General features: G+C 42.3%; 6 protein-coding genes across 21 annotated transcripts in view; 3 read left to right on the plus strand and 3 right to left on the minus strand.

Annotated features, from left to right (window-relative positions):
* Positions 1-38,614: 38,614 nt before the first annotated feature.
* Positions 38,615-39,487, minus strand: dctpp1 (dCTP pyrophosphatase 1). The gene has a single exon (XM_079552726.1). It carries the CDS (start codon positions 39,370-39,372, stop codon positions 38,854-38,856), a length of 519 nt encoding a protein of 172 aa, XP_079408852.1. The 5' UTR covers positions 39,373-39,487; the 3' UTR covers positions 38,615-38,853.
* A 129-nt stretch (positions 39,488-39,616) lies between these two features.
* gatb (glutamyl-tRNA(Gln) amidotransferase, subunit B) lies at positions 39,617-58,267 on the plus strand. The gene is made up of 13 exons (XM_079552722.1): positions 39,617-39,780; positions 40,291-40,444; positions 42,470-42,583; positions 48,993-49,191; positions 49,329-49,451; positions 49,535-49,648; positions 50,514-50,598; positions 50,762-50,806; positions 52,094-52,286; positions 52,828-52,961; positions 56,854-56,932; positions 57,038-57,172; positions 57,809-58,267. The coding sequence occupies exons 1-13, from the start codon at positions 39,632-39,634 to the stop codon at positions 57,932-57,934; spliced, it is 1,650 nt and encodes a 549-aa protein (XP_079408848.1). The 5' UTR covers positions 39,617-39,631; the 3' UTR covers positions 57,935-58,267.
* Positions 58,268-60,435: 2,168 nt separating this feature from the next.
* Positions 60,436-91,160, minus strand: fhip1aa (FHF complex subunit HOOK interacting protein 1Aa). 2 transcript variants are annotated; one of them, XM_079552695.1, is made up of 13 exons: positions 90,906-91,160; positions 81,079-81,137; positions 77,616-77,813; positions 73,409-74,056; positions 69,044-69,202; positions 68,685-68,771; positions 67,853-68,020; positions 66,011-66,090; positions 65,376-65,569; positions 63,670-64,599; positions 63,157-63,335; positions 62,331-62,451; positions 60,436-60,807 (listed from the first exon to the last, which is right to left on the minus strand). In XM_079552695.1, exons 3-13 carry the CDS (start codon positions 77,718-77,720, stop codon positions 60,605-60,607), a joined length of 2,874 nt encoding a protein of 957 aa, XP_079408821.1. In that variant the 5' UTR covers positions 77,721-77,813; positions 81,079-81,137; positions 90,906-91,160; the 3' UTR covers positions 60,436-60,604. The 2 variants fall into 2 exon arrangements, with proteins under 2 accessions (XP_079408821.1, XP_079408822.1); XM_079552696.1 differs by lacking the exon at positions 90,906-91,160 and adding an exon at positions 88,458-88,471.
* A 16,520-nt stretch (positions 91,161-107,680) lies between these two features.
* On the plus strand, positions 107,681-117,200 carry sh3d19 (SH3 domain containing 19). The gene is made up of 16 exons (XM_079552910.1): positions 107,681-108,560; positions 110,397-110,447; positions 111,284-111,391; positions 112,045-112,157; positions 112,406-112,446; positions 112,609-112,828; positions 112,916-112,984; positions 113,661-113,804; positions 113,891-113,954; positions 114,175-114,305; positions 114,386-114,441; positions 114,980-115,215; positions 116,114-116,157; positions 116,235-116,412; positions 116,880-116,974; positions 117,057-117,200. Exons 1-16 carry the CDS (start codon positions 108,101-108,103, stop codon positions 117,162-117,164), a joined length of 2,118 nt encoding a protein of 705 aa, XP_079409036.1. The 5' UTR covers positions 107,681-108,100; the 3' UTR covers positions 117,165-117,200.
* Positions 117,201-117,992: 792 nt separating this feature from the next.
* rps3a (ribosomal protein S3A) lies at positions 117,993-120,549 on the minus strand. Its single transcript, XM_079554239.1, has 6 exons — positions 120,448-120,549; positions 119,755-119,858; positions 119,334-119,521; positions 118,576-118,784; positions 118,374-118,483; positions 117,993-118,165 (listed from the first exon to the last, which is right to left on the minus strand). The coding sequence occupies exons 1-6, from the start codon at positions 120,507-120,509 to the stop codon at positions 118,038-118,040; spliced, it is 801 nt and encodes a 266-aa protein (XP_079410365.1). The 5' UTR covers positions 120,510-120,549; the 3' UTR covers positions 117,993-118,037.
* Positions 120,550-123,168: 2,619 nt separating this feature from the next.
* lrba (LPS-responsive vesicle trafficking, beach and anchor containing) overlaps positions 123,169-132,330 on the plus strand; it is a 462,623-nt gene continuing 453,461 nt past the window's right edge. For all 15 annotated transcript variants that reach the window (XM_079552680.1, XM_079552675.1, XM_079552684.1 and 12 more), the window contains exon 1: positions 123,169-124,054. In XM_079552680.1, the coding sequence (XP_079408806.1) occupies positions 123,875-124,054 (180 nt within the window). In that variant the 5' untranslated portion in view covers positions 123,169-123,874. The remainder of the gene's footprint in view (positions 124,055-132,330) is intronic.

Below are 132,330 nucleotides of genomic sequence, written 5' to 3' on the forward strand. Positions count from 1 at the left end.
AGCCGGGTCTGAGTGGTGGTCTTGGCGGGCTCCACCCTTAGCAGAGGTGGAGGGCATTTCTTGCTTCTCACCCTCACTTACCTCCGCTGCCCTCTCGAATGTTCCCTCCGCAACTGCAGTCTTTGCTCCATCAACCGGCCTTACCTGTGACACATGTGACTTTTCTACCTCTTGGTTTTTCTGTTGTGGATATGAACCACCGTTTCATTTTAAAGCAGGTATTATTTGTTTGTAACCTCCAAACACACAGCGGGACACGTACCTTGATTGTAATTGTCGCTGTCCCAATTTCGTAATGTCTGGGCCAAAATTACAAATTGAATTAGAATATAAATAGCCTATTATATTATTATTCTTTTCTGCAAACACCATTTATTTGTCACTAGCCAATATACACAGTAGCCACCGGCTGCCAGCTAGGTGCGTGGGACAAGCGGGGCTCGGGTGCGGCTGCTGGTAAAACGCCAATCTAGATCTAAATTGTGTATTTCTTATGAATGGGTTGTGACATGTTGTGCTCCTCAACCAGGTGGTTCTACTGCGACACTTAATCGTGACCGTGTGCCTTGTTTCGAATGGGATCGGTAAGTGTCGCTGTGCTACTTGAACTTTATCTTTGCGACGATTGCACCTATAAATATATTTGATTGTGCGCCGTGATTAATGTGGTTTGGCATAAACTCCGGTTACTGCCGAGTACTAAAGTAGCTACGATGTATTTTGTACATGTACCATGCCAGTGTGGTTAGCTTCCACTAGCTTTCCCCGGCTATGTTTGGACCGGTCTATCTGTATTTATCTATTGAAATGCCTTTCAAATGTTTTTGTTATACAGGCATTGGTGTTCAATGTGTTTTTAGGTGCATTGACATTATGCATTCATCAGAGATTACCACACTGCCATGGTTGTATCTAAAGCTTTGCTAGACATTGTTATTGTGTACTGACATGCATGTTGTTAAACAGGCCTGGTTTGCCACGGGTCCGTGAGGCAATCCAGTCTGTGGGAGAACCGTTAATGCCCTCTGGATTCCCAAAGTTCCTCTGACTTCTGATCCTTCTGACGGTGCGGTAGGAGGCCTTGCGGCCTCTCTCTTGTCCCTGTGGTTGCGTGTCCCACCACCTCCAATGCGTGACGGTGTCATGTCTAAGAGCTATGAACAATTGCGTAATGGACAATGGCGCTACGCTCTAGCGTGTGGACTAAACTTCTCATAGGACAGTTGTCGGATAATTTTTTTCTTTGTTTTCAACCCGTAAGTGCACGGATGTAAATACTATTGTATATAACTTGTAGATATCCAAAACTAAAGTTAACCTGGTGGCACGCATACCTGTGTTTAGTACTTTCTTTAAGCACTAGTTGTTTCTCCTGAGAAACGAACAGGAAATCTTAAGCAAAGCACTTGCATTATTTACTACATCCCAAGTGTTACACATGCTATTACTGCCGTGGGCAATCAAAGAAGGGATTTTGGATGGGAACCTATAACCTATTACAATCTCAAATTCTGCTGGCTCAAGTCAATATCTCTATGGAGACAAGCTGGAGATGTACCCACCCCCGGTAAAGTTACAGACATGTCTTCGGAGAGCTGAGCCACTCGCAGGTTTGTTTATACATTTATGAGGTATTTTTCTATCATGAAATAAATTCTTGTATTTCAATGTTATTTATAAATTATATGATGTGTGGCTTTAAATACTGAATAGTTGGGGTACACCAGACAACAAAGGTTGGGAACCACTGCAATAGAGCATGAAATGGACAAGCTATCGCATATACGCTGCTGGGGAGAGTGTGCTGGAGCCAGGATCAGTGCATTCCTTAAGGGCCTGTGCCATATGGTAACTGTTCAACTAAGAACCACAGTGCGTGCTCGCGAGGCGCCAGCATCACTCCGGGGGTAATCGCTGTTTTGGACACAAAGGCGACCGAGGAGGAGACACACAGAAGACGCAGTTCGCTCCCATTTTCACAAATCATTTAAGAGACGCAAGGAATTATGGGGAACAATAGTGCCCCGCTCAAGCCCACAAGATGGTTTTCAAATGTGTGCGGAGACGAGGCAAGAGTGCGTAGATACTAATAAAGCGTGACACTGCGAGGACTAAAGGGCAACGCAAATGACACTGATTATGTTGTTATTTCAGCCAAGTCTAGAGGGCTTACAAATAAAGTTGCGTGTGTGGTGGACTGATTGCTGTCGTCTGTGATTTCAAAGAGATTGAGTGGCTTGTATTTTACAAACAACGTGAGACCGCGTGACATTTCACCCAATAAAATAGAAGCATAAAGTTTACTACATGTTTTTATTGATGGAAAATTCCAGTAAGAAAACTGTCTTTACCATGAGTGAGCTCTTTTCAGGCCGGATTGGGAACTTTGCTGGGAGCGGGACATCACCGGCTGGTCACCATGGAGACGTGGATGATTTGCTCTAACCCATGGGACTAATATAGAGACTGCTACAAAGATATTTAATGCAATTCTAGATAGGACTTGACGCTTGCTGGCATGGCAAACGTGGCGGCCATCTTGTGACTGACCGGCGAGGCTAACCCTTATAGCAACCAAGGCAAAACCAGGAGCAACATTTTCATTGATTCAACGGCAGCATGTGAGATACACTCATTGTTTGTGATTGGTTGCATTACTTCTATGTCTCGGTATCTCAGTCAGGATGTTTTTCAGACGTGTTGTTTAGTCGTAGTAGCATGGTTTTCTCCATTCACTCCCAGGGTTCAGTGGTTAGCATTCAGCTGGTTCGCATTCATTTTATCACTGTCCCCTATTCAATAAGTATTGGTCATGTCGTGCAAAAAAGTACAGAAATACTGTTTAAAGTAGGGAAACACATGTTATATTTGATATAGATGGAAGTGTTTCACAGAAGAAAATCCATTCACAAATGTAGCTGCATCCTATATAAACCTTATTGTCTTGCCAGGTATGACAAAAGGTCAGTCACAATTATCAAAGAGTCACGAAATACCTAAAAATAGATTCAAAAAAACATATCAAGGAAATACAGTCATTGCACTGGGTTAGAAGGGCCAGTCACAAGATGGCCGCCAGCAATGCTATTTGTTTCAACATTTGACTATGGACATGTCCTATCTAGAGTTTTATGTAAGACCTTTGGAAACTCTTTCAAACTATAGAAATAACGTACGCGGACATTTAACAAGCTGGCTAGTCCGACTTTTCAGCGTTCCTTAGCCTGCTCAATGCATTTCAATGTGAGGTATGTAGCCGTTAGCATTTAGCCATCAAACATCCGAGTTTATGAATGCTCCAGATGTTTGCAGCTGTTTTCAACCCATCGACCACATTTAGGTGAGGCCAAAGCCGAGTTATGAATCACAGATAAATGTATAGTAGACCTAGATTTTACTTGAGGCACGAATTAGCATATAAAAGGAGCTCAATGTCCCCTCCTGGAACCGCCACCTTAACGTGGTGGAGGGGTTTGAGCACCCGAATGATCCTGGGAGCTCTGTTGTCGGGGGCTTTGTGCCCCTGGTTGGGTCTCCCATGGCAAACAGGTCCTTGGTGACGGGTCAGACAAAGAGCGGTTCAGAAGCCCCTTATGAGAGACCAACAGGCCCGGTTAATCGTGAGGCCGTCCTTCTGTGGACCCACCACCTGTAAGAGGAGCCATGAGGGGCTGGTGCAATGTGATTTGGGCAACTCCAACAGCTGCCCCCACGACCCGGAAACGGAAAAGTGGAAGAAGATGGATGGATGGATGGAAGGAGCTAAATGCTAAATCATATTCAGTGTCTGCTTTTCGCGGTCAGATCCACATCCAGTGTCTGGTGGTTAACACATAATATTATGTTAAGTATAGTAAAACCACAGAAATGATATGAATGCCATGAAACGGACACTCTGCCATGCTTTAGTATAAATAATAAATAAATAAAAGTGCTTGAGCCACTGTGAATGAGCGCGCTGCCATTGTGGGACAACCTGACCAGCATGTTTTTGGAGGTAGGGGAAACTGTTGCACCTGGAGGAGACCTGACTGGGTGCCTTCAGTGATCGGCTGAAACGGTGCGCCGCCTTCTGGGTTTGTTCCTGTTTCTGAGCGTGATGTTCCGCACTGGTCAGCTCATCCACCTCTTTCTTCCTCTTCCTCCTCCATCTCCTCATTCCACTTCCTCCTGCACAGTCTCTCCGCTTCCTCCAGTCCACTCCACAAGAGTCTGTCACCATCTTCTCATTTGTCCCTTCTTGTTTCCTGTAGTGCCTCTTGTGACGCCTCCACTGTGCTGCAGGTGTGGGGGGTTCTTAGAGCCTCTTCAGTGTTTCAGGAAAAGATATTTCTAGGTCTCAAATGTCTTTAGCTCATCAGATAGCTGTTTGTTTGCTTTTAAAAAGCTGCTTCCATCAGTCGGACCCCACAAAAACACGGAGCAAAACCGTGTGGAACACAGAAACCCCAAATGTAGTTCACAGAAAAAGGCCAAAATTATGCTGTACCAAGAGAGGGGGATTATAGGGCCTGGCTTCACCATTCATTTGTATGGGGATAGAAAACTCAATTAAAACCGGTCCAGGAAGCTGTCCCATTTCAAAAGCTTAATTTTGACGACCTCTTTTTGGCACCAACCTGAGCATGTTTCAATCAATCAGTTTTGCAGTAAAATGGTCAGTCACCTGGAATGTTCTGCAGTGTGGCTTCAAGTGCAGTGGGATCCTACCCAAATGCTGTGACCGAATTGGCAATATGGGTGAAGACAGAGTGTAGTTTGAGCGAAGTCGACCATCGAACTAAGGGTTTGTTCAGTTCAATTTTCAAAAGTCCAGTTCAACCATCTAAAAAGGGAGTCCATGCTCGTTCAAAGTTTATTTTCTGAGCAACATTGACTCTGGTGTGCAGTGAGAAAGCTCTTCATTTATCTCTTGTTTAAGGCGTGGAGGAGTTTAATTGCACACAAATACTTTAATGAAATGTAGAGAACCTCAGCTTCAGTCTATTCCAAACAGGTTTTAAATAAAATCACAAGTAGATCTGTTAACCGCCTGAAAACTATCTTGTTTCTGTCACAATTATGACCCTAACCCGCTCACAAGGCCAAAGAGGGTCAGTTCATTCTCTGCTACCAACAAAACTGGGAAGACTATTTTAAAACTACCAGAATTCGTGTTCACTGTGTTGTTTCAAATATTCCATAGACATCATGTATTTATACTTCACCTGCTTCCTTACTCTTCAGTCTTGGAGTTAGTTGGAAGCCTTGGAGCTCGGCACACCTTGTCATTCTTAGTGCTCTACGCCTCCTGCCGGTTCACCAATCCTGGTTGTATCAGAAAAGAAAAAAAACACGGGTCTCAGCGAGTTATTTCAAACAGCGCTGCCCAATCTCTCTGAGCGGATGATCCTGAACTCCAGTCATCACAAACTCCCCACAGATCCGGCGATAAAGACACTGAGACGTTTGCTACATTCTGATGTTATGGCCCAAACAGCAAGTAAGACTGTGAAACCAAAATAGATTCATTACTGGTCTGACCTGCTGTAAATAAGATAAGATAAGATAAGATCTTTATTGAGAACCTTTATTGATCTCACAAAGGAGAAATTCACTTGTTACAGTCGGCGTTCAAGAAGATCACTCAGAGTTAATAAAGTGCAGCTGATACAGAGATTATTGCACATGTTACTTTACAGTCTTATTGTACAATCTGACAGCAGTGGGGATGAAGGCTTTGCGGTAGCGCTCCGTCCTGCACTGAGGGTGTCTCAGTCTGCCACTGAGAGAGCTGCTCAGCTCTGCAGTCCCGTGCAGTGGGTGGGAGGTGTTGTCCATGATGGAGGTGAGCTTGGCTAACACCCTCCTGTCACTCACCTCCTCCACAGAGTCCAGGGGGCAGCCCAGGACGGAGCTGGCCCTCCTGACCAGCTTGTTCAGTCTATTCTTGTCCCGCTCTGTGTTGCCTGGGGCCCAGCACACGGCAGCGTAGTGGAGAGCAGAGGCCACCACAGAGTCATAAAAAGTCATGAGCAGAGGCCTGCTCACTCCGAAGGACCTCAGTCTCCTCAGAAGGTGGAGGCGACTTTGGCCCTTCTTGTACAGGGAGTTGGTGTTGTGGGACCAGTCCAGTTTATTGTTGAGGTGAACACCCAGGTACTTGAAACTGTCCACCTCCTCAATGTCCTCCCCCTGGATGTTCATCGGTGTGTGCGGTAGTGGCTTCCTCGTGAAGTCGATCACCATCTCCTTCGTCTTACTGATGTTCAAGCACAGGTGGTTGCGCTCACACCAGTCCACAAAGTCTATGATGACTGACCGGTACTCCAGGTCGTTCCCCTTAGACACACAGCCCACGATGGCGGAGTCGTCGGAGAACTTCTGGAGATGACAGCCGTCCGTGTTGTATGTGAAGTCCGATGTGTAGATGGTAAAGAGAAACGGTGAGAGGACGGTGCCCTGAGGGGCCCCGGTGCTGCAGACGACCACCTCAGACTCACAGCTGCGCAGCCGCACATACTGTGGTCGGTCCGTGAGGTAGTCGATGGTCCATGCAGTGAGATGTTCATCCACTCCCGCGTCCTCCATCTTCCCCCGCAGCAGCGCCGGCCTGATGGTGTTGAAGGCACTGGAGAAGTCAAAGAACATGACCCTCACAGCGTTCCCGGCGTGCTCCAGGTGCGTGAGCGCCCGCTCCGACAGGTAGATGACAGCGTCCTCTACTCCGATGTTGGGTCTGTAGGCAAACTGCAGCGGGTCGAAGGTGGGGCTCACCACAGAGCGGAGGTGGGTGAGGATGAGCCGCTCCATCGTCTTCATCAGGTGGGAGGTCAGGGCGACTGGTCTGTTGTGGGCCGGTTCCCTGGCGTGCGCTGTTTTAGGAACCGGGATCAGACAGGAGGTCTTCCACAGGACGGGGACCTTTTCCAAGCTGAGGCTCAGGTTGTAAGTAAGTAAGTAAGTAAGTAAGTAATGTTTATTTATATAGCACCTTTCACAGACAAAAGTCACAAAGTGCTTCACAAAAATACAAAAAATATAAATACAAAGTACATTTACATTGACAGTCACAGAAAACGTGGTCATAAAACAACCCCTATTCCACTGGAATTTAAAATGCTTTCTGAAACAAGTAGGTTTTCAGGTTACTCTTAAAAACATCGACACTATCAAGTAACCGCAAGGAAAGCGGAAGATCGTTCCAGAGCGTCGGCGCGACCACCTGGAAGGAGCGATCTCCTCTGGTCTTAAAACGAGTACGAGGGACCATGAGGAGGTTCTGATCCTGAGACCTCAGCCTCCGAGAGGGGGTATACGGACACAACAAGTCTCTGATGTAGGAGGGGGCCTGGCCATGCAAGGCTCTGAAAGTCAACACCAGGATTTTAAAATGGAAACGAAAACTGACTGGGAGCCAATGCAGGGCTTTCAGAATGGGAGTAATGTGAGCCCTTCTGTTTGTGCGAGTCAGTAACCTCGCGGCAGAGTTTTGTATCTGCTGAAGACGAGACAGCTCCTTTTTGTTCAGACATGAGAACAAACTGTTACAATAGTCTAAACGGGAAGACACAAAGGCGTGGATAATCATTTCAAGATCATCTCTGGACACAATGCTCTAAGGACATTGCTTTGTCAAAGTTTAAGCCTAGATTTCTAAGGCTTGTTAGAAATCTAGCATGAACAGTTGTAGATGTGGCAGAGGACCTCGGAGAGCTGGTCTGCGCAGGTCCTCAGCAGCCTGGGACTGATGCCATCTGGTCCTGCAGCTTTCCCCCGCTTCAGTCGCCTCAGCTCTCTCCTCACCTGGTCCGGTGTGATGGAGAGGGGGGAGTGAGGAGGGGACTGGTGTGGGGGTGGACTGCCAGGGGTGGGGCAGGTGCTAGAGGAAGTCCGTATGGTCGGGGCTGGAGACGTGGGTGCAGGGGGGCTGGAGGCAGGTGAAGGTGGTCGGGGGAGGGGGGCAGTGTCCACTGGGCTGGAGACGTGTGAAGAGGAGGGAGTGGGGGGAGAATCAAACCGGTTGAAATGTTCGTTGAATTCATCCGCCCCGCGCTGGTCTCCATCAGCTGTCCCTCTGGCACCGGAGATGTTCTTCAGTCCCCTCCACACGTCCCGTGCGTTGCCCTGCGCCAGCTTCTGCTACAGCTTCTCGCCATAGTCCTTCTTGGCCTTCCTGATCCTCCACTGGAGTTCATGCTGGACTCTCCTCTGCTCCTCTCTGTCCCCTGAGAAAAAAACACGGGTCTCAGCGTGTTACTTCAAACAGCGCTGCCCAATCTCTCTGAGCGGATGATCCTGAACTCCAGTCATCACAAGCTCCCCACAGATCCGGCGATAAAGACACAGAGACGTTTGCTACATTCTGATGTTATGGCCCAAACAGCAAGTAAGACTGAGAAACCAAAATAGATTCATTACTGGTCTGACCTGCTGTAAATACACATTGTACAGGCGCTGTTTTGAGGTTTCTGACTTCTGTATGTAATATTATATGATGGTACTATTGATATCCATGGGTGCAATAAATATTTTTACAATATTGCTCAGAAAAAGACAAATGTATAAAAGGGGCTAGATGCAAGTTCGCCATTTTATACTCACTACTGCCACCTCAGATCACGCGTGTAACTGCACCTTCTATATTAAGCTCGTGCATGACGGCAATTCGGACCCGAATTAACACCAATTTGAGTGACAGTGCAGGATTTTAGAGGCAGTTGTGGTGAATAAGTCTGGGCTCATTCTACACCTTAGGACATTGCTGGAACATGTAGGGGGAGGAAATTACATAATTTTGACATTTTTAAACTTCATACAGTCTCTTTAAACAAAGAATTTTGCACAAAAAGATACTTACCATGTATAAACCATGTCTCTGAATAACTGTAATAATTTCTAAATCTTATTATCTGTGTTTATTTAAAGGTGCATTATGCAACTTTTTATGTGGAAAAAAAAGTTGGTATTTGTGCGTATTTGACCTTGTAATGGCCCAGTGGCTGTATGAGTGGTCAGTGTGGTGCCTTTACTTTGCATCACAAGGGTCTCTAGGACGCTCCAGGATCAATTGTTTTGATGGTTTTCAAAACTCCGTCAGCAGTTTTCACTGCTGACGGAGCCTCTCACCAGAAAACCAGAAAACCTACATGGATTATTCAGTACAAATTAGGGCTGAAATAACACAATTATTTGACAACCAAATCGATTATTGAAATTAGTTGAATTGTAATTGGTTTCTGGAACACACTAACTTAAGAGCAAAAATTAGTGTAGTATTTTTGAAGTTGGAGAATACAAAGTGTTATCTGTCTGTCTCAGGACAGTTATCCAATCAGAAAGCAGAATTAGCTCCACTCTTATTACTGCCCGAGCCAGTTTGGAAATAGACATAAAAGGACTCTCTCTCACTTCCTCAGTCCCATCTCCCATCGCCGATAAAAATAAAAAAAATCAGTGCCAGTGCAGCCTCCAGTGGATTTTGTGCTCCTTGTGCTTGTGTGCATGTGTAGCTTTGGGCAAACCAAGTTCAGCTCTACTGACTTTTCCTACAAACATTCACTTTAAGTTGAGTCCATCAACATGTCCTCATGCGGCGTCACTTTAGCGTTATGTGGTAAATAGTCAAGAGATGAATCAATTACTTACTAACAGTGTGACTTAAACCCAAATCTAAAAGCTTCTTGGAAAAAATTGCGACAAAACAACAAGCGACAACAAAAAGTGATGAAAAGCTACAAATCATGCAACAACATAGCAATTTGTTTTGAAGGTCTTAGCTTTCAAATGAGGCCTATAGGCTGTAAGCTCCAGTCGAGAAGCTTTAGGATTTGGGTAAAACCGAACTGGAGAAAATGTTTAAGGCAGAGGGTAAGAGATTAAACTCTGTAAGGCCATGCATGTGAACTCAACACACATTTTGTGAAGCCCATTATTTCTCATGTCAGATTTCCTCGAGAAAACGCAGCTGAGCCACAACCAAAAGTGTAATAATGTGAGCCGGTCCGGCGTGTTATGAAGTCGGAATTACAATTCACCGCAGTGACTTTGTTTTGTGTTTTGGCAGAACTCTGTAATCTGCACAACAGGTACACTGCCCACAGTATGTTCACAGTTGAGCATATTTACTACAGAGATTTGAATTCACATTACTTGTTTAATTTACTTGGTGAACTGACAAGAAAAAAAGCTGGTGCCATTTAATAAACCAAAGTTAATGAAGTTAGTCAGAGAATACTATCGAGTTTGACATCTACCACTCTGCTGTCACGGGTTTGTGAAAAGATCTAACTCCACTGTACCAGAAAATGAACTCTGAGAGACTGCGTGAGACTGCTCTTTACACAGGGGACGCCTGTGGACAGCAACAACTCTACCCCAAAGGACACTATTTTAATGTGCCAGAACAGGACTATGAAACAGGTATAGGTTACGTTCATGTGACAATACATATAGCACTTATTAGGGACAGGATTTGTATATGCTTCCATTTAGGTCAATTAATATCCAGTAACAACGTGTCCAATCACAATTACGCAGACGATACTCAGATCTATGTTTCACTGTAGATTCACTGTGTCATTGTATCAGACAGATCAGCCTGTGGATGCAAAACAACTTCCTCCAGTTAAATAGAGATAAAACTGAGATCATTGTCTTCGGCCAACAAAAACACAGAGAGAGTGTGATTGGTCATCTTGAAGCTCTTTCACTAGAACCAAAAAATCATGGCATCAGCGAACTATACCATCTAAAAAAAACGTTGCTAAAACAAAAAACATAGTGTCTAAACCGGACTTGGAGAGACTAATTCATGCGTTTGTCTCCAGTCGGTTAGACTATTGTAATGGCCTGTTCACTGGCCTTTCCAAACGAGCTGTGTATCCAAAATGCTGTGGCTCGAGTCCTTACCAGAACCAGGAAATATGACCATATTAGTCCAGTGCTCTGGTCTCTGCACTGGCTTCCTGTCGCTCAGAGAATAGAAGATAAGACAAGATAATCCTTTATTGATCTCACAACGGAGAAATTCACTTGTTGCATTCGGCATTCAATAAGATCAGGTTGTGGAAAACAGACAGGAAATGTGCAAACAGTTGAATAGTTAAAAAAAAAAAAGGGTATTTTATGTACAATAAGTAAAAGCACTAATCTTAAGGGTCGGAATTATAACAATAAGGAAACAAGAATAAATAAATAAAAAATCGGATTAAAATTAGAACAGATTATAAAAAGTAGAATATCGAGGTGCAAAGTTTACAGTCCCAGTGCAGGTTGACAATAAGTAACGCTGGTACAGGGAATAAAGTGGCGCTGATAAGAGATTATCTAACTTTTAAAAGACCATACGTGTCACTCGTCTGGTAGGTTTCGCCATCAGTTCACCCCAAACATGATCAATGGTATTGAAAACAAGCTTATTCATCGCGCACCAAAACCAAGCTTCAGAAAAATAAAAAGTTCATTAAACCCACCAACAACTCTGTAACTTCTTTCTGATGCAGCCAAAATCCTCCATGTGTCTGTGTTTCGCGGCTCTGAGTGCTGCACATTTGGACCAAGCAATTTGGTTCTGGGAGCTCGGAGCGCGCTAAAAGGGTGAGCAGTCACATTTGCATGCACTTTCACTAAAATACGCCTAAACAAGGACCTTTTGGTTTGCCTTGGTTTTTGAATAAACATGAGGCTTGTCTGTCTCATCCTGTCAGTCTTTGTCACGCCTGAAAGCAGAAATCTAAAATTCTATAGCTAGGATGGAAGCAAAAGATTACACAAAATGATGACAGAGAGAAAGAGAGAGAGAGAAGTGTCTGGAAGAGGCTTTATACACAGATATTTGAAGTCCATCCATGGTTTGTCTTGTCTCGGTTTAATCCATGTTTACAAGTGAGATAGTCCATTTTAAGGTCCAATTTATTCCTGCCAAGACCTTAAAAAGCCTTAACCGAGTGCATTTTCTCCAGTTCAGCTTTACCCAAGTGTAAAAGCATCTCGTCTTGAATTCACCCTTATTCAGTTCTGGTTTAGTCCATGTCTAGTTCTAATGTAGGCCCTGTCCTGGGTCTCTTTAGTGCCATCAAAATGGTTTTGCCCTCCCTCAGGAAAGTGAATGTTCAGTGGCTTGTGAAAAAATGACTGTCCATGTAATTATAAAGTCGTTTTATCGATTGTTAGCTTGCAGGCTTTTCTTTTAGTATTACTCTGACATTGACCCTGAAAAAGTGACCCTGAAAGTTATTAGACGTGATTATAAACTCAACCATGTGAAGAATCGGGATGTTAGAAATGTGTGGGGGAAAGTTGGGAATGATTTTGGATACAAGTAACAATCTAAACCTTCTTTCACAGTTGTAAAAGAAAAAAAAAACATAAGGTATAGGGCCTTTAAAGTCCTGTGTAGTGTAGAGGTGGGGTCTGTCAATTTTATGCAACAAAAACGTCAGAGAGCTCCTTATACTTTGAGGGCAAGTAACTACACAATTTACTATATTGACCCAAATGTTTGCAGATTGTGTTCAGCATGTGCAGAACTAAAAATGCATCTAAAATGTGAATCATCAAGCGCATGTGGAAATGTGGTTAGTTTATATGTGCTGATAGAGGAGACACTGAGCTTTGAAACAGTTCTCACTTCATGTTGATTGTTTTAGTAATGACAGAGATATTTGCCAAAAACTAAAAGAGAAAAAATCAGCAGTTCAACAGTTACCACGGTGACCACAATAGGAGTCTCAGCTGCTCCGCCTCAGTTTTTAGTCAGGCCACAGTATGTTTTGCCAGTATTGCTGTGGAGCATCCAAGAGCTCTTTCGCAAACCGCAGTTGAATAGTTTGGGCGGAACACACAATGTCATGTGTGAATGAAAAATGGATTAGGACACCAACATCAAAACCCTATGCTCACTTTGAAGTATGGCGCAGGGAAAATCATGGTATGGGGCTGTTTTGTTGCCTCAGGGCCTGGACAATGGAAAAATGAATTCACAAGTTTATTAACAAAAAACAGAGACATTCACCACATGATTGGAATAAGTAAGTGAACCCCTGTTTTAAACAGCTGGCCGCTCAAAACAATCAGGATGAATCTTGCTCTTTACAAAATTGTTGCAGTTCAGTGAGATTCAGGCGGTGTACTTACTTATTCCTCCCTGTCCTGTGAATGTTTACATGTTATGGCCAATAAAAATATGATTAAATGTAAATGTTTGGATGGCATTAGTTTAAGCAGACACTGTTTATTCATTCTTTTCCTCCCACAAAACCTCCTTGTTTCCACCTGCTTCAAATTCAACTTGAATCCTAATTAGCTAAATATCTCAAGTACATGACTAACTTATGGAATACTGTGCTCCTTACTTTCAACCAACAAACCTTTTTTTTTAATTTTACCGTGCAAGCTATTATAACTGCTCTAATGACCACTACATTTACATTGTGCCGCTTATTAATCCTCTCTCTGCCTTTTAACCAATGCTCTCTCTGCCTTTTAAGTCCCAATTACTTCTTGCTAAAAACAAACCCCCAAAAAAGTTCATTATTCTGTTTTGCCCAAATCCCGCAAACTTGAACTTCATCTATAGTGCAGGAGATGCGCGTTGGAATAAAGTGAATTTTTAAAATCTGTGCCCCATTAGCTGCCAATCGCCGACAGACTGAAAAATATCAAAGAGAAGTACACAAACGGCACGAACACAAGTCTTTGGAGCCGCCGTAATTACAGTTCTACTTCCCGAAGTCCTCGAATGTACCCACTTGAGCGTTTTTTTTTGTTTTGTTTTAAGCGTCGAGAGTGCGGGAGGAGGACATGTTGTTTGGTCCGGTTACACTCAAGTCTCCGCGGGGGGGCAACTCTTGGGTTAGTGCGCAGTGGTGGGAGCTCAAGCTGGGCGCCGTTGAATAGGGGGGCCTTCACCTTTGGCAAATTTAAGCGTGATGGGACTGAAGTTATCTTTCATTGTTTCAGTTACTCTTCTGCTTTAAAATTGGAAAAGCTTAAATACAATTTGTGAGCAGTGCGATTTATCATCTCTCCAAAAGCTCTCCACAAACACTGCTCTCTGCCTGCCATCCCCGCGATTGGCAGGGTATCCGGTCATCAAATGCGACTCTGGAGGGGCACTGATTTATTCCCACATTCACCACGCATTACACTAATCCACCTCTCCTCTCCGTATGTTGGCCTTCAAAATGTCTGAGTGGAAACATCCAATAGAATATGTAATGAGTTTTAAACATAACAAGAGTTGACTAGCCGTTTTTCTCGTAACGATGCTACTTTTCCATCTGCCTATGTATACTTGGCGTGTGGTTGTGTATTTGTACTGCCGGCCCGAGAGGGTGTATTTCCGAGTACCTGCTGTACGTCTCTGTGATGCGTGGGCGGACAACACATGAAAGATGGATCAACAGACAGACGGCTGCATTATAACACCGCCATACTTTGTTTGTGCAGACAGGCCCTGACAAAAATAAAAAAGGAACGTTTTCAAAGCCTGGACATGGAAACTTTTTTCCTTTTGCATCTCAGCCATAGTTTCCTCTGTCGACGTGGAATGAAATGCAACATAGCACACTTTAGATGCAGGCTGGCAGGTGAGTTAGAAGAATCCTGTTCAGCTCGAAATGGGCTATTATTATCCAGCAGGAATGATCAAACCACCGACTATAGGGCTGGGTACCGTTAAAGGGGGGAAAAAAGTTTTGGAAAACAGGAACCGAAAATAATTTTAAATGCAAGATCCAAGTTTTGATGGTGTTGGTTCAGGGCGGTGGTGGAAAGTAGCAAAGTAAAAAGTGCAAGTACAAGTGAAAAGTACAAATTATAGGTACTTTTACTTTGCTTAAAGGAACAGGCCACCGTTTTTCCATACTGAAATACATTCTTACCTGAGCTTAGACGAGTTGAAAAACGGTGGCCTGTTTCTTTAAGTACATTTTACGATGAATACTTTTTACTTTTACTTCACCACATTTTAGAGCCGGCATCTGTACTTTCTACTCCACTACATTTTTGAATTGGATAAAAAGTAAAAGTGTCCTCTCTACGATGAACTGGTTTGGTCCCATGCTAGACTTGGTCTTGTCAGTGGTTTACTCCTTTAGACCTAGTTTAGATCTGGTTTTGACCTGGCTAACTTCCTGTTTTTGACCTGAGTTAGTGGGTTACTCATTTAGACCTGGTTTGAGTTAACTGCTTTAAAAAAATTAAAAAAATCCTTTAAATACTTTACTTTTTACTTACAAAGTACATTTTACAATGCATACTTTTACTTTTATTTAAGTAAGAACATTGAGTACTTCTTCCACCACTGGTCCAGGCACAGCATTAAATTCTTGACATTAAATTCTTCATTTCTTGACATTGGAGATGAACTTGATCTTCGACGCCTTATTGTTCTGTTTTCTGGTTCTGGATGACCAATATTTTAGTATATCGTATTGGAAAAAGTATTGTTCAGGTATCGGCATCAAAAACCAAGTATCGTTTAAGTACCGGTATAAACAAAATGTTATGGTGCCCAGCCTTATCCCCAACCTTCCAGTAATATAACGACTGCTCTGTCACTAATTCTCAACCTGTTTCTCCCACTAGTATTCGACCAACTTTACTTCATTGTAAACAAAAAACAGGTAAAGGGCTTGTAAACACCTTCCATTATCAGTCAACCTGTTAACCCCAGTCTACAGAAGGTTTAGGAACCCACTGCGGCGCTTTGACCCTCCGATCACTGCTGTTCCCTCCACAGCAAAACTGAAATAACAAATATTATACCAACGAAGGCAATTCTGCTCACAGTCCCCTGATGGAGAACTGGCAGAGAACGTAGAACCCATAATGTTTACATAAAGGCCATACTGCGGTTTCTCTGCGAGGCAAACGCTGTGTCTTTGATGACGCTGACTTTTATCTTCAAATTGCAATAAGAAACAATGTCAGCTGTGTTTGTTTGAGTGCCTTTTGTTTGCGTCAGTTAAAAGAGTTCGGTCGAGGCTGGGCAACCTTCATAAGAAAATGGATCAATGCTAACAATAAAGGATATAACGTAAACATCAGGGACTGTGACTGAACGTTTTAGATTTTTCTCACAACTCCACAGCTTTGTTCATCAGTTACTGTGGGCTTGACAAGTATAGATTTCACACTTTCATAACTCCCCGGGCAAGTTTCATTAAAGTCCATTCAATACTTCTGGAATAACACATCTTTTTTAAGCCGTATACAACACGGTATGTATAAATGCTTCTCTAAAATGATGGATTTGCAATAATCGCTTGACAAACTAATGACAGAGGTGAAGGATAGGCTTTAACTCCTTGGTAGAATTTGCCTTTAAAGATTGATTTACATTTTGACTTGGTTTATGGTCAGTACCAGACCCACATGAAGCAAACACCGGTTCAATGCCTTGACTAGTCAATAAAAGTCTAGTTGCCAGATGAAAAGACTTTAGAGAAGATACATCATGCAAAATAAACTTTTTGAGCTTTTATCCATGCTCTGACGTTCTGTTCTAAACATACCTGGAGTACCTGCGACCTGTGTCAACAAGCAGCAACTTCTCTCTGTCTTCGTACAGGTCGTTTCCTGCTAACTGCATTTGTAGTTTCTGTCTTACACATTGTTTTACTGGATGCTTTTGTACATCTTTGCTGTGATTATTATTATTTTTTTTACTGCAGACAGTCCGAACTAGCCATGAAGGACTGAGGTTTTTAAAAGTCAAGAAACAGCTAGCTTATGAGCTTAATGAGCTTGAGACCTATAAATGTCTTCTTCTGAAACACTGTAGAGGCACCAAGAGCCCCCACACCTGCAGTGGAGGTGTCACAAGAGGCGCTATACAGGAAACAAAAAAGGACAAACAAGGAGGTATCCGGACAACTATTGTTCTGACTAATGCACGTTCACTGGAGTTAAAACGGATTATATCCATCTGCCACACTCTTCCCAGAAGATGGTGAAGATTGTCATGGAGCGGAGGGAGCTGCGGAAGAGGAAGGAGGAGGAGGAACTGACCAGTGCAGGACACCACGCTCTGAAACAGGGACAAACCCAGGAGGCACTGCACCGTTCCAGAGGAGACTGAGGGCAGCCAGCCCAGTTTCCTTCTGGGTGCTACGGGTTCCCCTACCTCCCAAAAACATGCTGGTTAGATTGGCCCACAATGGCGGCTCAGTCGCAGCGGCTCAGGACTAACCCAACACCTGAACACAATAGACAGTAGTAAAGCACTTACTTATTTACTTTTCCTTGCATGATTTTCTAGCATGACATTAGCAGACACTAAAAATGTACTATTACTGTTCTATCCCCATGCTATTCCCACTGCTGCCTGCAGGGGGCTCTCAAGGCCAATTCAAAATTCTGACCAACCCTGGCTCTCTCAATCCCAGACTGTCTTTTGATTACATGAACAAACGTACAGTGAAATATCAAAGCTGAAGTCCCTAAAATAATGTTTTTAAGCCTCAATTATATGCATGTTAAGGCAAATCAGTGGACCCACCCAGTCCTTTACGAAAAATGATAAAGTTCAACATGTGGATTTTCCGTTCTGTTCAACAGTGTTTTCCCCTTGAGGTTATTTCTTGAACATTAGGCACGCAATCTACAAGGAGCAGTTAGTTAAAGTGAGTGAAAAGTGTGGCTGTATGAATGGAAAGGCCATGCTGCTCACCCACACGGCTGAGTGCAGTCATGGGGCCGGTCAGGCGGGACGTGGGTGGAATAATCATAAAAGTAAAGACAGCAGAAGAATGGAGAAGTTTGCTCACACCTGACTTGGGAGTGGGAGGTGGGCTTCGGTCCACACCTACAGAGACAGGTCAGGAGGTTAATGGACTGTACAGCGGCATGGTCAGGAAAACTTGATTTGATGGTTCTGAGGTCATGGCAGAAACTTTTCAAAATACTACATAGAGTGGATTCACACATTTCAACAAGTAGGAAAGGAAAGAGAAGCTGTTGAGGTTCGTATACATAAGTAAAAGATACATTAAATGAAAAATATATATTACTCATTAAAAGAAGCTGTTACACGTTTAAATGGTGTTTACACATTGTAGTATTACATCCCTCTGTCTTTTTTTTTGCCATTTTCGTTCTAAAAACCCTTGGAAAAACATTTGATTCCCGGAGCCATCCTGTGTGGAGTCTTCATGTTGTAGGTGCTACAGTCCCTCCCATCGACCCAAAACATGCAGAGTAGACTAAGACTCCTTACCAAGATGCTGGCTAATGATTTGGAGACACACTGCACGCATTGACTCTACCACACACACATATCCGCAGTTGTTGTGGGAGGCGCCCCCACGGAGGAGCACGCTGGACAGATTGTCAATACAACTTTTTAGAGCCACGATGAGAACAAATGTGGACAAATGCTGCCTTCTGGTGGGACTTATTGAATCATTCAGAGGTGTCAAGCTGTATTAAAACAGAAACGAAACCACTAAATATAACTGTGAAGGCAAGCTACATGCAAATGTTATGCTAAGATCAGCTAAAGTTGCGCTAACAGCGGCTAAATGCTAATATTGGCAAAATCCCCTTTTTGAACAGCCATATGATGTGAAATATCAAATCCGTAAGACCTGCGTGTCAGTACTGAGGGCTGTCCACTCTCTCGTTGCCAATCAGAGGCCACCAGTCTGTTCACGTCAAGTAACAGATCCCAAAACCTATACCTGGTCAGTCCGGTTTGGCCCTGGCCTTTGTTATGGAAAAGCTCGACAAAGCGGGTTAAAGAGCCATTCGGCTGATATACGCCTGCACGTGGAAAGACACCTATACTGTTCACGCCAAGTACTAACAACCTCCTAAAATGTTTGGCATTCAAAGTACCACCAGACCTAGACTAAACTTAAAACTTCAATGTATTACAAAAGCATAAATAAAATTATCTCTAATTAAATATAGTCTAAAATTGATAAAGTCTGTATCTTTATCCCTCAGTTAAAGAGACTAGATTCAAGTTGGTCATTTTATACTCACTACTGCCACCTCAGGTCTTCAGTGTATCTGCAGGTTCTATATTAAGCTCGTGCATGAAGGGACTTCGGACGCGAAGTAACACCTCTCTGAGTGACAGTGCAGGATTTTAGAGGCTGTTGTGGTGAACAGGTCTGAGCTCATTCTATACATTAGGACATGGCTGGAAGATGTAGGGAGATGTAGGGAGATGTAGGGAGATACAGAGTTTAACCTTTTTAAACTCTGTATAGACCCTTTATTATTATTTATATTTCAATGGTGGAGTTTAATACAAGACTGGCTATTTTGTTCATACTGCACCATTAAGCTGAGCACACACTTTTGCCCGATTTTGCTATAATTGTCTGTAGCGGTGAGTCTTCCTGAGTCGTGACTAGTTCAAGACAGACACAGAGAATTGTGTCCCATAGTGTGACGGCACCAAAGAGCACATAATATAACTAAAAGTCCACAAGAACCAATTTTTCCAATCCACAAACACACCTGTTTCTCACGCTCGCAAACAGCGGCATAAGAGAGAACAGAGCGGCGTGGCATCAGCTGTTTGACAGACTCGTGGAGTGTGGCCAATCTCATGATTCTCACTCATTACGTGTGAACTCCCACTCATTCTATAATCACACTTAATTCAGTCGTGTAGTGAGGACCCCCCCCCCCCCCCCCCATTCTTCATAAAATCTTTCAGGACAGAGAAAATCGTCCGTCCTCAACTTTACTCAACTTATCTTCATTTTAACGACTTTTTCAATGATTTATGCAGGATGTTAAAAGAAATATCACACAGCCGAGATTCCTTAATGCGAATCGTTCACTTATCCCTGAATATTCAAACCTATACCCATACATACATTACCCCCCATTCATTATTAAAAATCCCTTACTCTGAGGCGTAATCGTAGTGTGAACAAGGCTTACAACGGCGGCAGACAGTGGAAAAAAAGTATTCACACACAGAGACCTGAAGTTTTCCCACATAACCAGGGGGGGTAACCATGCCAACCCGGCCCTGGCAGAGGCGTGCACTCAAGTGGGCCATAATCTCGCTGCTACTTGACTTTTGAGTACCATACAAGAGAGCCATGTTATAAAGGGCTTTTATCCTCAGTGCTCGCTAAGTGTGATATCGTTTGAAAGCGTAACCCCAGTCCAGCCGGCGAGGGTGCTCTGTAAAGATCACTGCAGTTGGACCACACCATGTACTTTTATTTTTTTAGTTATTTGGCTTTTGGAGAGTAACTATTGTGTGGATTGAGCGATAGCCCGCCAGTGCAAACATAGGAATGGAGCTGATGAGCCTGGTTACGGGCCGGTGAGGTGGATCTGGAAAGGTTAGAAGAGGCAGTTCGGACAATAAAGAACAATGTGTGCAGACAAGAGGGTGCCACTGAGAGAAGGCCAGGGGCGTTAAACAAAAGAACAAGGTTAGAGTTGGGATAAATGAGGCAGGGCCACACAAGGAGCTGTTATTTTGGTTGAACAAATATTTTTTACTTTGATGATTGGAGGCCCTCCCTTGGACATAATATGAATTCAGCATGGGATTGCATTTTCACGGTTGGCTTGGTTAAAGTTGCATTATGAAACTTTTATATGTGGGGAAAAATATATATATTAGTGTATATTTGACCTTTTAGTGACCCAGCGGCTGTATGAGTGGTTAGCATGGCACTTTTACTTTCCATCACAGAGGCCTCCACAATACTTCAGGATCAGTTGTTTTTAGATCTTTTACTGCTGATGGACCCACTCACCAGAAAACCCACAAAACAATTCCTCATTTCTGAAAAACTTGTTCGGACATTTTGCGCAGCTAGCCTCAAACAAGTAAGAACGGCTCCAGAACTTGGGACAGACGTCTGTCTCACACCACGGACAGCGGAATCAAAAAGCATCTTAAAGGAACAGGCCACCGTTTTTCCATACTGAGATCATGTTCTTACCTGAGCTTAGACGAGTTGATGCGTACCTGTCTGGTTTGTGTGCGTTCCTGTGGAAGGGCGTGGTCGCTTCTAACTTCACCTCCGTTTGGAGCTATAGGAATACATTGAAGTGGCCAAATGCTAACAATATCTTTGGTCGTTTTGCGTGACTGAGGGCACGCACAAAGACCAGACAGGTACGTATCAACTCGTCTAAGCTTAGGTAAGTATAAGTATATTTCAGTATGTGAAAATGGTGGCCTGTTCCTTTAAAGGGACTAGATGCAAGTTGGTCCTTTTATACTCACTACTGCCACCTCAGGTCTTACGCGTAACTACAGGTATTAAGCTCGTGCATGACGGCACTTCGGACCTAAATTAACAACTTTTTGAGTGAGTGTACAGAATTTTAGAGGCAGTTGTGGTGAACAGGTCTGGGTCATTATACACATTAGGACATGGCTGGAACATGTAGGGGGAGGAAAATACATAATTTTAACATTTTTTTATTTAATTTTTTTTAATTTATCATATTGGGTCATGCTGTAAGGCCATACCATCACTGTAGCACAGTCATAACCTTGATTCCATAATAAGTAAATAGGCTAATCACAACGCATTCGCTAATGCTAATGCTAATGATAATGCTAATGCGTCTAGTGCTAACGTTCACTGCAGCTTATAAATTCTGTCACTGAGGAGGGTCTGCACTTGCTGAAACATCATTATTTTTAGGAAAGACACACCTTTGCAGTGCTTCCACGTCGCCTTTAGAGCAGAGTCAGAACTCTTGCAGAATCAAGTTCAGCAGCTGTAATGGGGAACACTATGGTACGTGCTTTGTTATTTCATATTGTTCAGTAGCAAATGTGAGCTCCGAGAGTTTCTCTGTCTTTGCTCGTATTTCAGAAGGGAAGAGTTGGTCCTGAAGTACTGTAGAGGTTATCATGATCAAAAGTAGGGGTCACAAAGTGGGTCACAAAGAGGTCGGTTACCCACAAATATCTAGTTTTTCTTCCGAATAAAAAGTTGCATTATGCACTTTTAATAAATGCCAATGCCAAATTCAAAATCCATATAAGCCATAGTCTCTCACTCCTTACTGTCTTTTCCATCCATGCATGGATACGTAAAAGGGGGTGAAGAGCGGGGAGAGACATCTCGCAAACCATCAGAGCCAAGGCATGAAGAGAGATCTTTGGATTGATTGAAGAGACGAAGGCCTTTACGCTCTGGACTTTAGGAAAAGCCGCATTAGACCATCGGCTGCATTACTGTATTTCAAAATTAATACAACGTACAATATCGATACTTCGGTACCCAAATTAAGAAGAATGCTTTCCCTCTTTTCTTATCCATATGTCCACTTTAATGTCTGCCTCATAAGCACCCAACTTTCACAGCAGAAACTCTTGCGAAAGGGTAAGAAAGGTACAGCTTAAAGGATGAACAGAATGATCTTTCGTTTCAAAGCATGCAGTGTTCTGAAGCGTTTAACATTGTAAGAGTGGCTCTTCCTTGTTTTCCTAGTGCAGCCTGAGCAGGTGTGTCTTTGTCTATGTGTGAACAACAACATTACCGGAGAACTAATGGCGCGTTGTTTGGGGCCTCAGCTCATCTGTATTCTGAACCTGTACGGCGGAGCGCACATGGCAACAGCTGCTGCTCCCGAGGCCATAACCAATTCAAACACACACAACAGGCAGGGGCAGACGCTAAACCTGCGCGCTATAGCCTACTGTATGTGTACACTCCGACATGTACGTCTCAAATAGACAAACTCACGACTTAATTCTCCAAAGAAGCCTATGGTGTTTTGAAAGGTTGTTTCAATGAACGCGGCAGATGTGACAGACAATAGCGGGTAATGATCGGGGATTGTGGGATTGTTTCGGATGTTGTATCTTGGCTGCTTGCTTGAGTTGGCAGGCACAGTAAATAACAGGAGCTGAAGCATGAGTAAGCAGGACGACAGTTTTTCCCTAAATCACATAGCAATAATCTCTCATTGCATCCCACTAATGTATCTGTGGAGACATATGCAAAATCGACTTTTTTGTACTTTTAACCATGTTATAATGTTGATTCCTTGTCAAAACCATCCTGGAGTGGCTTTAGCTTGGCTTTGGTCGTTTCTCGTCGACTGCTGTAGAGTAGATCTTTGAACTGTGCTTTCTGAATTGAGTTACATAGAGGGAAACAAATGACCTCCTCATTTTTAGAGCACATAATCCATCAACGACTCGTTCTGCGCTCAGAGTGTGTTTCTCCATTGATGGCGTTAGTTGAAAGTGAACGCTTGTTTACAGTTTTATAACATTCCCACAGCCACCTGAGGAGGGCTCTCTCCACCAATTTTAAATCCTGTCCAGCCCTACCCTGGCAAGTCCAGAATGATACCCCTCTGCCTTTTATACACAGGGATATCAGTCTGTGCAGGACGACCTTGTTTGCCGCTGCTCCCAAACTCAAATGGATTTGTGCAATCAGATTTGTTTATTTGTGGTCACATGTTGTTCGTGAGCAGCATCACAGGATGTGGACATCCCTCAATAATCGACGGAAGGCACACAGGAGAGCGAGAGATTGTTTCCAATCTGTGGTAAATGACCAAAATCACATCGACAGTAGGTGAATTTTGTGACTCATAATCGTATTTGAATATTAAAGAGACTAGATGCAAGTTGGTCATTTTACACTCACTACTGCCGCCTCAGGTCATACGTGTAGCTGCACCTTGTATATTGAGCTTGTGCATGACAGCAATTCCGACCAGAAGGAAAACCTTTTGAGTGACAGTGCAGGATTTTTGTTTGCTTTCGTAAGTTCTGTTTTAGAAATGTAGTCTTGATCTTGTCTTTAGCATAGCATAAGTTGCTAAATTAAATGGATATATTCGTTGTCACTATGAATGTACAAGTTCTCATATACATCTACACAGGAAAACTTATTCCATGAAATACTAAAACAACTTGTGTAGATAAGATTTTTGCTTTGATTCCAGGTGAAAATGCAAGTTTTGCCAGCAGTATCACTATCTACCCTCCACCGGATGCAACTTTTTCAACTTGCCTGGGTTGCTGCTGCTCAGAACCATTGCCTCACTGTTCATCAGAGCGGCCTCTCCCAGTGCACTCCCTCAGGTCAGGCTTCTCCTCTCACAGAGAAGAGAGGGAGAGGGCTCCCCCCAGTGGACAGGCCCCAGCTGTCCATCTGAAGGAGAGAAGACGCCTCCATAGCAACAGTCCCACATAGCAACATAGTCTTTTCGAATAAAGATAGCCTTGGACACCATTCACAGCATATTGGGTATCCTCACTGCCTGGAAACAGGGGATATGTGAAAGAATCATTCATTTGACTAATATATCAGCGGACGAATGAACTGGATTGAGTCTGTTTTTTTAAAGCAAATTATTTCCTCACATTGAACTGCATCAAAACTCAGATACATTCACAATACACTGTTTTGATTCATTACACTCTACATTGCTATTAAAAATGTGCATATCTTAAAGTCGCATTGCGGAACATTACAGGTGGGGCAACGGTTTGTCAATAGAGCAACCACACGTGATATAGCGACAAGCACTTTCTTAGTGCAGCTACAGACACCAGGAATTCTATTTTTCAAAGGTTTTGCGAGAGCATCTTATCACTTTTAAACCGAATGTCTGTTGTCTAAGTGTGTACAAAGTGGACAGGCAATGAGAGGTACAGTAGCTAGTATTGGAGGATCTGGACCTTGTTTTCATTAACAGTGGAGAGACCGAACGTGGTAACAGTCCACTTATATAGGGAGACCCTGGACATCAGGAGCTCTGGACCATGGCCGGATCAGGTTAGCTCCGAAATATCAGGGCCCACAGACTATGCAGTCGGTTCCAGGGAAGCGCCCGACAACGCCTTGTTTTCATCACTAAATAATGTTCTGGTGCTCATGAAAAAACAACCCAAAACATTAGTCTGGAGCCCTGAATGTAAATTGGTATCAACCGCAACTGCAGATATGATTTCTTTGCTGTCGATCACAGTTGTGCTGTGTTGTTTTCATTGCACTTCATACAGAAAAGTGCTTTGACATATTATCACTGGATTTAATAAAGGGCGATGAAAACTACTCAAATCCACTGTACAGGTAATTTTGGATTAGAGAGATATACCATGAGATTTCTAAAAAAAAAAGTAGCAAATGAACTACCAATACTGAAGTGCCAGACATGGATATCAGCTGTGAACAGAAAACCGCCTTGAGTTGAACATTCAAAAGTCTCCATTCTTGAATAATAACAGCTCTCCACCAAAACTTCGTCACTCTCTTTAAACTTTTCTCAGTGCCATTTCCACACTGCGCATTATGAATCATTCAAAAACCTCGGTACGCCAAACTAAAACTGACAGGGGGAAACTTGCCTCCTTTTTGGAGCGTGCCGCAGTGCGCCCGAGTCCAATTTCTCTCCAACAAAGGCGCGCTTTGATCAGAGCGCAAGCCTGATTCATGGTGTCACCGCTAACTGTCCGTCACTCCTACACAGGGCCTTCAGGAGGAGCTCAGGAGGACGGCGATGAGTAGAAGGGAGAGAGTCGGGCAGGGATGATGGTGACTCAGTGGTAGAGAGTTCGCCCACTGATCCAAAGTTTGATCCCCATCTCCAGCCAGTGCCAGTACATCGATATTTATTTAAACAGATCTCGGATTGTCTTCTTTCACAGGTCAATTTTCTGCTCGTGTTTCAGAGCAAAAAGGTCTTTGGTTGATTCCCCCGGCTGGGCGTACTTGACCTCTCAGTGACCTGCTGGTTGTACGGGTGGTTAGCCTAGCGCCTTTACTGACCATCCCGGTGGGCCCTATAAGACGCTCCATGATCAGTTGTTTTAAGGATTCCTGATACGTTTTCACTGGTGATTGAACTGTCTCCTTGGTTACACATACATTTCATTCCGAAAACCTACCACAAAATCCTGAAATAAAATCGATCCTGAAGCATCCTAGAGGCCACCATGATGGAAAGTGAAGGTGTGATGCTAACCACTCACACAGCCGCTGGGTCAATGAAAGGTCAATTACGCGCTATAGTGCACCTTTAAGTTCTTAACCCCCACCTGAACCAAGCACATATTCTCCAGCTTGGCATTACCCAAATCTAAAAGCTTAAAGGGACTATACGGAGTTTAAAAATGTTAAAACGAAGTATTTTCCTCCCCCTACATGTTCCAGCCATGTCTTAATGTGTAGAATGACCCCAGACCTATTCACCACAACTGCCTCTAAAATCCTGCACTCTCACTCAAAAAGTTATTAATTTGGGTCCAAAGTGCCGTCATGCACGAGCTTAAAGCAGTACTAAGTAACTCACGCCCCTAGAGGCCATAAGCGCCACTGCAGGTGTCGTAGCATGTTGCGTTTTATTTGAGTAAATACTACGCTGACAGAAAAGACAAAGGGAGAGAGGGATATTGTACATAATTACACAATGGAGGTGATTTCTTTTCATTCAAACTTGGCTGTAAATACTGTTTAAGTGGTGCTAGCCCGCAGTCAGCTTTGCCCGTTAGCCTGCTAGCTTCTTCTTCATGATTCCATTAGTGTGCATTGGTGGCTCCGGTCCGGTGGCAGTCTAGTTGCAATTGTGTTTTCTGGCCAGAGACACCAGGGGGAGATGAAAGACGCCCCAATCATCCCATTGACACTTGTCTTACCCCAGAGGGACTACGGAAAGGATTTATTAAGGTAAACACGTTACTTAGTACTGCTTTAATATAGAAACAGCGGTTATGCGTAAGACCTGAGGTGGCAGTAGAGAGTATAAAATGACCAACTTGCATCTAGTCTCTTTAAACACAAAGCATCAAAATAGCGACAAAAACAAGGATGTAACAAAAACGTGACAAAAACATGGCAAATATGTGACAAAAAGCAATGAAAAAAGTCACAAAAAATGACAAAAACATGGCGGAAACGCAACAAAAAGCAACAAAAGAGTGACAAAAAAATGTACCGGAGAAGCAACAAAAATGCAAAAAAGTGACAAAAAAACTACAAAAACATGAAAAGAAAGCGACAAAAAAGAGACAAAACCATGACAAAAACGCTTCAAAAATGTGACAGCAAAAGTTCCGTTCATTTTTGTAGCAAACACACAAAAAACAATTAGGCATACGCTGAAGTCAATGCTAATTTAGCAATGAAGTGATCAGAAGATCGAGATGCTAAGACAGAGCATTTTGAACTCTTGGGGAAGATAAAATGAATATTAGACTATACGTGTGTAAACACCAAAACATCAGGTGTGCTTGTCCTGAGGGAACAACAAAGTAAAAAAAAAAAATAGAAAAAGTCAGTGTGGCATAAAATAGGCATTTTAATTATTTGTGGCGCAGGCCCTCTGCTGTCAATCAGCTCTGAGGGCGCTCCGTCTCCCACTGGCACATTATAGTCAAGAGTGTCAGCTCTACATTGACAGGTGTCATCTGATACAGCTGCGCATTTCAAACCTCTGAGTGCCTGACCCAGAAACATCACAATCTACTTTACACATATGAAATCCAACGCCAAACACAGGCTACCTTTCCCTATAGAGCGTTAAACATGTTCAAATCCTCCATTCTCTCCCTGTCACAGCGTTTGCTGCTCTTCGCTCCCCTCGGCCATTACGTGGATGGGACGTGTGCCTATTCCGTCGCTTTGATCACCCCTGTTTCCTTTCACCAGCCACCAGAAACAACTGTCAGACATGTTTTAAACAATTTAGTACCTGCTGCAAATCGCATTGTCGGCTGTCTGCAGGGGATGGACACGGAGGCAGCAACACCTGTGCAACCAGCAGCAATCCCCGACTGGAGGAGAGTAACGAAAGGAGCGTGTTTGAAGATGTGCGGAGAGACGTAAATAATGAAACCACATCTGATTGAGCCCTGTTTGGTATTCTATTTCAAAGCAGCTGCTGAAGGGTTTTTTGGAAGGATGCACTTTCTGTTTATCAGTAACAGTCATGAACCATCGTCATAAAAAGACAGATTACTCTCTAAAGCCAAATCAGAGTTGAACATCGTAAAGGCGCTGTTGTCTGGACGAGATTGTTTCCACCAGATACAAGGACGTTGCATCGGCACAAATAAATAAACAAGAAATAAAAGTTTGGATTTAAAAAAAAGATGTACTTTTCTGTTTATTTGTGTGCTTGTTTGATGGATACGGTTCCTTTACAGTTATCATGTTGCACAGCGTCTTTCAGTTTCTTAAAGTGCGGATGACAGGTTTTAATGCTTTTGAAAATATGACTTATTTAGAAGTTGCAAGTTCGTCAGTTGCATAATTATTATTTTATTTCAGTGAAGTGGCCATTTTAATGAAGAAATGTTGGGCAGGAAAGTTAGATTTATTAGAATTTTTAAGCCGCTGACTGGAAGTGACATAGATAGAGGTAAAGTTCCACAGAAGTTCGACTCACTCATTTCCTATTGACTTAACATGGTCGGCATGGCAACAGTTTAAAATTGTTTGCCTTCATCTATGTCACTTCCTGTTGGTGTCCAATAAGGAAGTGAAACTATAAACATCACAAAAATAGCCAAACTAAAGAAAGCTGGGCATAATCTTTAGCAAAATCTTAAATATAATTGTAGCAAAAATTGTGCACTTTAAATGAAAAACTCAAGCTCTTCCTGGCTGTTCGTCACTACAATGGCAGTTAGTTCAGTCTCAAAGGGAACTGCTCTAAATGCCTCCACCAGCTGAAGGACGGGCTTGACAACCTTGGCACGCCGTCAGAGAAACACTTGCCTTGACTCAGACAAGCCATTATCAGCCTCTCCGCTGATGCAAACTACAGCAAAATCTTGTAGTTGTAGTTGTGGAAGTGGAAGTAATAGTAGCAATATTAGCCTAATTCAACCCTGAACCCCCTGGGGTTTGCCTGTTCTCCTGTGTGGTTTCTTGTGGGTACCAGAGAGCTTAAACAGTGGCTCAAATCGGCCCAAAGGTGTTCACATGTGTAAAATGTGCCTTATCTAGTTTAATAATCTGTTTTATTGTAACTGTGTTTAAAAATTGTGTTTTATTTTTGAATCCTAAAAGCCCCCTATGGACAGGTGTTGAAAATTAGCACATGTGCTATAACACTTTAAACAATGCATCTGGTTCGTCCAATGTAATTGCTATGTCCATATTGTATAAATAAATAAATGAAAAAAATGAAAAAGTGCTCAGGTTTCCCCATACCGCTTATAACATGTCGTCACAACTCCCCTGAAAAAGAGATTCTGAATCTCTGTGTGACTTACCTGGCTAGAAAATGTCTAAGAAAAAGGTTGTGCAAACATCTTATGTAAAATGAAACTTAAGTAGCAAGAAAAAAACATAACTTACAACAAACTATAAGAATATAAAGAGCTGTCATTAAGTACTAATGCTGTTTTTAGACTTAGCCGTGCGCGGCGAGTGATACAATGTTTTCTTCTGCTCTTTCGTCTGTTTTAAATAATTTGGAAAAAAACGTAATCCCTAAAACAAGCACAGAAGCAGCAAGAAACAGCATTCGAAGCGTTCCTCGTAAATAAGGACGTTTTTGGAAAGGCTTTATGACACTTGTTGCTGCGACGTATCTCGCATTGCTCTGATTGGTTGATGCCGTCTGTCAATCACGCCCACCGGGAAATCGTTGAGACCATGCTTGCTCCCAGACTATATGTCTTTGAAATATCTATGAAAAAGCATGTAGTTTGGCAGGCCAGGGAAGGGCTCCCCAAGGCTGTGTGCTGAGCCCCCTCCTGTTCACTCTGCTGACCCATGACTGCACTCCAAAGTACAACCCAAAACTTTTCATCAAGTTTGCAGATGACGGTGGTGGGTCTCATCAGCAACAGAGACGAGTCAAACTAAAGGAGTGAGGTGAGCAGTCTGACCATGTGGTGCACACAGAACAATCTCTCTCTAAATGTGGAGAAGACAAAAGAGATGGTTGTGGACTTTCGAGAAGCACGGGTCCAGCATGCTCCTCTAACAATCAACGGTGCTGCTGTGGAGAGGGTGACCGGCACTAAGTTCCTGGGTGTGCACATCACAGAGAAGCTCTCCTGGACCATGCACACTACATCACTGGTCAAGAAAAGTAATCGGCGTCTCTTCTTTCTACGCAAGTTAAGAGTCAGTCCCAGCCTCCGTTATGTGCAACTTCTACAGAGGGACTGTAGAGAGCATCCTGACCAGCTCCATCACTGTGTGGTACGGTGCAAGCACTGCCTCCTGTCAAAGGAGACTCCAGCGCATCGTGAGAGCAGCAGAGAAGATCTGCGGAGCCCCTCTCCCCTCTATTAAGGAGATGTACTCCACCCATCTCACCCACAAAGCCGTCAAAATTGCCTGGGACCCTACGCACCCATCACACAGTATCTTCAAGTTAATGCCTTCAGGGAGGAGACTGCGGAATCCACGGGCCAGTTCCAGTCGACTGAAGAATAGTTTCATACACCAGGCCATCTGGAAGCTGAACTCCCTCCCTTCTCTGCCCTCCCTGTGCTTCCACCCCGTACTATTTCGATTCATCGTGAAATGAATTCACACAAAAAAAAATCTTTAGAAGTGGTAGTAATGGTAGTAGTTGTAATAGCAATATGAGTAAAAGTAGTGTTAATTGAAGCAGTGTTAATAAAAACAGTGTTTGCAGTGTTTTTTGTAATAGTGTGGTTGTTATATCTCTATAGTAGTAGGCCTACAGAGTGAAAATATATAAGACCAATCAGTCATCAGGCAATCACAGCTATATTACAGACTGAATCAAAAAGAGCAAACTGAAATCCTCGATCATCCAAGCAGATTTAACCAAATAAACTGAGACACTTGGTCAGAGCTGTATCCTGACTGAGATGTGTCATATGACCGTGCACAGATGTTAAAAATCAGTCATCCAGCAATCACCGCCAAATTCCTACTTAATCTGAGCTGTTTTCCGACTGAATACAGTTTCCTCGGTGAGTCAGAATCCAGCTCTGAGGAAAGGATCTTGTTTCTCTTACATAAAGATCCAGCTGTCTCCATTTCAGACATTATGACATTAAATCCACCGGCATGTTTTAATTGTAATCACACTGTCATTAATAATCATATAATTAAGTAGTCCTAAGTAGCGATTCCCTTTACTCACTATAGACAAGCCATTATTAAGCCCCTTTGTACTCAAACAGACACCTATCCCTGTCTATTCATTTGTTCCAATCACTTCCTTTGTGGATGAAAAACACACGTTAATCAACTTCCAGAACGTTCTGGAAATGGAAACTCTTCAGACATGGATTAATTAGCGCTCGCACAACACAGGGTTTTGTAACATTGTGCACGGCGCCACAATAGGCTAATAACAGTGAGCGGCAAAGACAATGGTGCAATCTGTGGTGTATATCTGCAAAACTGAGGAGGCTGACGGATCACGCCTGACAATAGCAATCAGGACAGAAACCCGCCCGCAGAATGCTGCCGCTTATGTATTTCACACGTCCTCGAGTTTGTAAAATCACACCTCCAAATGAATGACAGCACACGTGGGTTTAGCACTGCGCAGCCAGCCAGTTTTCATAGTTAGGCAATGCTCGGGTTTTAAAATGATTGGCAGGTTTCTATAGGTGCGTTGCAAAATAGTTGTTTATGCGCGAGAACATCTCAAGCCAGATGACTCGTATAAGGTGTAAAGCATCGTTTTTTGACTGCTGTAGCCTCGAGCAAATTCTACTCAGTGAGGCCTCTTCTTTCAGTCTTGCCTTGAGGTGAAAGTGCTAACCACTTTGCCACCAAGCTGCTCAAAATGTTGTATTATTTATCATAGTGCACATGTGGCAAACACAGGGCCCGCGGGACAGATCCGGCCCACAAGAAGATTTAATCCGGCCTGCGGCTTGTAGAGCATAAATGCCTGAGTATATATGTGAAAAAAGTAAGTCCCTAGCCCATAATGAATTTTAATGGAATATTAACTCCAGCCACTAGGGACAGCCAAGGTTTTTAAAAAGGAAAGCATTCCAAAGGTGTCCAGCACTCACAAAATAAGAGATCAGAATACAAACAACACATCATAGCCATATGGTAAATGGTCAGTCTGCCTCTGTGGCTACAGTAGTTGCTTACCACCGCAGAATGTGGAGTGAATGAATAATGACCACAATATTCACCTTATTCCGGAGGCTCGCGTGGGCGCCGCCATGATTTGTGCCCGTCCCGTTTCTCCTATCTGTTAACATGGGACTGGAGAAGTCCATATAAAATCAGTTACTACACGAAAACAAGGCCGTTTTTTTGGCCGCGCAGAGAAACGGTGCAGTGTTGACATGTTGGTGCAAGTGAACATTGGACATTTTACACAAATCAATCGACTAAACATCAGATTTGAGCAGAGAATATTTTCCCTTGTTCTCCATTTAAATGAACGGGCTTCGCGTTCGACCGGAAGTGTCTGTACAACAGTAGTGCTGAGACAACGCAAAAAGTGGCAAAAGTGGGCGGGGCGGAATAAGGTGAATAGTGCTTTGAGAAACTTGTGACACTCTAATTCTCCAGGGTGAACATCACCCAATGACCACATGTGTCTTTGAAGCAGTAGATCTCTGGATTTTTTTCTGTTTGTATGTTTGTTTGTTGTTTGTTTGTTTGTTTGCTCTCTGAATTAAAAAGGTTAGAGGCCCTTTATTTACTTAGGGCTCCCCTGTGCGTTCAACCGACCAGATGATGAAGATAATGGAGGCCCCTGCAGTAAACAAAATAGTAATTTATTATCAAAGTTCTACCTTGATCACCACTACCGCCTTTGTTAAATGGTTCTTGTCTGGGTTTGTGTGGATTATTAAGACTAAAAAAAATAAAATTTTACTTTTTGGCTCCCGTGTGAGAAGTGAATGAACTGATTTTCCCCTTAGTGCCCATCCATGGAAGAGATGGAAGGCAGCATAGAGGGGAGAGAATCTCCCATCCCAAGTTGCTCACCCATTCAGTGGAGGAGACAGATTGAAGCTGGAGGCACCAGCAGGAGGAGGTCTGCTCTAGCCTGTGAAAGCTCTTCATTCAATTAATCTCACATTATTACCGTAACCGTCATAACCATAACCATAACCATAATTTATGTTTTAAAGTGTATCGATTCCTTTTTTAAATTGTGTTTTCAATATGTGTTATTAATATACAGTATGTATTATATAATTTATTGGGTAAATAAAAATATTGTCAGCAATGCATACTTGCATGCGTTACATTGCAGTGCTCATTCTAATCATACTACATCTAACCATGGTAGTGAACTAAGTAGCTATCATACTTCTACCACAGCAATAGTAGTGGTGACAGCCCTGAGGTACTGCTGCGTGGCTGTCAATCTGTGCCATTGGCCTCTCCTAGCACCACCAACCTCATGCACACAGGCAAGGTGGAAGTGTCTCCATCTAAGCCACTGTTGCCCTATGCATACAGATGCACTTAATTCAAAGTTTCCAGTTCACTTCAAACTACGTAGTCCAGCATCACAACCTTTGCAAGAGCACCAAAAAGTCATGTAGGAAAGTGTGGATTTAGAGGCATGAACTAACTCTCACCGACTAGAACCTTGCGGCCATGATACCTCTTCAAAACATGAAAGCCATACATTTGATAACCGCCATGGCTGCAGCTTCCATACCGCACAGATAAGAGAGTCTGTCCGGTGAGCCGTCTCATGTGAAATGGATGTATTACGGAATGGGTACACAGTGTGGAGTTATTTGGTGCTTAAGCCCTGACCTCATCAATCCACGCGAGCAAATACCCAGCTCAGCACACACAAGACTGGGCCGTGACAGTGATGAACTCGCTCACTGGGGAACCAGCGCCAGAGCACAGTCGAACAGGTGGAAAATAGTGCACAGGTTGAATCTCTTGCAGTTGTACAAGATGGATGGGTTCTGGTTTCCCCTTTTCTCATCATTAATATTCCAAAAAAGCCTTGTTCTGCGATACAGGATGATCAGAGAGTGTTATTCAGTTGGATCAGAGTAGATTTAAAGCCAAATAGCGTAACATATTACCCAATACATACAATAAAACTCAAGAAGAAGAAGAAGAAGAAGAAGATCTTTATTTATATAGCGCCTTTCACAGACATGGTCACAAAGCGCTTTACATGAGACAAGTCATCGTCTAATTTCAGGTGTGAACAATATCTCAAAAATATATCTGTACTGTAACGGGACTTGCTCCTCCTGATGAGATACTTTGCTGGGAGAGGGACAGCACCAGCTCATCTCCATGGATATATTAAAATTCCAGATTTTCTATTTGTCAAACCATGTGAATGATTTGAAATTATATTTCTCTCATCCTTGATTGTGGAGCGGGAGGTGGGGAAGAGGGGTGGGAGGGAGGGCAGGGAGTTCAGCTTCCCGATGGCCTTGTGTATGAAACTGTTCTTCAGTCGATTGGAACTGGCCCGTGGAATCCGCAGTCTCCTCCCTGAAGGCATTACTTGGAGAGACTATGTGATGGGTGCGAAGTGTCCCTGGCGATTTTGATGGCTTTGCGGGTGAGACGGAGTACATCTCCTTAATAGAGGGGTGAGGGGCTCCGCAGATCTTCTCTGCTGCTCTCACGAAGGCAGTGCTGGCGCTGTGTCACACAGTCAGGATGCTCTCTATAGTCCCTCTGTAGAAGTTGCACATAACGGAGGCTGGGACTCTGACTCTTGCGGAGAAAGAAGAGACGCTGATTACTTTTCTTGACCAGTGATGTAGTGTGCATGGTCCAGGAGAGCCTCTCGGTGATGTGCACACCCAGGAACTTAGTGCTGGTCACCCTCTCCACTGCAGCACTATCGATTGTTAGAGGAGCATGCTGGACCCGCTCTCTTCGAAAGTCCACAACCATCTCTTTTGTCTTCTCCACATTTAGAGAGAGATTGTTCTGTGTGCACCACATGGTCAGACTGCTCACTCACTCCTGTAGTTTGACTCGTCTCTGTTGCTGATGAGACACACCACTGTTGTGTCGTCTGCAAAGTTGATGAAGAGTTTGAGTCGTACTTTGGAGTGCAGGCATGGGTCAGCAGAGTGAACAGGAGGGGGCTAAGCACACAGCCTTGAGGAGCCCCCGTGTTCAGTGTGATGGTTGTGATGGTTGATCCCCAGGTGGAGCAGTTTGTGTATTAGCTTAGGGCTGGGGGGGGGGGGGGGAAGGTTAGGGAGTTCAGCTTCCCGATGCAATCGAAACTATTTGGACTTCACTCTGATTATTTATTTTTATATAAGATAAATACTGCATGCCACCTTTAAAGATCCCAAAGGTGCTTTACATTTGTTTGACTAAAGGTTTTTATTTTATAGGATTTTTGGCCCCTACAGGCTTTATTGACAGGGCAGTTCAGAGTGAAAGGGGGCGAAGAGCGGGAAATGACATCCAGCAAATACTCTAAGCCAGTGGTCTCCAAGAAAATTTCCCTGGGGGCCAAAATATATTGGCAGCTTATTGCCGAGGTCCATAAACAAAAACTCCAGTAAAATATGTTTTAATTGGGAAAATGCTATTGAGGAAACATGTTTCAATAAACGAATAATAATGAGCCTGACAGGACTGTAGCCTCGGCTTACACTTGTATTGCACTTAACAAGCCTGTGTCACAAGCCTGTGCTGTGGTCATTATTTATTCCCTCAGCACTTGGTGGTGGTAAGCTACTATTGTAGCCACAGCCACCCTGGGGCAGACTGACCATTTACCACGTGGCTATATATACATTTTTTTTTTTTTATCCTGATCTATTTTAATGTCAGTGCCCTCTGCTGGATACATATGGAATTCTTTCCTTTTTTTAATTTAAGTTGCCCCCTAGTGTGGTTGGAATGAGCACACTGATTATTTTCTTAAACATTCATAACTTCACACAGGAATGGTTTCACATACTCAGGAATTTGTGCTCTACAAGTCAGGGGCTGGATTGGGCCCACGGGCCGCCTGTTGGAGACCCCTGGTCTAAGCCATAACTCAAATCCGGTAAGCTCTGTACGTGACAAAGAAAGGATCAAATGTGCAGAAAACACTCCAAAATCACTTGTTTGAACAATAAGCTAATGCTGTAAACTGACAGTTTGATACATGTATGACAACACAATCCCAATCTCGATTTCCGGGGGGGTTCGTCAACCTCTGTACCACGACGGCTTTGAAGAAGTGTCTCAATATACTGCACTTAAAGGAAGATATCAAACTGTTCGCCATGATCCACTAAACACGGCGCCTGAGTGTTGTGCATCTGTGTGTGAGTGTGTGTGTGAGTGTGTGTGTGGGACCATGCCCCCCCGCTGCTTCGACCCCCTGCTCATATCTGACAGCTCCCCCAGTGCTGTTTCTCTGTGCGCGCTGCCGATAACGATAAGAGGCAGGAAATGGGACAAAATGATAGACGAGAACCAAGGCAGATTCACTCAAAAAATAGATCTTCCTGCTGCAAATGTCTGTGAGAGTTTATCTGCGATGGAAAAACAAGATGTTGAACATTAGTTTCAAGTCTGATTCTATCTGCCTGTCTGACCGGTAAACAGGAAGCCAACTCGGATTCAGGACTTGTCAAAAGTAATTAAGCCCCATGAGCATCTTCAGATAGGGTTACCATGGGAACATGACTTTCAACTCCGCAAAGAGCAAAAGCAACAAAGAAGACTTAATAAGTGGCAATACTGATGATGTAGCTTGAAGCCATGCTGTTGTATGCTTGTACAAAGTCTCCTGATAATAGTGCTACAAGCTCCAAAAGGAACACTATCATTTTAAGCAGACGGTAAGATGAAGTGGATATACAGTATATCTGAGGGAACGATATTGATGAGGGCAGGGTGAAGTGCTTAACGCGCTAACTAGATCTTCTATTCTTCTAGCAGTTTCCTTGTGGCTAAACGATAAATGTCCAGGGAAATGCATAGTAGCATAGATTTTCAATGCACATACGATTGTTGATGAAACCCTGTACATTAAAGCCATTTCTTTGTGCATTACATTCTAGTGATTGATAAATAAATGTTTGTGGATATAACAACACACGTACTTGGATATAAAAACTTTTCAAAAATACAATAGATAAAAAGAATTATCTGTGACACTGTGATTATTAATGAAGTGCTCTGCCCTGAAGTAGAGCTGTCAGGTTGAACTGCATTGACATACCTTGATTGATAACAGACTTAATATGTGAGTGTGCTCAGATAACCCGGCCTATTCATCAGGTACATTCAGAGCTTCATGTCTGAAAAAGAGGAAGACAGAACAGATTCAGATCAAGGAATGACTTTTCACGTCTAGTCATAAAGTGCATGTGAATACAACAGTTTGCGAGTCACATAATAGTGATTTGCAAAGTGCACATATTATATTTTACAAGGTCAGTACATACAGTAACATTATTATACCTTTAAATAATTTGGGAAAGCCCAGATGATGATGTCATGACCTTGGAAGCACAAGTCTGGTTCATCCTTGGGTGTAATTTCAAGACACTTGAAGGTACATTGGTTCAAACAATGATGGAAATGTCCAGTCATCATACAGATCAGAAAGAAGGCGGGTTCTGTGTCCCAGAGATGAACGTTCTGTGTCTGAAACATGAGTATCAACTCAACAATAAATGCAAAAGACCTGGTGAAGATGCTGAAACTGGTAAGAGTTTGTCATTATCCAGAGTGAAACAAGTACTGTACCAACATGGGCTGAGAGGGAACTCTGCCTGGAAGAAGCCCTTACTCCAGGGGTCTACAACAGGTAGGCCTGCGAGATGATTCAATCCGGCCCATGACTTGTAGAGCACAAATTCCTGAGTATGTAAAAAAACAAAAACGTAAGTCTCTAGCCCATTCCTGTGTGGTTATGAATTTTTTAGGCATCATGCTGTGGGGTTGTTCTGCTTGATCCACGCACACCTCCTCCAGCTGTTCTGGGGGGACCCCGAGGCGACACCAGGCCATCTCTGAGACATAGTCCCACCAGCGTGTCCTGGGCCTTCCACGTCCCACTAGGACATGCCTGGAACATCTCCCGCGGACCAAAACTCCTGCCAGCTATTGAGAGGCTTGTGGAAGGAAATCCAGTAGTTTGACCCAAGTTATACAGTTTAAAGGCAATTCTACCAAATATTAATGTAGTGTAGGTAAACCTTTGGTTTTTTAAAAAGTATTAAGAAAAAATGTGTAGGCCTACAAAATTCTCTCATTCTTCTGGAATTTGACAAATAGAAATATTTTTTTTTTTAATTCTAATTGACCAATAAAAAAGTAAGTTACTTCTGGTTTCAAGTCAGTGAGTAAGAAATGCAGATGTGTCTTTTTATAGTGCATGTGTTCCAGCTGTACAATTTGCATTGCATAAACTTTGTCCCATTTATTTGTAATGTATTGAGCTTAGTAACTTAATATCAGTGTGTAAACATGGCTTTCTTACTACATGGAAACAAATATTCAACACACCAGCATGAGTTAAAGTCAGTTTTACTTCTGGAAAAATGTTCAACAGTCGTTATCTAAGCAAAAATATAACATCCCTTCCATGACAGAAAACTTGTCTACCCACATAATTGCATTCTTTTCTCAATCCAGTTTATTCCACTTGCCATCAAGATTTAGAACAGCGTTACTGCCAGACCCACTTTGCATGAGTGAAACATCTAAATAGGTCACAGAAAGTAACAGACTCCCCGAAGGCAACACACGCCCAGTTCGAGTGGAAATCAACTTATCGGGCTAAAAACGGGGTTTAAAAGTTTGAGCCAACTTGCCACTTAAGTGCATACTTAATGTGCTTAAAACAGGTGCCAACAAACAGGATAAAAATAATGTTATTTTTGAGCACAGCAGCTGACTTGTAAAAAGAAAAAAAAATGGGTTGGGTAAAAGTTCACACTAAAAGGTCCATATTTGGCAGTTCAGTAGCAGCAGTTGTTTTTGCAACCCACGCACGCATGGGCCAACTCTTTTTTTTTCAGTCCGTATACTCCGTGTACTTTTTGGCAGAACCGTGCACTTTGCTAGCGGGGTATTTCAACTTATTTAGCGCCATTTTCCTCAGCACGGCGCGGGGTAGGTCCACTCGACACTTCTCCGCTAGCTCCACCAGGTAGATGAGCACGTCGCTGAGCTCATGGGCCAGCTGCTCCCGTTCGGCCTCGCTCCAGTCCGGCAGACCCTCGGCCACCTCCCCCTTCCACTGGAACAGCTCCGACACCTCGCCCACCTCGCCGACCATGGCCAGGAGCAGGTTGCGCGGCTGGTGAAACTTGTTCCAGTCGCGCTCGTCGGTAAACTCCGCCTGCATTCGCCGTATGTCCTCCATGGTGGGCTCCGGGCTGAAGGTGAACCTGCTGCTGCTGCTGTTGTCAGTCGGCGCCGTGCTGTTGTCGTGCCCGTTTTGGAGCTCAGAGTGGAGAGTGGACACCTCCGCGGAGACGACGCCGTTCATCTTTGTCCCCTCGCAGTTATCTTTTCCGTTGGTGGCCATCATTGTGTTGCGGACGGGATTGTAAAGTTTTGGAGCTGAGCTGCGCGTTTACAACAAACTACTGAGCGTCCAAATAACGTGAAGAGAAATCCCGCCAGTTGCTGACAAACGGAAGTGACGCAGCTTCCGTAGAAAACAAACTACTTCCGCGAACGGGACTTGTAGTTTTTACTTCCACACTTTCAGCTAGACTGACGTGTTTAGAGATATTACAAAGAACTACATTTCCCGTTCTAAACACTGCTGCACGACAGAGAGAAGCATGGCAGCCTCCTGTGCCGCTGCGAGTGAATTTCTGTGTACATTTAATAAACAAATGCCTCGCGTGTATCAGTTTTCTTTGTGTACATTTAGGAGAATAAGCATATCGGCAACAAAATGCGGCAGTCAGCCACAACTGCAACCAAAAAGGTAAGGGAAACGTTGCGAGTGAAATACTATTTGTCCTCTGCTTGAAAATAACAGTTACAGTCAATGAATTGTAGGTAAATCGCTGCAATTTAACCTACGTTAATGTACACTCGATAATCTAATAAACTGCAAAAGATAAAAGTGCACTGTACATTATGTTTTTTGTCCGAAAAGACTTATACTGTGTAAATAACCATGCTACATGAATTTGTTTGTTGTTATATTTACGACAAGGACTATTAGTGACAGGCCTACACATAACACTTTCATGATATATTGCAGATGAGCTTAGTAATTTACAAAGAGAGCATTTAGTTTAGCAAAAGAAAAAAGGCATTTTTCAAGAAGACACGGTTCAGGATTATGCTTGAAGAGTGACCTTTTTGCTGCACGCTAGTAAACATATAAATAAAATAGTTCTGCTTGCACTTGTCTGCAGGTAATAAGATGTCTTTCCATGGTGGGCTTGTTTGTTATTTGTCAGTGATGTCCTGTGTGCCTGTGTTGCAGCTCTCCTCAGCAGTTGGTGGGTGTAGTGGGATTAGAAATCCATGCTCAGATTCGCTCCAACACCAAGCTGTTCTCTGCCTCGCCGGTTCGCTTCTCCTCACCCCCAAACTCCCTGGTCTCTTTCTTTGATGCCTCCTTACCTGGCACATTACCTGTAAGTCACCAAAGCTCATTCCGCATTAACTAACTACTACCACTTTAATGATATTACAAGGAATAGGCCATTGTATTTTCATGCTGGGATATGTTCTTACCTGAGCTTAGACGAGTTGATGCGTAACTGTCTAGTCTTTGTGCGTGCGCTCAGTCACGCAAATAGACCAAAGATGTTGTTAGCATTTAGCCTCTCCCAGCATGTTCCTAGTTAGAAGCTACCAAGGTACCACGTTTTCCCTATTTAAATACAGTTACATGAAAAGTTACACGATCCAAGTCTAGTTACACAAAATTAAACATGTTGATTTTCTAAGTGGATAAAAAGGGGGCACTATATTGTGAGGCGTAATAACACCTTAAATTGGTATTATTATATAATTTGAACATGCCAAATATGCTATATATTACTGATTGCACATAATGAAAATGTGATGTAATATAACAAATTGGCTTGACATTGTGTCTTTGAGAGAACACTCTTTAAAAAGAATCTAACGATTTTGTTTCGTGTTTTATAAGATGCATAGTCAAACTAGAGATGTTAAAAATTAGATAAAATCAGCTATTACTGTGTAAGTTCAGCCTACCCGTTTGCCACAACTACACCCAATTTTACAAACAAAAACAATGGGCCAGATCTTGTGGCGGCGCACGGGGCGGCGCAGGCTCTTGGCGAATTATTTTCCGAGTGGCGGCGCTATATGTGCCATTCGCCTCCGCCACCTGTGAGGGGGCGTCACAAGAGGAGGCGACTGCACTGATGGAAACACGGCTGACATTCACTTCCTCCTTTACATTGCGCTGTCTTGCGTTCTTTCTTAAGCCTTAGGCTCTCACAGGTCAAACTAAAAACTTTATTTACCCCATCGTGAGCTAAACCATGTTCACGTCTCGAGAGAAAAAGAGCTACAGCGTCCGCTGTGGTGCGGATCGGCCGCGCTTGGCGTGAACGCGAAGCAAAACAAAAGCACATGTTCACCCCCCACTCCCACACAACCACTCTCCTGGACGCGGAGTCGATCTGGTTGGAGGAAAATGTATGTGTCTCCACCCACTTAAATGCGCTAAGTCTGGAGTGGCAAGATCACAAAGTGCGCTCCTACTGAGCGCAAAATGTCACGCTATCGTCTCCGTTTTGATGCACAAGATCGGGCCCAATGTGTTTTAGCTTTACCTCGATTAAATTATGTTATTATTAATTTATCCCTTTGTACTTTAAGAGACATTTTCCTACCCAAATTTAGCAATATTCAGATGCTTGTTATTTTCAAAGTAATATTTAGAAGTTGATCATATATACAGTATCAACCGGCCGATATATGGTTAGTTATGAGCTATCTGTCGATATACTACCTATTAAAGCCCGATATTTCTGGAACTGAATGTGATAGAGGCTTTTATTTTTTGCATTTGAGAGAGCTCAGAGCCTTAAAATGAGCCCACCCACAACTTCATAGGCAGTGCTTAATTTGTAAATTGGTAGTTTCAGGAACACTCTAATTAAACACCATTATATCAGATCAAATCTTTGCTGGATCCTCCTAATTGTTTCCCGGATGCTTTACGCTGAAAAAAGTGGGGGATCAAATTAAGCACTGTTCCTAGGCCTCAAGTGAAGCAGAGAAACATTGCGGTGAAAATCGGTCTCAAGTTTGTACACCTCGGATGGTATTTTATATATTTTTATGTTGCAGACTTTTGCTTAGAATTTCAGAACCGATAGAGACAGAGACTTACCATCTTTTGTTTTGGAATCTGCTGATTTTTGTCTTTCAAACGAGCTCACTCTGAAGTACCTACTAAACATGAATGTCCTGAATAAAAGAGCCCTCTGCCCTTAATAAAGTGCCCCCTGCTGTTTAACACTGACATATTTTACAGTTTAGAAACTACATTCACAGGATTATTGGTGAAACATTTTTCGAAATATTGGCCAAAAATATCCCCAGAAATTGGCTTAGAAAAACCCATATTGGTCAACCTCTAGTAATATTACATGCTATTTGTGCACATTTGTCTTTAGGTCCTCAACAAGCGCTGTGTGGAAGCAGCGGTCATGACGGGCCTCGCTCTTAACTGCACTATCAACCACAAGTCACTGTTTGACCGGAAACACTACTTCTACGCTGACCTCCCTGTAAGTCTCTGCCTCTGCTTGCACAAACCATATTGTAGGTGCCAAAGAACCGTGCAAAACGGCCATTGTCCAGTACATTACCCTGCCCTATGGATGTGAATGGCAGAAGCTGTCCTCCGCATGTATCTCGAACTGAACTCCGGCAGCTTAATTGATAATGCGAGTGAACCTCACTGAGACGGCTAAAATGCACTTTGCAATTCAAGTTTATTTTTTTTTCCTTCAAAGTGCCAGCTCATGTTCTACTCTGCTGTCCTTTTTTTACATTATTCACAGGTCATTTGCTTCCCTGCAGATCATTTTGGATTGCCACCTCTTAAACACATCATTATTTCTATCGTCACTGCCGTCAGCCAACGTTATCGGATCTCACAATGTTCGGCAATTTTCCTGAGTCTGTAGCTGTTAAATGGAACATGACCAATGGAAAAGACTCAAGGAGATGATAGGAGCTGTATGAGGATGTACTGAGCTGTTTCTGTAAAGTGGCTCCCGTTGTTTAAACAGGGCTATTACTTTCCTTTGAGACTTTCTCTGTGGATAGTGTTAACTAAACGCCTCTTTACATTGCTATAAAACATGGGCTGTAATGCTTGCACAGCCAAGATATTGTGAAGCAGGAGACGTTTGCTATAAGCTATTAAGATTAAGATTAAGGTCATGTGCTTTTGACAGAACTGTCTTTTCTCTCGTGTTGTTACGTTTTCGTCAGTTTTTGGCAAGTTTTCTGTGACGTTTTAGTTGCTCTGTTGTTGCCTTTTTGTCTCATTTTTGTTGCTATTTTGACTCTTTTTCCAAGAGGATTTTGGATTTGGCTAAAGCCAAACTGGAGAAAATGTGGGGGGTAAGAAGTTAAGGGTTTTAGCATTTATGATTTGTTGGGACAAAAAAACAAACATTTGTGAATATTTGATTACTTTGGGCTGGTATCCAGCCAGGATAAGGGATTAATAAAATGCTTACTTCCACTTATCTGGGTTGAGGTCTTGGGAGGCAGCTGGAGCAGATACCCGAGCCCCTCAGCCGGCTCTTCTCGGCGTGGAGGAGAACTCTTCTTCAAGCTCCCTCTGTGTGATTGCGGGGCACTCTATCTCACCCTAGCATCTTCAAATCTGAGGCCATGGTTCTCGACCCGGTGAAAAGGCGGCTTGCCCCTTTGAGGTCAATAAAAATCGCCTTTCTTTTAAAATTGCTATAGAGCTCAAGGGAAAAGGATGAAAAATGATTTTTCCAACCTTTTGACATGAGCACTTCCCATTTACCAGAATGACAGAGCTGCCGCTATGCAAAGTTTGACTAACCCGCTGAGCCTCAAGGTAATTTTGCTGCCAATGTGAGTGACATTTTAAAGTTCAGGTGTAAAAGACAAAAATATCAAGGAAACTCAGAGATATCTTACCCTGCCGTGGCCCATTCAATTTCTTGTGGAGAGAAAGGTATGAAAGAGTTCAGCATTTGGCTTGTGCATGGTCTCTTCCCCATTATGTGGTTTGGTAAAAATAGCTAGAGCGAGTTCTTTCAGAATCGAGGGACAGTCATTTCAAGGTGGACTCTGAGAAAGTTTGGGAACCCTTGCTCTAATTGATTAGCTGAAATAAGCCTTGTGCCAAATCATTTTATATGTACACAATAATCAATATTGTTCATTTAAAAGCCTTATCTCAAAGTGGCAGCATGTGTGTATGATCATGCGTAGGGACACATCCTCTCCCCTCTTGTGTGTACTATATCTCCAAATTCCTCCCAAATCCCCTCCAGAAGTGTCAGGATTACCGCTGGTTCCCTCTCGCGCTCTTCCCTGTTTACCCAAGATTGCATCACCTCCAGCGGATCCATCCTCAGTCGCTGACACGCGCAGCATGGACGATAATGCCAGATTACACTTTTTATCTCCCTCCAAACAACTCAAGGAGGCAGGTCGGCCCAAAAACCCGCCTTTGTTTGCCGTTTGGCTTTGCTCCCGTCTGCTACGCCGAGGGGATCGTCTGCTGCGGCACAACTCGATAAACAGATTTAATTATGCACGGGATGGGGATATTTTGACCTAAACTTTCCGTGTAATCGGCGATTGTAAAACCGAGCAAAGAACAAGGGAGGAATTATCACGCTGTTTGAGAAATACAGTTGTAAATTGCCTCGTACATTATTGATATGTTCCACTGGAAAGCCCTGATTGCGTTTTGTAAAACACAGCAGTGGCTCATTAAATGATTAATGCGCGCTGTCCGACCGGTGTTTCTTCTGCAGAATTGGAATGGTAGCGCGGGCACACGAGGACAGCTGATAAATGACCGCAAGAACACATACGGAGCGATCTCTCATTCGCCGGCCATGTTCCCGTAATAAACAGTTTGTAAATACCGCCTAAGTGCCTGTGAACTGTTTCTTGTAAAGCAGGTCGCGATTTCAGTGTGTCAGGCTGCAAGTGATTCTTTTCGGGTGACTTTCTTTGAAGGCAGAATGACGAGTGCCGGTTAATGTTCCTGCACTGTCTGAAGCACCTGTTTGCTCAAGTTAAGCAAAAGTCCAGGCTTTGTTTTTACACACATTCTATTTCCGATTCTTCACCTCATGACGGCACTTCAGACCCGAATTAACATACTTCATTTTAACATTTTTAAAATCTGTATAGTCAGTACTTAACAGTAATTATAGGAAATAAATGAAGCTAAAAGGGAATTAAACATTTGCTATACACAACAGTCTTTTCTATCGTCCCATCAAGACGTTTTTTGTTTTTTTGAAAGCAAATGAATCCCCAGTTGACCAAGTGATCGCCTTTATCGTCCATCACTATTGTGAGCGGATCTAGCGTGTGCATCAAATCTACGGCTCGGACCAGAAACACACGAATAGAAAGGTTCCAGCTTGGGACTTTTTGAAAATGCGATTAATTAATAAAAAATGTTTACGCGATACTTAAAACGATACTTAAAGGGACTAGATGGAAGTTGACATTTTTATACTTGCGACTGCCATCTCAGGTCTAACGCATAACTGCAGCTTCTATATTAAGCTCGGACCTGAATGAACAACGTTTTGAGTGATGGTGTAGGCTTTTTGCGGCAGTAGGAGTGGTCTGGGCTCTTTCTACCTATTAGGACATTGCTGAAGCAAGTAGGGGGTGGAAAATACATAATTTTACATTTTTAACTCCGCCTAGTCCAGGGGTGTCAAAGTCATTTTGCGTCGTGGGCCGGAATTCAACTCCCACGACAGGTCGCGGGCCGCATATAATGTAAACTAAACACTACAGAGAAGATTATCTCAATAAATGAATATCTATAATGAGCTGTGATTTGGTCAAAGCCGCACCTTGACTGTAGCCTAATCAATATCAACAGCTTACACTTGTATTGCACTTTACAACCCTGTGTCACAAGTTTCTCAAAGTACTACATAGTAGTAATTATTCATTGACTCCACACTCGGTGGTGGTGGTAATCTCTTATTGAAGCCACAGCTGCCCTGGGGCAGACTGTCCATTTACCACGTGGTTATAATGTGTTGTTCATATCCTGATCTCTTATTATATCAGTGCCCTTTGCTGGACTCGTGTGAAAATCTTTCCTTTTTTTAAATTTAAACTGCCCCCTAGTGGCTGGAATGAGCATTCTGGTTATCCTTTAAAAAAGGAATAACCCCGCGCTGGAATGGGCTAGAGACTTACTTTTTTCTTCACATACTCTGGAATTTATACTTTACAGGCCAGGGGCCAGATTAAATTAACATCTTCACACCTGCAGTCTAGTTCCTTTAAGGCCTGTACTAAAGTTTCTTTTAAAAAGTCTTTGGGGGCGGAACTGCTGAGCTCCATTGTCAAGTATTGTACGGAATTTTAATTTAGTGACAACTAATAATTATAAGCTATGAAATTGTTGATTTTCCCTATGGCACACACAGGGGTGACGACCCAACACCCCATTCCACCTTCCTCTATGCAAACACATTTAATAATAACATGCATCACTAACGTCACACTAATCTTGCTGCAGAAACCGTAATTAGTTCCCTTCCTTGTTAAACACATTTGAGCCTGATTCTTGTAGCCATTTTGAATTAACTTGTCTGGAATGACTCAGGGCTTTCCAGGGCACAGATGGGGGCTTGCACACTAAGTATAGCTGATGATGCGGCGGTGAAAAGTCGCAGGAAGTGAGGGGCCTGTTTGGAGAACGGGAGCTTGTTAGCGCCCAGGCTGCTCTCGCTGTAATTGGGGAAAGCATAACGCGACCATAGCAGCATCTTATTAAGCACAAAACAGCCCCCGTGTTCATTAGTGACACCGCAGCGGATGATTTATCATGCAGGGAGCGGTAAGAGGCTTCATTTGCATGCACATGGGTGGGTTTCTCATCTCACTGTTTTGGGTGAAAGAGTGGAGGGTTTATTGACAAGGGATATAAATGATGCTTCAAAAAGTGGTGGATGAAAACTAGTTACTGTATTAAAGGGAAAAATGCTTATTAATGATCTAACAACACTGAAATCCTCTATGGGATGTTTCTTAGTCCTTCAGATGTGTTTACTAAAAAGTTTTCTTGCAGCAAGTGTTTTGAAATGTGTCAGGTAAATGAAACATTGTCACAAAAGCGTCTTGCCCCTCATTCCACCTCAGGATTGTCGACACTGCTTACGCACAGACAGGATTTTTCTTTTTTGTTGTTGGAGTTTGTGTCTGGAATAAGGATTTCTTGTAAGCTGCCACTGTATTTATCAAATCCTTCAGATTTAGCGATGATCCCGGCTGAGGGGAAGAAAAATTGAAAAACGGAAATCCCCTAAAGTGTATTTGTGATCCTCGCGTATGTGAAGGAAGAGACTTGGAAGTGATTGATTGTTTTGATCAGCCACATGGTACAAACTGTCGCTGACTGAGGGCCCCCACCCCCCTATATATCTCCTCCATGAGTGTGATTAAAGGGATTTGTTCCCTGGATGCAGTTGCCATAGTAACCATAACAATAAAAAGGACTTTTATAAGAATGGACTTGGTGAAATATCATCAATTCTGCTTTTGGAGGCCACCTGCAGAATCTTATCTTCAAATGTGCTGCTGAAAAATAGTGGTAATCAGTAGGGATCTCCTGATCCGATATTCAGTATCGGTATCCAGTAGCCGATCCGGGAATTTAGAGCGTATCGCATTGGATTTGATTTAATAACTGAACCGGGTCCGATTGTCCCGTGGCAGATTCAGAACTGCACCCGTAATGCTATCTCCAAGCTAGGCTACTATCGCTAGCCTGCCGCTAACACCCGACACATGCAGCTGGAACACACAAACATAAAAATGGCAGAGAAAAGTTCCTTGTTTCATTTGCAGTGCTTTTATTTAGCTTTTACAGAAAAGCCAGAATGAAATCGAGTCCAATAGCGTGGATGAGAGCGCTCTCGCACTTTTGTTTATGCATAATAATTAGCCTTTTGGTCCTACTAGTGTTTCCATCAGGCCCAAAGCCTAATGCAATAGACCCGAATGGCCTTTACAAGCAGATAGAGCTGAAACAATTATATCCGCTGCTGTCGTTTTGTGAAGAGGCTTAAAATGCTGCGTCTACTAAACTCTTTTTGCTAATGTAAAAGTCTTTATATTATCTCCTGATTTAACATTCAAAGGTCAATCCAAAAACCTCTTGCATATTTATAGAAAGGCCTGTAATAGACTAATATCTAGCCTAAAATATATTATTAATATATATAATGATATGGATTATTTAAAATATTAATAATATTAAAAGACTGTATTGAATCGGTATCAGGAGTGTCAAAATATCGGATTGGGAGCTCAGTCATTATGATGCATTTATATCTTAATGATAATGTACCTCTATGTTCCAAGCTTAAGGAGTGGCAGGCAGAGCAGCTCTTGACTCCATCTAGTGGCCGTTAAATGAGGAGCAATTAAGCCCCGCCCCCTAACCACATCTGGACTTACTAGAGTGTTGCTTTGAGGCGTGCCGCATGTTATTTTAACTCCGCTCTGTCACCCAGTGTGTAATCCTTCTTAAATGTTGGCTTAAAGGATTTCCAAGAGATGATCAAACGCACTAGTTTTAATTCCCAATTTCACTGTGAGCTAAATATTTGTGACGCCGGCGCATTTATTGATCTTTTCTGTGATCGCACCCGTGTTTAAGAAATACTAACCGTTTCAGTTACAAATTAACATCTATTTACACACCTTTTGAGATTTTGGGAAAAGTACAGATTTTTATTATTATTTGTTTATATCTACACTCTGGCTTTTCCTTTTTGTATTATAGGCAGCATGGAGTTACCACTTTTTTTTTTTACTTTTAAAATGTCTATTTTGAATGTAAATTTGCAGGATTGCGAGTGCACATTTTTACCAGCAGAAAATGTAGAAAAAAACTTTTTGAAGCAGCTGCCTTTCCTCGTGCTTCAGGCGGGATACCAGATCACGCAGCAGAGGCGCCCCATTGCGGTGGACGGCGTGCTGAATTACAGCCTGATGGGAGGGAAGAAGAAGAACCAGGTGGTCCGAAAGCGTGCACGCATCACACAGATTCAGCTGGAGCAGGACAGCGGCAAGAGTCTCCATGACGACCTCCGGAGCCAGACTCTCATAGACCTCAACAGAGCAGGTACCCCCCCCCTCTACGGATCGCTCTGTGGTTTCATGACGACGCCTTTTTATTTTGCTCACTTTGGAAACTGCAATCTGCATTTAGATTTTGTGAAAAGAAAATGTAAGTTTTTTATGTGTCGTCCGTGTGGCCAGGCGTAGGTCTGATGGAGCTGGTGATGGAGCCCGACATGAGCTGCGGGGAGGAGGCGGCAGCTGCTGTCCGAGAGCTCCAGCTAATCCTTCAGGCCCTGGGCACCTGCGAGGGGAACATGTCCGGTAAGGAAGGGATCTCTGTGAACATGCCAAATCCCCGCTTTGTTTCCTCTGACCGTGCTTCCTCATTGTGCGTCTGTGCTCAGAGGGCCAGCTCAGAGTGGACGCCAACGTGTCTGTGCACCGGCCCGGGCGGCCCTTTGGCGTCAGGACTGAGGTGAAGAACATCAACAGCGCGAGATACCTGGCTCGGGCCATTGGTGAGAAGCATGACGATTGAAACTGGATTTGTCCAAAGATAAAAGCTCTATCAAAAGTTCTATCAGCAATGAATCATAAAGGCTGTGAAAGGTGACGTGTGTTTACGAGTCAGTCCCATTACGCTTTCGAAATATCATTGCAACATTTGACTTGACTATTTCAACACAGCAGCTTCATCTTTAAAACAGAAGAAAAATACAAGACTAAAACGGACCTACATTAGGAAGGTTTGTGTTTTCGTTTTAGGCTGCATTTCCCCAAAATAAGTAAATCTCTGTTAGATGGAAGACCTCAGTATATGGAGATTGCGTCAGCTAATAGCTTAACTAGCATGATGTTTACAATTGTTTATTTCTTCTTTGGGGGAGCAGTCACTGAATCTCTCTCTAAACAACGCACACATCCAGTTCCTAAGCATCTATAGTGCCCAGTGCTCTTGAAAAACGGAGTTGCAGGTAATGACAAACAATTGCCCACGCGATCGCACTGAGTGATTGTGAATTGACTTCTCCCAAGCTGCTCAGAGAGCACGTATTTTACGCTCGGCGACTGCAGATAATGGGTTTAGCATAAAACGCTGGAGAAACGACTGAATTTTAATGTTCTTTTTGTTGACTTTGATTTGTTGCCTCACTTTTGTCAATAACGTTTTATTCGCTGCGCTGCCAAGTTGGTATTTAAAACCCAGGCTTTTAAAAAAAACACTTCATTTGTCTCTATTACAACGCGGCTGCACACAGAGAGCCGAGTATTGCCAGTGAATGAGAGCAGATGTTTGGCTTTTCCACCAGATGAGATTTGTTTGTATTTTGCTGCTGGGCGTAATGTGTCTATGCGTTTCCATGTTCTCTCTGTGCTCGACAGACTATGAGATCCAAAGGCAGATCCAGGTGCTGGAGAGCGGAGGGACGGTGCAAAATGAAACCCGCGCGTACGATTCCAAAACTGGGTAAGACCAGCGTTCATTATATGTTTTTTTGTGGTTTTGTTTTCTGAATCTTGTTCACAGTATTTTATCAATCCAAAATGAACACTGGTGTATCAGCCAATATGCAACTTGTTTATTGCCCTAGACTGAATTGGCTAATGCATATTCTGCTCTTGTTCGACAGCGGGACCATCCCTATGAGAGACAAGGAGGGCCTGCAGGACTACAGGTGAGGTCTGCTTACTGACACACAGCAGCCGCAAAGAGAACCTCTGTCTTAAAAATAGACGAAGAGGGGTAAACACGTCACTCAAGGCCTGCACATCATCATCCTGGTGTCTTACAGTGACATATGGGAACTTACTGTGGTTTCAACTTGAAAAGTCAACTAAAATATAGATATGACTAAATTATTCAGATTTAGTTCAACATAAAAAGGTCATGTTATTATATAGCCTCTTCATTCACTTCTTCTTCATATCTCCTGGACCAAAAATGATAGAGATATCCCGTTTTTTGCATTAGAAAGACTAACTTGCTAGGCCTCAAGGGAACAGAGAAACACAGCAACAGTATGATAAAGCTTGTGGCATCATGCTAATGCTAACGGCAGCTAATCAAGGCTGGGTCAGAAACCAGGATTGAATCACCTAAAGTAATAAAATAAAATTGGCCACTGTTGGAGTGGCAGATTATATATTTGTATTTGATAGCATTTGTATTTTTACATATAGGATTATAGATCAGACATTTGAAAAAAATGGTAAAATATGGTAAAAATATAAAAAATACCCCTAATCCCTCCAAAATCGGCATTGGCCTTACAAAACACATATCAGTCGACTTCTAGTATCCACTCTCTTACTTCATGAGGCTTTGTCAGCAACTACAAATATTTTAGTAACAGATTGAATATACTATCTCGTAAGGAAAGGTTTACTTTGTTACACCGTTTTTAATACTAAAAAAGGGTGGTACCATTCACACTTTTTCTTTTAAGTTCACTTAGCGTATTTTAGGCACTAGTGATGCTCAGTGATAGTCAGGGTATTTTTTAGCCCGCGGGGCCCCATTTTGGGCCGTTCCAACATGACCCGCCCTGCAATGTTGTTTCTGTTTTTACAACACGCCCTGCCCCCGCAAACATTACAAGTGATGTGTTATAAATTTGATCCGTTTGAATGGACCACGGTTTTAATTCCATCAAAATGTGCTGGAGTCAGGAGAGTGGCAGAGAGCAAAGAACGCAAACTCGCAAACAGACCATGGAAAATAGGAGACATTGAGCTCCATAAAAGCGTTCTCTGGATCTTGTTTTATTAAAAATCCAGTGCATAATTACGTCAAAAACCTGCTGTAAAGAAGATGGAATGAGTCATGGCTGAATGCAATGAATGCAGGTGCGGCGGCGATGAGTGGCGGCAACTGGCATATTGTGATGAACCGACCGCGGTGGAACCCGCAACCCGCGCATCACTATTAGGCAATGATGTAGCATTTTCTGCCTTCGTTCTAGGTTCATGCCCGAGCCCAACCTGCCTCCTCTGATTGTGTATGAGGACCACGCCTCGCTGCCCACCGGCACAGAGCTGAGCCAGGCTGTGGTGCTGCAGGAGATGAGAGACAGGCTGCCTGAGCTGCCCCATGTGACACGTGACAGACTGGTGGACGCCTACAGCATCCTGCCAGAACATAGCTTTACTCTGGTGGTACGGGCACAATTTCACAAACTTGTTTATATGTAGGTTCTAGTGTATATTGTGCTTTATTTTTTTTATTGTGTAACTTAATTTACCCCTTGGACTGAAGATGCTAATAAATGAAGTTACATATAACGCCAACAGAGGGAGCAATCTTTCTTCTGGTGATGGTGATGGACATGATGGTAGACTCCACAACATTACAGTCTGAAAGTTGTAAAACATGCATATAAAAATGAATGAATGCATATTATCAAGATTCAGTGCTATCGGCCAAACCATGGATATACTATTTTAAGGACTTTTTGTAATTTCCTGCTCAGACTTTCTTGCTGTTTATCTCATCTACATATCTTTTGGATCCTGCATGCTTCATTAATTTTGTGGATGCACGCGTGTCTCTTAAATTTACTGGCTTCTTTGCTTTTAATCACCATCTGAAGCGAAAAGGGGAAAGTATAACTCTCGCTACACTCTGGCTTTGCTGTGTCGAGCCTAATTGGATCACGTACAGTAGAAATACACTGTGTTCTATTCCGCCTGTCTGCAGAACGAGGACGGCCTGGTGGAGTATTTCGAAGCGGTGATGAAGCGGACCCGCATGAATGCGAGGAAAGTGATCGGCTGGGTGACGAACGAGCTGCTGGGTCAGCTCAAGCAGCAGGACAGCAGCGTGGGCCAGAGGTGAGACTATGCACACAGTGCAGCCAGGCACTTCCACAGACTAATCGATATCAACTCAAACTTTATTCAGAGTAGTCATGTATTGCAGCATCTAAATGTATGGTTCAAAGTCTAATGTCTTTGATCAGGGATTTGAATATGCAAAGGAAATACAATACATGCATTCATAGAACCGTGGTTACTGTAATTGGTAACTTTCAATTTTCATTATTTATAAACTTACCCGACATTAGGGAGGTTTGAAAACAGAATCCTACAATGCAGTGCCACCGCTTTTTCCTTCCATTCACGGTTAGTAAAAGGTTAAGTAATGAAGTCAATGAAAGTAACCTTCTATTCACCTTATTCCAGAAGTTCGCGAGGGCACCACCATGACTTGTGCCCTTCTGTCTTATCAATTAACATAGGCCTGGAGAGGTCAAGATAAAGCTATATATAGACTCATTGCATGCAAAATGAGATATGTCAAGCCTTTATTTGTTATAATTCTGATGATTTTGGCTTACAGCTTGTAAAAATCCCAAATTCAAAATCTCAGAAGATTAGAATATTACATGAAACCATTAAAAAAAATATTTTAAACAGAAATGTCGGTCTCTGAAAACTATAATCATGCATATGTACTTAGTAATTGATTTGAGCCCCTTTTACTTTAATGACTGCCTTAATGCGGTTGCGTGGCATGGATGCTCTCAGCCTGTGGCACTGCTGAGGAGTTATGGAAGACAAGGGTGCTTCAATAGCTCCTTCAGCTCCTCTGTATTGTTCGGTCTCATGTCTCTCATCTTTCTTTGGCAATGCTTCATAGATTCTCTATGGGGTTCAGGTCAGGCGAGTTTGCTCAATCAAGCACAGTAATCCGATCGTCATTTATCCAGACTTTGGTACTTTAGGCAGTGTGGGCAGGTGCCAAGTCCTGCTGGAAAATGAAGTCAGCATCTCCATAAAGCCTGTCTGCTGAAAGAAGTATGAAATTCTCTAAAATCTCCTGGAAGACTGTTGCGTTGACTCTGACCCCACACTTTTGAATGGCCTTTTCCTGACAATCCTCTCTTGACTACGGTCATCCCTGCGGCTTGTGCACCTTTTTCTTCCACTTAACTGTCTATTAATATGCTTTGATACAGCACTTTGAGAACATCCGACTTCTTTTGCTATTACCTTTTGAGGCTTTCCTTCCTCATGGAGCGTATCAGTGATGGTTTTATGCACAACTGTCAGGTCAGCAGTCTTCCCCATGATGGTGAATTCTACTGAACCAGACTGAGAGACCGTTTAAACCCTCAGGGACCCTATTGGAGGTGTTTTGGATTAAGTAGCTGACGACAGGGTGACACTTTGAGCCGACAATACTTTCTAACTTTCTATTAATGTGCTGTGATACACCTCATTAATAGAGTCCCCTTTTCACTTTGCATGTCATGAGTCTGTCTATGTCTATATCTAATATTAGTTTCACATTTTAAGTTGTATTACAGAAATAAACGATAATCTAATTTTTCGAGTCTCACCTGTAAGTCTTGCTGTATACACAATTATATTTACAATGGTTACTCCCTGTCAACCTTCGAAAACATTCCTACCCCAGGCTGTGCTGCACCTCAGCACTATCTGCTTTAAATTGGCTGCCTCTGAGCTTTTGAAGAAGATAATTTAGCGTTTTATAGTGACATCAGGCTCTTCTTAGCATCATTGTGAACCCCTTACCTCTTCAATTACAAATGCTTACAGTAAAACACACCAATTACCTTCCTGTCATAAAACACCGCACTACGTTTTCACAGCCAAAAAAACACCTAACCAAGCAAGGGACGGATAAATAATTGGCCACGAACCACAAAGAAAATACATTCACTCGAAGGTAGACTTTAGGGAGTGAAATGATTAGTTTAAACACACACAGCTAATTAAAAGCGGACTTTCTTCCCCTCAAAGGAATTTTAACAGTTAATTGCAGTGAACTGCGTAGGGTCCGGGAAATTTCTTCAGTAGAAAAGTTTAAGTCATTTGTGAGAAAATATCAATATCTTCATAGTAAATGGATATTGATGCATTATTTCTAAATATTGATTACAGGAAGGAAATGGACATCGTTTTCTATAGAGGATTCCATGGTTAGAGGTGTTGTCTACTTGACTGTTCAGACTGTTTTGACTGGTTGCTGGTTTACTGCTCATTTGTCAAACTGATCCTCTTTCAAACTGATGAGTTGTTTTGCTCGCTCCTTATTCAGATTTTTGCCCAAGCACTCCAGAATTGTAATGACCTTGTTTTGATATTTTATGCGCGAAAGTGACGTTGCCATGGCACCTCACTCACTAAAACATGATGACCTCTTTCTAACCAGTGCCTCGGAGAAAATGGCAGCGCTCGTCTCCCACTGCTCGTGTTTGTGCCACGCTGCGATGCTAAATATCACAGCCAGCCACGGCCTTTGAAACGGAGCCGTCTTTATGAAATGGACCATTAGTGGATCAATAGATGAATAGGTGACAGCTCCAATGGACACAAAAGGCGTATAAATCTGAAGAAACATCAGGGTAAATCGCTGTACTCATGGCATTATGCATGGGTCAGTTTAAACGCGTCGGGGGGGAGGGAGGGGGGGCAAGCAGATGCACTTCTCTACGTGGACAATAAAGAACACCATAACCATATTTAGCTTAAATTATCTAGCAAATTTCACGCAAGTCCTTGGACACTGGGACGGCAGGGAAGGGAGGGACTGCAGCTTCCTGATAGCCTGGTGGATAAAACTGTTCTTCTGTCGACCGGTCCTGGCCCGTGGATTTCACAGTCTCCTCTCTAGTTATTAAACAGGAAAGATTTCAAACAAAATCGGGCCTGGCTCAGTAAAAACAGTTTTTTTTGCAGGTTACTCTGTAAAACACACAAGCAACATACACATCAGGTCAACACTTTACATACAACACACGAGCACACACAAAAGAGGGATTGCACTGGTGCCCGTCACTGGTGGTGTTCAGGTGTTTCACCAGTCTTTTCAAAAAGTGAATAAGCCCTGGTGAGTTCACAGAAAAACTATAGATGCTCCTGAAGGTAAGAGTCAGTTTTTGGTGGATCTGTTCGAACGTTCAGATCTAGAGCTGGGTCTTGGGACCAGAGCAGACAGTGAGGCCGATGGGTTAATCAGCGGATGGAGGTCGAGCTTGACTAATAAAACATTCTTCCCATTAATGACTGACTCTACAGTACGTGATAGGACTCTTAACATTGGACACTCTTAACATGACAACTAAAGATGTACACTAGATGGCAGCACAAACACCACAAAGCAAAACAGGAGCTGCTGCTTCAGAAACCCAAATCATACCTTTTGTGCATTGAGTTTGTTTTTCTGTATTACATTCCAGGATAATGCCACATAATCATACGCTTTAAATGACTTAAAATGTATTCTTCTCTATAATTCTCAAAAGATCCTTTTTTCTTTTCTGTGGTCCTTTTAGCTTTCTCATTCATACCGTGCTGTCATAAAGCTGCCACTGGAGTTGCACTGAATTTCACTTACTGTTGGCATTCAACTTCTTCGAGCGCAACCCATAAAGTGCAGCTTGTCTTTGAGGTTGATTTCGGATGACAGGTTCGGCATTTCACCTCTTTGCCGTTCCACTGCTTCTCCAGACCTCTCTGTCAGGCATTATTTCAGTCCAAAAGGAACCCCCAGGAAAGGACAAACGTTGTTACTGAGAAAAGAAAAGCATGATCTTTACAGCTTTGCGGGGGCTTTAGCGCTTTACTGTTACCAACACATTTCTTACAGGTTTGAGTGTTAAAATAAAACGAAAGGAAAAGAATGTAATGGCTCCAGTTCTTATTGACTTCCACTGACTTTCACTCTCGATCTCACCAACCTTTCACTCAATTCTAGCCCGATCGGTCCATCCGCCTTGGCCGAGCTGTTGGAACTTCAGGAAACGGGGAAGATTTCGTCCTCCGGCGCCAAGCAGGTCGGTCAGCAGCAAACACAGCCCATAATATTAATAATAATAACCCTCCGATGTTTCGTGGGTGTGTATTGCGGCTCTCACGCGTCTCCCTCGGGTGCTCCTCAGGTGTTCCAGGAAATGTGGAGGTCACCGGGAAAGACGGCACATCTCATCATCGAAGAGAAGGACCTGGGACTTGTTAGCGACACCGAGCAACTGCACGGCATCTGCCAGAGGATACTGGACTCACACCCGGAGGAGGTGAGGGACACAGGCAGGGCGCTAGGTTATATAAACGTTTGAGAATCGAAACGCGGAAGGTCATAGGGAGACAAAAACTGGAAGATCTAATTAGTTGTTTTATGGGTTTAGATTTCATTGCCCTTTTAACTCTGTTCTTTCATTGTTCCCTTATCAAAAACACACTTGGAGGAGTGCTTTTGCTCACAGTTTTGAGTCCGGTTTTCTTTGGAGCGCTTCGGCAGTAGAAGAAAGGACCAATTTGTGCTTCCTGGATTCTGTTGCCCAATAGAAACAATTCAGAAATGTAATCTGTATCGTTGAAATCCGCAAAGCATCACTGATCCCGTCAAACTGCATTTGTCGCGACACCATCGATTTGTCAGCATGCTGTTTGCTGAAAATGGTGACTAAAAGAGCAGTCACTTGCAATGACGAATGACAAAACATAAATGATGAATACAGAAGTAGGTTCAGAAGCCACATTTAAGAATGACATTTCCCGTTTAAGAGTTCAGATGTTTAATCATTTTTAATTTTAATTGTCCTTCACAAGGACTTAAAATAATCCAGAGAATGAAATGTTTAGATTAAAAAAGACTCTAGCAAGGTTATACTACAAAGCTGTTCATAATGTCCTCCCCTCTGTATGTTTAGGTCAACGCCATCCGAAAAGGGAACAAGAAAGTGCTTAACAAGCTGATGGGTTTAGTGCAGAAGGAGACCAAAGGACGAGCCGACCCCGTTGTGGTGCGGGCCATTCTGCAGGACAAGTCTTCATGAAGGGACAACAGCACTTTTATGGACTGGATTTACACTGGTTGTTGTATTTAAACAGAATCAGCGATGGGTTGTTTTGTTTTTTTATGCAAATGCTGAGTTTGGAAGCGTCAGCCTCCTGTGCCTCGGTGGATTTGGGAGTTGGGAAAGGATTTTGCCATGGTTCAGTGGTGGAAAAGAGCCACTTGGGAGATAGTATTGGAACAAAGATTGGAACGGCAGCGTGTTGAAAACTTCTGCGGCTGATAGTGGAGTTTCACTTAAAACTGTGGACATGATGAGAATATAAATTTCAATGCTGTGTCATCCTCATCTTCGAGGCTGGACAACTTTTTCCTACTATTTGCAAACATCATGCAGATTCTGGTTTTCAATGGCCTAAGGATTCATTCTAACTTATGTTCTCAAAGTAAAGAAAGCTCTGTTATTGTAATATTTATTGTTTGTGCTGTAAATATCGCATGAAAATGTAACATTTGAAAATAAAACCTTACGGGAGCCTTCTCCTGATCTTGGCCGACTGCACATGTTTTTTTAAGTTATAGCATTGTCTCTGTCTCTGTGTTTACTCATGGGTTTACCATTCCATAAAGGCTGCATAGTCTATTTTGATTAATGTAGTGAGCAACAAGAAAATGAGATTTTACTATTGATCTGCAGATTTTACACACTAGCTATTCAGTTTTCTTTAACTTCACTGCCTCATTCTAGGATATTTCAGCAGCACAGGGGAGAGGCCTTAAGACATGTTACCATAGATATAATACATGTTACAGAGAGAGGCCGCGAAGTTTTAGAGTGGACAGAGAGCTCCCTCTAGTGGTGAAAACGCAGAATTACATATATGCAGTGATTTTTATTTTTTGCAGAAGAGAAGTAGCAACCTCTGATTATATTCTTCTCCTATTATCAGATTACGATTATAGGAAGAGTTTGATGAGACGTGTCATTGTTTTGTGCTGTAATTTGTAATGATCAGATGTGATTTACCTGCTTTGATTTTTCTATCATTCACACAGCACAGAAAAAATCATCTGCAGCCCTTGTAACAGAGGTTGTGTTTATTCAAAGACACATGCTGGTGGTATTCAGACAACCAGAACAAAGAACCAACATTTTCAGTACAGTGTAACAATGGGATTATACAATAGACGCCACAACCAGGTTTGGAGGTTTTATTCTCCCTAAACTGAAAACCAAGAAAATCATATTGCTGTCTTTTTAAGGTTGGATTCACTAGCACCTGTTATGTGAAAATTACCCCGTTTTACCTCATTTGTGCTGATTGAGGAGAAGTTGAATTCTGTGCCGCTTTTTGATTCATGTGCAATTATGATATATTGATAAAACAAGTATAAAGATTTTGTAATTTAACAATTCCAAGACCGAATTCTCTTTCGATGAGAATTTTGTAATATCATGTGACAGTAACCAATAGAACCCTACTTCAACAAACAGACATAGTGTACATACGAGAATTACAGACACAAAACAAACAGAAATCACCTTTTCAAATCTATAAATAAGAGAACTAAAACCAACCAAGGCACTAGACTCCGAGTGTACAGGTAAATTAACACGGCTATGCATTATCACAAAATATATCTCTGTTAAACATAGAGAATAAGATCATAGTGATTGTCATATTATTAACCAGGTTTGGACAGACAACCGTCAGAAGGAGCTGGAACAACATGGCAATAGAAAGTTTTTAAATACCCCATTCCCATTCTGAAAATATACACAGCCCCACCTAACATAGAAAATGATTTGCATAGTATTAAATGTACAAAGCAAGTAAGGCATAAACCGTAAGTAACAGGAGGAGTTCCAGTTCACTCGTACCAACGTGTCTCTCCACACATTAGGTTTCACAAAAACTTTGCATTATGGGATGTCGGTCACATCCAAGGCTTGATGAGAGATTCCTGAAGCACCCAGTGCGAACAACATAGAAATGCTGAAAAATTGCCAGGGAGAATTTCTTTCATACTTTTTATTCCTAATCACAAAAAAGGTGTTTTATTATTGTTGGAATGAACATGTCCAGAAATACATGCAATACCACGTTTTACCAGTAGGTTGAGTAGTGAGCTTACGTTTTTAGACTTTATTGTCTCCTGTAGGGAAACTTGTCCTCTTCACTCTCAAGGTAGAGACTAGTCACTTCAGGATTCACCTATTGTACATGTTTTGGGTTGATGGAGGGGGAAACTGGGCTACCTGAAGAAGACCCACCAGGCATCTCCACACAGAAAGGCCTCACGTGATCCTGGACTTAATGTTGTAATGAGAAAATCTGGATTAACAGACTCGTTCATATAAACGATTAAAAGCTCTTTTAGACTTTCTTGCAGCAGATTGCTCGTTTGATTCATTAGAAATCGTTCAGTTGAGGCTGGTGTTGCACAGTCAAACCTGTAATCCCGATAAAAGATGAGGATTGTTCAAATTGCCCTTCAGCAGTCTTTGGTTGCTGCTTTTTTTTAAGACGCCTTAGCTGGAGACTTGAGGAACTAAATATGTTGCTCACAAAACCACAGTTTGGAAAGATCTAGAAAAGTCTGGAAAAAATAAATACTCTGTAACTAAAAAAAAGTAGCTGTTTCCTCATTGAAGATTGTCGCTAAAAGCCGGGCTTGGAACAGCTCTGACGGGCGGTGGCGGATGTGCTCACTCCTCCATGGGAATGAAGGACAGGATGGAGTGCTCCTGGGCGATGGCGGCCAGTTCTTTGAGGAACTCCGAGTAGAGGACGGTAGCGAAGACCTCTGTTCGGTCCAGGGAGATCGCTTTCGGTTTAGGAGGAGGCGAGTTCTGGAGGAGAGGGCCTGCTTCGCCTTGAGTGGCCCCCTCGCCACCGCTTCTGGTGTTTTCTGAAAGGGTAGAATACTCACAATAATTCACTGAGAGGGCTATAAAACCAACCACACCAGTGGGGGGGGGGATATGAGCTCCAAACAAAGCTAGCATGTCTTGGGAACTCATTGACATATCCAAACAAATCTTTAATAAAACTCTAGATCGGACAGGGCTATAGTCATAAACTGGAGCGATTGGCAATTCTGGCAGCCATCTTGTGACTGGCCCTTCTAACCCAGTGCAATGTAAACAAATGGAAACACCACTTTATTTCCTTGATACTGTTTTTATGTGTTTTCATGACTTTGACAATTGTGTCTGGCCTAATATAAAAATATAAAAATATTACTTTTTTTTTTTCACATATAGCTTAAGTGGCGCTGTTTGAGGATGTGTTGATGGAGAAAACTAAAGGGATATGTTTGAAGGCTCTATTCATGGAATTTACAATGTACAAAACACTACAGACCCTAAATATAAAATCAAAGTAGGTTTTCATCAAAAATGTTACATTTTTTAATGTAATTTTTGCTCCATTTTAGTCTGTGTGAATCAGAAAACGATTGATTGATAACTAAAATAGATTTGACTATTTCAATAATCGATTAGTTGTTCAATTTATATCAAATATGACATTTGTTTCCTACTTTCAAAAACAGTATTTCTGTACTTTTTAACTCAACATGACCAATATTTATTAAACATGGGACAGTGATACAATAGCCCTCATGTCCTATCCAGAGTTTTACTAAAGATCTATGTATCCAAAATTAAACTCATTTGAGCTTTTGGCCATGTTGTAACATTGTTTGTTCCCAGAGCAAAAAATAATAATAACCTGGAGTAGAATTTCACTTCATTCTAGCAATTTTGAGTAATCCTGTTCATTGTGTTTCTTCTTCTACAGCTGAAGCGCTCCGATTTGTATTTCCTGGATTTTGTTTGCTTCATAGATGGAACACAACTAGAACTTTCCCTCTTGGCCAATTTAAAAAACATTTAAAAACCTGACCAGCCTTGTCTCTCTCTCCTTACCTTTACAAATACACATTGTTTAACTTTAACTTATAGAACTGCTAATAACACTGGTACTTTCCAATGATGTTTTTTCTTTTCATGGCACACATTTTAGAGAGTTATATTCACACACGGAGCTTCACACTGAATATCAAAGTACAGCTTGAAAGTACACAAAATTAGCTAACAAAATATTTCTTTAAAGCAAGTTTCCGCTTTCATCCTTTTCTTCAAACAACTTCTAAAGCCGGTTTGAAGTAAGTCAAACTTTCAAACCACATGGATCTCTTTAAACCTCCAGGGTGCACAGCGGCCCGTATCTCTGTTCATAAGGAATTGGATTAAGCAACTGGAACTTTCCCCAGTAGAAATGGCTAAATTTTAATATGGTAAACTTGTTATGGAAGGGAAGAGTAGGCACCCAACTTAATTACTGTGAATACGTTTGTGGGGGAAAAACAGGAGGCTTTCTAATGTACTTCCTTCTGGTCTCCACTGCTAATTAAAATAAAATGCCTACCTGTCGTTTTGAAAGTGGTCTCGCGGGCCAGGAGCCAGTGCTGTGCTGTGGTGATCATCTCAGAAAAGTCCTTCCTGGTCACAGTCAGCTCCTCAATCTGGTTCTTCACTATGGCCAAAACCTACAGACCAAACAAACAAGAAATATTCTCAGTACTAGAGCTCATATATCGCCCATATTTGGGTATTTTCAATATCGGCCATCGGAACTGAAAGTGATAGAGACTTCCTGTTTTTTGCACTGGAAAGAGCCCTCCCACAACTTCCTAGGTGTTAGGGGAGCGGAGAAACATCGCGGTGAAAATCGATCACAAGTTTGTACACCTATTTTATATATTTTATGTTGCAGACTTATGTGTATAATTTCGGAACCGCAAGAGGTTGAGACTTACCCTCGACTTACCCTCAAACCCCAATAATCCATATCGGTCGGGCCCTAAACAGTCCCTTTGATGTACAAGACCAATCGCTAATAGAAAGAACGTTTTTTTTGAGACTTGCAAAGGGTGTGTGAAACAATAGCCTCAGTGGTTCTCAAACTTTAAACACAAAGAACCAACAGAAAGAAGAAAAAAAAGACTCTCAGTTAAAAGGACTTCTGTACCGTATCAAAGCTGGGTCTGAAATAGGTCAACTCTACACTAATACGAACACATTTTATAAATGAATTAATTTGTTACTACTAATGTGTACTGAAGAAACATGGTATAAAACCTGGCTGGGCAATTGTTGTATTTTTTCTTTCTTTTTTTCTTTTTAGACACCTTATAGACACATATATAGAGTAGATGGAGCAAATCACTTTCCTAATTGCATCGCCGGTTTACCTGGTAGAGCGACCGCACTGTGGGCTGGAACACCAGGTTCGTGTTGAGGAGGAAGGAGCGCAGCAGGGGCTGAGGGTACGCAGCCAGCTGGGCCAGGATCCCCGTCAGCAGCAGGTTCACGTGGAGAGAGTTGGACATCATGTTCTCCAGACGGGACAGAAGCACACTGATGAAGGGGCCTGTCAGACAATACGGAGAGACATGGTGAATACATCTGCTTGTGTGTTTTTGTCTTGTGGACCTACAGGACTTTGGGTCATACTCTTCCATCATGACAGCTGCTAAATGATATGTATGTAATAATGAGTAGTTGTTTTTTTTATCCATTGACCCATAAAGTACTTGAGAATAGCCACACACAAAAAGAACACTGAGTAAGTCGTTCCAACACTATTAAACATCTCCCTATGGATACAGAGACACTGAACTGAACTGAATTTTCAAAACAGGCAAGTAGCTGGAAGTGTTTTGCCCAAAGACAAAGTTATATCATGTTTTCTCGACATTACTCACCCGTAAAAGGCGCTGAATGACTTCTACTTGTGCTGCCACTCCTCGGTTTAAGCCCAAACGGTGACGGCAGTTTCTCAGACTCCGGCGTCTCTGGTGCAAACGAGCTGAAATCCATCTCCTCCTCCTCCTCCTCCTCGTCTTCCTCCAAAAGCGACACTTGCCTCTTCCCCTCTCCCCCTGGTCTCCCCGCCTTCCCCCCCGTCGCCTCAGTGTCCAAAGTCCGGATGAGCTCTTCATACTGGGACAGCAGGTCCTCCGCCATCTCCGAGGTGGAGTTCTTATGGTTAGAATTACAATCTGTCTTTGCTTCGATACTCGTCTCCGGATGCGTCGGCCCGTTTTTCGCCGCTTCAGCCGCGTCTTCTGACAGTTTGCGCTTAGTTCTTTCGCCGTCGTGGCTGTCTTTTTTAGCGACCAAATTGTAGACCATAACGTCGTCTTGGAACTCCGACTCCTCCATGTATGCGTCTTTGACTAGCATTATGGCCGTCCTGCGCATCTCCTGGATATGTTTCGGAGGCTCGACTGCTGGCACGACCGATTTAATTTCCGTAGTCGCCTCTGGACTTTGCACGGGGCACGCGTCGAAACTGTCGTCCCATTCTAGCTCCAAATGGGGGGCTGCCGTGTCACTGTTTGATGGGAGACTTGGGGGTTTCCTAGGCACTAGCGGTTGCGGGATTTTTTTAATGTTTATTTGCCTGATTTTAAGTAGTGGTTCCTCCAGGACTCCAGGCTGGAACTTGTCCGGTGGGGGGTCTTCGCCGTCGTAGGGAGCCGACCATACGTGGCAGGCCCGCAGACAGCTGCTGATGCTCAGGCGTGCGTCGTAGAGGTAGTGGAGGTAGCTGACGTCCAGGTAGATCTCTGAGCCGATAGTGCAGGAGTTTCCTAGGCCGTCGTCGTCATCTGAGAAGCTCTCTATATTATCTGAGGGAAAGATATGCAGGATTAAAGAGGTTGTATCAATTTTTTTCCCCGGATTCAAACTGTGACAGGGAATTGTAACATTTGTAACACGTTCCGATTCTTCAAAGGGTTCACTTTATAAGCACTTTTGAGAAGCAAGGTGACAAGGTAATGTTTACTAGCTTCGTCAAGCATTTTGTTTTTAGCATCTAGGCTAAAATGGCATTGACTCTACTTTCAAAAATGGGTACAGTCCCTTTCAATGGCGTGTCGGGAAATCAGGGATTGAAAGGATCCCCTCGAAAATGAGATGGCACATCTCAAGGGGCAATCCAAAAGAAAAGAATAAAGAATAAATTGGGACATTCAGCACATTTCCCGAATTGGAAACGATCTTACAACCTTATGTCATCAAAGCTAACGCCCCACGAGAGGAGCTAAAATTCCGGAGTTACATGGGCCGGTTTAAATAATAAAACTTTCAGGCTGAAATGAGGTCCCAGCACGCACCTGGTTCTCTTACTCACCCAACTTTTAAACAATATACTACTAGTTATGGTTTAAAAGTTGGCTCAATACAGAAGGGTAGAAGATATAGGACAAAGAAGTGTGTTTTGCATAAACATAATTCCTTATTTTCTTCTAGCTCAAAGAACGTATGCTCCCTTTTGAATTGAAATGACCAATTATTTTATCTCTGACTTCCCTCCATTACCATGTTTTCAGTGGATCCAGTATCAGTGAAGCCTCGTCAGAGTGATATTATTTAAGGACTCATCTGGCCCTTCCCCTCTCACCTGTGCTACTGGGTGTCTCTGCGCCCTTTGAGAAGAGGATGGACTCCAGCTGTCTTAAAGGCGGCGGGCTGCGGTCTGGCGAGCAGCAGGACGGCGTCAGGGCTAAGATCTTGGCCGCGGACACAGAGTAGCAGTCCCTCTCCCTCACCACGCGCCTCTGACTCAACATCATGTGATTACAGGGGATCAGGTACCTGTGAAGAGCCAGACAGGGAGGCCCAGCGTGGGGGCGTGAGGGGGGCAGATGGTAACACAGCAGGGAGCATTCAGGTAGACCGAGTAATGCTGTTAGACTGTTGGAAGCTTTTATATCATGCTCTGAGAACCGATGAATGACTGGGGAGAAACATTCAAATGCAATTTATGTGGAGTATTGCACTTGTGATTAGACTTGAGATTAAAACAAGTTTAACAAATACACTGTAGATTTTAATAGTTTTTATCCTTGGAATGAGTACAAGTGCTGATATACAACATTTTACTATGAGGCTCCCCAGTCGTTCTAATCAATATCTGATGGTTGTGGTATGACTGGTTTTATTCATAATAAGACCAGAGGGGTTATGTTATATCAAAGCTACAGCCGTTGAGATTCACTAAATGCAACTTCTTCTTTTCTTCTTTATCTGTCTTACCTCAATATGAGCTGCAGCATCACGTCTTCACAGTACAGGCCAATGAGGGTGCGGAAAAGTGCAAGAGACACCGTGCCCAGCTGCGGAGAAGAGAATCCATATTCATACATTTTCCTAATTTGACTTTGTTGATGAAAAAGTTACAAATCAGTCAGATGCAATTCATTTTATATAAGTTATATAAGTCTATAAGTTGCAATAGGGTTTGGCTTTAGATAAGTGTTTCACTTCAGCCAAAACCCTTTTCAGTCATTGTTTCTGTGTTTTCATGTTTTGGAGTAAATCGTGTCTGTGTGAAGATACTGACTGAAATAAACTAAAAAAAAATAAAAAAAAATAAATAAAAAAAATATATATATATTATTGTACAGCACAGTATCACATATCAGTGGGAGTCACCAAAATTGTCTGTTTAAACAGGAAAACAGTCTAAGCAAACAATTTTAAAATATTGCCGTGCCGACCATGTTGTGTCAATGGGACCTGAGTCAAACTGCTGTGGAACTTTACCTCTATCTATGTCACTTCCTGTCACCAGCTTAAACATTCAAATGAAAATAACTTTTCTGTCCAACACTTCAACATTAAAATTACTGCTTCACTGAAATAAAATGATGTTTTCCTTCTAAATGAGTCATATTTTCAAAAGCATTAAAACCTGTCATATGCACTCTAAGGGCTCCAAAACTATCAATACCGTATGCAAAAATCTACAAATTAAATATATGGATAAGTACAGAACACTTGAATGAAGATCATCAGAAAATAAATTAATGGCGGACAGATAACAGCTATTTTTGATTCTTGAAGATTAGGTTTTGTGTTTACCATCATTGGTATTAGAGTAACTGTATTATGTGCCATTCTTGATCATAGGGTCACTATGAACCCTTTCAGTCAGGCATCATATAGCACTTAAAATACTTAAAGTACATATTGTTATTGTGTAATGTATAAGATAATTGAAAATACATGACATGTGTTCAAAATGTTTATAATGACAGAAGGAATAAATTACTACTACTACTACTACTACTACTACTACTACTACTACTACTACTACTACTACTACTACTACTACTACTACTACTACTACTACTACCAATACTAAAATGTTCTATGCTGCATGTAGGGTATGAAGAGGTCATTTATTAAGCATTTGCTCATGTACAAAACGAGTAGCACGTGCAAAGACAGATCAAAAGTGGAAAAGTGTCTTGATAAATGACACCTAAAGTAAATTGTGAACATTTGCAATCTGCCTTTGTTAAGTTGGATCACTTAGATGTCTTTCTATGGGCCTATAGGGGCTTAGTTTTAAGTCTACGGGTAACATAGGTTTCTAAGTCAACATGTGAAAAGGCTACAGCGCCTTGCTCTTTGTTGTAGGAGTGGGAGTGCACAGGCAAACACTGGGGGAGCCTCCTCTAGCCATTTACACAGTTAAGTAAAGAACATATTAGTTATTCATGAGTCACTTATGCGAGAATATGTAAACAGGAATTATATTAGTACACTCTGTGCTGATCTAACACTCAACTGAGCATTTTCTTCACAGACAGGAAGCTGCTCAGCATCACCATAGCTATAATCTCTTAAGAAAATCATCTTCCTACAGTGAAAGGAAGCGCATAAAACATGCAGTCTTACTAATTAGAAACAATACAGCTTCAACACATGGTGAGGACACAAATTCAAAGACGTGCACCGCCTCATTTGAAAGCTCAGAGCCTCCAGTGTACTGGGATACAGGTAGTGACAAAGAGACCGCAAAAGTGACGGGAATGACTAATTGCAAATTCGATAATGCCATCTGTAGTGAGCAGACGTTGCCGGGGTTACCTGAAAGGGCGTGTTGATGCGGCTGACCAGCGTGTCTAAGATGTGCACGCTCTCATAGCGGTGCAGCAGGATGAAGGAGAGGAAGGTCTGGAGCAGGGCGGGTTCAGACACACTTCTGAGGAACAGCTCCAGGTAGGCAGTGGTGGTCATCACCTCCTCCAGGGTCATCTGTGCACACAATACACACACACATTTACACACATACACAAGTGTTGAAGCATTGCACTATACAAGTGACATGGGCCTTTGCAAAAGAAGATATTTCTTTGATCGTACTGTACGTAACACTTCAATCAGCAGAACTTTTGATGTTCAGTATGTCTATAAAAGGGTAAAACTGCAAAATGTTTTTATTTGGTTTGTAGCTTGTCAGGATGGGAAGATGAATCCTGCAGATGGAGCAGGCATTACTTGTCACAGGCTTGTTGGGTTGGGACTATATAGTGACACGTTAGTTAGTTAGTTAGTTTGTTAGTGTTGCTACCCAGGTTCAATTCCTGGGCCGGGTCCATCTGTGTGAACGTTGCATGTTCTCTGTAGGTTTCATTCTATTGCTCCGGTTTCCCCGACCACTAAAAACACACACAATGGGTTCCCCACTGCAACCAGGACTGCCCTAAAAAGAGATTCTGAAATCTGGGGCTTTCTTTGAAAAATACAATAGCTCTTCTTCAATATTGTGACTGCCCAGTTTGTTATATTGACAAAACTAAATTAAAGCCAACCTGGTAAATGACAAAGTCAATGTGCCCACAAGAATGTAGCATCGCTATACCACAAGGTTTGAGTAATAGTAATAGTAGTAGTAAGTGGTAGAAGCAGAAGTCCTGACCTTGTGCAGTGCTGGTGCTAGGACAGGCACGAGGAAGCCGTTATAGATGTAGCTGACGAGCTGGTCTCTGATATCCGGGTGGGCCACCTGGGAACAGCACCATCAAGGCACATGTCAAGAGGTAGAGGAAGAGGCTAACAGCACTCACCACAGGGCAATGCATTTTTAATATGGACGTGCACATTTTAGAGGAACTGGGAAGGACTGAAGAAAACAAGTGAGAGCAATACAATTTCAACGTATCATGTTTTCATGTACTGTATATTATTGTACCTTAATGTCTGCAAGATTTGCTATTTGATAACTGACCAGAGAAAATCCAGTTTTGTGCAATCCAAGACCGAAGTGAGCTCACTCACCTGGATGACAGCATTGCAGAATTCCAATGAGTTGAGGAACTGCACCAGAGCAGGCATCCGGAGCCAGTCCTCTCTGTGCAGGCTGTGCCACTCCTCATTCGGCACCTCCAGTTTGGTGGGCAGGGACGAGTAAAGGCCGCTGAGACCTGTGGCCAGTACCTAGGAGTCCGAAAAAAGGAATTATTAGTGCAATATTAGCTGTAAATAAGGCTGGGTCCTGCTATTTTGTTGTGTTTATTTTATGACAGATATTTTCATCATTGAAAAATATTTCATAAATGTACAAACACACATTTATGAGGCTCACCTCTCCTATGACATGACTGTATACTTTACCGGGAGTGGGTACGTCTCCAGCTCGTCTCCATGGAGATGTGACTAAATTTGAGATTTAAACAGGCTAGGTTCTCATCCAAATCTATTCTTTGATTACCCACTGCAGTCATAGTATTTTCTGTGTTGAGCTGGTCATTGGGAGCATGTTTTTATCCGCCGGCAACAGCATCGTCCAAAATGTTACGCAGTGTACCTTTAACAATACTTGGTTTTCGATACCTGAATGATACTTTTTCCGATAATATTTGTCATTTAGAACTAGCAAATGTGTGGAAGATCTGCAAATTTACAATATCCGGTTCATTTCCAACGTCAAGAAAAGTGTGGAAAAATGGGGAATAAAGGGGGGGGAAATGTGGAAAATACTAGTAATAAAAATGAGGGGGAAAATTGGGAAAATGAGAAAAAAAATTGGAATGAAACAACCAATTCACTTCCTTTAATGCTGTCTCTGGACCAACTGCACCAAAACTTGGATTTTTTTCAGTACCTGTTTTCAATGCCTTAATCTTTTTCGACACCGGTAGTACTTAAACTTTTTTCCCGATACCAGACTGGTAAAAGCAAGGTAAATCCCTCCCTACTTCGGTCGGTATAGATTAAGCCAGCTGTTAAAAGACTGGTAGTTGCTGAAGAAGCCTTGATGTGAGAGGCTAAATATTCTCATATTATATTCTCATATATATTCTAATAGAGTGGTGCGCACTGAATGGGTGCTGCTGCCGGATGCTCTCTCATCGAATGCAATTTCTCCATCTGTGAGATCAATAAAGTACCATCTTATCTTATCTTCTCAACACAGTAACACAGTAACATAAATGTAGCCACACTTCAGCCACTGATGACGGATTCCAGAAAGACATTATAAAATGATGTGTTCCATTGACCTCAATAAAAACAAACGCAGCATTGAGTCTTCTTGAGTGAGAATTACGCGCATTATTAAACATTAATCAGGCTGCGTACGGCATCAATGATAAATGAGAGATCTTTGCTCTGTCAGCTCTTTGCTTTAGCGCTCATTATTAACTCCAGCATGAAGAGACATGCTGGAGCAGTAACATGGAGTAATGCCAGCTTTATGAATACTAAAGAGGCATGTTTCTCCCCCTGCAGAACTGCTGTCATCATCTGCCAAACACAGCAATAAGACCAGTAATGACTGTGACCGAGAAGGGCAATTTCTGCAGCACTTCTTGTTTCGAGTGTGAGGCTAAATCAACTTTTTGGCAGATTTTAACAGTTGCTTTCTCATGACAACAGTACCTAGAGTTGAATTTGCTTAAGTAATTTATAAAACATAAGATACTGTACATCTGCCTAATATAGGATTTGTAATGTCACTGCATGTGCTACTGCAACCCAGTTCTTTGTCTTATAGGATTACGTGCGTGGGCTGCAAGTGTGTCAAATTTAAAATAAAATACTCTCTTTGAATCAAAAAGCCATTTAATTCGCCATTCCCGCCTTGGGATAAATAGTGTCTCTTATACAGGATTAGCCATAAAATAGTCATAATCTCATGAATGGTATGTCTAAGATTCGGGCCCATTAGGACGGAGACGTGTTAATCTTGTTTCCAGTGGGATTTGGATTTTGAAGTAATGAGCCTGAAAAGATGAAGTAATTCATTATGATCAAGAGGAATTTTAGACCGAGCCAAAGGTAATAGATGTTGATGAAATTATGGGCAATGCACAGGGGTCCATTAAAGATTTTATCACAAGCTCACAGACAGGTAATCGTATTGGTGAGTGAGCTCCATTACGACGCTCCCACACACGTGAGTAAAGAGAGTTTTGACATAATGGATGTTCATATTTATCATGCCCCATATTCTCTGTCTGAAAAGGCTGCCTTGTTTTTGTCTGTGGAGCATTATATAACTTAAAATCCACCAGTACATGACAGATTTTCATTTAATTTTTTTGCACATGTTAGGACAAGTTTTGGGAATGTGCTGATTGTAAAAAAAGAAAAGAAAAAAGAAAGAAAAAATGTAAGGATAATGTCAAGGGAAGGTAGAGTGTTGCTGTTAAATTGATTAAATACATTTTTAACTGCAGGTGAAATGGATGAGTTTTACTATATGATTTATCATTACAGGGAGACCTGATCTGATATTTGGGCGAGCAGTTTTTTTATGTGCAAAGGTTTTAGACTATAACTTTTATTTAAACAAAAAAAAAAGATTACAATTTACTGCACAGTAATAACATGGTAAATAACTAGGGGACAACATGTTTTCTGGTAAGTTACTGATTTATGCTGTTTACTTTTATTTAAAGTGCACACGACACATTGACAACATTTTTGCTAAAACATCAATTATATTTGAGTTTTTCAAAAAAAGATGTTTCCAGCTTTCTTTAGTCTGATGCTTATAGTTTCACTTCCTTATTGGACACCGACAGGAAGTGACCTAGATAGAGGCAAACTTGCTAATGGGAAATGAGTGAGTCAAACAGCTCTGGAACTTTACCTCTATGTCACTTCCTGTCCGCAGCTTTAAAATTTAAAATAAAATAACTTTTTTGCCTGACATTTCATCTTTAAAATGGCTGCTTCACTGAAATAAAATGATAACTATTTCTATCACTGCAACTGATGTTATCCATCTAAATAAGTCATATTTTCAGAAGTATTAAAACCTGCCATATGCACTTTAAATTTACGATGAACTAAAGTAGAATGATAGATGTGTCTCGTTTCCATCATTACCATGTAGTTACCAGCCTGTTCTTACACTTTAAAGGAATAGGCCACCGTTTTTACATACTAAAATATGTTCTTACCTCACTTTAGACGTGTTAATATATCCCCGTCTGGTCTTTGTCCGTGCGCTCTGTCACGCAAACGGAGCACATACGCAGCCTCTCCCACATGTCACATAGCTCCGAAAAAGCTCACGATAGAAGCTACCAAGCTCTTCCACGTGTTCCCTATTTAAATAAAGTTACGTGAAGTGTTTTCATGCGAAGTATATTTACACAGAAATGTAACATGTCGATTTTATAAGCAAATAAAAAGGGGGACTATATTGTGAGGCGTAATGATACGAGGAGTAAAACGTCCGCGCAGTAACTCCTAAAGACTTCCCCCGCTCACTTCCGTCAATAACCTTTAGGAGTTACTGCGCGGACGTTTTGCTCCTCGTATCATTACGCCTCACAATATAGTACCCCTTTTTATTTGCTTATAAAATCGACATGTTACATTTCTGTGTAAATATACTTCGCATGAAAACACTTCACATAACTTTATTTAAATAGGGAACACGTGGAAGAGCTTGGTAGCTTCTATCGTGAGCTTTTTCGGAGCTATGTGACATGTGGGAGAGGCTGCGTATGTGCTCCGTTTGCCTGGCAGAGCGCACGGACAAAGACCAGACGGGGATATATTAACACGTCTAAAGTGAGGTAAGAACATATTTTAGTATGTAAAAACGGTGGCCTATTCCTTTAAGGTTTACATGTTATTTCCATCTTACTACCACACTACTACTGTGCTGCAAAGTAAAGTAAAGTGCTAATAAATAAAAGAGGCATTGCACTCATATATTCAGTGTATAGTGAACAAATCTTACTACATATCGAATATGCAAGTAATGTTTTATGTTTCTAGTGCACGGTGCAGTGTCACTACAGCTGGGCCATATACGGGCCGATAGCTATTTTAGTGAATTATTTAAGAAAGCATGTATTATTTAATAATCGATGAGGTAATATGCTGTAAATGCTTCAGTCGACATTTATATCAGTATGAGGCAGACCCTGGGGCTAAAGGATTTAGTAAAGTACCTAATGTCAAATACTACGACAGCAGTTATCTTTGCAATGTAGGAGATTCAGAGTGAAGACTGAAGTATGAGGTGCAATAAAACAATGGTGATTTCTGTAGTTTGCTGAGAACATAAAACCACATCAATAATTGAAGCCTCTGTGCTTTGCCAACTGTGACCAAACAAATCCCAATTCTGATTAATTTCTGATTAAAATAGTAACCCAAACGCAATGTATTGTAATTTACCGGGCAGAAGAAGGTGTTCTCCGCGATGTGCTTGGCCACCCTCTGGTTCTCAGCGGACAAGGACATGATCAGCAGGAGGGCGTCCCGGGCCTGCTGTCCCACCGTTCCCTCCCTGTGGATGTACGGGATGAGAAGGGAGAAGATGAGGAAGTTCGTGGCCCCCTGATCTTCACTGGTGTGAAAAAACAACTCCAGAACGGACGGGTCTTTGGCCAGGACGCAACACAGCTGGTTCAGCAGCAGCACCAGCTCGGCCTCCACCCGCGGGGCCGCCGTGCCGGAGCACGACGACAGCAGCATCATCAGCGGGCGCAGGATGGGTTTGTGGTGCAGTAAGGGCTGCCGCGCCTGCCCCACCAACATTTCGTACATTTTCAGCTGTTCGAGCTTCATGTCGTCGGTGAACTCGCGGCGTAAGCTCCAGACGAAGAGCCGCTCCATGACGTTCTCCATGATGACGAATTCCAGGATGGGACCCATTGCCCCGGGCTGGCCACACTCCTCTTCGATGAGCAGGAACAGCATGTGCTCCACGTAGTTCTGCACGGCGCTGGCCTCGTCTCCGGGGATGGGGCCGAAGGAAGGTCCCAGGTTGAGGACATTATGGGAGTTCCGGAGCGGGTCATGCTTCTCCAAAATCTTCACCACCTGCACAGAAAGATGAGGAGGAATGAAGGTGTAACGCAGCATCGAAATGATGAAAAATAAGCATTTGAATTTTGTATAGATGCAGAGAGCGTCATACAAGGGGGCATAGCCTCGCAGAGGGGGAACATTTTTCACTCTTTTAGCTGTTTTTTGGTAGAATATAAACCTATTTATCACACACAAATAAAGTCAAGTGTAAATCGGGTCCATATGGCCATTTTTTCACAGCAGATTGTTCAGTATGAGCGAAAAAAACGACAGTCATAGCTACCGTTAGCATGTAGCATTCTCTGTTATTTATGTTTTTAAGGGCTGTTAAAACACTTTGCTCCTCTCCATGTCTTTGCATCTTTATTGGGTAGAAACTTTATTCATAATTCAGCATTTGTTAGGTTTGGAGTAATACTGTAAAGTTTAGATTTTTCTCCTCTTTGTTTTCCCCCTCAGCTCCCTCAAACATAACCATATATGGGCAATTCCAGAGATGCCGTCTGTATAAGCTGAGATTCATTCACAATGCATGTTTTTCAAGTAAGTTGAAGACATAAAAAAATGTTGCATTACTATGGCGGAAAAGACTGTTTTGTTTTTTACCATATGGCCCTACATTATGAACAAGGAGTGTTTTGACCATTCAAAAGCTACTACAACGAATAGCAGGGTAGAATTTGCCTTTGAAATATTATCTTCCAAATGTTTTTGATCTGATAAACATCTGATATTACTAAACCTCCTGGACTTTCTGATTTCTTTTTTTGATATGTGTATGTTTACATTTTTTTGTTTTGGTTCCAATGACAATTATCCAATCAGAAAGCAGACATTAATTCTGCTTTCTGATTGGATAATTATCAACACTTGGGTTTGCCAGATCATAAGGCTTCAAACCACTTTGGAAATGAAGATATACTCCCTGCCACTTCCACAATACCAGCTCCTGTCCCTAATCAAGTCCTAACGTAGTCCGGGCCTATAGAGCCAAAACTCTGGAAGGTTCTTGGGGAATACCATGGTAACTAAATGAGTAGTAGTGGCCATCATATTCTTTACGTTAAAACACCACAATGCAACGTCTCCCTTCAAAAAAATATCATCAAGTGAAACAGGTGGAAATTATGAGCCTAATCTTTTGTCATTTTCTGCTTTCCCTAAATAAACAGTGCTTAACAGACTTTTATCAAGCGCGACAACACCTTTAAACAGGTAAACCCACTTTTCTTGAGTGTCACGTGGAGCTCTGTGTAAACACGGCCGCGCAGCACAAACAAACTATGCTAGCAACAGTCAAACAGGCCTTTGTGCAGCGCAGTCCCTCCCCAGCGTGGCTGTTGTGCAGAAACTAAAGTCGCCATAATAGGCCCAGTGTGTCCCCGGCGTGCCACTGCTGCCATGACGATCCACTGTGCGCAGGGGAACACAAGAGAGGGGAGGAGAGTGGAGTCCCGGCCCGGGCCTGATGGGACTGTGGCCATTAATGAGGAGGCAGGAAGCTTTGATAATCTGTCAGCCTTTCTGCCCACTGCACACATTTGGACAGTGGACGTATTGATCGAAACACGAGTCGCCAAACACAAGCAGCACTTTAGTCAAAGAGGGATTTAAAATGCGCCTTTAGACTTTAAATATTCAAAATGATTTGTATCTGTGTTTATTTAATATGATCTATAATATATTGAAATAATTGCATGTACCTGTATAACAAATCCATTCTGATTCTTTTTCCTCCTTTTGATTAAATATGACACATGTAAAGCCAAAAGAAAGACAGTGGCACAAGGTGGTCACAATACATGATCTGGTTATATGAGCTATAACTATTCTTAACTCTATTGACATTCAGTGTCTCTTTAACAGGGGAGACCCAGAATCTACCCTATTGTCCATGGTTTTAGTAGAGAGAGAGAGGGGAAATTGAGCACCCAGAGGGAGCCTGCAGACATGGGAGAGAACTCCACACAGAAAAACTAAATCACAATTTTATCAGGAATCCTGGAGAAGCACTACAGTCACAGTGTTACCAGCGGCTAATATCATTAAGACTTTGAGAGTGTGCATATGATAACCTTCCATTTATACTGTGTGAAAAGATAAAGGTGAAAGGACAGAGCCCTGGGGTGCGCCTTGAAATTCCAATACTGGTCGTATATCAGACAGAATACAAAAATGAGAAGCTAAAAGATACAAGCAATACAGCAATGTCACTAAAGTGAGTCCTGATAGGTTGCTTTGCATGCAATAACAATACACAGTACAGACAGTGTAAAACCTGCAACAGATAAGATACATGGACTTAAAACTAATCTATAAATAAACCACAGGGAGAGTGTCCCAACGTGATCCTCACATTTCAAGGTTTTCCGACCTGAAACCAAAGTCAAGCGGACTCTTATCAAAAGGTTATCTAAGTAAGATACAAGACTCTCCAGAGTTAAATGGACTAACAACTACAACTAATAAGGGAAAAGGTTGGTGCGAGCACACTCTGAAAACTATTTTAGAAAGCAGCAATATCACACCGTGGCGGTGCTGTGCAGATATTGTGTCGTAACGGAGAAAAAAAGGAATCGCAAATTAAAGCAACAATATATATAGTATTACAAATATTTGAATGTGTCATGGCGGGTGCAGCATGAGTGCTATAGCGTTTGATCTGTGAGCATAAGTGTATTACATTTAAATTTAATGGATAATAATAATAATTGAAAATCACAGACTTTTTCTATATCGTGCAGTAATACCACTCTGTGGAATATTGCAGGTTAATTTGCTATTGCTATACAAGAGCGACGTAACTACTTTAAACTTAACAAGACCACTTTTTCAGTAGGTTATCAAAATAAAGTATTCAGAAGATTGACTAGTGTGTTTAAACCTTATGTTTGGCTCCCTACAATCCAGTAATGTTTTATTTCCATGCATTTACTGAGTGAACTGCTATTACTTTCAATAAAGAACAGAACTGCTCTAGAAGCACCATTATAGCATAAACTAACTAAAACAAAAATAATATTGTTCTGACTTTGTACTGAAGCTCTTGCTAAAATCCTTCACTCGTGGCACAGGCTACATCGCCTCAGAGGATTTAAGCTTCATTTAACGGATCTCAGTGAAGCGTCAATTCCAACAAGTTCCTCACAGTGCCACGCTTTAATCTAGACATCACACAGCGGGCACTTCACTTACTTACCACGCTTCTCTTCCTCTCCCAGCAGGCCCTGTTTGTATCTGAGTCAATACAGCCTGTTCATGTCAGAGCGGGACAAGCCCAGCAGGCTGCCAGCTGACACAGGGCTGGACAGGGGAACACATGCTGCCCCAACATAGAGCCCATAGTCTGAGACAGAGCAAGACTACTGCCAAGACAGGCGGGAGCTGAAAGGACTTTCCTCCCCAACATCAGAGAAACTTAAAAATGGCTCTTTGATGTTCAAAAATGTACTTGTATGTCTTTACTGTCAAAAATAAAGCACATCCCAGAACAATCACACCATCGATTTAGCGTAAAACTCAAATTTGAACCGTTGAAAAGGCTATAGTGTGATAGTAAAAGTAGGTTTACCTGGGCCCAGTGGTTCTTGAATACAATCATGCACGTCTCGGGGTCCACTCCCTGCAGGACCACCGACGGCCCGTCTCGGTTTCCACTGGCAACCATGGAGGCCATGTCCCTGCCCTGATCACACAGGCTTACACCATGTTACAGTCAGGGGGGGCACCTCTCACTGCTGCCAAATCATTCCTGGACCATATCTGAAGGCTGCGAAGAGAGAAAGGGCAAAGTAAGGCAAGAGAGGATGACTGATGCTACAACTTATCCGATTTTTTCCCTATATTATTACTATGCTTGGAAGTGTAAAAGAATGAACTGTGTCTTGCTCATGGCCCCGATACACACTACTTTTATCTTTATTCAACCTCTTAACCACATTACCCAAATCAAAAAGCTTCTTGAAAAAAAAAAAGGTCAAAATAGTGACGAAAATGAGAATGAAAACCCGAACAAAAAGTGACAAAACATGACTAAAAAGTGATGAAAAACAAAAAAAGAGCGTCAAGAACGTGCTGGAAAAGCAACAATAACACGATGAAAAAGTGACAAAAACATGACAAATAAGCTACGATGAAAAAGCAACACAAAAATCACAAAAAACTACTCAAAATGTGTAAAAGTTGAGTTCAATTCCAGTCTTGTTTTGGCTCTAATTTAACATTTTTATCAGGTCTTGTCATGACACAATTTACAGAAAAAAAAGCAAATGCTTGATTTTTGCTTAAATGTTGAGATGGCTGAGTAAAATGTCACAGTAATATTGTTTTTGCAATATTAAGACATGTGTTGGATGTATCACAATTCTTTCTCATTGTGTGCAGCAGCAACAGTACACATATTTAAACTGGTTGTAAGAAATTTGTGGCAGAAATAAATCTTCTCTAAGTCTAAAAATTGACAAGGTGATTATTCACGAAACAGCGATGACACAGAAGCACTAGTGGCCCATCCATGTGCATGAACACACTGCAGCTATGAAAGGCATGCAGTGTAGAGAACAATAACAATGTCAGATGACTTCACTCTGGCCTGGCGACTGGCCCGCTGCGCTCAGGACATGGGGCCGGGCTGTCAAAAAAAAAAAAGCCCTCCTCAAATACCTCAGAGTCCAAAGAGGATTCCATCGCCCCCGTCGGACTTGATTCTCATTATCAGAACATTTTTCAACAGAACAAGAAGAACGGCAAATGCGTGACAACTTCTTCACCCAAGTGTGGGAAATCTGCAGAACGACTGTACAGACTGGGTTGTCTGGATCAAAACGTAACGTAGTGTGGAAGGTTTTTTTTTCCGGGTTTTTTTACCGCATGGAAATGTGGAAGATTTATGTTCCATAAAAAGCATTCATGTTCTCCCTGAAAAGGAAATTACTGGAAACATCTATTCACGCTAACCACAAAGAAAGACGGTAACATTAGTCAATTTTCATTTGACAGTGAATTATTAGGATGTGCGAATAGTAGAAAGGAAGTAAAAATGGAGGCTTATGTTTGTTTTGCCATTATTGTGCCTTATTGTATATTTTCTCACCAATAAAGAGTCAGATATTCATCATGAGTTGTCTGCACCCAATAGTAAACTACTGTACATATACAAATTAAAGGCACTATACCTGTTTTTCTGTCTACAAACAATACAAGAGGGAGCCATTTAATAAAATTGTTAGTTTTGAACCAAACTCATTTCTAACATCTCGATTCTGAACAAGGATGAGTTTATAAACAATTCATCTCATTTGCATTTTTATTGCGATATTACACACCACGATTTTGTTCATGTCAGCAATAGATGTGAATGGAGCGGCGAGATATGGCGGTGACGTGCGCTTCCACCGCCTGCTTTTGTTTACTTCTCAGTTAAGGTGCGCAGTAGATCGTGGATGTTCAGTGAAAATATCAGTGTTTATAATGCAGCCACCGTGAAGGACTATTGCTTTTTTTCTCCGTTAGCTTTGCGTTAGCCGCTGCGCTAATCACTCCATTCAGAGTCCCGGGCCGAGCTGCTGCACGCTCCTCCTGCACCGATCACAGAAGCTCCTGTCATGTCTCTGCCTCCACAGAGATGGAAGTGAGCCATGTGCTGCTTGTAAAGAGCAAAGAGTCGTTTGCAGCTCAGTCGGGACCTTTGGCTTATGTTTGTGAATGTTTTGGAAAAAGATAAGAACTTATCTCACAAGCACTAAAACACGATTAAGAGCAAATAGCAAGAAATGATTTAGGCTATATCTCAGTATAACCTTATTGTAAAATATATAAATGACCATGTGGGCTATTTTGAATTATATCTTAAATGATTGTAAAGGACTAAATCGTGATTGTAAGTTGGCCTAATTCATCTTGTGCATAATAAGTCAGTTGTAAATATTTCCTGATCAATGACACAATAACATTGACCCAGTTGAGGCTATATTTTAGTTTTCGGTTATATTATTATAGCTAAATATAGCTTTCGAAATCGCAATATTGATTGAAAAAAAATGCTATATTGATTTTTGGCGAAGACGTTCAGCCCTAGTTTAAAGGAACATTGCTTAAGAGTTAGAGGCACATCATTTTACACAATTATGAGAGTTTACAATATACTGGACGAGGACAAAAAAGGTGTTCTACTACTAGAAAGAAATCAGATATAGGGCCTTTAAAGTTATCCAGAGTGTTGTTGATTTCTGGAGATTTTAATCTATTTTTTAATTCATGCAGTCCTTGTATTTGAAGAGTTTAGTGGCTGGGCTAGCGCATGTCTATGGTAACTAGTAGCCTACATTAAAAGCCTCTTCAAAATCATGGGGTCGTCCTCCAAACGTTGCCATATCTGATTTGTAGAAAGCTCCTTTGTGGATTCCACGTGTAGTAATGCCGGTCGCAGGTAAACAAACTACTGTAGATCTGGTAAGATAGCAGATCGCTCCGCCGCTGCGTAGCTTACAACCAGGAAGCTGATGCTGCTCAACTACAAGTTCTTTTAAATGCAATTTTCAAAATTTATTCAGTCAACACATTTTAAGTGATTTGCCTCAGCTGCACTGTCCTTGGGTCAGGCTGTTTTTAATGCAGGCTATGAGTTACCATAGACATGCACTAGCCTAGCACTAGCCTAGCATTAGCCTAGCACCACTAAACTCTTCAAATATAAGGACTGCATGAATAAAAAAAAACACTCTGGATAACTAGAAAATCAGGCCCCTCAAAAATCCTGAAATATCCCTTTAATGACACTTTCATACTTTTCACTGTACTTCTACCGTTTAAAGCAGTTTTACCTCGCTACTGTTAGACGCAGATAGACGTAGTTTACCAAAATCAATGACTTAGATTTCCCTTCTCCTGAGTTCACCCCATGAACTAATCACTTCTCTCTCTTCCTTTACATGCACCCCTCTCATGTGCTCCTGGAACACCCCCAGTAACCGCCATCTGCTTTCAGTTACTCGCAGGAATGCAAGAGCAGAGAAAATATGCATGCGGTTCCTTACCTTGGAGAGATCATCTCCGACCAAAACATATAGTGACAGAGGGAAACGCCATGCTGCTTCTGTCGGCGAAAACAGACAAAAGAAAGACAAAAAATAGTGTTAGAAATCAAGCAGGAAATGCATATTAAGATAAATGGCATGCTGGGAAATGACGGGACATGAGTCAGCTGTGAGATGCTGTGGAGGAGGCTACAGGGTGGGGCGATGATGACAGCTCAGGCCAAAATCATTCATGCTCTTTCTCTAGTAGATATCCGGAACTTTTATGCCATACACTGTGTCTTAGAAAGCAAGGAAGCAAAAAGAACTAATAAAAATCACAATAATCGAGACAACGTTGAAATTCAGTTGAAAATGGTCAAAACTCTTACATGCGTATCTGCTTTAGCCTATTTTTGTAATAGGCGTATGGTGCCAAGACACTTGTTTGTATAAGTACCACCACTTCACAAAGACTTTGTTTTCCTCACACTCATTTTGGCAATGAGCAAATTGAAGTGGGCGATGGAGGTTAGCGTGATAAAGCTGCAACTGCTCCTGAAATAGTTTTCATGTTGGAAAAGCTAGCAAGCCATGGTGTTGTGTAAACAGAGGGTGAGAGGCAGACAGATGGAGTGTTTCGTGTGTGGGCGACTACTGAGAGGAGTCAGCATACTTTCATTTTCACATTATTCATTCACATCAAACCAGTGGCCGATATGAAACGTTGAATCAACGGAATATACTGCAACACATTAGGGATGAATGATTGTGTGAAATTGTCCTGACATGTATTACAAATGAAGATCCTGCTCACAATGCTCATCCTAAACATTCTAAGCCAGGGTAGGGCAAATTATTTTGACAAGGGGTCATATGAGTAATGAGTTGAATTGAGTAAGAAGGCCGCACCAACGATAACTTGAACACATAGACATAGTATTAATAGACCGTTATTAGTCACTCTTCCCTGTTTGTCACAATGACTACGTTCGAGGGGGAAATCATGGTGGATATACAGACTCCTCCTGACCTGCTGTTACGGAGCATGTTCCTAAATAGGGCATCAGGCGGGATCTTCCCTGTAGACTCTGCCCTCGCGGGCACATAGTTCAGTCGTAGCCCCGCCCACGGCATTAGCTCTAATGCTAACGGCTTGTCAATAAAAGTCTGGACCTCATTAGTATATGAGATTTCCCAAAAAGTTTCTTATGGAAACCAGCCTGGTTTCTTTAATTGTAACTAACCCAGCATTATCACAGGAGGAATATCTAGCTGTAGAAAGTTAAAAAAAAAAAATTAGAAACCAGGCTTTAAAGTTGTTTTTAACGTGTTGAACGTGCAATGGTTTCCAAAGGGGGACTAGCAGATACATGGAGGTGGCAGCAATGCCCCCTAGTGTCGTCGTCACAAAGCAGAGCAGCCAGCAGCCCTTGGCTTCACAGTTAAAATGTCCCGGTTTCGATTCCCACCTGGACGGCGCCTTTCTGTGTGGAGTATGCATGTTCTCCCCGTGTCTGTGTAGGTTTCCTCCGGGAACTCCAGATTCCACTACCACTAAAGTGTTCAATAGGGTTAGGGTTAGGTGTTTCTGACCATAGCCGGAGATGGCCCTCGCTGGTTGCTCACTGCTCCTACAAGTTGCTCTGGCGGCATTGAGGATGGGTCAAATGCAGAGAACGAACTTCCTTACGGGGATTAATAAAGTATAACTTAAGTTAATGACCGAAAAGACAAGATCGCGAATACAAGCGACCGAAATGAGTTTCCTTCGCAGGGTGGCTGGGCGCACCCTTCGAGATAGGGTGAGAAGCTCAGTTACCCGGGGGGAACTCGGAGTAGAGTCGCTGCTCCTTCACGTCGAAAGGAGCCAGCTGAGGTGGCTAGGGCATCTGTGGGACTATGTCGCCTCGGGGTCCCCCCAGAACACTGGAGGAGGTGTGCGTGGATCGGGAAGTCTGGGCATCTCTGCTGAGAATGATGCCCCCGTGACCCGGCCCCGAACAAAGTGGAAGAAAATGGATGGATGGAAGGAACTTAACTTAACTTGTATCTGGAATTCTACAAAATAACATAACTGATTGTAAAGTTATCAAAGGCGGCAGATATTTTTCAGCTCTTTTTTTCCTTGACTTTGTTGTATATATTTCAATGTCACTTTTGAATGAAATAAATAAATAAAATGAAAAATATAGGGTCATTTGAGGGCACTCTGGCAGAATGTCATGGTGCCACTGGTACACCGCTACACAATTTGGCATGGAAAATCCTGACTAAATTATATAAATTATGGAAAGAGAGTTGAGGGCCGGACAAGATGACTCTGTTCTAAGCATTGAAATCTGACAGGACTGAAATAGGCCGTCCTAAACCTTCAAATTATGCTTGCGAGTCAGTTGGTTTTATACATTATAAGACCTAATGGAGACTATATTTGACTTCCTTAATAACTGCCTCCATTTCTGGTAGCACTGTATCTGCACTAGCTACGTGTAATGGGGTAAACAAAGCTAGGATTTAATTTAATATGTGAAAACACTACTCTGTGTTTTTGTGGCTTTGGTAGTTGTGCCTTGAAACGTGGCAGTGGATTTGGCAGTGCAAGTAGTAGCTGAGCTGACTCAGAAAACAATACTGTGCTATTTTCCCTTTTTTTATGAAGCAGGTTACGACTTCTAACAGCGTTAATCCCAAAAGCTCCAAAATACTCACGTAACTATTCCCAAGAAACACCACATCATGGCAGTGGTAAAGAGCTTATCATGGAAGTAGTGACCTAAATTACACTGTGATTTACAGAGCTGATGTCGACGCGGCTCCATACGCTGGAAATAACCGACAGTACAGTACAGTGAAGCCAGGAATAGTGCCCACACGTCACAACACAAGCTGCCAATAAACCTCCAAATGTATCGGAGAAACATTTGCTAAAGTTAGATGACTAATGTTCATGTCTCAGTCTTGACACAACTGAAGCGAGACACACCACAAAGAGGCACTCTGAACTATACTCTACTCGAGGCCAAATGAGTGTTGAAATGATCAGGCTTTACCAACACAGAAGAATACAGGTTTATGACACTCAGCAGGTGAGCTGTGTTTGAGCTTTTGGAAACAGACAGAAACACAAAACACTAAGTTTAACATGAGGGAACAGCACGACACAGTCAAAAGATCAATTAAGCCGATTTAGCAGAATTAACTAGGTCTATGGGCTACACTATTGATTCCTCTCCAAAATGTCAATACAACGCGCACTTGCTGCCTTGACTATATGGCTAGTATTTTTCACTGAAGCCACAAGCCCATTTGTGTTTGCACATGATCCTGTTCTGGTTTGATGCACGTTTCCCAGACTATTTGGACCTCCTGAGTGTTTCTTGAGAGTGAATTTCTCCATTGTGAGATCCGTGAGGTTTTATCTCATCGGATCTTAGTGCCCAAACTTTTTGCATCTGCAGCATGTCTCTTTTCACGAACCACATGGCTTTACCAAATAATGCATCGCCAAAACGTAAAACTACTGCAGTGAGGGGCTATATGAGGTTATCTCAAACACACATTCATCCTGGCCTGTTGCACATGTTTCTAGTGATGGGGAAAGCGCAGGAAAACTATGCAGACATGGGGAGAAAATGCAAACTCCACACAGAAAGGTCCTGTCCAGGTGGGAATCGAACCTGGGACTTTCTCGCTGTGAAGCAGTTGTGCCACCAATCAACAGCAGGGCACAATGCTTTTTATGCAAAGCGAAGCAATCAGAGGAAGAACATGGATTTAAAACCTCATATTTATGCAACTGCACTCAAAGCAAAGCAGCAACATATCCATGGAGACACAAGCCGGTGATGCCCCGCCCCACAAAAAGTTAGGAGTTAAGTCTGAGAAGAGGCGAGCCCGCTCACAGTAAAGACACATGCTTTTTGAGGTATTTTTCACCAATGCACATGTATCTGCTGATTTTTTTTATGGCTTCAAAGGTATTTACCAAAATGAAAAGCAAGCATCATCCAGTTTACTCCTGAGGTAAACACTGTGACACAATGAGAACGTGGGCGGGGCCTATTGTACACGGCAGTTTCAGAGGAGCAGCACACGGGAGAAGGAAACGCTGGCCTCTGGGACTCTTCCATTTGTTTTTCAGATCTAGTTTCTGGTTTTGTCGCCTCACTGTCGTCCCAGCAGGATCACAGGTGTGGTCTGGACACACCACTCAAAGTCATGTCACACACACCTAGTACACTAACATGGCTTTCTGTTACAAAAGGAGCTAAATCTCAGCCAAAGAGGGATTAATAAGGCACAATAGAAATGCAGTCGGGAAAGTGAAACTGGGTTAATGCTACCAATTACTGTAGAAGTTTAGAGAGAGGTGTTTATTGAAAAGGCAATCGAGCCTTGCCATTTTGGCTAATAATTAAACAGCTTTACCTGACTTTTTGTTGTTGTAAAGTACATTTATTTTTGCCACCACAGAGTATGTTGTAAACACAGCTAAACCAGATCTTCACCAAAATGTTTTTTCGAGTGGTGGAAGATAAAAATCTAAATGAGTTTAGTTATTTATCCCCTGCTTCCATTTTTCATCATTCAAAGCTCTACATGGGCGTGAAATTTGCATTTAATTAATTTGCGTGAACAATTCGGGTGTGTGGCAGAGATTGTAAGCCAAAACTAAACACTTCACATTCTGAACAGGAAAAATCAGGCTCTAAGAAAGCTCTTACATTAGACTCATAATTCTAATGGTTTATATTATATTGCACCATAAAAGCTTGAGTAACTGTCACAAGAACAACATTATGACGTGCAAACATTCACAATTAATGACCAAATGTCAGCCACTGGCAATGTTCACCTCTCAACAAGCCCAGTAATGCACACATGACCAAAAATGACTATTCATGAGTGATTCTAACCCTCAGAGTGTGGTATAATGTGTCCAGTCCAAGCCTCCACGACACACAGACATACATACTATAGACATCTGAGTCAGGGCCAGACGGTGCAGAGAATGATGCTAACTAGCTTAGCAGATTATGTAAGAGGATCATGTTTCTCTGGTTTGCATGTCTGCAGATTTTCACTGTCCCACGAAGAATCAGTGCTGTAGGCTCTTTCATTCACCTCTAAACTGGTTTCCTCCCAGGCCTATGAATCAAACACAGTACATGTCCAAACATTTAAACTGCACCTACAGCTTAAGGTAGAGAGACGATCAATAACGTCTTCACAACACCATGCTAGCGTAGGCAAACACAGACGTACAAAGCAGCGTTCAGATCTTTTGTTGACTTCAAAGCATCCAGCCCCTATCAGGAAAAGGGTTTACAACAGTGAGACGTCAAACATTTCCCCCCGATAGTTTCCTGACACTGTTTGAAGGTGATTATTCTTAGGAGAACTTCACACAAGAAGTTAACAGTTAAATGTGTTTAGTTTTCAAACCTGCCATTCCTTTGCTGGAGTTGAGGGCCAATCACGTGGGATATTGCTACAATTTTGCTTATTTTTATTGGGCTATTCAACAATCGTAAAGTTTAATCTTTCTATTGTCTATTAGTCATCATTGCAATATTGGCTAAAATTAGTCACGTGCACTCCCACGCAGTTGACTTTCTCCTCACACACAGTAAATGAGCAAATCCTCGGTCTATCCCGTCACAAATTTAAGCAAATATCACATTTCGACCCTAATATGTGAGACCTTTCCAGCAAGTTCTTGAAAAGCGTCACGTGAAGCGGCCTTTAGGGTCTGAAGTTCTGTCAGACATCATGACCTCAGTGTCTGCGCATTGCATCCTGCCTCCGCTCACTGTTGCCCCGGGGCCAATTGCTGCTGTATTGTGTTGGAGCTGTACAATATGGGCCAGTGACATCACCACTTTTCTTCAGGACCGTGCCTCTCTCTGCGCCACAATAGGCCTCAGTCAAAGATAAGAGGGCGTTTAGCCTGGGTATATCCTATCTCTGTACACGCTACTTCCTCTGCAGCTCTTTTGCATCACGTCACACAGCTGATAACAGATGTTTGCATGTGCATGAGGTATGAAGATGACTATCGGAGACACTCGATGATGCCACAAGGGCACTGAGACACCACACAAGAAAGCTACACGGTTATCCCTGCTCAAATAAGTGATGAAAATGTATAGCAGAACTCAAAATTGCTGACTGACAATCTGATGAATGTCTCTTAAGGGTCTAAAAGAAATCTTAAATCTACAATGGAACCCTGTTTAATGGTTCTAATTCAGCAGATGCTAGGGCTGCAAGATTTATCGATATCGAGTCGCAATCAAGGTTTGGACGACTGCAATAACCTCAAGAGGCTGAGGTTGATTTTTTTTCTTCTTCTGTCTCATTTCTCGCATTTGAGTGATAGATGTTCATCGATCACAATTGTGGAGCCTTGCGTTCTCAGGTTCAGCCGCAACAGATAGATGTTTGTCTGAGTTTCCATAAAGCGTTTTAAAGTGTTTAGATAGACGCTCTGTGATTCGAACCCGGACTCATTTTAGTCACGTGGCTGTCCCCCAGTGGTACTCTGAGTGTCGGGGAGACTCCTCCAGACGAGGGCGCTGTTCGCGTTAAACCAAATATTTTTGAAAGTGGATTATTGCGTATTGTTCTAATGTGGGACAATATGTTGTTTGACTAAAGTCTAAAAGGAACATCACTTTCTTCACTCATCATTTTAGCAGTTTATGCATTTAAATATAGAAAATATAAAAATCGCAAATTGAATCGAATCGCAATATTTGTTGCAATAAGCTTTTTTGTCAAAATCATGCAGCCCTCGCATATGTACGAAAAGGTATAGCTCTAAGAACCACTGATTCAACAATACAGTACTGTTGTGATGTCAAATATACATTATTTTTATCCTGTAACTTTCTGCAGGACCTGGGTATTAAAAGTTGCAGATTATGTATTTTTGGCTCCAGTTTTCAATAGTCCATCAAATAGTCTTGAGGTATGTTAGCTACAAAATACATTCTCAGTACCTGGTAGTGAATGCATTGATTGGGTCAATGCTGATGTATGGCAGACTCCGATCATCTGTTTAGCCATCGTCTCTGCTTCACTAGCTACAAGGAAATGATATAGCCTACTGTTATAATGATCCGTTTTAACAAATACCTCATACTTTCATTCCATTGTCATGGATTCTTTAAAAAAAAAGCGGTTTAACCAGATTTAGTTACACCCTCCATTCTTCTCTCAACTAAAGTGAACTGTTAGCTGTAGGATATGCTAAGCTTTCTAGAGTTTCCTGAATGGTTAGGGTAATAATGCAGATTATTACTGTGCGTATTAGATGAGCGTTGATGCTTTGTGTGTCTGGAGGTCAGCATGAGGCCATGTGCAGGACAGAAGGGGCCGCTAATCCTACTCACGCGACAGCTGAGTGGACAGCACTGGGACAGAAGGAACAGGCTGGGAACGAAACACTAAAAAACACCTGCAAAAGCCACTAATACACCTGTTTCAATGTTTCACAGTGGATTATAGCTGGACCTCCAGTGCACACAGACAGCAAAAAAATGAAACTTTGTAAAATGTTAGCTACCAACAAACATGGACATTATGAAAACTGAAAATAATGACGATGCGAACATCCAAAATTGCATCTATTGCCATTCAGAGTTGATCTACTTAGTATAAAACATTTTGCGATATGATACAACCCTTTTTTGTTGCTCAACAGACAAATAAGAGACTTGTGACCTGTACCTACACGTAATAACATTAGCATTATTCACAGTCCTGCATGGTAAACATTCCACATGTGAATATAAGCTGCTGTTTAGACTCTAGCTATACAGCCATCCACAGACTTGACCAATTAACTATGCATTCTTCTCATTCCAGGAAAGCATAAAGCCAATCTCATGGCATTGTTTGGCGTGGAAGCTTAAGCTGAAACATGAGCATTCAGTGGACACAAACTACATTGCTTTAACTACTTAGATTTCGGTGCATTGTAACAAAATGATACCTAAGAGATACATGTGTTTAAAATCTCTTTTCAACAGCAATCTCAAAATGTAAAAAAAAATTCTCAATGTAGTTTTAGGCTGATAGGTAAGTTTTGTGTTTTATAACAGAGCAGTATAGCTATGTCACACGAACAGACTGATAATTAATATAAATCCAATTTGATGGCTGAAATTAGGTTAGGTTACAGTTTGTGCTGAGACGCTACCTGTAGCTTTAGCGTCTGTGCAACATTCCACAAACCCACAAGAGTGGTAACGTAGGGCAAGGCCTCTGCATATGAAGGAAACAGTTCAAAACACACAGAAATAGTGGCTTTCAAACATTTCACACCAAGTAAAAAGTAATTCGATCACCGGATCTACACCAGGTCTAAACTAGGGCGAAACCAGCTCGAAATAGGACCAACCCTTGACTAGTGCTGTTCTATATGAGGGCAAACCCAAAGGAGCCCAAGAAGATTCATAAAATGTAAGTTTAACAAAGATCTGACTAGTTTAAGACACACTTCCCTTAGCAACACAGGTATTAGACCCTGTGGGGGGTGAAAGATGAATTCCTTTAGCTCCATAACAATGACCTGTTGTGATCTGCGTTCCGTCCATTGCAAGCCACACCTAACGACTGTGTGTGCATTAGCTGATTGTGAGTACATTGATTGTGCGTGCTGAAAGAGGGCACCTGCGCAGGAGCGACACCAGAGGACCCACCATGAAACTTTGATGCTGTTTGTTGGTAACTTTACACCTGCTCCTCCGGCGAGGGCACGCAGAGGTTCAGAGGCTGGTCAGACCAAGCCTAGATCATGTAAATCAGGTCAGGCGTCTTCTTAAGGCTGTCTGTCTTTAAAAAAAAGCAATGATGAATGTTTGGATCACTGCAAAACCATAACATCGGCTGGCACAATTTCAGCAATACTACTCTGCCATTCACCTGAAAGAGTTTTGGGCCTTTTTGGACAGTGAGCTATACTTTAACATAACAAAAGAGGCAGAGAGCGACTTCAATGACACTTGTGATACTTCACCACAATTAAAGAAAAATATTTGTTTTTCCTTTTCATACTGTATTATATTTTACCTAAAGACTAGTACCAAAAGATAACTCATTGAAACTCTTTCTCTAGAAAAATCTTATCTCAGAATTATATAACTTTATAGTAAAGTCTCTCCACTTCTTTTGGGGAAAATATTCACAATCAAGTAGATTATTGGATGGAGCAAACTTACACTGTGAGGCAAACTTTATAGCTAAACTAAAATAGTATTTTAACGGCCTGTCATTATCGCCATATGTTTCTGAGATTTTACACAGATGATTGAAGAAGACCATAAACCAATAAAACCTCTTGGCACTCCCTTAAACTCTCTTATAGTGAGCTGGAGGCACTGCAGGTTAGTGCAAGAAAAAAACATGTTTTTTTCATGTGAGCTGGAGTCGATTTGAGTGGCATGATTCCAGAGGGTGGGTCTAGAATCCAGTGGACACAAAAGTAAGGCTAAGAAGTGGGAACGTCAAGTCACAGTCCACTGTTAGCTTTAGCACGTTCATTTATAGCCCGAGTGTTGTTGTTTTGCTTCTGACCGGGCAGTAAACCATTTAGTGCTCCTCTCCCTTTGACACAGCAGCCAGACCACCCCACCTTCCCCTTCCTCCCACCCGCACATGTCAATCAACTATCTGTCATAACAACAACAATGCGTAACACATGCGCGCAGGAAAAGCACTGTCACGGTAGAGTATCAACTTTTACGATGATTAAAGTGAAACAAACAGACGGACAGTACAAAAGAAAAGCATCGTGTCGCGTTTTGGGGAGTTTTCTTTGCGTGCGTGCGCCTTCCTACCTTGACTCAAGTACAGTCAGCTCGAGAAGAAGCGCGCAGCAGTTTGGAGCGACCGCCTTGGGGTTCCTCGACACGCACACGCGCGCGCACACACACACACACACACACAAAATAAACTTAAATCCGAGTGAGAGTTGGCGTTGTCCTGGATGTACGGTCCGTTTGGTTAATGTACAGAAAGATTTGTCAGGTAACCAAGCGACTTAACCTGGTCCGAGGCGCACGTATGGTGAAGGCGCACCGATCCGCAGTAGCAAGCTCCGCCCACTGAGGAGCAGGGGCGGGCCCGCGGTGGAGGGACGTGTGCCCTGTGTGCGCTTCTCATTTTCCGAAGGGTTTGTTTGGTATCCAACACAGACCAACCGCACCACAGCACCTCTTCTGCGCGGAATCCTTTGCAATTGGGGGTGAAACGCGAGAAGAATAAGATCATTTACGCACACATGCAATAACTTCTTCTGGCTACTTCTTCGCGGGTGTGCTAAAAATTAATATGATGTAAAATAAACAGAATTTTAGATGTTGGTGCCATCTGCTGGGCAAATTGTGACACTACCACAAAATATGTAGCGTATTATCCGCGGTGGGGTGGTAGGCTACTCAAGCACATGTACTTAGGTAACTTTTCGAAGTAATTGCATTTTGCAAGTCGTTTTTTTCATGCAGTAGCCTACGTTTTATTTCTACTTGAGTAATACTAAAATGAACATCTGTACTCTTGAGTAAAATGGCAAATCATTTTGACACGTTAAAAAGGTGTGGGCCTATTTATAGTTGTGTTTACTTAATTCTTTATACTCATTTATTTTTAAAGGTTTCTATGGGATATTCCGTTGACAATATTACAATTGTCACATTATTTCATGTTTTGTTCCTCATCATTCATGTCACTACTGAAACATAAATCTGCCTTTTCACGCCTTTTTACTCTTACTTGAGTAAATACTTGGGCCACTACTTTTTCCTTCTACTTGAGGAAAATGATTTAAAAGTAGCGTTGCTCTTACGTACCAAATATTTTGGCTATCAGTGTTAATTTCATCGACTAAAATATTTAGTCTTAATTTTAGTCAAAGTGATATTTTTGACGACTAAAATGGGACTAAAACTAAATTAAAAGTTTTTCATGAGACTAAAACTATGACTAAAATGTCCAGATATTTTAGTCGACTAAAATAAGACTAAATAAAAATGAAAGGGAGAGACTAAAATCATCCAAACTTCTATTGACCGTCTGAAAGAGCCTCAGATCATTTAAATCCTCTGCCAAAGGATCAGCTCTGAGCTTTGTTCATGTGGAGCAGCTCCATGAAGCAGAGGAACAAGATTAAATATGATTATAATGAATATTATAAATGCAAAGTCGACTAAATTCGTCTTAAATTTGGTCGACTAAATTTACTTGCAATTTTAGTCGACTAAAACTAGATTAAAATTGAAGATGTTTTTTTGACTAAAGCTAGACTAAAATCGAATTACATTTTTGTCAAAAGACTAAAACTAAATTAAAATATGTTGTCAAAATTAACACTGGCTACTATACTGCGTATAATTAATAAAATGTGTTTTTGTTTTTCTTTTAAATTGTTTATTGAATGGCTCATTAGTCCTAAAACTAATTTGTAACTTTCTTGAAGGAGATGAGTTCATGAACACGACTTTCAAAGAAAAAAGATGACTACTTTATATTAGTGTTGCCCCCTCGAAATCACCAGGGAGAATCAGTTGGCTTTTCAAAGTTTATTTTGAGCTCAAATATTTACAGAAAAGAAAAGGTAAACATAGGTCCCCTGTGAATAAAGGATAAAATAGTTTAGCGTACTATGGATTAAGTTAAAATGGACAAACAGATAAAACGACACTTACACGTCCCAGATGTCACAAGGCTTAGGCCACGGCCCGACTACTGCGCCACAGCTTCTGCCCTGAGGCTGTGGGCCTAGCTCTTTTAAACTAGCATAGACAGGTCACGTGATGGACGCGCTTCCGGTTTCAATTAATAAAAGACAGTGTTTAATTTAGCAAAAAGATTAATAAATACTGTTATTTACAGTGAACCATTTACCAACAATAAGAAAGCGCTTAAATACTTTGTCGAAAATGGGCTGACAACACCCTCCCCCACTAAAAATAATGTTAAACCAACATTCCCTTAATCCTACTGGGGGGTCTTACTTGACTTAAACCATAAACTGTAGTAAATAAACAATTTGAACCACAACAATACTTCACAAAAGAGTCCAGGCTAAATGAATAGTGTCCGTTATCCAAGAGTCCTTTGGCACGGCGGTACGCGCAGGTTTAAAAGGTCCATTTCCGTATTTGGGTAGATAGTCCGTTGAAGCATTGGTGGGCCCCAGAATCTTCAGAATTGACTCAAGGAAAATACCTTCTACCCAAGATTTTGTAGCAGCATAGCAAACCAACTAAACAAATGGCCTGTACTACTTAAATAATTAAAGTACATTTACTACTATTGCACATATCCCTATTGCACACAAGCCACATACTTTAAAGTGCAAAGTGCAAAGTGCAACTCAATTAGCAGGTACATAAAGTGCATGTTACTACTGCATTACGACTGGGAATTAAAAAGGATATAGGTTGGCCGAGGTGCTGAAGAAGCCGTCTCGGACCCTCGCTGGTTTGGACACACCGACAGGACAGGTCTGCACTTCCAGGACCGTGGGCTCACCGAGCTGGTCGTAGGTGTACAAGCGCCTGGGCCGTCTGGTCCTGACAGGTCTTGCAGGTCGCTCCGAGGAGTCAGAGGAGGATGCCTCTCGCTCAGATGAATCCGCTTCCTGTACTGGCTCTGGCTCCGGCTCAGGGTCAACCTCTGGGATCAGGATCACCACTTCAGCTCTCTCCTCAGCAGGTACAGCTCCCTGTTCCGGCTGTCTTGGAGTGGGGACTCTTGGTTGGAACTCTCTGGCAGTTGGATTGAGCGGCTGAAGAGCGGGTTGGGGTGGCAGGACGAGATGGTAGTCTTCCTCACTAGAGCTCTCTGTACCTGCAGGCTGGATGTTGCACTTAACACTTGTCCCTCTTCCTGGCGACGTTCTGGTTCTCCTGCTTCTCCTTTTAGGGTTGGCGACGACAGGCGCTGGTTCAACCAGGTAAGGACAAGGTAAGAGCAAGTTTCTGTGCAGCACACGTCTTCTCCCTACAGCATTCAGAGGCTCAACCACATAGACAGGGCTTCCAGGGCCTTTGTTCTCCCTCACCACATGGACAGTGTCCTCCCAGTGACTGCGGAGCTTCCCCGGACCACCTCGAGGCGTGAGATTCCTCACCAATACATGGTCACCCGGGTTCAGCGTGGAGCTCCAGGCGCGCTGATTGTAATAATCTTGGCCCTTTTTTGCAGACTTCCTCATGTTCGTCAGGGCAATGGCATAGGCTTCCTGCATTGCCTCTCTCCACTTCTCCGCATAGCCAGCAGGGGTCTGTTTCTCTGCGTCACCGAGCTTCTTGGGAAACAAGAGGTCAACTGGGAGGGTTGGTTCACGTCCAAAAAGCAAGAAGAAAGGGGAGTACCCTGTCGCCTCGTGGATGGTGGAGTTGTAGGCATGAACTACTTTGTTGAGGTGCTCCTTCCATCTGGCCTTTTGTGTCTCCTCCAGTGTCCGCAGCATACTCAACAGAGTCCTGTTAAAACGTTCGGCAGGGTTAGCTTGGGGGTGGTAAGGTGTAGTGCGAGAGTGTTGAATACCACCATATTCCTGGAGCTTCCGAAACAGCTGGTTCTCAAACTCTCTCCCTTGGTCGTGGTGGATCCTGGATGGAAACCCAAAGCGTGGGATAAATTCGTCAAACAGCTTTCTGGCAGCAGTTTTCCCGGCCTTGTCTTTGGTTGCGTAGGCCTGAGCGTATTTAGTGAAATGGTCCACTAGAACCAGGATATACTCTTCCCCTCCGTTGCTTTTCTCCAGATGTAAAAAGTCTATTGAGACCATCTCGAATGGTGCAGAAGTTTCAATGCTTTGAAGTGGTGTCCTTGTGACTCTGTTGGGCCTTTTGTTTTTGATGCAGCTGCAGACACGTGTAACGTAGTGCTCCATCTCCTGCCTCATTTTTGGCCAAAAGAAGCGCTCTCGGGCCAGGGCCACCATCCGGTCAGCACCCAAGTGTCCCATCTCCTCATGGAGGTACTTGTACACCAGGGGCTTCAAGGGCTCTGGCACCACCAGTTGCAGCCTGTTGTTGGTCTTCCTCCACAGGAGTCCATCTTCACCCAGCTGCAGCTTTGGCCATTCTCTCAGGAGAACCCGGACTTGCTCACTCTCTGCAGCTTTGTCTCTGTACTTCAGGTAAGTGTTTTCTCTTTTCAGGTTGGAGACCCTCTGGATGGCTGGATCTGCATTCTGCTGGGCCTGGATGTCTTGGATGGAGAAGGGCTGAAGGGGTGGTACAGCACTGCCATCTGGTGGTAGGACATCCACATTACAGGTGACAGCAGAAATCCAGTTGATCTCACCTGTTTGGCTGCTTTTGACTGCTTTACAGATGCTGTCCATGACCTCCGGCTCACACTCTTCCGTGCACTCCTGCAAGATGGTTTTGATGGGCTTAGGTCTGCGAGAGAGAAAGTCAGCATCTGTGTTAGCTGTTCCAGGTCTGTACTTTAGTGTGAATCTATAGTCTGCCAGCTCTGCAACCCAGCGGTGACCCGTGGCGTTGAGTTTTGCCGACTTGGTAACGTAAGTGAGTGGGTTATTGTCACTGTAGACTGTGAAGTGTGGCGCGTGGAACAGGTAGTCACGGAAACGCTCTGTGATGGCCCATTTCAGTGCGAGGAATTCCAGTTTTCCTGAGTGCAGCTTGTAGTTCTTCTCTGCAGGCGTCAGGGTTCTGGATCCGTAGCCAATCACTCTCAGTGCGCCATCTTGTCGCTGGTACAGCACAGCACCGAGCCCTTGCTCTGAGGCGTCAACATGGAGAATGAAAGGCTGCTCGAGGTCTGGATATGCCATAACAGGTGGATTTGTAAGTTGGTTCACAAGCGTCTCTAAAACTGCTCTGTGTATTTCTGTCCACTGAACCGGAGAGGAGGGTGGGAGCTGAGCACCTGAATGTTTTGTCCCCTTTTTGTGGCAGTGTTTTGGCTCACCTTTGGGCTTTGCCAGCAGCTCATACAGTGGCTTTGCAGTCCTGGAGAAGTCCTGGATGTAAGCTCTGTAGTAGCTCAAGAATCCCAGGAGCTTCCTCACCTCTCTCACTGTAGCTGGGGTCTGGTACGTGAGCGCCTTTACTGCCTCCACCTCTCTTGGGTTCATCCTGTATCCTTCTGCAGAGATCACACGACCAACATACGTTACTTGTGGCTTAAACAACTCACATTTTTCGGCTCTCAGCTTCATCCCACAGGCTCTCTGTCGCCGCAGGACTTGTCTGACGTTTTCCACATGTTGGTCAAATGTGCGGCTGAAAACAAGGACATCATCCAGATAGGGCACACAGACTTCATCCCTCAGATCTCCCAGGCATCCCTCCATGTGGCGTTGAAAAGCAGCCGGGGCATTTGAGAGGCCAAATGGGATCCTGGTCCACTCATAGAGTCCCCATGGTGTAATAAAGGCTGTGTATGGTCTGCTCTTCTCGCTCATGAAGCCTTGGTGGTATGCTTTGCCCTGGTCCAGGACGGTGAACCAGGAGTTTCCACCCAGGTTTTCCAGGATTTCTTGGATCCTGGGGATGGGATGACGGTCTGGCCAGGTCTTCTCATTCAGCAGCCTGTAATCAATGCATAACCGGAGAGTGCCGTCCTTTTTCCTGACGCAGACTACCGGTGAAGAGTAAGAGGAATAGGACTTTTGAACCCAACCTCTACTCAATAAATCCTGAATGTGAGCCTTGACTTCCTGATACAGGTGTCGGGGTATGGCATTGTATGTTCTCTGGACAGGAACAGAGTCTTTCAAATTAATGTCCATTTGCAAACCAGTGACACAACCAGCATCCCACTCATCTCTGGCAAACACGTCACCCTCCTCCACCAGCATCTGACGAACTCTGTGCTGCTGCTCTGCCGAGAGGTGACTCAGGTCTACAGGCGGGACCCAGGGCTCCCTCTGTGGTGCTTGACTGGGCTGCTCCGGTGAGGATGTGGCACTGCCCTCTGGTGACTTGGGCTCTAGTGGATAAACAGCATCAACACTATGTAACCAGCCAAGCGTTGTGCGGCCACAAAGTGTAATATCACAGTCCGTTGTGTTTTCAACAGTTACCTTAATCCTTGTATTCTCTTGATGTTGAATGAGCTGTTCTCTTACTTTGAGTCCTGTGGGCCACGGTGTCTCCGGGTTAGGCTCCAACACGACGTGAGTTCCACAGAGCAAACCTTGCTGTAGATAGTTGCATTGCACTTGGATGGCGTTCCTCTTTGGGACAGTAACTGGCATTCTTCCCAGACGAGCAATGTGGGGGTTGTTTTCAGGTGACGGCTTCTGTAAAACAGTTAGAACAGCCCTCGCAGTTTCCTGACCCACATCAAGTGCTGAACAAAATCTCCTTACCATGTGACCAGAAGGAAAACAGCTTCCAAGACCCTCATTTGCCAAAGCCAGCTCCTCAATTACATTAAATCCAATAATAGGACGTTCCAGATCTGTAGAGGCGACTAAGATAGGAACAACTACTGGTTCATCACTCATCCCAGCAACAGCATCTTGTGACAGTGCAAACTTCACTTCAATCCAGCCCTGGTATGGAATCTTTGTCCCATTTGCTGCGGACAGATCCAGCCCTCCTTCTTCCAGTAACTCTTCCACAGGCCTCACAGTAACATGGGGTAAATGTCTCTGCTTCCACTCATCCCCAATAATGGACACTTGTGAGCCAGTGTCCCACAGCACTTTGGTGTCAACATTGTTCATTGTGGCTCGAACAAGGCACCTCCTCCCCACCAGCTTAGCAGTTTGATGTTGTTTACCAGTGAGGGGCGCTGTGGTGCAGAATATGTCTGTGTTCTTACCAAGATGTACGCTGGTTTCGATCTTGTTGGTGGAGGCTGTGGTGTTCCTAGGCGCTCTGCGGCAACCAATGGCCCAGTGGTCTATGCTCCCACACTTGTAGCAGTGGTCGCATTTCCCCCCTGGATTGGTCCGCTGGCACTGGTGACACTGCCGGTTGGGGCGTGTCCTTGGTGGTGGTCTGTTGTAGCTGTGGCTGGCTTGTCCCCATGGTGGTGGTTGTCCGGGTGCCTGGTGCAGGCTTGACAGCTGAGTGGTGAGATTCTGAATGGCTTCACAGATTGCTTTGTTCCCCTGGTCTACTTTCTCCATCAATGCGTCACGTTTTTCAAACTTTTGCTTTTTATGACTGGTAGAGTTACTGTCATAACTGCTGCTCTCTGAATCAGTGAAATGTGGATCATTACTCACCGCTAACACCTTGGCTCTGGATTTGCTTGACAGCTTGCCCTTCCTCTCCATCTCCAGGTTGTAGGCGGCGGTCATTTTCTCCAGCAGAACTTCATCAGTTACTTTTGGATTTTGCAAATGTGGCTTTATGTCAATACGGATGGTGTCATCTTGGAGTCCGGTAAGTATGGTTTGCAAAAACTGATTTTGGATGAGCTCTGGGCTGTACTTCAAGCCAGTTTCTGCTCTCTCTGAAGCAAAGAGTATCTGTTGCCTCAAGTCCATAGCTCGAACTAAAAACTGGACTGGAGTCTCTCCGTGATCTTGTGCAGCACGAGTTAAGGAGTGGTACAGCTCATTAGCATCTTTTTCAACAAAATGAGTCCGCAATATTTGTTTCAGAGCTTTCAATGACAAATCATCTCTACTTTCCAGATAACTTCGCAGTTTTGTTCCTGGAATCATAGCTTGAAGGACTGCATCAATAATTTCGCATTCATCATATCCCTTCTTTAATGCTTTTGTAATTTGTCTTTCTAAACTTGCATATCCCAGCTTATCCGTTTGATTATGTTCACCAATTTGTCCATTAATTTTCAAGTCTTTTCTATACATTGGGTGAACAACAGTTTGAGTTCTTTCAGACAAAATATTAGCGGCAGTAAGCGTGGTGGCAGAGGTGCGTGGTCTTACCACAGGTTCAGTGTTGCTGGGCGCAGTACCGGCTGTGTCCGCCAGAGGGCGGCGTGGCGACGTGGGACCAGACGTAGACAGCGTTTTTCTCAGTTCATCAATTCTGTCATTTATTTTCAATAACAATGACATTCCTCCATCTTCAAGCGACGTGACATCCTCACACTCCAAATGCTGCAGAATTAGCCTTCTCACTTTGCGAGGTGAGTTTTTTTCTTCATCTTCAACATCGATTTCAAGTGTAGTGCATATTTTAAGAAGTTCCGAAGCAGGTAAGGCAATTAGCTTTTCCTCGATTTCTTCCAGCATATTTTCCCATTCAGACACTTGTTCGTTAAAGTCTGGCATGATTGGAAAGTCTTTTACCTTGGCTTTGATCGTGACTTGCGGTGGGTTGTGTAGTCTTCCTTGACCTCGCTTCCGTTAGCATTAGCTCCGTGATAGCTTCGTGTTGGCGTCTCTCGTAGCGTATTCCACTCACGAATATAGTCCACACACGCGCTCCGGTAGCCACAATCCACGGTAGCGATCCAGGTCATCCACAAACTTAATCCGACCGGGCTGAAACACCAAGATTTTGTTGCCCCCTCGAAATCACCAGGGAGAATCAGTTGGCTTTTCAAAGTTTATTTTGAGCTCAAATATTTACAGAAAAGAAAAGGTAAACATAGGTCCCCTGTGAATAAAGGATAAAATAGTTTAGCGTACTATGGATTAAGTTAAAATGGACAAACAGATAAAACGACACTTACACGTCCCAGATGTCACAAGGCTTAGGCCACGGCCCGACTACTGCGCCACAGCTTCTGCCCTGAGGCTGTGGGCCTAGCTCTTTTAAACTAGCATAGACAGGTCACGTGATGGACGCGCTTCCGGTTTCAATTAATAAAAGACAGTGTTTAATTTAGCAAAAAGATTAATAAATACTGTTATTTACAGTGAACCATTTACCAACAATAAGAAAGCGCTTAAATACTTTGTCGAAAATGGGCTGACAACATTAGCCCTTAGAAAGAGGGCAACACAAAATGCAGGACCTTTAACCAGAGCCGGCGCGTGTGCGTAAAGGGTTAACGTGCGGCGCACATGCCTTCAGAGTTCGCGGTCACTCAGCTGCTGTTGTTCTGCTGACGGTCCAGACAGTGTTGGACAGTGCGCCACCTCCTCCCTCTCACCCATCCAAATACCACAGGGCAAAAGTAGAGCCAACTGTGGGCGACGCAGGCAGAACGAACCTGCACTTTATCCTCCGTTTCTGATGGATTTGTTTTTTTTTTCCTTTTTGGGGGTGAGATAGCCACTTTTGGGTAACAGCACTATGATGTCTGAACTCCCACGTGAAGAGGAGAACGAGATGCGCAGAAATGCAGGTGACATCCGGGACACTGGTTAGACTCCACACTGGCATTGACGCTGGTATTTGAAAGTTTGTCATTTAATCCATAGAATCCTCCACTATGAATCGGTGCTTTGTAAAAATAAAAACATGGTCACGCTACAGGCAGTGGATATGCGGGGGTCATGCAAAAATAGGTGAACACACCAACAGAGGGCAGCTTCGTTGTCCACTTTAGAACAGAACAGAAAACATGAACTGCAGCAAATGCATTACAAAACAATAGCGTTGACACTTTTGTTAACCTTTTTGGATAAATGATGATAGCAGCCTTATGTCCAAAAGTGGCAATTTGAATGGAGAGATGGAGGGGGGGACTTGAATTTGTTTTGATTCAGCCAACTGTGTGATTCTCCATTTACAAATCCTTTCTCTTCATCCCTGCAATCTTTCTTTGTAACGTAGACCTGCCTAACTTTCCTGTAACAACCACCGCGACTGCCACAGCATCCCAATTCAAACATGGTCTTCAAATGAAATCAGGCTTATGCTATGACCTGTTTGTTCAGCATGTGCAACCCTAACATCCTGACATGACTTTTCCATTTTGCCAAACCCTGTTATCGAGAGTAAAACACCCTCTCCAGTCCTCACCCACACCAGCTGTTTGTCTCTGTGTGAGGACTCACTTAGAACATGAACCTTTAGATCAAATCGGCCTATTTAGGGATTGCTATTTTCCAGAAAGAGTTCCTGTGTACTTTCTGTGCCTTCTATTCCCCCCTTTGTCCATTTTCATCCATTCAGGCGATATGTTATTTAAAGAAACGTATCTAAAACATTGTGCTTCTGTCCATGGTGTCTTAATCTTCAAAATACAGAGTTAATGTTCTTTTGAGTTTGAGCATTCCTGTTTTTTCTGGCACTGAATTTGGATGTCTCCCTCTCTTGACTTAAACTACAATTTCTGCTCATTAAAAAGTTGACCGGTTGCACTTACATTTATCGCACTGTAAAAATAATGGCAATAGGATAGAGATATTACGGTAACTAGGGACAACAATTAAGAAGAAGATGTTTCCATATTATTACTATGAAATAACCACGTCTTGTATGGTTGGGATTTATTTATGCGTGAATTAAAGTGGTATGGTTTATAAAGTAGCCTATAAGAATCCTAATTGTTACTGTATAGGCATCTTAATTAGTTAAACAAACATAAAAAACAGAGGCAAACTTGTCGCTTCTATTATCCATGTGTCCAGAATGAATGGCTCTCTGTGTATGGATTGTTCTGTGGCGGTGGCTGCTGTTCTCCACCTGCTGTGCCCGCTGCTGAGTAATGCCCATGTGTTCAGTGACTGCGTGTCTGTGAGGGAAACCAGCTGACCTCTGCACATCTCCTGTTTGTTGTGTCTTTTCACGGCCACCGGCTGAACTAAAAGAAGCAGTGACTTTTTGAACAAAGGTTATATTTGTAGGCTATTTCTGGAAAAAAAGAAAGAAGTCATTTCATAATCAGTGTTGATTTTAGCTTTACATAAACAAGTTATTACAGCATGTGTAGATGTCATTCTGAACTGTAAGGTGTGTTTTGTACCACATATATGTGGAGGGGTGAGTTAAATTGAACAGAATGTTATTCCCTATGTGGGTTACCGAGCACATAAAGTTTTAGCCATGTGGAACGACATCCCCTGTGAATGGCAATAACATGCTTCTGAACTGAAGCCTAGCTTTTACCATTCATCTTTGTATGAGAGAAAAATTACAATATTTCATAACTGTCTTAAATATTGCGATAAGGATACCAAAACAAGGCTAAACGAGAACTAAATGTTTTAGGGAAAAAGCTGAACTTAAAGGAACAGGACACCGTTTTTCCATACTGAGATATGTTCTTACCTGAGCTTAGACGAGTTGATACGTACCTGTCTGGTCTTTGTGCGTGACCGTGGAAGAGTGTGGTCGCTTCCAACTTCACCCCCGTTTGGAGCTATAAGAATACATGGGAGAGGCCAAATGCTAACAACATCTTTGGTCGATTTGCATGACTGAGGGCACACATAAAGACCAGACAGGTACGTACCAACTCATCTAAGCTCAAGCAAGAACATATCTCAGTATGGAAAAATGGTGACCTGTTCCTTTAAAGGGATAGGCCACCGTTTTTACAAACTGAGATATGTTCTTACCTTAGCTTTGACGAGTTCTTTAAGGCCCTGTCTGATCTTCACCCGTGCCTTCAGTCACGTAAACACAGCGCAGACGGCGTTAGCATTTAGCCTCGAAATCCGCGCAGTAATCTTCACTTCACTGTGCGGATGCCAAACTACTCCTGGTATTATTACGCCTTACAATATAGTTCCCCCTTTTATCCACTTAGAAAATCCACATTGTTTATTTTTGTGTAATTATACTTTGTAGTATAACACTTCACGTAACCATATTTAAATAGGGAAAACGTGGAAGAGCTTGGTAGCTTCTATCTTGTCCTGTTTTGGAGCTATAGTGGAGAGGGGGAGAGGCTAAATGCTAACGCCGTCTGCGCTGTGTTTACGTGATTGAAGGCACGGGGGAAGATCAGACAGGTCCTAAAGAACTCGTCAAAGCTAAGGTAAGAACATATCTCAGTATGTAAAAACGGTGGCCTATTCCTTTAAAGGTCACCCTGGGTGCCCCGCGGGTTGTGACTCTGTATGAGTTTAAAATAAAGCTATTTTAATATAATATGGGGTCAATATCCTATAAGTGAACAGTGTACGGTTAAGTCTTTAGGATTTGTTTTTAACTGGTAGCCCTCGAACAACTTAATGCTCTTAAAGTAGCCCTCAGCTGAAATAAGGTTGGTGACCCCTGCTTTAAAGGGACTAGATGGAATTTTACATTATTATACTCGCTGCTGCCACCTTAGGTCGAACGCGTAACTGCAGTTTGTATATTTAGCTCCTGCATGACGAAGCTTCGGACCCGAATTAAGAACTTTTTGAGTTACAGTCCAGGATTTTAGAGGCAGTTGTGGTGAACACGTCTGGGCTCATTCATTAGGACATGACTAGTGCAAGTAGTACATTTTTAAACTCCTTCTAGTCCCTTTAAGCTAATTTCTAAATGACCGTGCTGTGTTATGGTATATTAGGCTTACCACAGCTATATGATATTGCAATATTGATCATTTGCCGAGACATTGCTCCGTCCTCATAAACTTAACTATTGAAGAGGACATGCTCTGAATGAAAGTATCCGAGAGAAACTGATCCGATTATGCTGTTTACATTCTAACTTGATAAACATCCCTGCCCTTTCCGTTGAAGTAAGTGTAACAGAGCCATGGCACAAACTATTTCCTGCATGGTGACATTCCAGCTTGGCAGACTGGTCAGGTAAACACACACCGGGGAGCCTGAGGTACCCAGGCCCCGCCCACTGTCCTCTTGTGTCTGCTGCTGATGTGTGCGTGTGTGTTTGTGTGTGTGACTTTTCACTTTGTCACAAGTCTGAGAACCAGGAAAGAGGACACCAATGGAATGATTCCGCTAAAAAACTAACAAATCTGACCTGGATTCTAAACTCTGCAGGTAGGAAAGTAGCTTTGGGTGATTTAGAGCTAGTGGCAGGTGCCGAAGGGCTTGAAGGTGCAGGTGTCTAATTTACTCAGTGGTTTTGATAAAGTCACACAGTGTTTAGAAACAGCAGGTGCTAAAGGAGTGATCGAAAGGGCTGGCTGGGTTTCTATTGTTTAATGGTAACTGGAAGCTAATGGCTAACAAGTAACAGGTGCAGCAGGTGGGACAGCTACAATATAGTCACACAGTTTCAGGAAACGAATATGGCAACAATGTAACCACAATAGCCAACTGGTAGTCAGTAAGATAATCTTTCTGAAAAGTTTGTATAGGAGCAGGTTATGTTGCAGTCTAATACTAAAATTATATATTATTGTCTATCGGGGAGAACTACATTTACCCCTCAGGAATGCTTTTTAAATAGAAATCTGTCAATTTAGGAGATTCAAACCCTTCATACAACAATTCTAGACCCAATTCCATTCATCGTAGTTGTGGTGTTTCGTTCATTCATTTGTTTAAGTTTGGTTTGTGGTTAGTTGCAGTCATTACTATTCATTCATATAGCATTTATTTAAAGGTTCAAACTCCAACTTTTTAAAATCAAGAATAAAATAACTTTTTTTTTACTATCAGACTTCATTATATCATGGAATAAATGTAGATTGACTTAAAGCCTGATCAGATTGACTGCTAACATTAATTTTTGCCAAAATCAAACTACACATAATATTGCTGCATTTATTTCAAGCTGGAAAGTCCCACTCGATTCCAGAATCTCTGGATGTTTATTGTCACAATTAAAGCAGCAGCTGGTTTCTCTGGATTCGTCAGGGTTGGGTTCTTGTCCAACGTGTTTACAATGGTGCTTAACTAAGAGTGACTTAACACATTTCAGCATTGTTCATAGAGTTGATGTAATTGTGTAGTTATGTGTCAATGGAAAATTTCCGGTAAAGAAATCAGATTTGGATGTCCTTGAGTGTGTGATAAAGAATCAAAGATTGTCTATTACAGTTTTTGAGCTCCTGATGTGTACACATTCGCTTGTGTCTGGTGGTAATTCATTCCTTTTCCAGGTCCTGTTCCTGATAGGCTCAAGCCCAATCCCACACAATCCAGGTATGTAAGACTGTTGTCTCTGTGAAAACTAGATCATTCCTCCTAAAGGGATATTACGCTAAAAGAGTGTGCTGAAGAAATGAAAGCAACAGTGTTGTTTACATAGCTGGGAAGTTGGCTGGCCTAATTAGCAGTAGATGGGACTCTACTATCAGGAGAGACTGAGTATCTGTGGTGAAGTGACTGTAAACAAAGATCCGCCCTGCATTTCTTTGGGGAAAAGGAAGGATTCGTACTGCACCGCGGCCAAAGATTTCCAAGAAGGTCAATGAATGAGCTGCTGTTCTTTGTGGTTAAATGTGTGATGCACTTTCATGTATCATCACAACGGGACCGAATCCATTTAGGATGATGACTTGAATAAACTGAATCACTGCCGTTCATTGTAGTATAACTTGACCATACATCTTCCTCCTTTGTCTTCTTCAGTCAAGGACCTCTATCATCTTTAAAAGCTGTAATAAAACGCAGTAAGTGTGCCTCGACAATCTATCTACATTACATGATAATATTCACATGGTACTTCTGAAATTGTATTATATTCTACTTTTTTTTCCTCTCTCTCAGCAAAATCAAAATCTCAGATCAAGCACAGCAGAGGTAATTATAAAAGGTAAAAGCTTTATGCTGTTATTTCACATTTGACCCATTTTACTCATACTTCTCAGAGTTCCAAATAGACCACACATTAAATATTCTACAAGTTAAATGCCCACTGACGATATTTATGATTTCTAGTTGTCAGAGGTTTGCTCAGTTTGTTTTGCTTCATTAAAATTTCAACAGAAGTTTTATTCACATTTTTACTTTTGTACTATAGGCGACCAGAAATCACCATCCTCTCAGCAGAACCTTTGGACAGCGGTAAAGGGAGTCCAGGTCGTCCACTGGTGTCCTCTGCCCCGCGCGCCCCTCCTCCTCAGGTTAGCTGGTCCCAAGTGGTTGCCTCACCTTTTTATTCATTCATTTACATATAAGTGATTCCTTAAGTCTAGTGACCTTTATGACAGCCATCTCATGCTTTTCTAGCCTGGCACTTGCTTAGGAATAAAATTTGCATCTGGGCATTTCAGGCTATATGTTATGTAATCTATTTTTGTCATGACGTAGCGCCCACAGTCCTTTCATCAGGTCCAGGAGACCCAGGAGGAGCACGTTTCCAAGCCTGTAGCACCTCCCCGACGCCTGAACTGCACAACCACCGACTCCACACAAGACGCCGCTGCTCCAACTACAACTGCTGGTGAGCTGCTTTAAGCGTAACTGTCTACTTTCAATGATAAAACAGCAAATGGACTGATAAGGAAACGCAAAATAGCGTTGTTGTTTTTATGTTTGTTTACTGAATCAACCTTTCTTCATAGATTCATATGGGAAATATGTAACTTCAGAGGCTTTTTTTTCAAAATGCTTTTTTTTTGCCCTCTATGGAAGAGCATCTCCACGTAAAGTGCATGTGACAGGTTTTAATGCTTTTGAAAATATGACTTAATAAGAAGGATAACACCAGTAGCATGACACTGGAATAACATGTTGGGCAGAAAAGTTATTTTTATTTTTAAGCTGCTGACAGGAAGTGACATAGATAAAGGTAACACTCATTTCCCATTGACAAAACATTGTCGGCACGGCAAAAGTTTAAAATTGTTTGCCTTCATCTATGTCACTTCCTATATAATTGTGTAAACTATGTTTTAGCAAAAGTTGTGTCTAATGTGTCATATGCACTTTAAAGGTGCTCTATGCAACTTTTTATGTAAAAAGAAAGTTGATATTAATGTTTGGCCTTTCAGTGACCCAGCGAATACTTGGGTGGTTAGCACAGCGCATAGGATGCTCCAGGATCAATAGTTATTTAGGTTCTCACTGCTTATTGAACCTTTTCCATGATTATGTATATATTCCATTCCGAAAATATACCGGAAATCCGATAAAATAAAATTGAAAGGTCAAATATACACTAAAATTATTTTTTTGTCCATAAAAAGTAACATAGTGCACCTTTAAAGTAGCACTTACAGACACCAAATGTTTTGTTTGTCAATATTTGTTGATATCTAATTCCTTGCCAGGTTCTTTGCCTGGAGCTTTCATGGTCAGCAAACAAGGCAAAATGTGATAACTAAGTATTTATATACAAATACTATATATACAAATAAACCTCAGACAAAATCATTGCACATACGATGTCAAAGAAAAACAAAAAATAAATCTGTCTTTACTTAATGTCCATTTTGTCTCTGTATGTACTACCCTCTTGCCCCTCACTTTAACCAGGTGCGTTTTCTCCAGTTCGGCTTTACCCAAATTCAAAAGCTTCTTGATTGAGCCTTGCCGTGTTGTCATCACTTTTTTTTTTTTTTTTTCCACTTTTTTTTTCCACTTTTTTGTTGTGTTTTTTGTCACATTTTTGTCTCGTTTTTGTCACTATTTTGACGCTGTTTTCAAGAAGCTTTTAGATTGCCAAACTGCAGAAAATGTGCTCAGTTCAGGAGAGGGTTTAAGAGGTCTAATAATAGAAAACCTGCAATCATATTTGTTCTCATAATGATTGTGACCTTTTTTGTGGCGACTTTGTTTTGCCAGGCAGTGTAAATGTGTGTGCTAAAGCGTGTTTGCATTATATTATTGCAAATATTTCTGACTGCAGGTAAAAGGCCTCCAAAACCACCAAGACCTTGTGCTCCCAAGAACAGAAAAGCTTTATCCGCTGACCCCATCAATGTGAATTTCAACTCCACACCATCCCATAGTCATCGAGATACAGAATCCAGCTTAGCTTTATGTACTCAGACTGACGGCATCGCCTCTGTCACTGTCTATTGGAGTAATACACCCAGCACTGAGGCTACTTCTACTACTGCTGCTGCTACAACTACTACTACTACTTCTATACAGCCGGTCCCTCTTCCTCGCATCAAATCTAAAAGGCCACGTATTCTACCAGAGGAATCCCATACTTTGGTGCAGCTTAGTGAACATTCTAACTGTTCAAACTGCACTGCGGACACTGTCCCATCCAACAAGTATCTAGAAGAACTATTGGAGGTCTTCAATTCTGAAAACTTTGACATTTTGAACCAATCTTGTGCAGAAACAGAGGATGCGGACGAGATGAGTGGCACCAATAGTCTCCGTGCGAGGATCAAGGCGTTCGAAAACCAGGCTGATGAGGCCGCGCAACCAGCCAAGCCGCAGCCGAAATCAAGAACGAAACCACCGGTGGCGGCTAAACCTTCCGAAGCGATAGCACGCCAAGTTAGCGCGGATGATCTCTACGAAGAGGTCTGTTATTCGCCCCCGACGCCGGCGCCCAAGCCCGCTCAGAAACCAGAGGGAGGAGCAGGTAATAGGTCGGTGACGGAGGAGTTGACTGCGATCTTGGCCCAGCACAGGTCAAAGCCTCCGAAGCTGACCAGGGACAGCAGCATCCACGATGAGGAGTTTGTCAAAGTGCCCCCCACGCTTCCAGCCAAGCCCAACGCCAAAGAGCCGCTCAAGCCCAATCTGAACATCAACAACCACAACAACTACTCGGCACAGCCTGTGTACGAGGATGCGGAGAGTGGATCAAGTGAGTATCTTTCTCTGGTTGTTTTTTCTTCATTTAGGTCGTGATGGTTTAGGGCAGTGATGAGCAGCGTCAGGCTCGAGGGCAAATCTGACCCTCCTGCATAGAACCTCTGGCCCTCAAGATGATTTTGACAAATGTTACTCAATCAGCGAAAACACCCGGTAAACTATTCTAAAAATGTGGGGGGAAAAATCCTTGCAAAATGCCCTATTAGGTCTTAATATTGAACACAATGTTGGCATTTGGAAAAGTTGATGCTTTACTTTGGCGCTGCAATTGGGATATTTGGCGCTTGGTATTTTGACGATTTGGGTTTCCTTTGGGGGCTCGGGTCTCCCCTATGAAACCAAAACGTGTACATTAGGCTAAAATATGTACATGTTTACCAGCTCGGTAAACATGACCATGATCCTGACAGGGTTGAAGCCAAATTTCCCAATGGGGAACAATAAAGTATATTATATAAAGTACAAAATCACTCCAACTTACCCCCCGCCTGAACCATATAATACAAAAAACAAAATAATAGACTCCTCCTCACTCCTCCCCGTTTGCCTGACGAAGCATGTTCCTAAAAAGGGCATAAGGGCGGGATCTTCACTGTAGATTCGGCCCTTGCGTGATGTGTTGTTCGCGCTGCTCCAATGCTAACAGTCCGACCCTCATTAGTGCGAGATTTCAATTAATTTTTTAAATGAAAACCAGCCTGATTTCTTTAATTGTAACTAACCCAGCGTTATCACAGGTGGAATATCTAGCTAAAGAAAATTAGAAACCAGTCTGTAAAGTTGTTTTTAACGTGTCTAAAGCGCAATGCATTCCAATGGGCAAACAGCGGCTATATGGAGGCACTAAAGCAATGGTGGAGCAATGGCGGCCCCTAGTGTCGTTTCCACAAAGCAGAGCAGCCGGCGGCCACTGGCCTGAACCGAGCACATTTCCTCCAGTTTGGCTTTACTCAAATATAAAAGCTTCTTTAAAAAAGCGTCAAAATAACAACAAAAATGAGGGGGGAAAAAACGATGAAAAAGTGACAAAAATGTGATGAAAAAGTGACATAAATGTGTGTCAAAAAAGCTGCAGAAAAACCACAAAAAAGTATGACGACAAACAAAAGTGACGACAACACGGCAACAACGCGAGGAAAACAATCGGTCTTAGCTTTCAAATGAGGTGTTACTCTGTCCTTTAGTGCAGTGGTTTTCCTTGAAGCCTGTGCGTGCTGTTCTCGGGCCGCGCCCTCCCTCCCAGTCCAAAACTGGGGCCCCCATAAATGTATCAAGACATGAAAATAATTCCTATTAAGTATTTATATATTTTATATTTATATTTATATATATTTATTTATTTTTTACAGTTTGTATCGAGGAAAGTCAAAGTTTTTGGTGTTAGTAAGATGAAAAATTTGCAGAGCTAGAATTGCTTTTACTCGGAGCGATAGAGGTCAGGGAAAAGTTTTGCATTTGCAGACAATGATTTTAATTCATAAAATATTTTCTTGTCAGTGGGTGGTGAAGAAAGCCCGTACAGCGAGTATGAGTACGTGGACAATTTAGACCCATCAAGTGAGTAATGCTGTGTCATGTTATTATCACAAAGAAAGAAAGCCAGTAAATAGTTGCCATATTTTTCCACTAAAACCAAACATTTCCAAATAATGACTTTGCATAGCGTTGGAAGCTCCTCATGATCCAATGGAAAACGAATATGACATTCCAGACAATACATATGGGGACGATACATCACGTGAGTTACTACGTTTTGTGATATTCTCGGAAGTCGTTTCAAACTTACCGTATTGAAAATGTGTATATATTTTTGGGACCACATAAACAGAGGAGCCTGGAAATACACAAAGGGAATATGACTTTGTGGAATATGCACCGAGTACGAGTAGTGAGTAATAGTACATATAATACATGAATACAATAATACATTTGCAAATTAGAAATCAACAGACGGCTGATGTTTTGATATAACCACAGAAAAACCTGATCTTGTGGACAAAACATATGAGGACAAAACATCAAGTGAGTATAATTTGCAAAACCGTGACTAGTCAAGGGAATGATGGGCTCTCCATGCAGGAAACAATCAGGGTTTAAAGGTATAATATGCAGGATGTACAAAATACGCCCCTCCTGCTGAAAACCTGAAAGTCTTTAAGCCCTGCATATTTTACTTTTAAAGGTGAAAATAAATCTTCCTCAAAAGTACAAAAGTGTTAGGGTTGCACAATTTGCACAAAAAATACCATTGCATTTTTTTCTGATAAGCATATTCTGAAATTTAGATTGAGTTCCCAGTGCACATTTTAACAAGTGTGAGAGAAGACTAAAATATGAACAAAATATGTGTTTATTTTGGTCGGGACAGTGCATGTTAATGAACACAGGAACTAAAACAAGAATTTACACATTTCAGAAATGACTGACTCAGCAAATTTCATACTTTACAAATTCCAATACAGATAAATAATTATATCATTATATGATATATAATTTAAACCTTTTAGATTTGCTTATTGCAACCATTAAAATTATCATTTCTATTCCATTGTGCAACCCTGCTATGTACTACTTTAGTATTTCCGATATGAGGGTCCTCTGTCGCTTTATGGTGCTTGCTTTTCTCCCTGACTCAGGCTTGGGACCAACAGAAAGATGCTGTTTTTCTTCTTTTGTTGCATTCGTGTAAACATTTTGACTTTCTTTCTATTTCAGACAATTTCCCTGTCAAGCCGGAGCCAACCAAAAGCAACTACGCGGGCTCCAGACAAAGTCTGACCAAGAGACCCACCACCATCATTGTCCCCAGCAAAAGTGCCTCTTGTGAGTTCAGCTGTCTTTTGCACCAAATATAAACAACAGTTTTAACTTAATGTATCTGTATATTGTAGATATGCTAAATTTATACATTTTCATAATCACCTTCCATTTCCCTGAGGGGTTACAAGTGTGTGGTTAGCAAAATACTGTTTTCTCCTGTGAACTTCCATTAAGTCTTAGTTTATTCTCAGTTCACATCGGCTCATGTCTTTCCTTTTTGCTTCTTTTTCTGGTCAAATTAAGAGATGCACTCAAGTGTCCAGGTTATTAATGGGAATTTTATGTTTCCTGGTTTTGTCTGGTTCATGTAAACACAGAATCCTGGTTTCAGTTTCCTGGATAAACCAATATCCTGGTTATTAAAAACCAGGATATTCTCACCGGGACCTTCCCACAGTTTCCAGGTGACTGTACCATGTAAACACAGTATCCTGTTTTTTCAACATTGCTGATGTACTGAGTTGTGTATTGCCTAGTCCATCTGGCTGATGTGCAGAAGAAAAGAAGAAAAAGAGCGGTGGAACGTTCTCAACTTAAACTACCCAGTCCAGTTGACAATATTTGAAAACCTCGAGAGCTTATACAAACACCCTATTTGGAAGCTTTAATCCCTAGTAATAAATGTAACAGGGACGCGTGTTGTGTTGTCTTTATAGTTTCAGATGGTTTTCAGGACAGCCCCCCTCCCCTGCCTGTCCAGAAGCCCGTGGGAACGCTCAACACACCTCAGCGGAGCAACAGGCATTCAGTCGCCTGTTTCCCACCTCAGGTAATCTATGTAGAAAGTGAAGATTCAGTATTAACATTTTGATTTGACTGTAGAAATACAACAAATGGCATGTCCAACAAACCACCAAGTACAGTACATGCTGCTTTGCACACAGTTACTGATTCTGTCCCTCTTGTTGAACTAAGAGACCGTTGTAGGTCTGAGGTGAAGCTGGACTGAGCACATACTGTTTCTATGATGTCGACTGTCTCAATAGTGTGTGTAAAGGTGCATTTGTGTCTTTATAGGCGTCTCCCAGTGCTGCACCAGAACCATCGCTACCACCACGGTAAGTAAGCCTCACATTTATATTTATCAATACATTTTTCATAGATAGTTGAAGTTACGTTCATACATGCAAAGTTCTTTGTATACCAGCATCACCAAACAAACTATACAAAAGAAAACATTTGAACCTTTCTAAATGTTAGCATTTTCTGGTGGACTTTAGGAGGGTCACAACCAAAAAAACGCTCCCACCTCGGCCTCCCTCGATGGGCTCCGGCCCAGGCCCGGGCAGACCTCCCCCTCCACGTGTGGAAGCCGCCAGTCACACCAACTCCACGCCTCGGGACACTCCACCCAAACCCCAGCCACCAAAGCCCCAAAAGAAAGGCCTTGTGCTGCCCCCCAGGCCCAACCCAGGACACCAGCTCTACAACAAATACACTGTAAAAGACATTCTACATCATTATCATTATTTGTTTTTATTTTTAACAAATATTGCACCTTTTTGCTAAATAATTTCTGTCTTTCAGCTTCAAGTTCCCCACGCAGTTGCATCCAGCGACTGCAGCGGCAGCACTACTAGCGAGCTCTCGTTTCAGGTCATTAAAATTAAAATGGATTTAAATTACGTGCAGCACCTGATCTAATATCATAATGCATGTATTGTTTATTAGCACAATGGATTAAAATGCAAATTTGGCGTATGGGACTTAGAACATTAGCAACTGTACCAGGCCTTTTTATGGGAATAACCAAAAATGCAGCGTAAGGAGGTCAAACTGGGCCACTCACTGGTCACACATTTCAGCAACATCACAATCAAAAAATCAGATTTGGCAGCACTGTCATCAGCACTGGGTTGTTCGAGTGTTAAGGACGTTTTGCCTTTCACCTGAACAGGCTTTGAAAGCAGTTAAAAGTCTTTTATCTTGAGATTCAGGATTAATCTCTCCGGGCGGGGTTTACCTTGTTATTAGTACCACCCATCTTTATTGACCTTATTCAGAGCAAAGGTGGGTGTTACCAATAACAATGTAAACCTCTCCCTGCTGGATAAAATGTGTATAGTTGGTGACGAAGCCTCTTGAGGTGAGAGGCGAAACATTCTCACCACTAAAACAACAGATGAGGGATTGAGAACTTTAGTCTACGGTGGAAAACTCTTTTACTGATCTGATAATAATTTTGCTGTTTTTAAATGTCGAGGTTTTGTTTCCTGTATGTACTAACTTATATAAAATTATTATAAATATACAGTGATCTATTTCCCTGTAGAAAAACGAAGTCCTGGTGCTGGTAAATACCATAGACCCGAATACATTTGAGTGTCAAGTGGGTGACCGAAGAGGAAGAGTGCACAGGTCCAGTATGAAGGTCATCACTCCGCTGTCCGACGCCTCACAAGCCACACCACCTCAGGTATTGTCTCTATAGTTATGCAGGAACAAGCACATTTATTTGATACTTAATTGTTGAAATATTTTTACTTTCATTATTTCTATTAGGCTGGCAAACCAACAGGATCAGGCAGTGGACTAACAGTGGAGGTCCTACATGACTTCAGCCCAGGTACGGGTCATTATCAAACAAAAATGCAATTCTTTGTGTTTCGTAGTGCGCCCTCTGCTGGTGTATAACATAACTGCATTTTATAATCTTTTCAAACCTAAGGCTATTATCCACATGTTACTTTAGATACATTACAAATAAAACGATGGCTAAGGGGTCTAAGGAAGTCGGTGTAGCTTGGTTGCAATTATTCCTTGATTCCGCTGTGTTGTTTCCGTAGAGAATCCTGGAGAGCTGGGTCTAAAAGCAGGAGATGTGGTGATTATGGTGGAGCAGGTGGACGACGAGTGGTACAAAGGAACTTGCAGAGGGTCCAGTGGCTTCTTCCCCATCAACTATGCCAAAGTTCTGGTACGGCTTTTTGCAAACAATACTGCCAAAACATGCTCAACCAAATGATCAAGAAAGTAATGACTGTCTCCACTGTACAGACAAACTCACCGCGACTTCCTGACCGGACAGGCAGGAAGCCATCTGTGACCGTCAGGTACTGCCCAGTTTTGTCGTTTGTACATGAAAAACATACTTAAAAATTAAAATTGAACTTACTGACTGAATGAGCAAGGACTGTAAAGACCAAACACAAATAATTACTCAAACTTAGAGCAACAGGCATGTTTTCAGTGAGGGAGCATTGTTCTAACACACATCTCCTTTTAGGACTAGCCACATACATGTGACTGTGTCCTGTCCAGGGCTGTTCAGCAAATGATTAACAACTGCAACTGCCATCTCATTAAAAAGAAAACCTGACTTTGAAATTAATGAGAAACTTTGAGGTGGCTCCTCATTAAATTCTTTTTTAGGGCCCTGAAACTCTTGCATCATTAGTGGAACATTTATTACAGAACAAGTACAATACGGGGTCAGGAGTATTTAAGCGTACGGACAGTTCTTCATTTGTCAAATTAAATAGATGCGATCTTAATGTATCTTCTCGCAACTTAGGGAAAAGCAGTAATAAATTGCCAGAGCCTTTGCCATGAGGTATTTCTTGGGCTACATGTGTTTTTTTGTTTCTGCAGTGGTCCGAGGTGCGTGGCGAGGTTCGACTTTGAGAGCGAACACAGTGACGAGCTGAGCTTCTCCGAGGGAGACGTGATCCAGCTCAAGGCCTATGTGGGACAGGACTGGGCCCGGGGACAGCTGGGGACCTTCAGCGGAATCTTCCCCCTCAACTTTGTGGAGATCATCCAAGATCTGCCCCAAGCTCCCAGCCAGAAGCAGCAGCAGACACCGCTCAAAAAGATAGCACTTCCTGGTGAGTGAGCAATGTGTGTCAGTTCAAAAGACCACGTCAAAGTAAATGTCTGGATTGGTCTGGATTTGGTGTACAGACGTGGTTGTGTGGATAATTATTCTATTATTTCTTGTCACCTTTCTTGCTATGACTACATGTGTGGCATGACAGGAATCTGTTCCACTGTTGTGAATTCATTTGGCGGTGTTTACAATAGAGGCGGACCAGGGTCACTGGTCACTCCCTGATTCTGATAACATTTTGTTACAAACTAAAAATAGACTGCACCACTGATAACTTCCAGCATTTGAGGTTTGAACCTGTTGAACATGGTTAGTTACGACTTCAGTTTTCTAAGACCTAATATTTATCTAACTACTGCATATTGTTTTTCTTTTGAAACAAAAGAAAATGTACTATCGTGCAGCTGATCAGAATTTCAAGAATAGAATTATACAAAACAAGGAAACTAAGCATTTCCAAAATCATGTCAGAGAAGGATTAACTAGAGTATAATTTTGAAACTTTGCTTCCAAAACCACAGTATATCTGTGAGTAAATCCATCATTGCTGGCACGGTTAGGGCTTTCACAGCAAAAAGGTCTCGAGTGGGACTTTTCTGCGTGAAGTTCGCATGTTCTTCCCGTCCTCTGTGAGCTCCTGTTTCTCCTACGTCTACAAAGTAAAAACATGTACAATAAATCTCAGTGAGACTTCCCTGGTCAAATAAATGTTTACACTGCTCACTCGACTGTAAACCTCAAGAAGACAAAAGCTTTGAGGTTATTTTTTGCTGCAGCTACTTGAATTATGAACAGATCAAGTTGCATATTAACAATTTGCTGTGCATTTATTAATTTAAATGTGTAATTATCTCATTAATAATGCATAATAACTAGTTATATCTCCCCTGTTTTAGGCATGTCTAAATCAGCACACTCCAAAGTGGCTCCTCCTGCTCAGGTGAGCTGAACAGAGTTTCTTGCAGCACCAGTATTTCCATCATCACCGTCGTTAACTCTTTGGTATTCCTGCCTCAGTCTGGTGCGGAATGGGTTGTTGCTCTGTATGACTTCACGGGGAACTCAGAAGGAGACCTGTCCTTTGAGAAAGGAGACCGTATCCTCATCACTAAGCACATCGACCAGGAGTGGAGCAGCGGGAGGCTTGACGGGCGTGAGGGCATGTTCCCTCGGGCGTTTGTGGAGAGCAAAACAGGTAGTCTGTTAAATCTGTTTTTTTAGAACCTCTGCCTGTGTGATTGAATAATATTGTCACTTTTTGTATTGACAGAGAAGATTTGAAACTTTGGGCTAGTTTTTTGGACACACCCACTTGTAAATTTGAGTGTTGTAAATACAGATATTAACCATGATGAACCAGGTCAAAGCATCGCAAAATTTGCTCTTTACGTTCTCTCTAAAAGCTTTTATTTCACTGGGCCAATTCATTTTAAAAGTCTTAATAAACACTCTTGTTTGACTTGTGACTTTTTGAATTAAGAGACAATGTAGAGAGGATTCTGATACAGGAAGTGTGCCTTATTGTTTTTTTCTTCCACAAGTTTTTGTACCATTTATACTTTTAATGTGCTTACATTGTCTTGAATATATTAACCATTAAACAACCATGATTTATATACAAATCATTGCTCATCTAGTGCCTCTGTGCTAATTATTCAGCAGGTCAAACGAGCCATCAGAATGGAGGCACAGGTGCTGTGAGGGTCAAAGCTCTGTTTGACTTTGCATCGACCTGTGAAGAGGAACTTTCCATAAAGGTTAGAATTTAAGCAAGCCTACATGATGCTGCCAAAAATATCATCATATTGAGTGTATTTTTGATCATTTCTATTTGTACAGGTTGGGGACATCGTCACTAATGTGGAGTCTGTTGACAACGAGTGGTTCCTAGGTGATCTAAGAGGAAAACGGGCTCTGGTCCCAAAGAACTATGTTCAGGTCATGTGACCTTGTCACGTGACCTGCATAATGAACTGCCTATGAGAAGAGAACAGTATTCAAGCAGCTGTCATTTTAGTTTTGTATGAAGATTGATGTGATATGTTATAAATTAAAGAAATGTATCTATTCATTGATGGAAGGGACTTGTTCTATTGCCCCATCTAGTGGCCAGAGTACTTATTGACTTTAAAAAAAAAAAAAATGTTATTGATGATGCAAGCATAACAAGTCGGAAAATGCAAACATTCATATAATTCATAAATTGTAGCTGTGTGGAGAATTGTCTGAAACCTGCTAAATACTGTTTTAGACTTTAGACCAATGTTATGAATAGCCTATTGTATTTGCTCTATAACAGGGTTTATACAGGTAGCAACTAAATGCTTTTGAATTGCCATGTTTTATTCCCATAAACGCAAAAAAAAACTGAGCAATGTCAGTTTGAATTAAATTTCGTTTTCTTCAATATTACACCCCTCGCGCCCCGTCAGCTATAATGTAGCCTGTTCAAGGACATTTTGTCTGACAGACATTGCTGCAAAGCTCTCCATCTGCTTTACAAATTAATTTTATTTCTTATAAGTCCCGATTGACAAAGAGCGCGTGCCACAGGTGCACGACAATATGTTGTCACTTTGACAGAGGGAGAGATTACATGCGAGGTCTATATCTTCACTTCATATACTCATCTACACTGATCATGCATCAGGTACAGACACTTGACCTGGAGATCAGGTACATCACTTTAGTAAAATGTACATTCTACACCATTCTGAGAACCTGTGCAACTTAGAGTTAGTTTATGAATATTAAACATATTGGTCAATGCAAAGACAAAAGCCTGTTGGTCATTTACATTTTTTATTAAATCTGTCGGGTTTAGACGGTCTCCTGGATGGGGGGCTCATAGCCATCAGCCCTCTCCACCTTTGCTCCAGTGTCGTCACCAGAGGCTTTTGTCGCGCTGCCGGCGCCTCCCTCACCGTGGAGCTCCATTAGTTTGCCCACTGGAAGTGAAGTAAATCAAAACAGATTTAATAAAGATTATGACAAGCTCTAAAAACAGACTAATAGAGCATTTCAAGGAAAACAAATGTTTGATCACGGAACGTCAGCTGATCTCAAGCGTAATCATGGGATCATATGGGACCGAAACTGTCATCATCTGTTCCCAACGTCCAGAAATAAAATAAGACCTTGTTAAAACGCACTTACATTCAAACTTGGGCTTCTTCAGCATTTTGACCTTGCGAACGAAGACGTCATATAGAGGGTAGATGGACTGGCAGGCCTTTTCGATGTCTTTGCCAACACTGTCAGGGATCCTAGAAACGCCACCATAAACAGTCATTATAATCCACAGGCCAAACATCAGGGAATACATCATCTTCAACCAAAACATTTGAACACAACTCACAGCTTGTTGACAACTTCCTTCAGGTCGTTTGTCTGCACTTCACGAGTCATGATCTCCATCATCTTCTTGCGGATCTGGCGAACCTGTTGGTGCTGGGCGTAGGAGGTCTTTCTGATCTGGTTGGTTCGCTTCTTTGTGAACCCCACGCAGAACAGGCGCAGGAGGTACCCGTCTGTGGTTTTCACATCCACATGGGCCTCAATCATGGTCTGCACAATAGATCAGATATAATTAGTTATTACTTTATGTTGAAAACACCTAGTTTCACTTTCCTATTCGAATCAACCGCAAAGCATTACACTTTTAAAACTGACAAGAAAAACAACTCTGAGAAGAGGAGCAGTGACAGCCATGTAACTTTTAAATCCTACCAGACAAAGAACAGGAATATACAATAATCTCTTTGGGCGAGTCCTGACCTAGAGGGAAACCCTTGTATGCATTTTAGTCTGGTACGGGGAGTAAATGTAAACTCCATGAGGAAAGGCCAAACCTGGTCTGAGAATTGAATCCATAATGTCTTGCTGCAAGGTGGGCGTGTCAAACTCTTTGCGCTACCATGCATTCTAATTGGTTATCATTTTTTCTGCTATCGGTACAGTAAAAATGCAGCTTATATCACAGCAATCACCAATTCTCCAACTGTATTCAAGGGAGAGTGCTTTGGCCTTGCCTCTCCATGAATAAGCATAATATCCAAGTTAATATTAAAGGTTTTGGGCTTGCTACAACAACAAGCAAAACATCAGAAATATTACCTGCCACTTCTTGACCATGGAGCACATCTTGTCTCTGGTCAGGTCCATGCCGTGGAAGTTGGTGAGGCAGTTTTTGCCCTGAACATCCTCTGTGATCAGCTTGAACTTCCTGAAGGCCACCTCGTCGTTCTGGAGGTCAGCAAGGCTCACCTCGAACACACGGCCCTTCAGACCGTCCGAGGCAATTTCTAGAACACAGTATTGGATGTCAGAAATCTGCTCACAACCATCGCATCACTGGTCTGCTGTAGAATGGGGAAAGTCAGATAATCTCAAAACAAAAGTAATCACAAAACAATCATTGAAAAGTTTTCGTCATCCGTTCCCAAAGGTCCATATGCAGAAGCCTTACAGTGTACTCTTCAACACAAGAACTTTGTTTTTAAATTGTGACTCAAGTAGAAATATTTCATAAACTTACTGGTTCCCTGAGTCCTGGTGACCAAGGTCTTGCCAAGATTGCGGATGTTGAACATAGCAGGTGCCTTGACATCATACCAGTCCTTCTTGGAGAAAGGGTCCACACTGTACAAACAAAAGGCTGAAATTTAGTGTTTTTATATCTACAAAACTGCAGTCAGTCAATGCTACATCATAATGCTAACACACCAGCACATCAAGGTACTGGTCAATACAAAGTCAGACTATGCCACAGGCAATTATAATCCAGATTAACTACAAAGGCAGCCCCTCTTTTGAACTATACAATTTAATTTGGTTGAAGCAAAACGTCTCCTCGTCACACAGTTAGCTATGCTAAGTACATCGATGCTAAGGTTCTTAGCCCCTGAGCCTGAACGCAGACCGTGCATGAAGCCAAATAAAAAAAGTGCAGCTTTTTAAAAGGAAGATTACAATTACGAGGTTAAACTAGACACAGTCCGATTAGTTCTAGACACGTCACACAAATTGCCACAGCGCATTTGAGAGAAAAGGCATGTGAACCCTCATGTGAACCCTTCAGCAGCACTGGGGCCGCCGGTGAGGCGACTAGACCTGCCACAGCTCAATCCGCAAAATATCGGCGTCATCCATCAGATTTAATAAAACTTAAATACTCATGTATAGATAGACAACACTGCGCTACTTCACAGTGTACGAATTTCCAACTTACATCTTCTTTTTGGCACCCTTTTTGCCGCCTTTAGTCAGCCTCTTGTTTTTGCCGACTGCCATGTTGGCTACAGGGAGTGAAAGAGGAGGAAATATGAAATCTCGCGAGCATTAAAGACTGCGGGATTGTAAGATATCGCGAGCATAGCTTGTGTTCGCGAGACCCCTCTGCTGGCAATAAAGCGTTATTGCAGTTACCATTATTACAATCAATGGTTACACTGCTATATTTCTGTTTAATAAAGCATCTGGAGGAAAAAAATAATTACACCAATCAATATAGTCCTATTGCATCTCCGGCAATATATATATAAAAGTAATTAATATAATTAGACAAATAAATAATTATCTCAGTTAATATTTACTTCCTGTAAGTTTTAGTGATTGAGCCAACATTATTAATATTTTAGGGCTTTTATTTATTCAATTCTATATTTTCTCTTGCGTTTTAGCAGCAGACCTATTCTTTGCATTTTTATTAGAATTTAGTGCAGGTGAAATGGTCTTTTTAAGTTTTAACAAGTAGGATGTGTTCTTGTGCGTGTTTGTTGTGATATGTTGTCGTTTATTAAGTGCTTTATTTGAAATGTCCAGCACTCTCCAAAAGTCAGATCCCTCTAGATCTGACTTTTCATAGCCTATAATGATTGTTTCTTTATATTAAACTATACCTGAGCACATTGACCCACAAATAGAGCAACAGTACGTTCACCTGTAGCATTATGTTTAGGCCTAGTCAAACGCTTAACAAATTTATTTTTTCATACGTCACATTTATTCTATTCACAATATTGTTATGAGTTAACCTGCCATTCTGACCTCAGAACAAGAACAACCAGTAAGGTGTGCTAGCGTGCCTTGCAAGTATTATCTTGTATAAGCTTACACATATTTAACAGTAACAAAAGGAATATGGGTCACTCCTTAAATTAAAATGTGACTTGTTTAGGCTATTTAGTTGTGGTTTGTAACTGTAGCCATTGCATTTTTACTCTCCCTATTTCTCTCCAGGAACCATTGCAAGCACAGTGCAGTGCACCCTGTAAAACATACCCATCTATTATAGGGTATCTGACAAAACAAAAAAAGTAGAACCTATCATTTTAGTTTCACACTGGCTCAAATGTCATAATGCTCTCTTATGAAGGACCGCCATTAGTCAGTGTAAGGAACTGTGCTGATAACAGACACAGCCGGTCTCTGGGTGATTCTGCTGCTTCCATGACTGCGTGTCCCTCAGGGTTCAGCGCCATTCTGCAGTGAGGTCAGTGGTACTTGTGATGCAGCTGCGTCTGTGGCAACACTGCTGCTCAGTCTCCCCTGTAACACATATATACAATAAAGCTTAATATTGTGATTACATTAAGCCTATATTGCACACGTCATGAGTAACTGATGAAAAAAGGTTTGCAAAGCACCACTGTCACATTGTCATAATGTTAGTGCATCATCATTTCTGGGGGATGCAGGCATCTGTCGTCCTCTTAATTTAAGCCTTGTTTATTTTTCATTGGCTGTTTGACAAAAAAATGTATCTTGATGTTTACTGAGGTAGATAATAAGATATAACTATAGGCTTAAAATACTGTCAAAATGACACATCTGTCAAGACTTCTATTTCAGAACCAACCATTAAAATCCGCAGGGTACTCCCTATTCGTGTTTTACTGTTGTGATCTGCTAACCACCTTTAGACACACATGAAGAATTGTTTTTGTTTGTTTTTGTTACAAGTAGTATTACAGTATTGCATAATTAAAGACTATGCACGTTTTATATAACATTTTATAAACAAAATAAATAAATAAATAGCTAAGTAGCATACTTAAAGTAAAACTTGGAAAATTAGAATATCGTTAAAAAGTGCATTCATTTCTGTTATTCAACTTAAACTGTGAAACTAATATAGACTCATTACATGCAAAATGAGATATAGCCTTTATTTGTTATGATTTTGATTATTAAAGCCCAGCTTGTAAAACCCAAATTAAAAATCTCATAAAATTAGAATATTTTATGACTGTAACCATAATCATCAAAATTATAATAAACAAAAGCTTGACATATTATGTCACTTTGCATGTAATGAGTCAATATCATATATTAGTTTCATATTTCAAGTTGAATTAAGAAATAAATCAACTTTTGAACGATATTCTAATTTTCCGAGTTTCACCAGTACATCCTGCCCTACAGTAAGGCTCGTTCATGTAGGCTTTAACTGGGCTATATCAGTGGTTCCCAACCTTTATTGTCTTGTGTACCTAAAATTCTCCCAAGGCAACACATTTTACTGTAAAATATAGCTTTTCCTATATAAAAAAAAAAGTTGAATTTCCCCCATTTTTCAATCTGAAATAGTTTCAAGTACCCCCTGCTAGGTCTTCGAGTACCCCCAGGGGTCCCCGTACCCCTGGTTGGGAAACACCGGGCTCCATCATATCCAACATTTCCTAATGGTAATACTTGGCAAGTAACATGGTTTTAAAAGCCTGTTGTGAAACTTCAGTATTAAGCAAGCTAACGCAGACAACTCCATAAACTACTAGAGTCAGACCAGAGCCGCTTGTTTCGACAGCAGCCTGAGCAGCAGCCCCGTAGAGCAGCCCCGTGTGGATTGCGAGAATACCACATAGAATAACCACCTGAGCGCGACACACCTGCCATTGAGCTCCACAGACCCAGGCTGCCCACTGCGCATGCGCCGCTCACTCAAGGGCTCCACTGTCATGGCGCTGACGAGCTGAAGCTACCGGGGTTAAATCAGGAAGAGAATGCGGCGCAGCTGGCTTTATGTGGACATCTGAGCGCGCTGTGGACTTCCCAGAGGAGGACGGGGGATAACGCTATTGTTTGTTGACTTTCCCTGACGAAATAGGCTCCTCGCGGACTTGTCCTCCTGCAGTTTGGGAGTTTTGCGTCTGCCTTGGAGAGCTCTACCTGTCAGGAGTCAGCACAGCAGCGTCGAAAGCAACTTCACTCTCTATGCACACAGTCCGCGCTCCTGCTGCTGCTCAACACTCTCCTCTCGCCGTATCCTCGTTTGCCTTTTGACCGCGCTCAGGAGGAGAGGTTAAGGGCAAGCGGATCGACTCTTCGCTCTCCCCGGAGCGCGCAGTTCTTGGTGGCTTTTTGGAGGCATTAATCCATCCGTCTCGTATCAAGTTACGGACGGACAAGCGAGGGGGAAAAGGAGTTCACTGTGCACTTGCTGTGACATTTCCATTGTCAACAGCTAGCAATTTGTCTTTGGCTACTTTTGCTTGTGATTAAGTGTTTGAATGGGGAGGGAAACGGCGTGCTTGCGTGCCTGTCAACCGCGCATCTGAAGGAGAGGAGAGCCCACTGAACTCCTCCGACATTCGAGGTGAACAGGTGCCTTACCTGTGGCCGCCACCTGTCTGTCCGTGTCTCTCTTTTGACTAGCCATGGCCAGCGCAGAGGCAGCAGCGGGCTCAGGGGATGGCGGTGGACAGGACGAGAGGACCATGGCTCTGAACCCGGGAGTGCCCATCAGGGGGATACGGATGAAATTCGCCGTGCTGGCCGGACTGGTGGAAGTGAAAGAAGTTTCCAACCGGGACATTGTGGAGACCGCGTTCAACCTGGTAAGCTGATTATGGGAGGCTCAGGACAGGAGATGTAGGCCTGACATGGCACTGTCATAGCCACTGTTAGTGACTGCTTTGAAAAGTAATGTATTAGCCGAGAAGAAACCCTTCTATGAAGTGCATGGGACAGTTTGGGAAGTTCATGTATTACTTTGTATTGACTATTAACCATAGTTTTACACAAGTGAAGTGGCAATTTTATGAAAAGTTTTTTTCATTTTTATCTTAATATATGTGACGTAAGCCGAGGGAAAGTTCATAAATAGCCTGACTTGCTTATTTCTTGTTGGTGTATTGAAATTCTACCTCTTACTATGTCCTTTCCTGTTCCAGAGACTCACAAATGAAGTCAAATCATTTAATTTGCAAAAGTATCTATAACTAGTATATATTATTAACATTATTAATAGTGTGCCAAGAGCTTGCAATCCAAATTTCTATGTCAGACGGCCTTGTTATAACATATTTATTATTCCTATCACTTTCAGTTGTTTTAGAAAAGTGTAATTATTGAAACGTATGCAGGCTTACTAGGCTATAAGTAACTTACCTGACAGAAACCGATAACTCATTACAAAATACTGACTGCCTCCTTTTAGAACCACAGGTTAGTAAACCTTTTCCCGACCGACTAAAATCATAATCTAGCTGTTTCTGTGCTCTGCCAGTTGACGGCTATGACCCGAGTTCACTGGTTTGCTGTACCTGCCTGAGACGGAATGAATGAATGAAAAGCAGGAAGTACAGGGTTTGGTGTAAGGTGCACGAGGACTCCGGGGGAGGAGAGCGAGAGGGAGGTGAAGGTGGGACCTACAGAACTGCTTTGTCACTGTGGCAACACAATGGAGTCCTTTTTGGAAGTGGGAGCTTCATCTTCCATGTCTGTAGGCACAATAGTCCCAGCCCCAACCCCCACTGTTGTTGGGTCATGTGTACCATACATACCCTGTCTCAAACATTCGCATTTACAAGAATGATTGTATCTATTGCATTCATTTAGATAAGGACACCGAAACTACCGACCGGCAACGCAAAACAGTCCCAGACTTTGAATGAGTAGGAGTCAAAAATTGCAATTTGAATGGCTGCCATGAGTTAGGCAATAGACAGTACACCATCCTTTGCAAACAAGAGCATATTTGATCTCTGTGTAGGGTCATATCACGTTTAAAACCAGCTAACCCTGTTGTTTAGTTCCACAAACTTGTTCTGAAATGCATGTTATTTATGCATTATAGCTTAGTTCATTATTTTAGTCTGTTGGTCTGATGCTATCACGCTAACCCTAACCCCAAACCTAACCCTTAAATCACAAATACAGTACAATCTGATAGCCATCTTTCCAGAATAATGCATCCCTTATTTATAGTCTGATATATTTCATTCATTTTTTTCAAAGTATGAAGTATAGATTAATTAATCAAGACTTAACTGTGCCAAAATAGACTTAAATTGGACTAAATTATGTGGACTGGATGTACAGCATGTCAAAACCAGTAAAAAGCATAATTTAAATGCATTACCAGACCATAGAATAAACCCTCTCTATAAAATGAATGACAGGCGATCCTTAGTTACACCTGAAGAAGCACCTGTGCCACTTGTCAGTCTGTCCCACAAATGTGCCCTTGGAGAAGCCCATTTCTCAATTGGGGGTTTATCTATTCGACTCTGAAAGCTTTCGGTCTATTTATTCAACAACTCCCAACTCTTTTTTTTTTTTTTTCGTTATTGCTAATTTTCAAATCCCAGCAGTAATTCCCACTGACTGACACCCGCATAATTGGAGCCATGGATTTGGGTGACGATCGCCGCACATAGTGACTGGCAGTGGGTTTGACAGACAGCGTCCCTGAGCCAGCCCTGGTTTAGCATGTTCCCTGTGCTTCCAAGGGAGAGGGGAGAGAGAGAGAGAGAGAGATGGCGTCATGCGTTTTATACTAGACCGGCCATAGCTTCCCCTGAACTGGCTCTCCGTCCATCTGCTCACCTTGCAAGATTTGTTTTATTGCATCTGCAGCATCATTCTTTTCCCCCCCAAGGCATTCGCTGTATATTTCACCTCCTGTGTTAAGTAATGCGATTTAGGCTGTGATAATGCCTAACAAATTAAGTTATAAGCGTGAAATGGCTTAAAAGAATAGGCCACCGTTTTTACATACTGAGATATGTTCTTACCTTAGCTTTGACGAGTTCTTTAGGACCTGTCTGATCTTCACCCGTGCCTTCAGTCACGTAAACACAGTGCAGACGGCGTTAGCATTTAGCCTCTCCCTCTCTCCTCTATAGCTCCAAAACAGGTCAAGATAGAAGCTACCAAGCTCTTCCACGTTTTCCCTATTTAAATATGGTTACGTGAAGTGTTCCACTACAAAGTATAATTACACAAAATTAAACAATGTGGATTTTCTAAGCGGATAAAAGGGGGAACTATATTGTAAGGCGTAATAATACCAGGAGTAATTTGGCATCCGCACAGTAAAGTGAAGATTACTGCGCGGATTTCGAACTACTCCTGGTATTATTACGCCTTACAATATAGTTCCCCCTTTTATCCGCTTAGAAAATCCACATTGTTTAATTTTGTGTAATTATATTTTGTAGTGTAACACTTCACGTAACCATATTTAAATAGGGAAAACATGGAAGAGCTTTGTAGCTTCTATCTTGACCTGTTTTGGAGCTATAGTGGAGAGAGGGAGAGGCTAAATGCTAACGCCGTCTGCGCTGTGTTTAAGTGATTGAAGGCACGGGGGAAGATCAGACAGCTCCTATAGAACTCGTCTAAGGTATGAACATATCTCAGTATGTAAAAACGGTGGCCTATTCCTTTAAGAAAAGGCTTGCTGTGTGCTTGTCACTTTCTAATAGCAGAATAATGGCGCTGTATTTTACGAAGTTCCATAGAGTTGAGCAAGCGTGTGATGCAAGCGACGTAGCCTACTGTTGTGTTTGTAGTGACGGGACCATTGGGAGATGGGGATAAAAATGCATCTACACAAGTGATGTAATGTTTTGTCAGTGATGTAATGGCGTATATTTGTTTAGGTCTTAGTGGAACTGTTGGTATCCAAGCGTATAACGTGATTTTACCGATTGCCAACGCAGAAGTCAGAGCCTAAATCAGCACAGTGTTGTCCTGGGCCGAGTTCACTCCTCAGCACAGTCTCACCCTGAGCTCCCGGCAACGACATGCATTTAATTAACTCGCGTAAACAATCGGGATGTGCGGGAGGGATCGTGAGAGTTAGAAGCGCGTTTGTGCCGCTGCGGCTAAGAGTTTGTGCTCCCCTCAACTTTTGCGGGTTTGAAAGATGAGATGATTCAGGTAGAACAGCTTTAAACCTCTTCACCCCCGCCTTAACCAAGCACATTTTCTCCAGTTTTACCCATATCGAAAAGCTTCTCGACCGGGGCTTACAGCCTCCAGGCCAGGGTAGTGCCTCATTTGAAAGCTAAGACCTACAAAACTCTTTTCTTTGCTTTGCATTTTTTATTATGTTAATGTCACATTTTGTTGTATTTTCACATTTTTTTTGCGCTTTTTTCAAGAAGCTTTAGATTTGGTTGAAGCCAAACTGAAGAAAATGTGCTCGGTTCAGGTGGAGGTGATGAGGATTAATGTGAATGAAATCAGTTTTCTGACATGAAATCGTCTGTACCATAATGACATCATTTCTATCCATATGGTGTTTCTCACATAAGCATTGTACCCACATTTACCTGAGATAAGCGCCATGTTTTATCCTCAGGAACTGTGTCAATAGGTTTCTGTGTGCCTCAAATTACCAAGTCCAATGGTCGCTTGCACTTGTCGCCGCTCTGCCTGTCTGCTTATGTGAACGTGTGTGTCTGTGTGTGTCTGCCCGCCGGCGCCTGGTAAATGTTTGACTCCCTTCACCATTGAGTCAGTGGTTAACTTTGCGAGGCATGTAACCTGCTCGCTCTCAAGTTGAATTGCACCAAATCTCGCCGCCCACTCTCACAGGAAGCCGCTAGAACGCCCATGTGTCTGCAAACCTTGATGCCATGTTGACGTTCACCTCCTTTGAGCCAGATATTTGATGTAACCGGGACTGGACTAATTAGGAAGGGAAAAAAATGTAGTTTTTCTGATAAGTAGCAGCGCTAAAGGATCGCTTATAGTACATTAAGTCTAATATTGATCTAGAGACATGATTGTTTAGCTCTAAAAGGCCGTGTTAACAATGGGGCCCTTCTTTTAACCCACTTCATTGTTCCTCTGAGAGCTGGTCTGCATTAGGAAAGACAATGGCTAATAAAAGTGAATTTCTGTAGCGATAGTGAGCCTCGAATCTCTCCCCGAAGTGTCCTATTACTGATAGTATTGCTGAGCGTAGTGTGCCAGACTTTTGCCAGGCTCCGGGAAGCTGACATGAGAGATGGCCGCGCTTGTGTCGTGGAATGCAATTTAGGATATACCTGACGACAAGGTGAGAGAGCTGGAGAACAGAGGTACATCTGTAGGGCTGTTCAATTAAAGCCCTTGTACACGATTTCCTCCCCCCCTTGTTTCCAAACCTCGACAGAGTGAGTGAAGTTTTAGCCAAACGCAGACTCAACTTTTCTATCACATTCCTTGCATCCCGTAGGTATGAGTTTATAAGCATGTTTCACATCTTTAAAAAAGTAATCCCTGTTGTTTTCCCGCCTCGCATCACTAGAGGCACCATGGCTTCGAAGACTAAACGCTAACTTTTCCCGGCAAAAGCAGAGTTGAGCTTAGCACCTCCCCCTCACTGTGCACCTGGCCACACCCCTCACACCGGCCTCCACACCAAGTAAACAGGAGCCACAAATGAAGTGTTAATCTCAAACACAGGGATTATGAAGGAGTTTACAAACAATAATTAGCCATCCAGTTCAGAGTGGCTGATATTCTGATGAAACGTGCATGTTCCTTGGCTTCATAGGGGGAGCTGTCAGGTTATTTTTGTCTCTGCACGACGTCTAAAAATGCGGCTGCTTTGAATAAGGATTATTTAGCAGTATATTTGACCTTATCGCAGACTAATACTCTCTTTTTAAACGGCCATAATCTGACATGCATGTGATGAGGACTGGAACGTTTGCAGACACACAGAGCGTGGCTTCGATTGTGACGAATATAAAGCGGCGCCAGGAGAAAGTGACGGCTTCTTGTTCCCTCCCCGGGCCCAGTGCTGTGTCCCCTCGCTCCGTAACAAAGAGCCTTCTAATCTGACACATGAACGAAACCTTATCTCCCCTCTGTATTATCGGCCGGATCAGCCCGATTCCACGCTCACACCTTCTCCCTTCTGCGGCTGTGGTCTAAATAAAAACACAAATGTCCTACAGGGTTTTGGTATTTTTCAGCGTCACCACTCGTCCTGACTTGACCCTTTAAGCCAGGGGTCCTCAAACTATGGTCCGTGGGCCGGATCTGGTCCGCGAGATGATTTCATCCGGCCCCTGATTTGTAGAGAACAAATCCCTGAGTATGCCAAAAAAAAAAAGTACGTCTCTAGCCCATTCCTGATTTTATTTTTTAACTAAATAACCAGTATACTCATTCCAGCCACTAGAGGGCAACTTAAATAAAGAAGAATTCCACACGTTTCCAGCAGGGCCACTGACATAAGCGATCAGAATATAACCAACACATTATAGCCACGTGTGAAATGAAGCTTACCACCACCGAGTGTGGAGTGAATGAAAAATGACTACAGTACTTTGAGAAATTTGTGACACAGGCTTGTAAAGCACAATACAAGTGTAAGCCATTACTGTGGTCACATTACGCAATGATGTTTATTTGAAAACAAAAAGAAATGGAATACATGTGGTATTTAAAATTAAAACAAAATGTGAAAACTTGATTCCTATTTTTGCAAACCACTACAGCTAAACAAATATGTGCCTGGAATCAAGTGTTGATCTTGTGGATAGAGTAGTGGGGATGACTGTGGCACTGCAAGGCAAATAATCTCTACTTCACAATGAGGCCTGGGTTATACAATTCTATGTTATAGCCAACCCGGCCCGGCCCCCCATCACGGTAAGGAACGACAATGTGGCCCCCAGAGCAAAAAAGTTTGAGGACTCCTGCTTTAAGCCTTTGACAAAACAATAAAACTAATTTCCGAGACAATGATTCTAGTGTTTTGGCATCTCACCTGTAGGGTTTGTTTTGCTGCACGCATCAGATAGGGCTGCTGTTTGTTGACACATTGTTTGTTTGAAAAGGTAGATCTGACCAGAACCCCAGTCTCGAACAAAGAAATTAGTAGCACATTCATTTAAATTCAGAAAATTCCCCACCCTCCCCCCATGCTTTTGAAACTTTGTCTTAACAGTGTAAGTGTATGGACATTTGGTAGAAGTTTTTAATTCATTGAAAAAAAATAGATTAATAAAAAAAGTGAAATTAAATAAAAATGAAAAAGACCCATTAGTAGTAGCTTGTAGCCGTCGTCCTGTAATTTGGATGATTTTTGTTCAAATATATGAGTAACAATGATTAAAAGACCATAGTGTCTGTATCCAGTGAACACAAAGTAAGAGTTTCTCTAATATACTGTATCAAATTTGATGATGTCACGCATAGGTTCACAGTCTAAACTCCTTTATTTCCTCTGTGACCCTCTGAAATCTGTTAGCTGGATGTGCTGCCTCATCCTTTCTTTGTCCCTAGTGTTGGCTACAGTGTCACTGCCACTGGGAGAGCCAGAGATATTTCCTGACCTACATCGGCGGGGCTATTGTTTCAACTATAAACAACAATCGCTCACATGGGCATTTCTGCTGGCTCCGTGGCACAACGTTAGGACCGCAGGCTAACTTAGTGAGAAATGGATGCGAGCTTTAACAGGCTTTCAGAAAAAACGTACAGTTGGTGAATATGGTGAAAACGACCTGTTAGATATTAGTATTGTCGAATAAAAGGACCTGATTTTGCATATTTTACCTTTGTCTGGTTAAAATAAAATAAATATTGAAATTTGACTTGGTGATATATCAAAACATCATCTCTGACTAGTAGCAGATAATTTTTAACTTTTCTGCAATGGCATAAGATCCAGTGTTCCAGTGATCCAGCTCCCTGACCCACTCTTTCACACTGTGAGCCCGATGAATCCTGGCATTGTCCTCTTGAAATACGCCCGCACCATCAGGGATAAGAAATCCACTGATGGAATAACCTGGTCATTCAGGATGCTCCGGTAGAAAGCTGATCTGAGCCTTTGGGCAGAACCTAGAGCTGGCAAACTACAGCAACCCTAAACCAATCAGCGGGGGGCAGGCGGTTTTTTACTGTCGATGTGTTTTTGGTCATTTACCGCCGATTGGAGAGACGCTCTTTCTGCACGGGATGGGTTTGATTTTGCGGATACAGCCAGTGCTTTGAGTTAATATTTAAGTGTCATCCTCCTTTGTGAGTTGAATACTGCCCTGGTTCAAACCTTTGCGGCTTAAATGCCTTCCCTGTGTGCATGCTTCCTATTGCAGCCTCTTTTTGTGTAAGCCTGTGTGAGTGGTGTCGCTAATGACTTTGGCGTAGCATTAGCGCAGTTTCCTCAACAAGCCATTAGCTGGACTGTTCTGGTAAAATCGCTGCATTTCCCTTTTGATTTACTGAACAGGCTGAACCAGCACGATAACTCAAGCACTTATTAACTGTAAATAGTAAATTACTAATCATTCTCAAACGTATAAGGTTGTTTGCACTGAACGGGAAGAATCATTAACCTTTTGCCTCATTCCTCTACCCTCTGTTGGATGTGTAATGATATGCTAATGGTTCCTGTCGGCTCGCCAACTTTAGGCGCTGGCTGTTGTTGACACATGAAAACTTTGGAGTTGGGGTTTGTTGCTAAACAATGAAACACACTGAAGTTAGCATGTTCTTTGACAGTGAGCAGCTCATCTCTTGACATTTTGCGCAGTGTGTCATCTCTCTGAGGGAAGGTCACCTCAGAGAGATGACCTCTATGTTCTGTGCTCTGCTTTTGTATTGCAGTGTTTGTATCGAAGGTCCAGGGCTATCCACTGTGTAATTGGTAGACCTATACTTCTTGATAGGTTTAGTTGGATTATCATGATTGACTTGTAGCTTGCTATAGTGAGCTTGTGACCTTGAGTTTGCCTTCCTTCCTCTACTGTGTGCCCCACACGCTGCTCTTATGTGCTGCACTGAAGCCATGACCGTCCTGACTGCACTATGTGGCAGTGTGATGCATTAGTAGTTCTCATTACTGATGTGCCACTATAATCCCACAAAAGGCCATTCT

This window comes from Gobius niger (assembly GCF_951799975.1).
Source record: "Gobius niger genome assembly, chromosome: 3".
Classification (NCBI taxonomy): Eukaryota; Metazoa; Chordata; class Actinopteri; order Gobiiformes; family Gobiidae; genus Gobius; species Gobius niger.

Coding starts and splice junctions, on each gene's coding strand:
- dctpp1 (XM_079552726.1), bottom strand. CDS start 39,372: ATGATGGCCACCAACGGAAAAGATAACTGCGAGGGGACAAAGATGAAC.
- sh3d19 (XM_079552910.1), top strand. CDS start 108,101: ATGAGTGGCACCAATAGTCTCCGTGCGAGGATCAAGGCGTTCGAAAAC. Junction 112,158..112,405: donor TCGCCTGTTTCCCACCTCAG/GTAATCTATGTA, acceptor GTGTCTTTATAG/GCGTCTCCCAGTGCTGCACC. Junction 116,413..116,879: donor GTTTGTGGAGAGCAAAACAG/GTAGTCTGTTAA, acceptor ATTATTCAGCAG/GTCAAACGAGCCATCAGAAT.
- gatb (XM_079552722.1), top strand. CDS start 39,632: ATGGCAGCCTCCTGTGCCGCTGCGAGTGAATTTCTGTGTACATTTAAT. Junction 50,599..50,761: donor GCGTACGATTCCAAAACTGG/GTAAGACCAGCG, acceptor CTTGTTCGACAG/CGGGACCATCCCTATGAGAG. Junction 52,287..52,827: donor AACATAGCTTTACTCTGGTG/GTACGGGCACAA, acceptor GCCTGTCTGCAG/AACGAGGACGGCCTGGTGGA.
- rps3a (XM_079554239.1), bottom strand. CDS start 120,509: ATGGCAGTCGGCAAAAACAAGAGGCTGACTAAAGGCGGCAAAAAGGGT. Junction 119,859..120,447: donor AAGGGTGCCAAAAAGAAGAT/GTAAGTTGGAAA, acceptor TTGTTTGTACAG/TGTGGACCCTTTCTCCAAGA. Junction 118,484..118,575: donor AAGGAAGTTGTCAACAAGCT/GTGAGTTGTGTT, acceptor TGGCGTTTCTAG/GATCCCTGACAGTGTTGGCA.
- fhip1aa (XM_079552695.1), bottom strand. CDS start 77,720: ATGGCCTCCATGGTTGCCAGTGGAAACCGAGACGGGCCGTCGGTGGTC. Junction 63,336..63,669: donor TCATTCAGCGCCTTTTACGG/GTGAGTAATGTC, acceptor ATTGTCTGACAG/GCCCCTTCATCAGTGTGCTT. Junction 60,808..62,330: donor GACCACTTTCAAAACGACAG/GTAGGCATTTTA, acceptor CTACCCTTTCAG/AAAACACCAGAAGCGGTGGC.